Source organism: Rhinolophus sinicus, chromosome 5, assembly GCF_057876585.1.
Source record: "Rhinolophus sinicus isolate RSI-liver-muscle chromosome 5, RSI-T2T, whole genome shotgun sequence".
NCBI classification, from domain to species: domain Eukaryota; kingdom Metazoa; phylum Chordata; class Mammalia; order Chiroptera; family Rhinolophidae; genus Rhinolophus; species Rhinolophus sinicus.
Window position 1 is genome coordinate 37727477 of NC_142505.1, and position 108998 is coordinate 37836474.

Genomic DNA, 108998 nt, shown 5'->3' on the forward strand with positions numbered 1-108998 from the left:
CCAGAGGAATGTCTTTAATTAGAGGAAGAAGTGGAGCCAGTAAATGACACAGAGGGGGAACAATTAGAGTACGACATCTAGGAAAACTGTATGCCGCAGAAAGAAAAGGAAGGACAGAGTAGGGTGACTACAAGTCTGGATGACTTTGGAGAAGTTAAGGAGGCTTGGTGTTTGAGAATAAAAAGAAACCGTTGCCAATGAATTAAATGGTTATGAAGACAGTAGTCTTCAAAACATTTTCAGTTGAGTAATGCCAGGGGCAGCAGGTTTGCAAGGGATTAAGAAATGATTGAATGATAAAGTGGAGGTGGTCACTATTTTACCGGAAGATTAATTATGAAAAGGCAAATGTTGATGTCTCACTGAAAGTGGATCGATTGTTCCCATATTTAGGGTGCAGCTGACATTACCTACTTCATGACAGTAACCGTCCAAATGGACGTACACGACGAAATGGACCTTTACAGTGTGAGTAGGAACTAACCGGACGAACATCAAGAGGGTATACACAGGGTAGTCCGAGAGAAGGGAAGTAAGAGTTTGGTTTTTCCAGAGAACTGAAAGTAGTTTAGCATGCCTGGGCCAGAGAACAGGTGGGGAAGGATTGAGAAACAGAACTGGAAAGATAGATGAAGCTCAGCTCCTGAATGTCTATGATTGCCGGTTTAAGGTGTCTGGACTTTATCCTGAAGGGAACCACTGAAGAATGTTAACTAGGGTAATCTTTATGCTCCATTACTGATTCATCATTGCATGTCAGTTATATTCCCCATTAAAGGAAATATTACGGATATCAGCTAGATTTCTGCTTGCAGTGAATGCAAGTGAGGATTTTGACCACATAATCACATACCAACCATCAGCAGACTAAATAGAGTTGGAGAACCATTGAGCTGTCTTCCAAGAATAATGAAGCTTGTGGTTACCCGACACGTAGAGGCAAAAGCTTTGACTGATTGCAAAAGCATTGAGTGACTACAATATGCTATGCACTTCATATGATTACCACCTAAGAATTTAAAATTGGTTCACACAAATTTACTCCATGTGAGTTTGATGTGGATTCAGGATGAAAGGTATGTTTGCTTTTGTTTAGCAGAAAGCATAAAAATCCAGATTTTTAGTCATGTTTTTGGCGTGGGTGTAATTTTACCTTTTGGAAAATTGCATGAACTTCGTGTTGTTTTAATAAACATTTTTAGAGGCGTCAGAGTTTAAAGCGAGCTTTGAATGAAATGAAGGAGGTGATATCACAGATAGGAATTATGAAACATGTGATTTAGGGACCTCGATAGTGTTCCATGAACCCAGACATTTTACCTGGCTCTTCACACGTGGGGTGCTAAGACCACCCATGGCAAATCATGACCAGCAGTCTCTGGAGATTTCTCTGCCCCGGGGTTGTCTTGCTCAGTGAACTGTCTGGGTCTCAATTTCATTACCCTACAAAATAATGTTGGACAAAATAAACTCTAAAGTCCCTTCCTATTCCAAGCTTCTTTAGACTTTGGAGTCTGTGATTCTATGCTCTTGTTAATTATGTTTCCTATGAATACAAGATGTATTCATAGACATTTGTTTTTACTTCATTCATGTGAATACACAGTTCTTCCTGCATATTTCACAGTGTGCACTGCTGTTTTACTCTGGAAGCAACCTTACATCAGCCAATTTTTGTTGATGCTTCGTTATGCTTGGAAACATACTGTACAAACCTGAGGCCCTGGCCCTCAGGGCAAAGAACCTGGTTGATGTGAGGGGACCAGGAGTAGAGCACCAAGTGTGCATAGTATATGAGGTCCCTGGTGAAAATTCTCTGGCAGCCAATGCTTAACTTTCTTTCCAGAGAAAAGATTTTGCAAAGTTTTATATACAACTTTACATAAGCAAGTTGATAGGTTTAGAGCAATTATGTTTCCTCAAGAATTATGTCCTTGTAAATGACAGTGCTGCCTATAAATAAATGAATAATAATGACAAATAGCCTGGATATCTGGCATATAGCAGTTACCTTTAAATTAATTGAAAAAAATTTAATGTAAAAGTGAAATATCTGGAGTGACAAGGCACTGCACAGTATAATTTCCACCAAATTGCCCTATTCTACTTTCTTCTAAAGAATTTGTCAGCTCAAGTTGATCTAAGGGCATTACTGAATTTGAATTCAAATGTGGTTCAAGCCCCAAGGTTTAAAAATGAAGTCCTTGGGCTCTGAACTTATGCTATGTTTTTGTAACTGAAAATGATCATCGAAATCATATTGAGCTACACTCCTACAAGGTTTTTCATTTGATGTCAAAGCAACTTCACATTGATAGTGCTGGATTCATTCACTAGACTCCAGTAAAGGTATTGTCTCTAGGAAGAATAAATTGTTTCTTTTGCAAAATATGGCCATACCTTGGTGCATCTGACATTGACAGTGAATACAGATATAACTCTATCCTGAAGATGTTTCTGTATAAAGTAAATGTTAATTGGATCACACACACACACACACACACACACACACACACGTACCTACATATATAGGGAAAGTCAATATCTGAGGGAAGTGGAAGGAGGTTACAGGTGCTTTTGTTTATTTGTATTGTCTAACTTTTCTATTATAAACTTATACTGTGTAGTACAGAAAACAAATTATTTTACCCAAATATAAAACATAGCAAAGGAGCTTGTCCTTTGAAGGAAGCCTATTTTGAATCTAACTATAAAGCAAAGATATACTTCTTATTTTCTGCATCAATGTGGATTTCCATTTTATAATGCCCATTTAAGGTGCAACAAAATGATACAGTCATATCCAGGAACGAACAGTTTGCCAAAAGAGAATATGTAATACTCGTCTGACTGTTCTAGGGAAACTAGGAGCCAGGTTTTGTAAAGGAAGTTGTCCTATGTCTTTTTGTTAAGGCATATTCCTGGTACAACTAGACAAGGAAGCAGCTTTATTGGAAGGTTTAAGTTTGCAAGGAGGAAAGGTGAGGCAGTGACCAGGGAGCAGAGGAAGGATGAGAGCCACTAAGGAACCTGGTGGAAGGGCTATCAGCAGGGCTCAGAGTCAGCTGGCTGTGTTAGTACCACTAGGACGTGGATTAAAATACCAATGGCTAGATACCGTGTGTCCCCGAAAATAAGACCTAGCTCGACCATCAGCTCTAATGCGTCTTTTGGAGCAAAAATTAATATAAGACCCGGTATTATATATATTATATTATATTATATTATATTATATTATATTATATTATATTATATTATATTATATTATATTATGTACCTGGTCTTATAGTATAGTAAAATAAGACTGGGTCTTATATTAATTTTTGCTCCAAAAGACGCATTAGAGCTGATGGTCCGGCTAGGTCTTATTTTCGGGGAAACACAGTAGCCCGCTGCCTTGAATGTCTCCACCACTCTAGCTGATTAGGTCCCTCCTGTGGGCTTCTCCAAATTCTAGCCATTAAAGGGATAACAACTTACACCACAGGGGGCCTCCAGGACCCTGATCTTGTGCAACAGCTAGTATCTGGCCTGTGATGGGAATCTTTTCTGATTGATGAATGCAGGTACTTTAGCGTTATTAAATAATGTGAGTATCAACCTGCCTGTAAGGTAAGGATAAGGAACTGGTCCTTGATGCATCACTGTATGGGGAGCCAATGGCAGGAGAAAGCAGGTGTTTTCCACCAACAAGCTGTATTCAAGGTAGGGAAAATTACAAGGTAAGCCTGGATGGTGTTTGGCAGCCACTTCCAACCTCTCAGGTACTCCCTCCTCCCTTTTCCACCGACTCTATTTTCTTTACAAGGCCTGTTCTATAACTTTCTCAAACATTGGTCTGATGAACTCATCACCTGGCCCATCACTTTAAAGTGCAGTCAATCAACATGGGTTTCCCAAGCGTCTCCCAGAGTGTCCAGAATTTTATAGGGGACCACAGACTAAGAAAAGAAGCCAAATTCATTTTTGAATCAAAAGTCCATCGTCCATTGCTCCTTTGAAGACAATCCTTTTTCCTCTGGCTGTGTTAAACTTTTCTCTACGTCTTGGTTTTCTGCAATTTCATTAGTTGTCTAGGCATGGGTTACATTCTATTCTGCTTTGAACTCAGAGTTTCTTAAATCTGTGAATAGGTGTATTTCATCAGTTCTGAAAAAATTTCAGTTTCTATCCTATTCTCTTTTGTCTCTTCCTGACATGCCAATGTTAGAACTTTGTACCATATTCTCCCCATCTCCTACATACTATGTGTAGTTTTTCATTTTCTGAGTATTTCATTCTATAATATATAAGTTCCCTGCCCCACCTTCCACTTCATTATTTCTCCCTGATAGTGTCAATATGTTGCAAATATGATCATTGAGTTTTTAATTTAATTTTTTTATTTTTAGTTTGGTTCTTTTTCAGATATAGCATGTAACTTTTCATTGTTTCCTTATAGTTATTCTCAAGGTTGTCATTAATTTCCATAAACATATAGACGTAATTATTTTTAGACTTGGGTCTAACAGCTGAAGTCTGTATGTCTATTTCTTCTATTATTTTGCTGGTTCTTGTTCCCTCAATGCTTGAGTATCTTTGATTGGAGGACTGGCCACTGTTCTTAAATTATTTATGGGGATACTCCTAAGCCTTGTTTGGATGTGTCCCCCTTCAGAGAGGCTTTGTGTTGGTTTTGCCAGGCACCTGGGAGCAATAACAATTGAGATCTTGTCACACCAAATTGATGGCTTAAAAATCTCGGGCCCACCCAGGCTCAGTGGACCCACAGTACAAACCCACAAGAGGGTGGTGGTCTGTGGCCACAACTTCTCACAGACATTTTGTTCCTTTTCTTTTTAATTTTCCTGCCTTGCTCATTGCCAAGGCAGGCCTTCCTGTAGTCCCTTGAGGTTGAGGGGTAAGGGAGGCAGAGTTAGATCTGCTTTATCCTTAATCTCCATGTGTATTAATTCGGGGAAGGTGTCCCATAAGATTTCATTTTCAGTGGACCCCCGGCCTTAACTTGTGCCCATCTAGTCCCCAGTGGCCATAGCATTACTGACAGGTGCCCCTAGGGGGTGTGATCATCCAGTGGTCTTCCTACCACTTCCACAGAGGACTTTCATCCAGATAGTGACCAAAAAGCTCTTTCAGATCTCTGATTATTTTAATGTAGTGGTGTTTGTTTGAAATCTAATTTAGCAGTGTTTTTTGTTGTTTTCAGCCAGTGTGTTCATCTGAATTACCTAGCCTGCTATTACCAGAAACCAGGACCCTCTAGGGAGTTTATAATTGGGTCTTAATAATAAGGCATGCTGAGCATGAAAGACAATCATGGTGATGAGCTTTTCTGATTTAGAATAAGGAGGTCTAGGCTGAATTGGCAAGGAGCTGCATAACAGAATACTAGCCTACACCAAAGCTACACTTTTAAAGGAGAAGAGACAGACGCTTTCTCAGTGCCCCTTAAAATTGAACCCATCTATGGGTGATGTGGCAGGATACAATTTTGACATATTTGGCAAGAATTTTCCCCATGTTTTTTCTTTTAATTTTTTTTAAATTGGGGAATATTGGGGAACACTGCGTTTTTCCAGGACCCATCAGCTCTAAGTCAAGTCGTTGTTTTCAGTCTAGTTGTGGAGGGTGCAGCTCACTGGCCCATGTGGGAATCGAACTGGTGACCCTGGTGTTATGGGAACCGCTTTCCAACCACTGAGCAAACTGACCACTCATCGGCAGCTCAGCTCCAAGCTCAAGCCATTGCCTCTCACCAGCCCATGTGGGAATCGAACCAGTGACCTTGGTGTTATGAGCACCACGCTCCAACCACTGAGCCAACTGGTTGCCCCCCACCCCCTTGTGTTTTTTCATGCACCTATTTTCTCCCAGCATCTCTCAGTCTTGACTCTCCCACAGCCTCTGTTCAACCATCTGTCTCAAGTTCTCCCTCCATTCTCTCCACCACTGTTTCCTCCCACATCTAGATTAGAATATGAGGGAAAGGTCAGTTACCAGTATTCCCAGATAAGAGCAGGATCTTCTCCCAAGGTGGGAAAAAGGTACATACACATATACTTTTTCCATACAATTTTAAGACTTCATAGAACCCATGTTGAAAACCCAAGCACCAAGCCTATAATATAGACAATACAATTAAATTCCATAACATTTCCTGGGGACCTATTATGTGCTAGGAACCATGTAAAGTAATAGAGCTAGAGAAAAAAAGACACCGTTTCTATCCTAAAGATGCTGAGTTTATGATAATAATATAATAAAAAAAACACATTATCCTCACAAATATATCCAGGGTGATTACTCTTTGAAGAGACTTTATAAAATTATTTTGCTTGCTTCGTCATCAACAAACAAACAAAAACCCAGGAAGATTGCATACACTGTAAATTCCAATTGCAGTAAAAAGGGCCAGGGGCTAGCTACAGATTTTAGTGGCTTGTAGCCACATGGCTAAACAAGTGAAGAATGAAGGACGCAGTGCAGTAGTGGTCAGTCTGCGGTGTCAGCAGTGCGTACACAAAGGCCCCTCCCCCTGGACCCTGTATGTGGAAGGCCATGTTTCCATAGGGAGCTGGGGCCAATGGTAAGAGAGCATCCGCGTGATACCAAAGAGATATACAAGCTGCACACTGCCATTTAAGAGCCCTGGATAAGGAGAAACATCAGTCTTGCATTCGGCATTAGGGGAGAAGGCAGAAAGACCAGAAATTTAGCTACATCTTCCAACAGTGAAGATTACAGGAAAGAGAGCACTTAAGTCAGCTTAAAACATTTTCCACTGATCAAATATATTCCCCTTGTCTCATCCCCTACCACTGGCATTTGCAGTTTGCTGAAAAGCTAGTGTGTACAACGCAACCCAGAGTAGGATTCACCGATGAGCTAAGACAGGGTGGGCTCCTTAGCCTGTGATGACAGGGGAATCGCATCACACATAGAGATTTATACAAATTCAGCCGTTGGAGCTCAGAAATAAAGAAATAGTTTAAATAACATTAGCAGTACCTTTTTCCTTCCCATGGAGTGAATACAAACTAGGAGAAGTGAATCTGCTGTTCCTTCAAAACACTGCAGTTCTTTTGAACCTCCCATAACGAGAACGTTTTCCCTCACTGAATGAGATGTGGGAATTTAAAAACAGATGATTTTCCTGTCACATGCCTCTAATGCAATCCATCTGTGTCATCTAGCCTTAACCCAAGAATCAATAATTAAAGGGGAAAATAGCTGTGTTGCATTTATTGAAAGGCAGTGTGTCAGTCACCAGCATGGCTCATTCCTTAAGAACATCTTTAAGGGTTATTTGGTCATGAGTTTGTATAACATGCTAAATGTAGGACACAAATCTTGCTTGTGTGACTCTGTTATCAACGTAAAATATCTCTTTCTTTGTTGAGAAAAGGCAATTTAGACAACAAACTAGCAAATTTAGGGTACTAATAGGATGGTTTGCCATGAAAAATTCCATGTTGGCTATTTCAATTCAATGACTTTTTATAGATGACCCACTGTGTGGAAGGCATTGTTAGGTGCTGCTAGGGATACAGTGAAAATTCCTGCTTTCCAACAGCCTTCACTGCCTGTGTTGAGCTCCAGTAAGAAAACCAAAGACAAGAGGAGGAAGATGGGATACCATCAGCTTTAGGAGATTGTGGAAGGCTTCTTGGATAGGTGACACTTGAGAATAGGCCAGATTTCAGCTGATGCTGATAGTAACAACAGTTAGCCACGTGTCAGAGTTTGGTGCTTCATCCAGCAATCCTGCAAGTATCTCCACCTTACAGATGAGAAACCTGGTGGTCACAAAGTTAAAATAACTTGCTCAAGGTCACAATATGTGGTAGAGCTGGGCCTCAAACACAGATTGATGTTGTAAGGTAACAGTCCTACCTGTTAAAAGGATAATGTTAAGTTAACTAGGCTCCGAAACACTCAATGACCAATGACCACTCAGTAACTGTTAGTTCCCTTCCCTTCTTCCTATATTGTGTCCCTCTATTGCACCTAACTCAGCAATAAATGCTTAATAAAAGGACCAGCAAGAAGTGGGCTGGAGAATGGGCTGGAAACTGGTACGAATCACTGGGGCCTGGCCTTCTAGAAGAGGACCCAGTACAAAGCCCATGAAAAGATTTCTAGCTGGTCTTCCATTACTGATGACTCAATCGTCAACCATGCCTGACCCTTGGCTGTGTGTCGCTCAGCTGGTTTCTTGGCTCATTTCTTATTTTATCTAAAGCCAGGTCAGACTGTCCAGGTGGAATGTTCATAAAAACCAAAGCCTTAGTGTGAACATTTTCTTTAAGGTCAGGGTGATTTACAGTCTCAGAAGCTTTTCGAGATGTAGGACGTGACTGTAATCCACAATGCACTCTCATTACCCTTCCCTCCTATTAGAAATTGATTCTGGCATGGTTCCTTCAGTGGAAAATGACTCTGTCAGCAATTGCTGTTTCTTTTTTCACACACTGGGGTTCCCCCAACCCAAGTATTAAAGCATCTTTAATGTTCCTTTAGGAAAGGTTAAATACAGTTTTCACCAACATTCAAGATTTCCTATCTCCCTGCTATTTCTATTGTGCTTCACTTCTTGAGCGCCATTAACAAACATGTGGAGTGGAGGATCTTTTCCTCAAATGACCTGAGCTTGATGACCCTGTATGCTAAGGGACCCTGAAGAAAAACACAGCCAAGCAAGACACCTAGCCCGGGCCATGGTTGGCAGCATGTGTCTCCCTTTCTCCCCACCCCTGGGCATCTCCTTTGCACTTTAGATAACACCATCACCAAACTATGTCTGACAACTTGCAACTTGACTCTGGACAGGCCAGAGAACACACTGCCCCTTTGGATAGATTCATTGAAGCTGACAGATCATCTTTGTATGTGGCCACTGGAGTTCCCCTAACTTTCAGGGTATTGGGTAGTGTGATGGTTAATTTTATGTGTCAACTTGATGGGATCATGAGGTGCCCTCAGCTTTTTGCCTAAACATTATTTCTGGGGGTGTCTGTACTGGTGTTTCCAGATGAGATTAGCATTTGAATTGGATTGAGTAAAGCAGATTGCCCTCTGCAATGTGGGTGGGCATCGTCTAATCTACTGAGGGCCTGAATAGAAAGTAAAAAGGTGGGAAAGGGAGAATTTACTCTCTGCCTGACTGTTTGAGCTGGGACATCGATCTTCTTCTGCCCCTGGAGTGAGACTTAGGCCAGTGGCTCCCCTGGTTCTCAGGCCTATGGATTTAAATTGAATTACTCCACTGGCTTTCCTGGGTCTCTAGCTTGCAGATAGCAGATCATGGGACTTCTCAGCCTCCATTATTGCATAGGCTCATTCCTCATAATAAATCTCTTTATATTGGTTCTGTTTCGTAAAGAGCCTTGACGAGTACAGGTAGTATCTCTTAATAGTGTCCATGGTACTCACTTCCTGATATCATGCTTTATCACCTGTTTAAATTCATGCCCCCTTTGGTTAAATAGAAAATTCAATTGTAGTCGAAGACTTCATTCCCCCTCTCCCAACAATTGATGAAACAACTAGACAGAAAGTCAGCAAGGACAGAAGAACTCTGAAGTCCACACCACCATCCGCAAACAGGATCTAATCAACATCTATAGCCCATTCCACCAAACATTACCAGAATGCACATTCCTACCAAATGCCCACAGAACATATACCAAGGTAGAACATATCTTGGGTCATAGAACAAAAATTTAAAACAAAAAAATTAAAAGAATTTGAAATAATGCTGTGTTCTCTGATAACAATTACATCAAACTAGAAATCAGTAACTGAGAGATAAGAGGGAAATCTCCAAACACTTGAAAATTAAGTGATACACATCTAAATAATCAACGGGTCTCAGAAGAAGTCTCAAGGGAAACAAAAAAGAAAATACACTGAGGGGTGGCTGGATGGCTCAGTTTGTTAGAGCATGAGCTCTAAACAACAAGGTTGCTGGTTCAATTCCCACATGGGATGGTGGGCTGTGCCCCCTGCAACTAAAGATTGAAAATGGCAACTGGACTTGGAGCTGAGCTGCGCCCTCCACAACTAGACTGAAGGACAATGACTTGGAGCTGATGGGCCCTGGAGAAACACACTGTTCCCCAATATTCCCCAATAAAATTTAAAAGGGAAAAAAAAACAGAGTGGAATGGAAATGAAAATAAAACATATAAAAATTTGTGAGTCACAGCTAAAGCAATGCTGTCAGGACTAAATGCCTACATTAGCAAAGAGGAAAAACCTCAAATAAATAATTTAAGCTCCCACCTCAAGGACCTAGAGAAAGAAGAACAAAGAAGAACAAAACAAATAGAAGAAAATAATAAAGATAAGAGCGGAAAGCAATGAAATTAAAAACAGGAAAATAATAGAGAAAGTCAATGGAGCAAACTGCTGGTTTTTTGGAAAGATCAATAAAATAAACAAAACTCTAGAAAAAAAAAAGACTGACAGAGAAAGAAAAAAGAGGAGACACAAATTACCAATATCAGAAATGAACGGGGGCTATCGCTATCGACTCTGCAGACATCCAAAGGATAATAAAGAACTACTACAAACAACTCTACATAAATAAGACCACTTAGATGAAATGGACAATTAAAAAAATACATAACTCTTCTAACATAAAATAGACTATCTGAATAGCTTTACAACTAGTAAGGAAATTGAGTTTATTTTAAAACTAAAGAAGTACTCTCTCGGCCCAAATGGTTTCACTGGGGAATTCTACCAACTGTTTAAAGAAGAAATAACATTAATAGTACACAATCTCTTCTAGAAAAAAGAGACGTTTCCGCTTCATCTCATAAAGCTAGTATTACACTAATACCAAAACTAAACAAAGACAATACAAAAAAGAAAAAAATCCCTACTGATGTCCCTCATGAATTTACACACACATGGTCACAGCCATAAGCCTTCAGTTGATGGCAGCTATTACTACTACTGTCATGGATTGGAAATATTAAAGGGTTATTAATACCATGGAGTTTTATGGTCTCTAACTAAAACTTCAACAAACACAGTCATTTCAACACCTCACTGAAGTGTTATAGGATTCAGATAGGGGCATGTGGGTGTGTCCCCATAATTCTCACCCATTCTTATCCCCACCCCACTCTCATCCCCATAAAAATGGCAATGTATATTTAAAACATAAAATAAACAAATACGTCTATATTGTACACACAACACACATTTCCAGAGCATCCCCTCCAAAAATACCTAAACCGGTATGTTGCCTGTAGTTGCCGGCCATCCTCTCTCCTTGCAGTCATATCTTCAACCACTAGGCGGTACCTTAATTCTTCTCAGTGGCAGCATTTTCGCTAGTTAGCACCAGGGAGTCAGTCAGCTCTAAAAGTCTGAAAAAGGTCTAAAAGTAGGTTTTCAACCTACTGCAGAGTGTGCAAATTATTTCCTCAGCTGATTCAGGGGTGTTATGATGTGTTGGGAAACCTGAGCATTCTCTCACCCTGTGGAAATTCATTTCCTTGAAATATTCATTGGATTAAATGTATTTAAACATGCACCGTTTAAAGCTCAGTGCTGCAAAATGCTATACTCAAGGTATATATTATATATTAAATAATTAACCTTAGTGTGTGAGAGAGGAGAGAGGGAGAAGAGAGAGAGAGAGAGAGAGAGAGAGAGAGAGAGAGAGAGAGAGAGACCTTATTTATTGCTTCTCCAAGGGTGAGACTGATGGCAGCAAAATCTAAAGCTTTTCACAAATCAGTTAAATCCTGGCTTCACCTGTTACTAGAATTATGTTACCTTGGGTAAAATACTTAACCTCTCCAAGCCTCAGTTTCCTCATCTGTAAAATGGGAGTGATAATACCTCAGAAGTATGAATGTTACATGTCTAATATATGGAAAGCACTCGGTGTTGTGCCTAACATATAGTAGGCATTCATACAAAACATGATTCGGGTTTTTTGCTTTTTTAGCCCCAGAGATGGCCTTGGTCCTGGCTCGATGGCACTCTGCTGTCTTCCCTGTGCCAAGGTATTCTCCTTTAGCTCTGGGAGAAGCGTTAGATCATGGGTGTTAGGTGCACAGGAGCCAAACGGCCCTGGTCCATGACCCGGCTCCACCACATTCCAGCCGTGTAACCTTGGGCAAGTTGCTTAAACTCTCAGTGTCGCTGTTTCTTCATCTGTAAAGGGGGATAATAATAGTACCTTGCCTCATAGGGTTGCTGTGAGGGTCAACTGAGTCATCACATAGAAATTCATGAGAACAGTACAAGCATACCTCAGAGAGACTGCAGGTTTGGCTCCAGCCCTCTGTAATAAAGCCTGCGTCTAGTGGAGGTGTTGCCTTCAGCTTGTAAAAAGAAACCACAACACCTGTGAAGTATAATCAAGCAAAGAGCAATAAAATGAGTTTTGCCTGTACCTGTCACATAGTGCTACTATGTAAATGTTGGCTTTTATTATTATTTCAGGTTCAATTCAGTCCTCATATACATTCAACTCTTAGCCGGGTTTCACACCCAGAGTTGGGCCTGTATTGCTTCCTAGGGCCCTACCCAGTCGTCTCAGTGTCATGCTCAGATCTTGGAAGTTCTGGAAGCTCCTATACAGGCCTGCCTTCTCCAAATGGCATCTGCTCCATGCTTGAAGCCTAACCTCCCCTCTTTCACTTATTCAAGTTTACCCTCCTTAGTATCCTGATTTGTGGTTGCTGTAGGAAAGTGAGCAAGCCAGCTAGTTCATATGAAGATTCTAACGGCTGAATATAAGCTCCACAGGGGGACAGAAATCTTTTCTTATTCACTACTTATCCCTAGTACCTACCAGGTGCCTGAACATAGAAAGTGCTCAATAAATATCTGTTGCATGACTATTTGGATCTGTGGGAACAGAAAACCTTAATTGAAAGTAAAGCATTTTGAATGGTGGGATTTCAGACGTCTTGACAGGCTGGAGAGGAAAGGGTTGAAGTCAGGGCACTCCTACCTATGTCTCTCAGACCACGGTAGCTACGTGACTTTCTACTTCTCTGACATATACAACTGTATTTTTAAAAAACCTTTTCTTTTGAAATGCATTTTGGCTTACAGAAAAGTTGCAAAGAAAGTGCCCATTTTTCTGCTGCCCTAGATGTTAATATTAACATTTTACATAGCCATCGTGAAAGCATGGCTTTTGGGATTAAAAGCATGAAATTAATACCGGTACTATGAATGTTACTATTAGTGCTTTTAATTACTATTAATTAAATGACAGGCTTAATTTGAATTTCACCAGGTCTTCCACTAATGGGGAACTCCCATTGCATTTAATGGCCAGGTCTTGTTAGCCTCCCCCAATCTGTGATACTACCTCAGACTTCCCTTGTGTTTGGTGACTTTGCCATTTTTAAAGAATACCTGTCAGTTATATTGTAGAATATGTCAGTTGGGTTTTGTTAGGTGTTTCTCACTATTAGACTGAGGTTACGGATTTTGGGGCAGGGATACCACAGAATGATGTGACCTTCTCAGCATGTATATCAGGGGCTACATGATGTCAATATGTCTCATTCCTGGTGATAATTATCCTTGATTACCTGGTTAAGGTGGTGTCTGCTGGGTTTCTCTACTGTAAAACTGCTATTTTACATTTATAATTAATAAATATCTTAAGGGACACTTTGAGATATGCAAATATGTGGTTTCTTCTCAGGCTTTCTCACACTCATTTGAGCATCCATTGGTAGATTCTGTCGGTCATAATTATCACTGTGGGATCTAGGCTTCACATGCCTTATACATGCATGAGTCCTCCTCCTCCATGCAGCACCCTCAGGATATTAAAAAAATTGGACAGAATTGCTCCCAGCCTCTAGAGCTTGGAGAAGACACACAAATTTGGGGTATGGTAGGAAGAGTCCATGAAGAAAGTTTTTTCAGAGCTACCTAGATTATCGTGATCAAAATAAAAAGGTATATATCACAATTATGAAAGCAGGCAACATGTGAAGGCAAAGGATGGAAGAAGAACCTTGTCTAGAAGAAAACCCAAGAAAGAAAAGAAAGGCTGTCTCCCTCTGGCCATTTGGAGACAGCTGTTTTATTTACCAGACTTTTATAGCAATGAAAGAAAAAGAACAGAAAGAAAAGGCCTTAGATCTTTGATTAACTCTCTACTTGCGGAAGTTAGTGCTTAAGAAGAAAAATCAAGGAAGTGCCCAAAAACAATAAAAATGATATATGTTCAAGCATATTGGTTCTACTGTTGTTTATAATGGTAAACACAGATTATTTATATAGTCAGAAATTGATTGAGTAGATGGTGGAGATACATACAGTGGAATTCCATACAACGCTGAGAATGAAGATTGGGATTTTCATTTTCTATTTCTGAGTGAAAATAATTAGGTTATGGAGCATCATGTAAAGGAAGACCCCTTTCATGTTGATCTGCTTATCTGTGATCATGTATTTATGATCATACAAATGCCCACAAGGGTGTTTTCCCAAGATATTATTAATGGCTCCATGTCTCATGATTTCTAATTTTTCACTCTTCTCTGCACTTTTCAGTATTGACTATTTTTTTTACATCATATGTGCATTGATTTTATTTTAATAAAGAGAGAGAGAAATAAAAGCAGCTGTACCCCTTTTGTGTTCCTTAAGCTCAAGGGACTTGCAAGATTCCTGAAGTACTCTGGGAGGAGGCAGACCAGATGGAATGAAACCAGGTCACATTAACTTTGTAATGAGTGGCTACACACCTTGCCTTGAGGACAGTTCTGCAGCCTTGAGCCCCTTGGGATGTCTCAGCAATGGCTGGTTGACCTGAAGCTATCGAGGACCAGCTGGGCAGGCAGGTGTTGGAACATTGGACTTGTGGCAAATGAATTGTTTTGGAAAGCAGAATGGGGCCATGGAAGAGTAAGAGGCCAGCAACTTATTGGCCAGGCCATCTTGGGCAATTATTTCTCTTCTCTAGCCTCAGTTTCCCTGTCCCTAAAATGGAGTTAATGAAACCTACAATATAGGGTTATTATAGGGGTCAGATAAAATAATGTGTGTGAAAGATACTCAATAAATGTCAGTTTCCCTCTTCAAAGTCTTTCCATTGTGCTGTTAAAATTAGGATTTTCATTTTATTGATGATTGGAACTTGGGGTGAGGGTAAATTTATTTGGAAATGTTTGTAGAAGGATAAATGCTCTCCCTGTCCCCTATTCTGTACCCACACATGTAGCCTTCAACACACTTTAGGATTTCACTATTGGTGGGAGTCTTGCAACTCAATTATTTGTTTCCAGAACTTGATTTCTTGGAACATTATCTTATTTGATACAAAAGAATTCTACTGTTATTTCTATGAATAGAACATGATTAAACAGTTGTCAGGAAATCAGAACAAAAGGGAATGCTTTACATTCAAAAGGCTTGCAATCAGTAATGAAAGGTCAGAATGGCATCTGTCATCTGAAAAGGAAATAAGATTTCTATTTCTCCAGCAGGGTGACAGATTCTCGGTTCTCAGCTTTTCATTTCTGGGTTTCAGCTCAATTCAACAGCAGAGTCAGCCTGCTTCTCTGGGCTGAAACACAAATTGAGCACATTTGGTTACATCTATTTTATTCAGAGCTGCAATTTGGATTAAAAAATAATAATAACTAAGATGAGTGGACCAGCCCTCCATGTTGTCTTTAGAGGGACAGTCTGTCCTAGTGTAAGGGTGAAATTCGGGGAATCCCTAACGCAGTTAGACTTAGCCAGCTTGCAGTTTGATTCACTTCATAGCTCGCTTTCTAGCCACTTGTAGTTAGACTTAGCTAGTAGTTTCCAGTTAGATTCACCCTCATATTCAGTTGTTTTCTCTTTGTTTCTCCCCTCACAAATTAACTTAAAAACTCTGTTTTGTTCCCTTTCCTAAATCTACACACATCTCGTTAATCCATTTAATCAACAGAATCCTAACTTGAAAAGAGCAATTTCTTAATCCTCAGGTGCTCGGACACCGGAATCCGTTTTGCAACTCCCTTGCAGTTTTTACTGGTGATGTATAAAGCCCCAGGCCGCAGTGCCCGAGTCCGGAGTCAGAGTCCTGAGATAACATTATCTTAAAACAGACCAGACCCCAGGAAGCGATGTCAGCCCTCAGACCTTCCTGACCCACCGTCCCTTTTCTTTGTTTTTCTTCTTGTGTGCCATAAAACCTTCTGACCAGTCTAGAAATGCGCAGATGGCCTTTGGACAGGAGTTCTCCATCCTGCCCAAATGCCAGCATTCTGAATAAACCTGCTTTTCTTTCCCAAGCAGCAGGCAGCCAGACCTTAGCATGGTACTGAGACAGGTTAGGGAGCATGTTGCTAGGTAGACAGGGGGGTCCCTGGTGGAATAAACAAAAGGCAGCCATATCCTGAAACTCCAGGTTCTGGAATGTCTCCTTCACTCCAGGACAAAGATATGAGACCATGCCTTGAGATTAATAAATTATCTCAAATCCCTTCTGACCGGACAAAGGAGCAGATCTGATAGATAGGAATGGGTTATTTCGTTAATCCCCTCAGGATGGGCAAACAGGACAAACCTGATGGACGAATTCCATTAGAAGCCTCCAGCCCCCTTCCCCAAACAGGCAGGGGAAGGTATAAAAGTAAGAGCTTTTGCCTTAGTTAGGGGGCTTCCCAGTTTCAGGTACCCCCTCCTGCTCGGCAGCTGCAACCTCTTCTCCTGCCTCTAATAAACTATTTTCCTTTACAACGTTTTGCCTCTCCCTGGTCTGTGTGTCCATTCTTCGGCTTCGTGAGACAGGATCCCGGCCCACACCCAGAAACTGCCAGCAGATCCAACATCATTTACATCATTTGGGGGCTCACAGAAAAATATTCCTACTTCAGTACCACTAGGTTATGATGAAACCATTCTCTCTGAAGTCAACTTAACACAGGAGCCCAGCAAAACGAGATTGCTCACTGGATCAGAGTTTTGAAAACAACATTTAAAACAAAAAATACGTATTTTATGTCAACTAGTACATCAAAACAGTGAACTCAAAGAGTTGAGTTCCAGTTCAGACACCAAGCATGTGGCCGTGGAATCCAGGATTAATCAGACCAAATAACACATCTGCGCACAGTCCAGACAATTTCTCCTTTGGACCACATCTGTATTTTTGTATAACATCTGTATTTCTCATTGGGTTAATGTTTAAACAACATGGATATGCAAATGAACCTAGACGTGTGCTCAGGGCAGGAGCTGTAGAATTTAAAAAGGCATGCAAATCCATGTCATAACTTCCCCAAAGCAGAGTTTCCCGACCAGGGAAGTTCTACCTGTGTCCAGGGAACGTGCATCCCAGGGGGGCTTAACAACATCCTGACCCTCACAAACAACCTCTGTAGGGGAAGAGGGGGATGAGGGGGCCTCTAGGGGCTGCATCTTGGATTGAACATGATTAGGAAGTGATGACGATGATGCATCAACAACCACCAATTGTCAGGCATTGAGAGACCAAGATCCTCATAATTTTGGTCACTTGTAACTATGGGATTAGTAACTTGGTCTGTATTGTGAGTGTGTGTGTGTGTGTGTGTGTGTGTGTGTGTGTGTGTATGCATGCATGCATGCATACACATTAAGTTGAATAAGAGAACAGAAATAAAAGATTCCAAACAATTAATTGCCCAATTAGCTGTCTATGCAATTATGGGAATGTGACATTAAGTTAAAAATGCAATGATCATTTCAATTAAATTGCCCATTTTGAAAGCATACTCTTGGTTCAGTCACCATGCCAACTGATTCTTACAGTGGTGCCTTTGCTTTCGAGAGGCAGGCACAATAGGCTCCCCCCACTAAGCGTGAGTCTGCTTTCTTAATTAAAAAAGTTGAAGCCAAGGAAGGAAGGGGTTGTGGTTGGGAGCTGGGGGCTCCACTAGACAAACTTTTCAGTGATTTCTCAGGCTTGTGGGTGGCCTGCCTAATCTCTGGATCTTAAGAAATATTGCAGGAGGAGGCAGAGCTGGGAAGACTGCCTTGACCCAGGACGTTGTTACGCAATCATCTAAAGTTCTGTTTTCAAAGCAGGGTGGTGTATGGGCAAAGATGAAAGACAAGTGAATATGAGCAAAATCGCAGGTTCCAGAGATTCAAAAACATTACTAATTGAGGTTCGGCTGGATTCTTATCAATGTTTCCTACTGGCATCCCCGAAGTGGACAGAACCTGAAAATTGTCCTCTTCATTTTCAAGCATCTGGTCCCACAGACGGACCTGCGCGCCCAGCTCCAGGACGCATAAGAACCTCAGTGTTCTTTGACATCCTTCCCTCCTGGCATAATGCCCGCCTAGAAAGACAGCGCAACCCTCAATACAATGGGGCCTGCGGTTCCCACATGTATCATTTTCACATCCCTGAACTCAGAAAGAAGGGCAGAGGGGAATCACGATTTTGAAGAGGCCTCTGCTGCCTTGGGTGGCAGCTCAGATCCCAGAGCCCAGGGAGGGCTCTGCACCCAGCAAACATTTAACAAATGCAAGTTTGTCTGACATGGTGTTCCCGACAAAGCCCGAGTGACCAGAACTTCTGCTGTCCTGCACTATGAACTCTGGGGTCCCCAGTGGTCATATTCTAGAACATGAACCAGCGCCTGCTTAAGAGCGAGTGGGGCTTTTGGATCTGGGTTTCCTGCAGGCTCTGCTGTTCCCCAGTGAGGGGAACTTGGACAGGTTACTTAAACATTCTGAGCAGCAGGGAGCTTATCTATAAAATGTGGCTAATAATGGTACCTGCCCCACTGAGTCACTGTGAGGACTCAACAAGCAAATACATGAGAGGAGCCTAGCACTGGTAAGTATTCAAAACTGGCAGCCTTTGTTATCATTACTATATATTTATTATTCATTTCAAATGGATGGCTCGGTGTCAAAGCTGGGCCTCCAGAGAGGATTCATCAACCCCTGAGCCTTGTGCAGTCCCTGGGGCCTGAAGGCCAAGGTCTGATTGGACCTGCTTTATAGCCCACCCTGCGCATGGCCCCCAGTAAGGCCTTTCTAAAACTGAAATGCTAAAGCATATCGCTCATACTATGTGAAGCCCTCGGTCACTGCCACTGACCACAAGACATAGGCAGGGCTTCTTGCATGACAAAGGGTCCCTCTGAGTCAGCTGGGATCTGGGCAGGGGCAGAGTGGGAAAGGTCTGTGGCCTTGCATGGGTCAGTGTCCAGGGTTCAATCCAGGTCTAGGGAAGACTCAGGAACAGAATAGAAACACTTGGGGCAAGCATTTCAGGACCTAAGGCAGGCTGGGAGGAGGGGAGGGCCTGTGTGACAGCTGGACCTGAGAGTGACCGTTAGTCCGGGGTGGCGGGCAGATATTGAGCTTTCTCTGTATGGTTGTCTTGTTTTCTAGTGTGTGAGGAGAAGTGTGGTGTCACCTGTGATGGCTTCAGTGGCTGGAGTGAAAAAGAAGCCCTCATCACGGGCAGTTAAGATGCTTTGGGTTGCATGTTACAGAAATTCCAATTCAAATAGGCTTGAAAAACAGGGATTTTTCTTGCTCACAATTCTAGAAGTCCAGAGGTAAGGCAGGCTCCAGGTGAGGGTCTATAAGTGGCTCAATGATGTCATCAAAAATGCTCTCCTTGGGGCCGGCTCGGTGGCTCAGGCGGTTAGAGCTCCATGCTCCTGACTCCGAAGGCTGCCGGTTCAATTCCCACATGGGCCAGTGGGCTCTCAACCACAAGGTTGCCGGTTCAACTCCTCGAGTCCCGCAAGGGATGATGGGCTCCGCCCCCTGCAACTAAGATTGAACAGGGCACCTTGAGCTGAGCTGCCACTGAGCTCCTAGATGGCTCAGTTGGTTGGAGCGCATCCTCTCAACCACAGGGTTGCCAGTTCAACTCCTGCTGGGATGATGGGCTGTGCCCCCTGCAACTAGCAACGGCAACTGGACCTGGAGCTGAGCTGACCCTCCACAACTAAGACTGAAAGGACAACAACTTGACTTGGAAAAAAGTCCTGGAAGTACACACTGTTCCCCAATAAAGTCCTGTTCCCCTTCCCCAATAAAAAAATAAAATCTAAATAAAAAAAGAATGCTCTCCTTGTGTCTCAGCTCTGCCACCCTTGTTGTGGACATCCTGCTAAGATGCTTTTCTTCAGAGTCTCAAGATGGCTGCCAGGGAAAATGGCAAGTACCTGCTTCCTTGTGAGGTAGCGGGAGAGTGCAAGGGACCTCACGCCCAGCCATGAGATGTAAATCTTTCCCTTCAGCCTGACTGGGCTATTTACGACACCCTAGACCAGGGGTGTCCAAACTTTTTTCAATGTTTTTCACCAAGGGCCATATTCGGTAAAATACACAAACAGCCGGGCCACTCATTCAAGGTGAAGTATGTATTGCCTCACCTGGTTTATTTAAGTAAACTAAATATATTTTTGGAATTTGCTGCGGGCCAATAAAAAATGGATCGCAGGCCACAGTTGGCCCGCGGGCCGTAGTTTGGACACCCCTGCCCTAGACCAATAACATGGTTTCCCTCTGAGCTGGGTGGATCCCAGAATAAATCTGAGACTCAATTGGAGAGGGGGCAGAGGAGCCTGTGGGTTGGGTTGGCAAGCAACCTCTCCACATGTCCTAACAAATTCACACTTTACACTGTACGTGGGAAACACGCCCAGGTTTGCAGGACTGTGACACCCTGGAGCTTCTTGAAGACCCATGGCAACATTGAGAGATGGGCAAAGATTAGTCTACCTACTTGCCAGAAGGGGGCTCAGAGAGGTTAAGAAATTGATTCAAGGTCACACAGGCAGAGACGCAGCAGCAGGTCTTTCTTTCCCCTGCTTCTTCACCCAGAGCTTGTTTGTAGGTAGAATCCTATGGAGGCCCAGAGGGCAAGAGTGAGGCCCAGCGGCGATTGAGTTGTTTGTTCTGTGTATATTGGTAATAACCCCACAACATGCACATCCAGAACTTCTGTGCTTGGCTCTCCCACAGCCCCAGCCCTTAGCCGCCTACCAACTGCTCTCCGGCACTAGCTTTTCTGTGCTTCCTACCCACAGGCCTGCTTTTTTCATGTTTTCCCTTCCTGCCTCTGTGTGACCTTCGTCCCAGGACTCCCCATTATCAACTAATGACAAAGTCCTCCCCTGTGGGTGTGACAGGCAGGAAACTGGGAGAAGGAACGAGGAAGGACATTCCTAGCAGAGAGACTGGGGCACCTCCCCTAAGGTGACATGGCAGTGAAGCCCATCTGAGCAGATCTAGGTGGACTGGCACAGGGGTAGCCAGCTGAAGCATCAACTCCATTAAGGCAAACACATCGATTTCTCCTTTGGAAGATGGGGGTTCCTTCCAAGCAGTTTCCCTGTTGACACTTGGTACAAACTTAGGAGTCAGAAACAGGATTTCAGACAAGCTGGTTTCAAAGTAGCCGGGGGCAGAGTCCACTTGTCGGCTGGTGGGGCTTAACCTTTGCTCCTCATGGGACGTGGCCTTGTTCTCTTTCTTCTTATTCTGATGGGAGAACCAGAGTCAAGAGATATCCATTCCACACTCCTGCCCTTGACAAGGGGGGCTTCCCTTCCCAGTGCCAGAGAGACGTGTAGGCTCCTCGGGCCATTGAGATGCCCACCCTCCTGGCCCTTAAGTCGGAGGTGGCATCAGGGACCACCTGAGTGTCTGGCTTTTTTCCAGGGCCCCTTCTCCCCTTTCTCAAAGGGAAGCTCCAAAACCTGGGTGGACCCCACCGGGGATATTTCGGCACCCTGTGTTTTTTCTGCCTTTCAACATTCCTGGGTCTGCAATAAAGGTGAGCCCCAGGGGAAGCTGTACAACACTTGGCTCTCCTCATCCACTGGTTAGGGGAACGGTGGCTGAGTGCCTGCTCTGCTTTAGCTACCTGGGTGACTTGGGGAAAATCAAGTAACCCCTTTGTGCCTCAGTTTCCTCATCTGCCAAGGGGATTTTAATAATATCTGACTTTTCTGCCTGGGTCTTATGAAAATTACACATGATAACAAGAATGAAAATGCCAGGCAAACTGAAAGATGCTTCATGAACGTAAGGTGGCCCTTTTCGTGACCCCTAACCCAATGCTGTGCTTTACAGTTTTTCCCCACTTGGAAATAAGATCATGGGAGGGGGCAGGATGACCTTCAGGGAGGTGGTTCTTTTCCTTAGGCCCCATCATAATTGGGAAGAGTTCTGAAGTGGAAGTCAGGAAATCTTAATTTGAGTCCCAGCTTTTTCCATCACTAAGTAAATGATCTTAGCAAGTTCCTTCTCTGGCTTCTAGAAGAGGAAGGGGTGTCAGATAACCACTAAGGCCCCTCTTGGCTCCAGGTCCGTGAAATCTGCTGAATTCCTTAGCTTTATAGTCAGAGTTATAACCAGGTTCCCACTGCAGAGTCTTGACTTAAAAAAAAAAAATAAAAAGCTTTCTTGAGGTACAGTTGGCATACAATAAACCAGGGACCCCGATTTGTGGCAAAGGTGGAGTAAGGGACTAGAATCTCTACTCTGGTAAGTCTTCCATAGCCTCATGATTTAGAGAAAATGCAGCTGCTTTCCAGCTGATGCCTCTGTAGTCCCCAGACCTTCACCCTAATTGGAGAGAGCAGCACTATTTTTTCCTGGCTTCCGGGGTTCCCACTACTGGAAATGCATTAACATTCCTTAAAGGTCATTTTGGGGCTAACAAGGGGCCTGCAGTCCTGTGATGGGGAGAGAAGGAACTTTGAGAGGGTGATCACTTAAAAATACTAACTAGATCTTTAGACTCCTGACTCTTTCTGCAACAAAAGCCAGTTTTGTCCACCTCCTCTCATCTTCCCTGAGAGAACCAAGACCGAGGAGGGGAGGATGGCAACACCCCAAAGCCAGTCTGTGAAAGAAACTCACAGGCTACGACAATTGTTCTCAGGTCTCAGAAGTTGGGGCGAAGCAGATTAATCCTATGCTTGGGTTCCAAAAACAAAAAAATCTTCCAACTTATTCTAGATCGTCAGCCCTATGGTCAGCTTCTCTGTATCTACTGAAAATAATGTGATAAAAGAATGATTAACGACACAAGAAAAGTCCCCACTAGACCAGCTTCTCATCCTCTGCACTGCTGACCTTTGGGGCCGTAGGGCAGCCCTGGGCATGGAGGATGTTTAGCAACATCCCTGACCCTGTTACCCATTAGATGCCAGTAGCAGCCACCCCCAGTTATGACAACCAAAAATGTCCCCGACATTGCCAAATGTTCCTTGGGGTGCAAAATTGCCCCATTTTGGTTTTTTAAAAGTAAATATAAACTATTGTTTTGGCCACTATTTATTGTGTGACTGTTACATGCCGGACACCGTATTATAGGGCCTTACAGATAGGATCTCTTTTACTGTGGCTGGTGGATTCACAAGGGCCTTTTCTTCTCTTATTATGAGACACACGTAAAGCAAAGCGGTAGGGTCTTTGGATTTCTCTAGTTAGTTTGCAGGTTCTCCCTCTACCTCCTACCTCACCCAGCAAGCAGGAGGGGCAGTGTTGGCAGGGAAAACAGATTAGAGTCCTGGCCCTGTCACTTTTTAGGAGTGTTCCTTTGGGATCCTTCTCACCTGTTCTGAGCCTCATTGATAAAATGAGGAGAATGGTACTTGCTTTGCAAGGCTGAGGCTTCAAAACAAAATTTGTGAGGGGAGGAAACATGTCTGTTTTGCTTACCACTACCTCCTCAATGCCTGACCACTGGGCCTGGTTCATCGTAAATGATCAATAAAGGATCCTTGAATGCCTAGGTTGATGAAGAAAAACGCCTGGCATGTGTCACAGGCATTGACACTAATATGTGCCCAATAAATACGAGAGTATCTGTAATACAGACAAGCAGAGGAAAGAGGCACCAGTGGGTGTTGGATGCTATAGAGAGCAGGATCCAAGAGGAGGGGAACAATTAGCATGAATCACAAATCATTAAATAATTGCATTTGTGAAAGCTATGAGAAGCGGAGGTTCAGAGTCACCTGTGAGTGTGTGTCCCACACTCACACGGAAGCACACCCAGCCCAGGCGTTCTGGCCTGTGGGAGTGTAGTTAGCCAAGGATCTGGGCTCTGGGGAAGTTTTAGAGAGGTTTTCATTGCTTTTTAAGTTTAAAACAATGAACTTTAATAAAATAAGACATTTCCATTCAGCTGTTAAATACTTACTAGGAGTTAAAAGTAATTGAGGCTAATAAAATAGTCTGTTTTGCTCCAATTCAGTAAGTGCTTTCTTTTATTAACTTCATTGTCCTGTAAGATTGGGATTAGGTTTTGTCTGCATTTGGAAAGCGTCACATTTGCCCAAAGATGGATGGACGACTGGTGTAAGGCAACCACTTGTACCGAGAACGCCAACAAGAGACGGGGCTCTGTGAGGCTGTGTCCAAACCCTGGCCCTGAACTGTGTTGTCTGTTACCCTGGGCACGTTTTCCCCTCCCTACCTGCCAGGCCTCAGTTTCCTCATGTGAAGTGGGGATGGTAGTACAGTGCAAGGCTGTGCTGAGGATTAAGGGAGCTGCGTACCTGGCACACCGTGTGGCACAAACAGGGGTCAGTGATTGATGACATCCCTCCCCTTTTCCCTCTTTCCTTCGCTTCAGAGAGAGCCTCTCCCAATGATATTCACTCTTTAAAACTCAGGTCAGGCGATAGTGCTAGTGTGTCGGGAGCCCCTCCTCTGGGGGTGTGCTCACACTTGTGCATCCTTGTAATGACCTGAGTCAGACTGGGAGCTCCTGGAGGGCAGGGGCTGGACTCCCCCCCCACCACCTGAGTGCCCCTCAGTGCCCATGTGCGAGCAGACACCTTCCCCTTCCTTCCTTGTTCTGCTCGCATTGCAGGGAGGGAACTACATTTCCCAAGCTCCCTGGCAGCAGGCTTCAGCTAATTTCTACCAGTGGAGGAACTGACCAGAGATTGGAAAATGCCAAGAACATAGAAGCCATCCTCTCTTTTCTATTTTGGAGCGTTTTTTTTTTTTTTTTTGGGCAGTGGCTGTGTCTCCTCTGATAGTTCCTCCTGCTATGGTTCAGCCCTGACTGGCAGCCCTGGATTCTGACAATATCGTTTTTCTCCCTGTATGTCTCTGTGCCACGTGGGTCATATTAACAGATTCCTGCTGTTGTTAAGCTCCCAGCTTCGTCATCATCTCCTATTAGGTTTCTAAGCTTTTCCACCTTCTCTGTGAGCAATGCCTTGTGCTGCATTCCCTCCATGGGCAATGCCTCCCATGGCTGTTTCCCTGACAGGAGCAGACGGAGGACACATTCTGTATCTCCAGCCTCTGACCATGGTAGGAGCTCGCTGATCTCTTATTGGTGGAGTGCATTTCCTGTTATAATATTCTAGAAAAGGTGGAATTTGTCCACCTTTTCTACACCTTCCCCTTGGTCCGCCCTCACTTTCCATAACTTTAGCCATCCAGAAGCATGAGGAACAGCTAAAGTGAGGGCCAGCTCCAGAAATTCTATGACCAAATCTTTAAAGTTCTTGAAAATTCTGTCTAGTTTCTTACTATTTCATTTTCTCAAGCCTCAGCTTCTAATTGGATCTATCTACATAACAAGTGTAATAATCAGTGAACCAAAATTACATATCCCCGACCTCTGCCCTTTTAATCAACCACAAATCACCAGTATAAAGAGCCAATTCAAGTGGAAGAAACGACTCCAGGAGGCCAACTCTGTCCATCAGTTCTGCCAGGCTCTGCACAGAGGCAGGACCTAAACTCCCCAGCTAGGGAGACTGCAAACAAGTCACTTCAAATGATGTCCTGTTTGCAATGGAATTAGTCTTGAAGGAGACTTACAGTGAATGCTGATTTAAGAATAATACAGGGGTGGACTGGTGGCTCAGTTGGTTAGAGCATGAGCTCTGGGCAGCAGGACTGCTGGTTCGATTCCCACAGGGGCCAGCGAGCTGCTCCCTCCACAACTATAATAAAGACCACGAGCTGCAGCTGAGCTGCCGCTGAGCTGTCGCTGAGCTCCCGGGTGGCCTGATGGCTCACTTGGTTGGAGCGTGTGCTCTCAATCACAAGGTTGCCGGTTCCACGACTCCCACAAGGGATGCTGGGTTGTGCCCCCTGCAATTAACAAAGGCACCTGGACTGGGAGCTGAGCTGCGCCCTCCACAACTAAGATTGAAAGGACAACAACTTGACTTGGATGGAGCTGAGTCCTGGGAAAAACACACTCTTCCCCAATAAAAAGTCCTGGAAAGACACACTGTTCCCCAACAAAGTCCTATTCTCCTTCCCCAATAAAATCTTTAAAATAAATAATACAACCTGATTTCAAATATTGGGGGGAAATGGCATTCGTGGTTTCTGAAATTTACCAGGGATCTGAAACTTGCTGGGGCATATCCAGTAAGGGGGAGGGTCACCTTGTTCCTCCCAGGGCCCCCTCCTGTGTTAAGGGTCTCAGACTCTGGAAATGGACCCACCTAGGTTCTAATTCTTACTTACTGGCTGTGGGGTCTGAGTGGGGGTTAGACCCGATCTGAGCCTCAGTTTTCTTATCTATAAAACGGGCTCCTCCATCATAGTTCTGGAAGGAGCTCCAGGACAGAGTAGGTGCTTAACAAAGGGCCTATTAATCTTTCCTTGAATACTTATTAAGGATCCACGCCAAGCCTCTTGAGCACCTAGTAAGTACACTGGCTCTGTGTGGACTTTGCTAGTCGTATTTAAATAAACCTTCCTGTGCTTTGGGAGAGGTGGGTACAAACCTAGAGAAAGTCTCAGCTGCTGTTGCCCTGGCTGTCACCCTGGTTAGTCAGGACAGTTCACATGTGCTCCTCTTTTCTTTATTCCCTCATGTTGAGTAGGGGGTCCTGTCCCAAGTCTCTCCTCTCGCTTTTCCCTCCCCTTCTGTCTTCTACCCTCTCTCCCCACATCTTCCATTCTTACCTCCTATTCTGCCCTTTTCTCCTCCTACTATTCTTTTCTTTCTTCCTCACTCCTTACCCCTCCTATCCCATCTCATTCTCCTCCTCTCCTCTCTTCTCTGTCTCTTTTCCTCTCCTCTCCCCTTTACCCCTGGGGACATCACTTCCTGGACTCAAAAACGTCTGTGGCAGCCTGGCTGTTCCTTTAGCCCCAGCCGCAGCCGCAGCGGCAGCCCCAGCCTCCATCCCTCCCCAGCCAGGGGAGGTAACATAACGAGGGTAATGTTTAGCCATTGGAGGGTGGTGGTGGGTGATGGGGAGAGGGCATGCCGGCCCTTGCAGTCATTGCTCTGTCACCTTGTGCACAACAGGCCCAACCCAAACCCACGATCTTCCCTCTGGAATCCCCTCTCCCCTTCCCATGCTAAGTCACGTTGAGGATCATCCTTCTCTGTCTTCTCCAAACGCACAACCATCTTTATTGCCCCACCTCCTCTGTGAGCATCGTGCAACCATTGCCTCCTGTAGGGCTCCTTCAAGCGCTTCCCATGTTCTCCCTTCCTTCCCACGGCCAGTCCTCAGCCCTGACATGGGTCTCTCACTGCTTCTCCCCTGAACACTTATCACAACAGCCTCTGAACAGGTGAACCCGAGTCCCTTTCCCCACCTTCATCTGTCCTGCCAACAATGGCTGGCGCATTTTTCTTGGTGCGTGTGTTGGATCACATCCCTCTACGCTCAGAAGCCTGCACTGGCTCTCATGACCCTCCCACTGAGGCCCAGCAATGCATCAACCTTCCCGGCGCCTGGCTTCCTATCTTCCATCACCGGCCTACACTCTCACCTTTGCCCAACACTCTTTTCTGCCCTGTCCCTTTTCCACTGTGCCCGTCCCCATCCTCCACGGCCATCCTCCAGGGCCCAAATGCTTCCTGTCACAAAGCTGCTCCAGAGAGTAGCTTCTCTTGCAGGGCACACATTGGCAAAAGCATCAGAAAAATGTGTGGGCAGTTCATGTGACGTTTGGTTACCTGTGGAGATGAGTGGGGCTTTTGCTTGAGAGTGTGTGTGGCTCTGTGGGGGAATGTGCATTTAAAATGACTCATGCTGTAGCAGAACAACGTAGGGTTTGTCAGTGTGCTTGCCCAGCAACTGCCACTCACCTGGGGAGCTTGTAACTACACGGATTTCTGGACCCTGCCCATGACCTCAGAGCCAGAAACTTGAAAGGGGAGGGAGCAAGAATCTGTGTTTTTAATAAGTCTGGTGATCTTCAAATTTGAGGATGGTAGAAAGGGATCTCAGTGTGAAAGCTTTTAGAAAGCAGAGAGTTTTAATAAAAGGGATCACTAACTCAGCGTTTACGTGGGGCCTAAACACGTGGGGTTGGGGTGGACAACGTGTATGAACATCAAGTCCTCACAATGTCCTCGATAGGTTCTTGGAGACAGTGACCTTAAGTGAAATGACATATAAGTAAACCAATTTTACCACAGGCTAAGGGATGTAAACAAGAGTTAAGTTTCTATTGTATACTTCTGGTCACAAAAACATCACCAAACTGCTAAATAAAGACTCAAAACACTTCTAACACTTCTAATATTAAACATTAAAATAAATGTGAGCTATCCGTACACTTAATAAAGATGAATAAAAGCAAGTAAGATCCTTCTTTTCTGACCTGCTCATTCATTCCAGCTCAGAGTCTCAGGTGGCCAGAGCCTATCCTGACAGTTCAGGGCACCAGGCAGGAACCCACCCTGGACAGGACGCCTTTCCACAGCAGGGCGCTGTCACACACACCCACCCACCTCAGACTGGGGCAATGTGGACACGCCATTTCATCTCATGTGCACAGCTGTGGGATGTGGGAGGAATCCAGAGTCCCCGGAAGAAACCCCACAAATGTGGGGAGAACATGAGAATTCCACACAGACAGTGGCCCTGGCTGGGAATTGATTTTTTTTTTCTCTCATCAGTGTTATAATGAAACATTATTTGAGGACTTACTGTATATGTATATGTACATATGTACACGATATATATATATATATATATATATATATATATATATATATATATATATGTATATACACATATATATGGTATCAGCTGTTGTTTTGGTCACCATGCTAAGATCTTATTCAAGCCTTATTACCCTCTCTGAAGCAGGTTCTATATTACTCATTTTACAGATGGAGAAATGGGGGCTCGGAGAAGGGAAATGACTGTCACAAAGTCACACAGCTGGGAGTGTTGGGGCAGGATTTGAACGGGGTGCTGACTCTGAAGTTTGTGCTTGAACCTCTCTTCAATGCTACCCGTTTGTGAGCTGGGATTTCCATGGCAGGTTTTTCTTTAACTTTCAAGATCAGGTCCCTGGTTTATAGCTAACCCCAACCTGTCTCATGACATTCCCTGGAGGCAGGTGTTCTGAGGTTCTGAGAGTCTTACCCACCAGCGCCACCCCTCGTCAGGATAAGCCCCCTCTGAGGATAAGGATAAGTAAGCCTCAGATGGGTTTTAAAAGGTGACCCCTTTCACTCTGTTCCCAAACAGCCTGGTCAGTGCTAGGCTGAAGCATTCCTGTCAGGGTTTGGTTTTGTAATCAGCTGAATGAACAGAAATATGAGGCAGGTGACTTGCCCTATCTTAGCAACAGAGAGTGCAGGACTAGAAGGCAGGCCCTGGTCCAAAATATCTGCCCGGGCTTTAAAATGGGTACCTCAAATTGACTGCTTCTAAGATCAGATGCATCTTTGTAGGAAAAGAATGACCAGCAGCAAGCACAGCCGCTATCAGTCTTTCACACTGTATGTAAATGAAGACATTCAGTTACTCTTCATTTGTGGAAAAAAATACACTGAGAAAATCCCATGTGGAAAGTGGGAGTTTTAAATTATATTGTTTGTTCTCTGTAATTGAAAAAGTGCTATGTACACGTCAGGAATGAGCACAGTGTGCCCCAAACACCCTGTGGATGTGAAACGCTGCTGGGTAAAGGGGGTCCCGGGTTTTAAGGCTGGGCTTTGCTGCAGCGCTTTTCAGAGCTATAAAGATAGTCTCACTGTGAATTTCTAAGAAGAGGATATAGTTCTCAGTATTTCCCAAGTTCATCTGACTATGAACTGTTTCACATAATCTTGGGGGACTAACAGCTCCTAGAATACATTTTGCAAAAACTAGGATCAAAAATTACTGGTAAATATAACCCCTTACGTGTGCAGAATACTTTATAGCTAGTCCCCAACAGGCTTTCCGACAGGATCTCATTCAATAAGGTTTTCTCGAGGGACAAAACAGAGGGGCATCTGAGAGTGTGGTGGGCAAGAGCAAGACTGGGGGGCCATTAATAGGGGACATGGGATTCCTGGAGAAGTTGCAGGGAAGTTGGGGACAAAGGTCCCACTTCACCAGTCCCTGCAGTTGGTCCCCCGTCTGCCCCAGGGCATGGGCCTGTACCTCCGCAGGAGGCCCCCCTCTTCCCAGGGCCCATGAGAAGATTCCCCAGGTCCCCAGCCACCTTGAGGCCCCAGCCAGGTACTTCTCTGGCTTTCTTGCCATAGGAACATGGCATGATATTGGGGAGCACAACTTGCCAGGGCTTGGGCAAAGGCTGATCCTGGGACACATGACCAGATTACAGCCTTCCTCTCCACCCCCAATCCCAGTTAGGGTACTCAGGATCAATAAATGATCTGATCATTCAAATCACACCAGAGTATGCTAATACCACGTGCTACCCCTCCAGGGATAAAATTGCTTTTGAAGGCAATGTTTGCCTAATGGTAGGATTCTAGGCCCTGCTGCAAAGGGATGAAGGAGACGGCTTTACCTGCAGTACCTTCCCAGGACCCCATGAGTGATACACCACAAATCCATCCCTATTAACTACTCTGCTCTTCCAGGCGTGCTATTGCATTTGTGTGTCCAGCAGGAAAATACAGTGCTACTCAGTTATGAACCTAATGTTCTGGAAGCACCAGGAGGCCTTGGAGGTACTGATCTATTGTTAGTTAGCATCTACTCATCTGGACCCATGGAACTGTGGGTAATTCCACATAATGACCAGAGCTAGCAGGAACTGAGCCCTTACCATGTACGAGGTCCCATTCCAAGCACTTTGTATGTATTAACTTGCTTAATCCTCATAATGACCCAATGGAGGACATGCTATTTTGTCTCCTCCACTTTATAGAAGAAAAAAACAAGGAGAGGCCAAATGATGTGCTTATGGTCAACCAGCTAAGAAGTGGTGAGGCAGGACTTGAACTCAGGACACCTGGCAGTTCTTGGTGACTCCTCTGCAGAGATGCCAGTCTGCCCAGAGCTAAAGGGCAGAGGCCTGGACCGAGAGCAGCTGGTACTGCAGTCCTGCAGAGGCCGTTAGAAGTAGCTCGGCCCGTGCTGCTGAGGCAAAGTACAAACTGGAAGGCATGTGCATCTTAAAACAGAATCTTGGAGAAACGAATGTGCTATCCAAAGGAATGAATCTCAAATAGACAATGTTTAAAAATTAGTAGGGGGTGTTGTGTTGCCCAGAGAAAGTTTGTAAGTAAAAACAACCCACAAACAAATAAACAAAACAAACAAACCGAGCTAAACTGAATTAAAACATAGACAACAACAACAAAAGCCATACAGAAAACCACCATGCAGACAATCACCTCTTCTCTTTGTGGATAAAACCGACAGTTTTAGAAATAAAGGGAGAGATATATGAAAGGTTTCAAAGTAGGAGAATGATTTTTGCTTTTTAATTGAATGCCAGGTTTCAACAAAGGAAGAATACATTTGTCACTGTTACACACTCATTTAGTTTAAAATCCATCCAGATGCCTTAATGGGCTCTGTCAGGACTCAGAGGTTCCCCATGGCTGCTTCCCAAAGCCAGGAAAGAACTCTTTACTGGGAGTGTGGAGCTTGTGCTCGGCAGGTCCCCTCACGGCCATCACTTCTTTTTGAACACTTGAAGGCACACCTGGTCACCGCACGTCAGCTTCTGCAATATCAAAAAATGGATGAATGATGACTGGCCTTCCTTCTGCCCAGCCCTCAGCCCCCTTGGTGTCTTTGATCTGGGTGGGTTGCTGGAATAAAGAGGACACATGGTCATCCTGGGCAAAGTGCATTTCACAAATCCAATCAGCCGGCATGCCCTGCCAGTAGCAGTCGTTTGATGCTGGCACTTGAATTGAGCTTGAACAACTATAAAAATGAAAAATGCAAAGACATTACCCTCTTGCGTGGGATTTCTCCAATTTTCGTGATTAAAGCAAGATTGCCTAATTTACAAAAGGCAGTGAAGCCATGAAGAAGAGAAGGCTCTAGTGGGGACAAAGGTTTGGAAAGCAAGGGCCTGGGAAGATGTGGCTGGTGAGCTGTCCCTCCACCGTGTGGGCTGTCTGGCCTCTGGTGATTAAAACGTGGGTTGGTGGTGGCACAGGCAATGACAGGGTGTGGGCTGCAGAAGGGCTCCCCCAGGCCTGCCTGTTCAGACAAGATGCTGCTTTTCATTCAGACAGAGGGAGCCCCCTGGCCTTATCTGTACCTCATGACCCATTGAGAGAGGAGAGAAAAACACGAGTGTGGGGACCACCATGAAATCAGTGCAGTTGGTGATGAATCCATTGTCTTAGCCACGGGACTCTTGAGGATTGTACTACAATTAAAAAAATCCATCATCCAAACCAGAGCAGGTAGGGAAAACTGTCGATGGAAACACGGTGAATGCCTCCCATTTATCACCAGGTGACATTGCCTCTGCAATAAAGATCTCTGATTGAGGCAAGGCTGGCTCTGAAGGGCATCAGGGTGACCTGAATACTGGCATTGGAGCCAGGTACCTGCCTGACTCCCTCAGTGAATGCATGCATGAATGAGTGAATGAAAAACCAGTCATTGAATGAGCCATTCATTTAACAAATGAGTGACTGAATACATGAAGGAGTGAAAGATTTTTCACTATTTGAATGCTGAACCCATAAATTGCCTTCAAGATTGAAGAACGAAAAATTAAGCTATCTAGACAGATAAAATTTATTTAAAGATATCAGCAATTGTTCCTACTGCTCTGTTTTAGTACCAAATAACAGAAAATATTTTGGGATCAGGTGGACATACCTTATGATGAGAGACCAATGCCTGTAGTCTACAGGTAGTTCCCAGGTCCAGCTGCCCCCGTCCACCCCACTCATATCCCAAACCCCTTTTTCCAGCCTCACCTAACTGTGAGGAGGCCTGGTGCCACCCTCCTTTGGGATATTGTAATTGGGTGCCTCACAGTTCTCCGCTGCTGGTCTTTAACTGGTTCCCTGCATTTCTCCTTGGATCTCGGTTCCCTAACTTCGCAGTTTGAACTTTCATTTTAATTGCAGCCATTCACAGAAACAGGCATATAGACTTCTTCCTGGAGTCCCCTGAGCCAGATGGGAATGGCTGTCTGACTATATGACCACCTGCATTTGGCTGGAGCTCAGGGGAGGAGGGCAAGGCCCTTTTTCTTGTCAAAGCGCCAACTAGGTGAACAGGCAGTTTGTGTGAGCACAGTAGAAGGGACCTGGGCAGCTCCTAGGACTTACCAGGTGTAGTTTGTCTCCCTCAACCCACTGCCTCCAGCCGCGGTTCTCCTTCTCCCCTTTCTGCACACACACAAGGACATCACCTTCCCAGGTGATCAGCGACTGCAATGACATGTTTGCGGGCAAATCAAATACATGGTTTGGGTCGGGACTGAACAAACCTGAACCTGCCACAGCAGTTCTTGCAGCCATCCCCGGGCTCCTGCTTGCCCACTGGGCAGAGCCCTTGGCCTCCGCCAAGCCGAGATCCTTCCAGTCTCATTTCCCACACACACCCTCCATTTCAGCCAAACTGGCTTATCGAGGCTGGTTCTGTTCTCTTTCAAAGAATTCTACCCTTCCATTTTATCATATAGTAAAGACGGCATCCCAAATCAGAGGGGGAAAAGATGATGAATTTGACTACATAATGATGTAAAATTTCTAGAAGGGGAAAATATCTCAAAGTCAACAGATGAATAACAAACCGGAAAAAATAGCTGTAACACACATCAGACAGACTTAATTCCCTTATAGATAAAGGGCTCTTATAAATCAATAAGAGAAAGATCATTAACCTAATAGGAAATTCAGCAAAGGATGTGAACCAACAGCTTACAAGGAAAAACAAACAAACAAAAAACCACAACCCTAGTAGATGGCTTTTAAACTAAAGGAAAGCTATTCAGCCTCACTCATAATGAGAGAAATGCAAATAAAAGCTGTTTGTTTTCCAGAGACAATTTATCATATGGTTAAAGATCAAAGAGTGATAACCCACTGCAGAGAAGCAGGCACCCTCCTACGTGGCTGGTGGATGTTATCAATCACTACTAATCTTATTGTAGGGCAGTTTCATATTACCTTTCCAAATATAACATTGCCTATACTTTTTGACCTAGAAATTCTATTTCAGGGAATGTTCCCTACAGGAGTCACAGTGTTAGGACTGCCCACTGTAAAACAATCATAAAGGCGGAGGAGTTCCCTAATTCAGGGGAGCCACGCCGAATGGTCCAGTGCCAGCCTCATCATCCAGCACCAAGAGGGTGGACCAGTTCCTGGTCCTGGGTTTCCTCCAGGCAGCAGTGCCTACTGGTTAGTACCACAGGGCTGGCAGCAGAGATAGAACGCATGCTGGATGACCAGTTGGTGATAAACCGAGCTGTGTTTTTTAATTCACCGTCCTTACACATTCACGTCTGCCTTTCGGCACAAATCTGTTTTCTACGGATTGTTAAGTCTACCTATTTCTAAAATAATATTTGACCTTGATCATATTATATATTTTATGGACAGTTTCATTCCTCTTCATTTTACTCCTCAACACATCACGGCATTGTTTGTTATAGCAAAGGACTAGAAGCCTCATAAATTCTGTCAGTGGGCAGCTGGTTAAACATGGCGTGGTTCATACCTGCTACGCAGCTCTTGATGGAAGGAAGCAGTTTTAGACTTACGGAGAAGAGCAGTCTCCATAGTGCACAGCTTAAGTTAAAAAAGCCAGGAGCATGGCCATGTGCATAAAACCGGGGGTGGGGGGGGATGTGTATGCCTGCATGTGTTTGCACAGGTTCTCTGCAAGAAGATAAACGAACCCTTAACAGTGAGTGTCTCTGGGGAGAGAACTGAGAGGCTGGGGGCAGGATAGGAAGAAAATTTCACTTTTTACTGTTTAAATTATTTTCAATCATCTGCACGTATTAATATTCCCCAAATCGGGGTGGCTGATTAGCTCAGTTGGTTAGAGCGTGGTGCTAATAACACCAAGGTTGCTGGTTCGATGCCTGCATGGGCCACTGTGAGCTGCGCCCTCCTTAAAAAGAAGAAAAAGAAAAAGAAAACCCCCTAAATTTAACCATAAAATTCTACATGTTTCTAAGGAAAATATGTCTCTTCCTTATCAGGGCTGTCCTAAGCCTCACACCTTTGAACGTCCTGAAGACGCTTAGTTCATAGGTAACTCTCCTAGATAGCTCTTCTGGCTAGCTCTTCTGGGAGGGAAATGTTGGCTGGAGTATTCCAGGCTTCCCTCCAATATAAATGAGAAAGGAATATTCATATATTGTTGTCCATCATTGGTCTTGGACTCAGTCCCCTCCCAAACAGATGAGAAAGGACTCACGTCTCCTTCTTGGACAAGCACTGTGTCTTCTAATCCCCTGTCCATAAGCCTTACCGGTCACAGACACTTCATACATGTTGATTGAGTTAGTGTCTGTCTCCCCCAGGAGATAAAAAGCTCCATGAGAGAAGAGGCCATGTCAGCTGTTCATTTCTGCAACCCCAGACTCTGCACACTCACCAGCACATAGGAAGTGCTTGATAAGCCTTGTTGAATGCATCCGTGACGGACTTTGTTAAAATAGAATCTGGAGGTGAGCCCACGTAGGGGAATAGATGAGCATGTGTGTTCTTCTCTGATGACAGTTCTTGACAACAGCTCAGCCAGCCTACCTCCTTGCCTTCGTTTCCATGGTACCACTGGAGTGTACACATGTCCATCAATATGGACACTGGATGGGCCCACACTGCCATCTCCCCCATCATAGTGGCCAAAGTTAATATCATTAAAAACAACCCTTTATGGTAAATTAGATACAGGTGTTGCATCAATGTTAAATGTATAGAAGTCGATAACTATACTATTGTTATATGAGAGGATATCCTAATTCTTAGGAAATACATACTGACTTCTTTAGGGGCAACACATCAGACTGCTCAGAAAAAAATATATATATATCAGAGAGAAAGAGAGCATGTGCAAGAAATAAAGCAAATGGGACAAGATGGTAACAATAGGTTAACCCTTGGTAAAGAGTGTGTGAATGCTCTTTGTTATATTCTTGAAATTTTTCTGTAAATTTGAGTCAGTCCCAAATTAAGTTTTTTACAAAAAGGGAAAATAACTGTTTACATTAAGAACATTTGAAGGATACTGTTAACACCTTTAAACCCTCCCCAGCGTACCCGCCCCCATGCAAGACTTATTCCTTCATCGCCCACCCTCTTTTCTGGCTATCCCTGAGTTGGGGGGCCCTCCTGGAGGAGGCCTTCTCCTGGGAGCTCCCTGGACATTGCAATGACATTATTGGTTCTAAACATCATCATTTTTATCTACTTTTCTCTGCCCTGACTGTCCCAATTACTTGTTGTTTTTTAATTGAGGTATAATTCACATACAATAAAATTCACCCCTTTAAAGTATACAATTCAGTCATTTTTAGCATAGTCACAAGGTTGTAAAATCATTACCACTATCTAAATCCAGAACATTTTCATTGCCCCTAACAGAAACCCCACACTTGTTAGCAGACACTACCCATTCCCTCTGCTCCTGCCAACCACTTTCTGTCTATGGATTTGCCAGTTCTGGACATTACGTATAAATCATATAATATATGGCCTTTTGTGTCTGACTTCTCTCACTTACCATAATGTTTTCCAAGTTCATCCAAGTTCATGTTGTAGTATGGATTAGTACGTCATTCCTTTTTATGCCTACATGATATTCCATTGCATCAATTACTTCTTTTTAATTTAATTTAATTTTGCATAGCTTGTATATTTTTGAAAGGGGCTTTAAATACTCTTAGAAACAAATCAGTGTAGGCAGTGAGGAATATATGACCTGCAGGAAGGAAGAAGGGGTCCCTGAGCCCCTCAGAGAAGAGTTGACCCCATGATCAATGTGGTTTCATTGCTGTTGCTCTGGGATGGCGAAAAACTGGGCATTTTAGGGTCCTATTTGGTCTATATATATATTGGGCCAATAGGCTATAATATAGCCTATTGGGCTATAATGCCCCCCCACATATGTCGCCTCCAAACTGCTGAAATGGGAGGTTTTCAGAGGGTCTCATGAGGACTTGAGAAGTGGAGCCTTGAAGAATAAGAGCATGAAGAGTACGACACAAATACACATGCACACACACACACACGTGTACACAGACACACAGCTCGTGTCTGCACTCAGGTGTGCCACCATGTATGGACAACAGAAATTAATCAGAGAGATAGACTCACCCACTCCCTGTTGCTCCTTTCCAGCAGAAGGGTTCCAATCAAGTTATAGGAAGTGGGTAGTCCTGACGGTACCTGCTCTGTGTTGTGATTCTCATGGGAACAGCTCTTTTCTGGAGACTGACTAAACTCTGTCCTGGGTACTTCTCAGCCCCCACCAGTGTGTGTGTGTGTGTGTGTGTGTGTGTGTGTGTGTGTGTGTGTGTGTGAGTGTGTGTGTGTGTGTGTGTGTGTGTGTGTGTCAGCCACAGCTTTTTGCTGTGGGCAAAGCAGAGACAAGAAGAGGGAAGGAGGATTTTCTCTGTCTGCAGGGCTAAAAGCTGATCCTGGGGAGAGGATGGGGCTCCAAGGACAAGAAGAGTGAAAGGTGGAAAGGCAGAAGAGTGGGTGTTAACAGATGGAATCCTTTAAGGGTTGGAAAGGGCCGAAAAGGCATGATTTATTTCAGGAAGAGTGAGTCCTCTGCCATCAACGGTGATAAAAGGACAACTCAGAGAGAATAGGTCTGTTTTTCAATAGCCCACATCCCAAATGGAAAAGACCAGGGAAATGAATTGTTTTGAACTGATTAGAACAGCAGAGTGATGCAAAAATTCTGAGCAAGATTTCTATCCATTTTGGTGTCTGATGAATTGGCCTTCCAGCCACACAGTTCAGAAAAATCCCCATCCATCCATCAACCTCTCAGGGAGGGATTCACAAAGGGCCATTCCTGGCCTCGGAAGCTTAGGCTCTCATGCCAAGACTGCTCTGATGGAAGCATTTCCAAAGTGCTTTTCATTTCCTACTTTTCTTCAGCAAGGAACACTAAATATAATTCAACCTTGACATGATGGCTGAGATTATCAATGCTATAGGACAACTTGAGAAATAAAATGTGTCCTTCTCTCTTCGCTTTAGCGTAGATACCAAAGAATGATGATAGCTTTCCCTTCCAACCCCAGGAGAGGAGCCTGTTCCTTGCTGTGGGGGAAGAGTTGAAACCTCCAACTTAGAAAGAGCTCCCGGAAGCATGAGAGAAGAGTGGGGCTCTGAGGACAGTGAAGTTCATGGTGAATGCGGAAGGGCGGGGTGGAGGGCCCGGCTTCCTTTTGGCACTCCGAGGGACTGGCCCTCTGCTAGGAGTGAGCGCATGGGTACCTGGGGAGAGGACACCCAGCTCCACCCTCCCCAGTTTGGGAGCCAGGGCAGACGTCTTGGTGGCTGTGTTGGCCCAGAGGGAGTGGGTGCTATGGGTATTCAAGCTTTCCACCCTCATATAAACTTCATGGGCACAGACAGTGGCAACCATGCTAAACGACAAACCAGGAATGCTTTCCTGGACTGTATAATCCCTGGGGTTCTTGCAGGATGCTAAGACTGCGGTGGCGAAATCCTTAAACTTGACTGAGATTGGATTTCTCTCTAGTCCTGTTAGTGGGGACTGATGAGGTATAACTGGATTTGGAAAACCAAAAACAGTCACACTGAATGTGGGTGTGAACACTGTAGCAGTCAGTCACTAGGCTGAGATACCACCAGTGACCCTGGAGGAGAGGGGACCTGCTGTCACCCCTACTGTCCCCGTCACCACCCCACTTCTCCCTGCTACCACTCTCTGCCTTATTTACCAACTGCTCCTCTGGGTGAGGCCCTGCCTCTTCTGTAAACTCCAGTTCTGGAGCTCTGAGGTAACTCCCCATTTGTGCACTCGGAGTTGCCTGCTTTCCTTCAGGGTTCTACCAATACCCAAACAGTTCAAGCGGCTGGACATCTGGCCTTCTGACGCTTGGAGGGTTTTTTTGATTATGTCCTGTGAGTTAAGGTGATGCTGACACAGAAGCCACAAACTTGCCAGAGATTTCTCTAAGTTACTACTGGTAGGACTGGAGAAAGTCTGAGTTCATGTTAGTGTTATAGTGTTATACTAAAGTTTAGTGTTATACTAAATTTTTTGTTTGCATTTTTCTAAAAAGATATGTCAGTTGGGATCATCTAAAATTGAGATATTTCATATAAACACATATGAATTCTCAACATCTCTTGAAAAGAGAAAAAAAATATACCTAGCAGCCTGAGGCCTCAGTCCCCCATGGCCATGCCTGGCTGGGGCTAAGCAGGGCTGTCCCTCGGACGAAGCTACGTTTCCCAGCTACACAGTCGCCGTCCCTGCCTTGCCCTCTTCTCTTTGCCTGCCAGGCTCATGTCAGTCTCAGCTGAGCTCCTACTCCAGATCCTAGAGGGATGAGTGTCCTTTAGTTTGTCCTTTGCTTATAAGCATAGTGCAGAAGCCAGCTTGCATCTTCCTACATAAGATAATGATGCTTATTTCCAGCATCCTTAAGTCTATCCTGAGCCTATCTTTCCAGGTTGTTCCTGTCATTTTCTGTTTGTGAAGCCAAATAGCCGGCCCCTGCAGAGCATACAGGGGAAAAGGCCCGCCAAGGTTAGTACCTTAACATGCCGGTCATCCAAGCCTTTAGTGTGCTCATCAAACTCCACTCCAACAGTGAAATCCAAGTTATAGTTGCGGAATGTGCTGTTGGTTTTCGTCTTGAAGTTATCGCCGTCTTGCTCAATGATCTTTGTCTGATGCAGACATACTGCGATCTTGCGGGTGGCAAAATCAATACCTGTTGGGAAAGGGAGTTGTGGAGGTTCTGATGTGTTCAGCCAGGCTCATTCATTTCTTTAACAAGCCCAAGCAATCAAGACTAGAGACACAGATCAGGGCAGGCTACATTTTTTTTTTTTTGCTTAAGTGGGAAACAAGAGTTGTCTTACACATGACCAGTTTGGGCATCTCAGTCAATTGTTAGGGAATCTAGGGTTTCTCAGGCCTCGTCAGGAGCCTTGATGGGAGGGGCAGGCAGGGTTCATTTCTGAGCTGCAAGTCTCCAGTGCCTGCTCACAGACACACACACACACACACCCCCTCCACCACAGCAGCTCCATTCTATCTATTTCACATATTGGATTTCCTCTGAAGAGTTGACTGAACAAAAGACTTCATGGTTTAAAAGAAAAAGGACTGCTTAAAAATAACCAGTCTAGATTGTAAAGATGGAACTTTGTTAAGATCCACAGCAGGGAAGGATATGTACAAACTTCCATTTTTAACACAGGTTGGGAAACCTATATAATTTTACTAACCATTATCACCCCAATAAATTTAATTTAAAAAAACTTACGCACGCACACAAAATAAATAAATAGGGGTGGCCAGTTAGCTCAGTTGGTTAGAACATGGTGCTGATACCACCAAAGTTGCTGGTTCTATCCCCGCATGGGCCAGTGAGATGCGCCCTCAAAAAAAAAAAAAAAAAGAAAAAGAAAAAAGAAAAAAAAAGAGGCATTGTAGGGCTAGAACAAGAATCTAGGCAAAGGAGGCCATTTATAATAGGCTTGGTTGCCTAAGGAGCAACTGACTCTGCCCCCAAGTGCCAAAAATGATTAATGACTCTGTGCGTGTAGCAACCAACCAACCAACCAACCAAACAAACAAACAAACAAATAAATAAATAAAAACAGGTTGGGGGCTTACTTAGCTAGGCTGTTCTCCCTCAATCATTGGCTCCCAGTACAGCTTTAAGCATATTTTAGATACTTAAATAAACTCTCACTCAGAGATTTCTTTGGTTGTGTTTAAGGAAAAGATAGACAATTGCTTATGTTTTTATTATGAAAAATTTCAAACAAATCAAAGTAGAGAGGAGAGTACAAGGAACTCCATACACCCATTACCCAGACTCAACACTTACCAAGCTTTTGCTGCATTTACTCCATCCACAGCTTGTCTTTGTCTTGATATTTTAAAGGAAATCTTATTCATCTCTTACAGACCATTAGTAAGTAAAAGGGAGCATGCCGTTCAAAGGAGTGTTTCATTTTCTAAGCTTTTCATTTTACAGCAAGAAGTTAAGTGCTGAGCCGACCTCCTTGCTAACTCTGGTTGTGCGTAAAATGTCACCCGAGACAAAAAGTCGTGGTCCCGTGGAATAGATCTAGAAACGGAGGATAATTCTGGAACTGCTAAATTTCTATCCTTGCTGTGAACATCATTAAGCTCTTGGTTTCTAGCCAAATCAGACTTGACCCTTTTTATGCCTGCAAATTCTCCAGATATCTTCGGATACCAATCTAAATCTTTAATTTTTTTTTTTTTTATACCTGGAAAACTTCAAAAACAAGGAAACTGATTCTATTATATACCAAGGATAATAATGTCCTGAAGTTCAGATTCATTAAGTGCTATTTCTGGGAAATAGCCCCAACTCTATGCCCCAACTCCAGCCCCAACTCTATGATAGGTAGGTGATTAAACCTCACCCTGTGCTGTCTGGTGGGGCATAAATACTATTGTGTTAATGAGAGAGAGATCAGCAGTTACCAAACAGTTCAGGTGGCTTGTGTCAATTTGGAGAATTAATATCTCAGCTCACTGGCCCCCTACCATGTCTGCTGTCCTTCCATAGCAGCCTAGTATCATTTCCCTCACCCTCTCTCCCCATTTCATTTCTGATCCATTTTCTTCTGAATTCCTCTTCGGTAACTCTCACTCCCATTTCCCCCCAAATGAGAAGCCCAAGCTGGGTGTTTGGACGACAGCAGAATCACATCTGCATGGGCAACGGCACTGGCTGGTCTTTTGGACACTCAATTGTATAACATCAGCTATTATTATAAGAGAATAATTTTAAGTAATACCAGGCATCCTAGGAGGTAAAAGGCTTACATACCTTTATCCTAAATTAAAAAGAAATTATGTTCAAGTTGGCATGAGCTGGTGCATGAATGCCAGGGCCTGATTCAACTGTTGTTCACTGCTATTTGTTGAGAACCTACCAAGTCTAAGGCTTCACCAATGAGTCCCAAAGCTAGCTGCCCATTAAGATCACCTGGGAAGACGTGAAAACTACAGATTACTGGGCCCTATCCCAGACCCAGAATCTCTGGATGGTTTTAGATCTTGGATTGCTTCATAGGGAGCTGTTTGGAGAAAGACTTCTATGGTTTAAAAAATCTGAAAGCTACTGTTTAAGCATCTACTTCTTCCTGTCATAGGTGATGACATGAGGCTGGGAGAGGTTGACTTGTCTAAACATACACAGCTGAAACAGCAATCCCAAGGGTTTGATAATTGGATGGATACGTGGAAGAATCAAGTCGGGAGGAGAAAATGGTGGTTTTGCATTTGGATGACCAAGGTAAGAGTCAAGGAAATAAAAGGCTGAACTAGTTTTATGGGGGAACATAAGGAGCTGAGTTTTAGGTAAGGTGAATGTGGGGGTCATATTTGGGGTGGTAATTAAGACACGCCTTGGAACCAATCAGGACTGGTGCCCTGTGGTGGAACCTCCCTCGGGAAACCTCCCTCACTTCATTCCCCCAACGAACCCATAAGTATTATATTATCTCCATTTCACCAAAGAGGAAACTGGCTCAGAGAGGTGTGTCACTTGCCTTGGGCTATAAGTGAGGAAACAATGGAGGTAGAACTTGAGACCAGGATGGTCTGCCTCCAGAGCCGGCACTATGCTCCACAAGCTCTGGTCTGGCCTATCTCCTCAGGTCAGACCATCCAAGTTTGTGCACTTTCCATGGCTCCCCAAGATACCAGTAACTTCTGACTCTTCTTTATGTTTCCTCAGGAGTCACAGGGACTTCTGGATCCAGCTGGAAGCGACCCCCCATTTGGGACAGTTGATATGCCCCCATGCTCTAGCATACTGTCCTCACCCAACAGCAACTGTTTTCTGGGCCCAGGACTCTCTAAGAAGTCTGAGTTGGAGCAGTGACACTCTAACCCTGTGTATAGTCTGGGAGCTCAATTAGCTTTAGCTCCAGGGCTTATGAACTTGTACCTGGGCACGTCCAAGCCACACAGACTGCAGACCACAGGACATGGGTGAGACCAAGGCTCTGTCTGCTGCCCTTTGTGCTGTAAATACTTCCAGGCATCTTGGCCAGTAGCTGCAGAGCCCATGGTGCTCCACTTTGTTTGCCATGGGGCTCAGATCCATACAACATTTGGGGGTCAAAAAAAACACACAACACTCACGATGAACTAAGCTTGAAAAATGAGGAATTGAAACCAAGAGAAGCTAGTTTCTGTACTGAAGAACTGCATGGAGTCTTTAATCGAGGAAAGATGCTTTGTAACTCCAACTGCAGGATACAAGAGGTAGCCTTTCCCAATCTTTTGTGGCCATAGAATGGCTTCATGGTGGGACAAGCAGTTCCACAGAACATAATACGGAAAGGGCGGACAACACCCCTTCTGAGGCATTTATCTCAGGCACCTGGGCCCTGCAATTATGGAAACATCTGTTTAATTTTTCTCCCGTCAAGGCAACTGCTGGCCCATTTGGAAGGGAGAAACCTAGACAGGACCAAGTAGTCAAGGATTTCTCACTTAAAAATGAATTCTTCCTTAAAATTGCTAAAAGCCACTAAGGAATGCCTTCCCTATTCTAGTCAGTATCACCACATGTTTGCAGCAGGCAGAGGGCTAACATGTCACTCTCTGACTCATGTTTCTCTTCTCCTACCCAGAAACACAGTCTAGCACATCAGATAACATCTTTGTATCTAACTTCAGGCTCATTGCTGGACACTAGGGTCCAGACCTAGAAGCAGTAGAGAGCAGTGGCCATAAGTGGAGTTATTGATAACTGCATCAGGTTCTTTTGAGGACAAAATTTGATAGTGTTTGTGAAGAGCTCTGCCTACTGCCTGGCGGCTTGTGGTAAGGTCCCCATAAATGGTAGCTGCTGGCATCATCATCGTCATTAAGTCCCCTGATCTCACAGGCCAGTTTGCTTGGAGTCCTTTGCATTTTTCCAGATACTTCCTGCATGTTTGCTCTCTGAATCCCTGCCTCTGTGCTCCCAGCTCTCCAAATCTCCTAAGGCCCAGACCCGGCCTTACCTTCTCCAGCCTGTTCTGCTCTTTCTTGCCTCCTTCCTCACCTGCTATCCAGGCCACATTGTTTTACACCCCCAGGCGACACTATTTTCCTGTGACTTTTCACGGGGTTGATTGTTCTTTCCTCCAAAGTCTCACCTCTACGAGGACAAGGACAATGCTGTCACCTCGCTCTGTGTCACCACATAACCAGACGGAGCTGGGCACAAAGTAGGTGCTCAAGAAATACTTATGGATTAATGGGGGCAGCATGGTTTAGGACAGTGATTCTCGAAGTGAGGTCCTGGGCTGGCAGCAACACAGCACCTGGAAACCTCTTAGAAATGTAGCTTCTGGGGTCCACCCTAGACCTATGGGGGTTGGGCCCACCTTGTTTTTATAAGCCTTCCAAGTGATTCTGTGTGTGCTAAAGTTTAGAGCCACTGGTATAAAAGGGTGAGGGTGAGGGCCCTGATTTCCCAGCTATGTCACATTCCCTTTTTGAGCCTTGATTTTCTCACAGTAAAATGGGGAAAAGAAGGCTCATCTCAAAGAGTTCTTTAATGTAAGGAGTCTCTTAAACTGGTGGTAAAAGTCATTATACAGTGCCATGGAGCTCGTGGGTATTGGATGCACGTTGGCCCCTATATCTTGGCCTTTTCTGTTCCGGTCAGAAACAGTGACCAGATTGGCTCTCAGTCTGGAGTGAAATATTTGGGTCATATTCATCTACCCCCACAGCCACGTGCTGCTCCATGCAACCCAAGGATTCTGAAGAAACGGTCAGGATGGTGGCTGATACACTCCCTCACATAACCCTGGCCTGTCACACAGGTGTTTTATTAGCTTTGTCACTCCATAGTTTGGCCAGTGGGTAGAAACAACATTAGCTCCTGCTCTGGCCTTCCGTGCTGAGGTCCATGTTACGTCCTGCTGCTGGGAACCCTAGTTGGGAGATGGGAAAAGAGAACCTCAGGTCATGCATTAACCAGATGAAACAAAGAAGAGGGCTCCTCCAGGCAAAACAACAAAGAAAGAATTGAAAATTACAGAGAACTTTAGAACGCAGTGTTCCTCAGAGAGAAGTCTATTTTCACTCCCCAGATGTGGAGGTCAAGGCCCAGAGACGTTAGGTGGTGGGTTCAATCTTACCCAGCTAGGCCGGAGCTCCCAACAGTTTCTCTACAAATACATTCTGTTTATCATTCACAACTAAGGCTTCCCTAACAAAAATTATTGCTTGTCATTGGTTGCTTACAAAGGTAGATCACAGCTGAAAATGCCTACTGCTGAGAGAACTGGTTTATCCTGGAAACACCATCCCTAGTCAATCTTTCTGATCACTGCCTGGGGAATCTTATTAGGGACTTTATGCAAATGGCATCAAGCATCACTTTTTCTCTGGATTGAAAAATGGTGTGGCCTCTTGGCCACCCTTTATCATTTACACAGGCTAGTTAATCACGTCACCTATGCTTCACCCCAGGGAAAGGAGCCAAATGTCCTGTTGGTAGATTCGTGATATTTCTAATCAAAAGGAAAGTTTCACCTGCAGCTGTAGAATAAAAACACTTCCTCTTTGTACTTTGCAGAGAAAACTATTTTCCTGATATGATATTTTAACACCAGTGTTATCAAGTATGTGTTATCTGCTTTTCTGGATTAAAGGTAGCTCTGATTTATAGCCAGGTGAAATGAATTTCTATCTCAGAGGAAAAGGTCCAAAGGCAAGCTATTTCTGAATAATATATGTGGCTTGTAGCTGCTACAGAAGAAAAAAACAACAACACTGAAGTGACTTTATTAAAAGCATACTTTTCGTAACTGCATTTTGAACAATGCAAGCCATAAAGTTGAAATATGAGTATGCCTCTCAACATTAAAATACTTTGTGACGTGCTTGTGAGAAAAGCTACAGACTAAAAGGGGAGGCACTCTTTGTAAATTAAAAAGCTGAGATGCACACGTTTTCATCCTATGAAATCTGAGACCCATTCCCAGAGCAGCTTTGATGGGCTTCAAACCCGTTCTCCTTAATTCTCAAGTCATCAGCACTCTTGGGCAATTGTGGAAAGCAGAGTGGAAGAGGAATCTTCTCAGTTTTTCCATGCCATTTCCTCCTCCAGATAACACATTTAGAGAAACTGGCCTGGCCCCTTGCCTGCCTCCTTCTCTCATGCCCTCATGGACATCTCCAGATAGGTTTAAAAGTTTCCCTGGCCAGCAGAGGCAGGCTGGAGTCTCTAGGGGCCTCCCTGGCCCCTTTGCACTATTCTCTCTCCTCACCCATAGTCTAGCACTCACCGCTGGGGTCAGGGTGGGGATGCTGCCAGCACATGCAAGGAAGGGACCAAATTTATCTTCACGTGGGCCTTTTCCAACCCTCAGCACTTTCCCCATTTGAAAGTACAACTAGGTACATGTGGTTCAACTAAAGACTTGGGCAAGGTGTACTGGCTCATTGACTATGAGCGCCAGCGGGAATCCACATTCTGTGACGCTAACTCCTCCTTGGGCATCAGACAGTCTTTCCTTCCTTCTTTCCTTCTTCCCTCCCTCTCTCCTTCCCTCCCTCGCTTTTCACTCACTCACTCACTCCTAAACAATCAGGACAGGATTGTGAATATTGTGGGTATCCAGGAAATAATTCCTGGTGGAGGCCACTCACGTGAGAGCTGCCTGACTTCAGCCTCTAAACTGGCTGCCTTCCTGGTGGCATTCTCCAGAGGCCCACCAGGACTTTTGCAGTGGCCACTGCTCTTTTAAATCTGTACATGTTAATTTAAATGAAAAGATGGTCTTCCTACAAGATCCTCATCTTCTTTTGTGAATTAAGAGAAGCATTGGATGTTTCCTAATAGTTACAATTCATGGAATAAAGATTTCCTAAAAGCTGTCTAAATTTAACATTATTTGAGCACTTGTAGGATACACACCTTCCAGTGTATGCCCCCACTTTCCTAATTAAAGCTACCTGATGGTGTTTCATTTTCTAGGCTGTCTCCCTACGTCTTCCCCACCCAGTCACCAAATCCAGTCCATTTCCTGCTCTGGACTCCTATTTCCCCTTCCTGGCACTGCTCTCACCATCTCTCAGAGCCCTTGCAGCCACCTCTTCAGTTCTCTGACATCCTCTGCTGATCTACTCACCCGCTGGCTGTACAAGTGAGCGTTGATGGCTTCTTTCTCCTCTGTATACAATTTCTGTACTTGCAGGACAAAGCCTCCAAAATCCTTCCCTGTCAGCTTTCCTGGCTCTTCTTTCACCTCCTCCTCACATTTCACCCTCTAGCATCACAACTCCTTCTGTTCCCCCCAGCTACACCACGTTCTTACTGGCTAGATCTTTGCACACACCCACAGGGCCACCCTGACTCCATCTCTGCGTGGAACACTCCTCTCCTTCCTTCAAACCCCCACCCAGAAGTACTCAGAAAGGCGTCAATGATCTGTGTATTGTAGCTCTCACCACCACCACCCTGTACACACTTCTTATTCTATTGTTAATATAGCCCTTTCAGGCCCCAGGGACAAAATCTGCCACTGTCCCATCTGTGGCAGATGAGATTTTCTTAAATGAGTGTAACACTACCTCTCATCCTACATGCTGTTCTTAGAATGTGATTTTGACATTCCTCCCACTGACAGGTGGGGTCTGTGTACTCTCCCCTTGAATGTGGGTGGGCTCATGTCTGCTTCAACCAATAGGACCCCATAGGAGTGATGCTATGTGATTTCTGAGCCTGGGTCATAAAAGGTCATTCAGCTCCTGTCTCCTGTCTTTGGACACCCTCAGCATGCTGTGAGGGAACCCAGGCCACACGGGGAAACCACATGTAGGTATCAATGGTCCCAGCTGGAGTCTCAGCTGCCGGCCATCACCAACCGACAGACACAGGGATGAGGAAGACTTTGAGATGGCTCCAGCCCCAGCCACTGTCCAACTGCCACTGAAACAGGGTCCCCAGTGAGAACTACCTTGGTGAATCTGGTCAGCCCCTCATAACTATGTGAGGAAATAATAAAATGATTGTTGTTGCTTAAAGACCCTACATTGGCGGTAGGGATTTGTCACACTGTAATAGAAAACAGGAGCACCTTTTGTGCACAGCGACAGCTTGACTGTCTGCACCATCTTGAGCTCCTTGAGAACAGAGACTGGACTTTGTTCTGTCTCAGACGGCACATTCCCCGGCTTTCACGGGTGACACCTACAGCTTTGGTAGAGAAATCTAATGATTCCTCTGTGTACATGCGGTACTGGCCGCACTCCTGGGCCATTAATGGACTCTCCCCCAGCATTCTGTCAGAGTGCTGGGACCTCATTTTGAGATCTTCCCTTCTTGGGCTCCCCTCTAAATTGAAGAGCATTCCTCCCACTCCCTGATCCAGCCTGAAGGAGGACCTCAGGACAGAACACATTCCGCAGGATAAAAGTTTACCAGCTGCTTTTTTGCAGTCAAGAAAAAGTCTAGGGCCTCAGGAAACACCAGGTATTGAAGGAGGCAGGAGAGGAGGTATTATTGACCCTTGACACTCACTCTTTGAACAGTTAATGACTTTGATAATTTGGGGCAAACCCCAAGGCTGCATGACATATCACCCTGCTGAGGCTGGCAGCTGAGTCAAGTGGGGAAGCTGGTGTGTGGAGTGAGTCCCTTGGAGTCTCTCCTTCCCTACTGAACCAGCAATCAGGCCCACAGAGAAAGCCGGCTCCCTGGTGCTGAGGACTGACGTTTAAGAAACACGTTTTTTGGCAAGGAGTGGAATTGTACTTAATGACTTTTACATACCTGGGATTTGCTGAGATCTATCCCCACTTGTGTTCTCCCCAAATGCCAGAGACCTTATGCTCAGAAGGGCAGGGAAGGCAAGCTTCGCTGACGTGTCATTGTTGGGAAAGCAACCCTGCCTTCCGGGTGAGAGTGTGCGGAGGAAATTGCCCAAGTCTGCTGGCTTGCTTTCAGCAGGTTACATTGACGGGGTGGCCCCACCTAGCTGCTTCCAGCTGAGCCCTTGGAGACCTATTTTCAGTCACTGCCCGTTCCTCCTCCACTGTGTCCCCCTGGGCAGGTGAGAGGGATCAGGTGTCCTGTCTCTGTGGTGGGAAGGTGACTTCAGCTGAAGCATTTCTGCATGGGGCATCATGGACTTGAGCTGGAGCAACTTCCTGGGGCTCCATGACACTGTGGGGCTCACTATGGCTCACTCAGGGTACCAAATAGGTGCAACAGGGTAAGGGCTCTGATAGGAGGATTTTTGCCTCCTCCTTCTTTTCCCGTGTACATTGAGGTAAAATCCTGATAACCAGGAAGGGAAAAAAGGCTAGCTAGTGTTGGAAACACTTTCAAAATACGTGACGACAGTTCCAGTCTTTATATACTGCCAAATATGTCACAGCTCTCCTCGTTCAAGGGACGTGGTAGAAATGTTCATCAAGCTACAAGTTAATCGCACAGAAAAACTGATGACATCTATTCTCGATGAGACTGCCCATCACCACATCCAAATTATTGGGCCTCCAACCCTCCCCGCAGCCGCTTTTCTCACGTTTTGTGTGGGGAAGTTCCAGCCAGGAATTTCTTATGTGGAAAGCGCTAAAGCTGCACAAGGGGATCGCGAGGCTGTTGCAGGAGGAAACGAGCAAGCGCTGCCAAAGCTCTTCACCCAGTGCCTGGCCCATGACAGCTGCCAGCAACGTGATCTCCCCTCTGTGTGTCTAGTTCCTCAGGTTTCCAGTGTTTTCTGCCAGCCCCACAATCGATACCATAAAAGAGTCACTTTGGGACACACATTGATCCAGCCCCTGGCCTGGAGTCTAGTTCAGAAATCATATAAGCGGTGTGTTGTTGGATCTGCATGACAAAAGCCTTTCCTAGTCTTCTGGGGGCTCGATTTTCCCCAGGTTAAGAGATACTTTAGCCACTCCTGTTCTGCTTCCGCATTACAACAAGACTGACATTATTGCAGCGCAGGGGTCATTTCTGGATAATGTCAGGTCCTGCTGGTTACCTAACCGGGGAGTTACTGCGTTATCCTCTCAAGGCTGGCTTTCCTCGCGCATGCATGCATGTGTGTGCATGTGTATCCTCCATTCAGGGTCTCTGTTCTGTGTGTCAGGTACTAAGCATACTAAGGACATTCTAGACACAATCTCATTTATTATTCCTAACTTTCAGACGAGGCATCTGAGTCTTGGAGAATTTGTATGACTTGCCTGAGCTCACACAGCTAGTCAGCAAGGAGTAGGCTGCCACTCAGGTCTGTGGAAACTCCACAGTGGCACTGTCTGGAGGGCGAGGCCACAATCCTTCGAAGCAGCTTGCCCTCCCTCCCTTCCCCTTGGCCTCCTTCTTACCCAGGGCCTTCATGTAGCCGTCAAAGTTTTCGTTCTTCTCCATCTCCCAGGTTCCATTCTGGTCCCTTGTCATGGTGGTAGCTTCTGGTTACCGTGGGCTGGGCGGGCGTGTGGTGACTGTCAAGGAGCAAGATGCAGAGAATGGTTGAAATGAGTCACTTTTTATAGTCTAGTGGGTCAGGTTTATGGCTTTGAAGATAACAGGTTCAAAGGTGATAAGTACAGCCACAAAGAACTTTCTTTTCCTTTGCAAAGTTCAGAAGGACTACAGGCAACTCATGCCCAAAGTCCTGGCCTGGCCAGGCATGAGCATCCCGGTGACCCCGCCCCCTCCCAGCCCCGCTCCATATGGTTGGGGTTTGGGGCAGCTCAATTTTGGCTGGCAGGGCATCTCATTTTTGGCTGACTGGGCTCCCACAGAGCCCCTGGCCCCCCACAGAACTCTCCATCCAGCACTTGAGGAAGGCACATACCCAGTGCCCATCCCACATGCTCACCCCACATATACTACAGGCCACCACCTCAGGCCACCATCTCCCAGGCCTCAAATCTGGAGTCTGTCAGCCAGCCATAGAGCTAGGCCTTCTGGTGTGGCTGATGAAGCCAAGCTGGGAACTCATCTCTATGGAGCTCAGCATACAGTCTCCATCTTGTTTCATTGTTTCCGCTTTCAAGAGCTCTTAGTTATGTTTAACCATCTCCATTTTCTGGATGAGAACAGCTCCAGGAGGTTAAATCACATACCTAATAACAACTGGTTAGTGGCTGAGTTGGGATTCAAACCCAGGCCCATCTAGCTCCAAGCTCTTTCCTTAATAGTGTGCTAAGGTCAGCTTGGAAGGGCTGGAGTTTGACTTGAGAACCTGACTCTCACTTGCTTCCCTGAGAGCATCTAAGCAGTCGGGTTACTCAAGAAAAGTACATTCTAGGAGCATGCAGCTGCTGAAAGCAAGCAGGACCTGGGGGTGGGGGGGGGGGGAAGGTCAGATGGCAGGCAGAGGGGCAATGGGACTACGGTTAAAGACCCCAGGAGCAAGCTGAAGATCACCTCAGCCAACATGGGGGGCATAGCTGGCGTTTGGACAAGAACTCTCAGTTCAGGGCTCTGCTTTAAACGGGCTGCCCCAGTGGGTCAGAAAGTGAGTCGGTTTACTGCTCTGACCCATGGTTCTGAGAGATGGCGCCTGAGCAGGGGTCCCTACACTCTGAAGAACGGAGGTGTGGGCTGAGATGGATAAATCACGAGTGCCCAATAGCAAGGTTAATTTTGACTGACACTTTGGGGCTCTAATGTACGTGTTCTTGTGCTGTGAAATATAAGCAGATGGCTCCGTCTGTGTGTGGTTTGGGGGATGTAAGACAGCACATTTGTTTTTCAGTAAATATATTGGAATCAGGAAGACACACAGTAAAAAATGGCCCAGTGAAATATACTAAGTGAAGTAAGTCAGACAGAGAAATACTGTATGATATTACTTATATGTGGAATCCATTAGGTTGGTGCAAAAGTAATTGCGGTTCTTGCAATTATTTTTAACCTTTTAAACTGCAATTACTTTTGCACCAACCTAATAAAAAAATAAGTAAACAGACCTATAGCTATAGATAACAATGTCTGAGTTATTTTATCTTTTCCCCCACCCCCCCCCACCACCCAAAATAGCTCAGACATTTAAAAAAAACAACAACAATGCAATAATCAGGTTGATGTTAGATTTCTAAACAACTGATGGAAGAAAATGATGAAACAGTATCTTACAATGATGAGGGGAAATACTTTTGAATAGGAATTCTAAACCCAGCCAACTTCATTAAAATACGAGGGTTTTCAAAACTAAAGTATTTTCAGATATAATAGCCCCAGACTGGAAACAACCCAAACATCCATCAACAAGTTCATAAAGAAACACTTTGTGGTATATTCACCCAAGGGAATCCTACCCAACAGAGAAAAGGCACTGTCTCCTGATACACGTAACAACATGGATGACATTCTGAGGGAAAGCAACTTGACACAAAAGATCACATACTGCCTTGTTCCATTTATACGAAACTCTAGAAAAAAACCCCAAACTTGATCTATAGTGATATAAAATAGATCAGTGATTTGGAGGCTGTGGAGAGAGAAGGTGGGGATAGGAGAGGTTACAAGAGAAATTTCTTGGGAAGGCAGGATGGCAATGTTCTATAGTTGAGATGGTGGTTGTATGACCATTGTCAAAACTCAAACTCTACAACCGATATCTGTTTCTTTTTATTGGATGTAAATTATACTTTGATAAAAAAATGAATACAATGATTTTCTGATTCACGTGTTCACTCATGATTGTTTAGGCAAAAATGATTTAGTATCAACCCAAACTAAAATACCACATTATACCCACATGAGAAATTAGTTGAATGACATGAAGTAAACGTGTGCTAAGGAGGCTATAATTTTTCAGTTGACTAGATATTTGTAAGAAATATGAGCTTAATTATTACCATCAATACTTAAGAGGAATCTCTAGAGCACTGGTTCTTAAACTCTAGCAAGTGTCAGATTCATCTGAGGGCTTATTAAAACACCAATTGTTGGGCATTACCCTTGAATTTCTGATTGAATGAGTCTGGGGAAGGGCCCAAGAATTTACATTTCTAGTATTACTAGGTTCCCAGGTGGCACGGATGCTGCTGGTCTAAGACCACAATTTGAGAACTACTATTAGAGAGTAATAGAAATAGGAGAGGAAACCAATGGAGAGGAAACATATAAAATCTTTAAAAAATTTTTGGAGTTGGCCACACCAAGTTTTGAATGCAGGTTTCACTACTTCCTAGCAGTGGGACCCCTGGCCATTTACCTTTTTTGGGTCTCAGGTTCATTCTTTGAGTCTCAGGGTACTGTAAGAATTAAAGGTGATAATAAACATAAAAGCTTTCAGTGGAGTCCCTGGCACATAGTTTATTCCACGGCAGTGGCTATGGTATGGGATTGCAGATTAAACTCCTCGCAAGTGTTTGTCTTGTCATAGGTCTTCAACAACACACAGCTTCAGCATACTCTTTGGTCTTAGATTTGCGTGTGTAGAAGAAAGGTGGGGTGGTACTGGGGGCAAACAGTGAGCGACAGTGGATGAAAGAAAGCAACTGCCAGCCCACAACGAAGCAAGTATTGTCCCCTACACCTTCTATTTAAGGAGGACTACGTATCTTAGAATTAGCAGCAGAGCCCCAATTTCAAGAGTTCTGTCCCAAAGTCCCTTAATGCCCCACTTATACTAACAAATCACATACCTGGATGTTCCATTTTCTCAGCTGCCTGAATTTATTTATGTAAATTCTGAACTTATCTACATAACCATCTATGGAATTCTTTAGGTAACTCTTTAGACTGGGAAAACTCATCAGCCATAAACCAATCTTTCTAGGTTGTAAGAACCTTTCTGGAGAGCACACAACAAAGTTAACGTGTGGATGTCTCAAGAAGCTTGGGTCTGAGATACGATGTTTTCCTGAAAATGAGACCTAACCGGAAATTAAGCCCTAGCATGATTTTTCAGGATGACATCCCCTGAACATAAGCCCTAATGCGTCTTTTGGAGCAAAAATTAATATAAGACCTGGTCTTATTTTCAGGGAAACACAGTAAATCAGTCAGCTAAGAGCAAGCACAGCAGAGGTCCCCAGGCATTTACCTATAGTCCTCAGGAGCCCGACGGCCAGCAGCTCGGCAGCTTCTCCAGCGCAGGCCTGCCCAGCTCAGCCCTCTCTTCCTCTCAGGAGGTGAGAAAGCCGTTCTTCAGCAGGCAAATGACATCAGCTGGGGGCTGACTCAGCTTCTCCTCAGGGCCCACTCCTTCCTCTCCCATTGAGCAACGCCCCTGTGACTTGCACGTCTGCCCCAACTAAATGTGCTTGTTGTGGGAACTAGATATTCCAACAGATTTATTTCACCTGGAGACCCAGGAGGAAAAGGACCTGAAGTTCCTTCAGCTGCCAGGCTGCACTGGACCTTGCTTTAGTTTTTATGTAAATTGTGCTTCTTCTCTACCTTTGCTCCCAGAAGGCAGGCCAGGAGAGCAAGTGTTCACAAACCCTCATCCCTCTCAGGGCCACAGGGATCTGATTGCTCTGGCCCAGGAAGGGGCCCACTGGCAATCCCCTGTCTTCCTCATCTTCCCCCACCCCCTTCCCAACAGTCTGGAGGAGGTAGGGAGCTGGCAAGTGTCACTCCAGACCATCTCTTCCCAAGGGGTCTGCCCTGGCTCTTCCACAAGGATTCTTGGGATGCTCTTGGCAGTCCCACCATTAGAAACTGTTGCTACCAGACCTAAGGAATGCCTGACATTTCCCAGATTAGGCAAAATCTGTTTATTTACTGTCTTTCTCCCTGAGAGTAGGGGCCATTTCCTGTTTTGTTTCCCACCATTATCTCCAGTGCCTAGCACATGGCAGGGTGAAGAATAAACAAATGCTTATGGAGTGAATACTGCTTGTCTTGAGTGTAAGTGGAGAGGGCCTTGCCACAGCTGAAAGCCCCAGTTTTCTGCATAAAGGACTTTGACTACCAGTGATGCCATGAGCTACCAGCAAGCTTTCTTTTCAAAACTTCCAATTAACGGAAAGCATTGGTGAGTTAATCAATAAAATATTGGACCATATACTCTCCTGCCAGTTATCAAGTGCCATCTGATGTGTTAGAATCAATGAAAAGGTGCCCATTCAAAAATGTTTATTACACAGTATTTTGTCTCCAATAAGTGGTTTGCCGGATGACGAGAATAACAATCGTGACCTTTTGTTGTTGAGTGCTGAGTACATGGCCAAGCTTGTTTCACTTAAGTCTCTTAGCAACTCTTCAAGGGAGGGGGTGTTAGTGAATTCCCACTAATATCAGAATGATGAGGATGAGATGCAGAGAGGTTAGGTGCTTTCCCAACAGTCACACAGCCAGGAAGAATATGGCAGATTTGAATCCAGACGCTCTTCTCTCTGGTCTATTAGGCCTCGTTTTTTTAATTGAGGAACGTAGTATTTCCCTCTTAATAGTATTGAGGATTAAGTTGGATAATGTTTGAAAAGAATTTAGCAGATCGGTTCTCCAACTGTGGTCCTTTCAGAATCACCCGGTGAACTTGGTAAAAACACGAAGGTCAGGCCCTATCTTATTCGAAGGATCCTGGGCCTCTGTGTGCCTTATTAGCTCCCAGGTGATTCTGAAGTGGGAGAACCATTGATGCAGCACATTGCATACACTGAAACATGGTAGGGGGAGTAGAAAACAAACAGGCAAATACAAAATTCCCATGAGGTCCAGGTGTGACAAGAGAGCAGAGGGTGGCCAAAGATGTGGAGTCAGAGAAAGCATCAGCCTTTCAGGGTCCCCTCAGTGTTCTGCATCCTGCGGGTGCTGCCCCCTGGACTTGGGAGGGCCGGGCCTCAGGAACCGGTATTAGTAACGGCCATGACCATGAGCCCACAGCCGCTTCAAGGTAGTCGCGGGGAGCACGGCCGCGGCCAGTGCTGGTGAGGGGCACCTGGCGTGTTGCCCTGGACGGGGCACACTGCCCCCCGCAGCCTGGCTAGGGAGTCACATTGTTTCCCAACCAGATACCCCCCATGAGGCTCCTGCTGTTGCCAGAGAACAAGCGTTCTTGTATCATCGCAGGAAGGAATTCCAGGATGTAAAGAATTAAACCACGCAAACAAAGCCAAGCAAACAGTGGATTTAGTAAGAGAAAGGAAGGAGCAGAGTACACTGTCAAGATGGTGTGAGAGTGGGCAGGCCCAGAAGAAGAGCAACTGCACCGAAGACCAAAGAAGTTTAGGATTTTATTCCAACGAGGGCACAAAATATTCACATTTTAGCTGTGGAGTGGCAGGTGTTCCCAGGGCAGGTCCTTGCTCTCCCCTACCACCCCTTCCCTCCCGTGGGGAGGTGGGATTCCCTTATATTGTCCTGCTCCTGGTTGGAACTGGTACGGTGACACAGAGGGTGGAGAGTTTTTCCCTGTCTGCAGTGCTAATACTATTATAATCTATTACAATTAGCTGAGCCGCACCTTTTCTTAAGAATGATCTCATCATCTTCTTTGTTTCCCTCACGTCCTCCTTCGCTTCCTCCTCCCTCTCTCCCTGCAGCCCTGTTCTTTCTGCCTACTCTAAAGTAACACTGAGGCCAAGCAAATGTTTCCCACTGCTGACAGAGGGGAGACCCCAGACCCAGAGCCCCCATGGGGCCCTGAGTAAATGGTGCTACTCAGGCAGGGGTATGAACCAGCAGGCTTGCTTTCACCTGGAGACTCAGGAGGATGGGGACCTGGGAGTTTCTTCAGCTGCCAGGCTGCACTGGGCCTTGCTTTAGTTTTTATGTAAATTGTGCTTCTCCACTTTTGCTCTCGGAAGGCAGGCCAGGAGAACAGGAGGTCACAAACCCTCATGCCTTCTAGGGCCACAGGCATCAGATTGCTCTGGCCCAGGAAGGGGCCCGTTTGCAATCACCTGTCATCCCAATCCTTTCCCATCCCCTTACCAGCAATCAGGAGGATGCGGGGAGCTGGCAGGGGTCACTTCAGACTATCTCTTTCCAACAGGGCTGTCCCTGCCTCTCCTTCAAGAATCCTTGGACTGCCCTTCGCAATCCCACCTGATGGGATTCCCAATCCCACTGACCTTCCTTCCACCAAACCTAAGGAATGTCTGACATTTCCATTTAATATGTCTTGGAAATCTTTTCAAATCAGCACATATGAGCTACTTCATTCTTATTTATTTATTATTTATTTATTCATATTTCATTGCATTTTTGAATAGGTAACATTCACATAGTTTGAAACTTAAGTAGTATACAAAAATATGCAATGAAAATTCTGGTTTACCTATGTACAGTTCCCACCGCTGCTACTGCCAAACAAGCTATCATTTGTGTGACTTTCTTGTGTATCTTTCCAGAGTTTCTTTACTGCACATAAAGTCAAACATGAAGCTATTTTCTTCCTCTTGTCTTTTAATCCAAAAAGGAAAATACAGTACACTTGGATTCACATTTTTCTTTTCCCTTATCTTGGCCAAATTTCATATCAAAGCAATACAGAGGGAGCTTTCTCATTCTTTCTGACTGTTGCATCGTATCTCACTGTTTACAGTACTACAAGTAATTTAGCCAGTCCTGAGTTGAAGGTTATTGGGGTTGTTTCCTATTACTTGTAATTAGAAACAGTGCTATTCTGATTTATCTTGCACATATGTTGTTGTGCACATTACAGAAAATGTCAAAGTGGTTTTCAAGTAGGTCGTCCCAGTTTATAAGAGTTTTTGTTTCATCATATTCTTGTGTCACGGTGACACTATAGTTTCTATTTTGAGATTTAAATCTCTAGTGTAATTCAATTTAACAGTGTAATTTAGCTTGGGACTTTTTGGAAGTTTTTCTTTGCTTTCTCTATCTCCCACCAAACCTTAATGATTTTTTTTATTATACATTTACTATGCGTACCAGTTTCAGTGGTTCTGTTTACTATGCATACCAGTTTTAGTGGTTATACCTTTTTGGTGACAGCAATGAATTTGGCTTGATGGTCTAACCATTTGGTGATTTCCATAGTTGAATGATTATATGTATTCTCTGCTGGGTGAGAAATCACAGAGAATCTGGTTTGTTAGGGATTTTTAGATTTGATTTTTTAATTTGTTTGCTTACATGTTTGTTTATTTTGAATACAAATCAATTAAAAATATATATATTCATTCCCACTAGAGAGGAGAATAGCTCTCTTTGTCTGTGTCACTTGACCTGTGGCTAAAAGCATAGAATTGAAGCTATAAGCTCGATAACTAATTTGGAAAGGCCTTTACCTCTCAATATGTGTGTATATTTCCCTATTTCTGGAGGGTATAAATTAGGTTACAAAGTCTTTTCAATTAAGAGAGCTTTGTTTTGATTGGTTTATAGAATAAATGCCTACATAAAATCCTGAAAAGTAAGATAATTAAACTCCTAATACTTTAAATGTGCTATAAAAATGTGCTAAAAATTGTTCTTCCTGAAGCTAAGTCAGACATCTTTTAAGAATCCAAATTCGCATAATTAAAGAAATGATAGGCAAATAAGACCAGTTTACTAATGTGGGTTTAATAAAAACAGCTTGTCTTCTCTGATTTATCACTGTTAAGTATAACATGCAAATAGATTGGAAAACTTAAAACTGTCATTATTTGAGGGGATAAAATCATTTACCTAGGAAAAATCAGAATCAACACACAATCTGTTACAACTGGTAAGAGAGTTCAGAAAGTTTGCCAGGTATAAGAGCCAACTACGAAAATCAATAGCATTGCCTTATGCCAGCTGTAACTTACTAGAAAATACAATAAAAAGGAAGGGATTGTTCACAAGGACAAGAAATCTATAGAGTATAAGAATTAACAGAAACAAAAATGTACAAGATCTCTATGAAAAAATCTTTTCTTTTAAATATGACCTCTTCTGGCCCTCATTGTTACATTAAAGAGAATTTTAAAAAATACAGTATTTCTCTTTCACTCATAACATGCAATGCGCCTAATTCCACGAATGAAAAAAAGTGACGAAAAACATGTACCGTTATTAATCAACAGTAGAAACCACACCTGGGGAAGGATGCTGCCTTTGGCCTCCCAGCAAAGAGGAGGAGCAGCTAAATTTGCTGGAGACTTGGGCAAGGGCTGTGAAGCCATGAATTTGGTCCTCTTCTGGGCCTTCTTCTTCTTATGTTACGCTTCTTTTGTTATTCTTTTTCAAACTTTTAAATTCTAAATTCAATTATTTCATCATTTCTTTGTTGAGTAACATTAATTATTTAAGGATGTGATTATTTCCTCTGAGCCCTGTTTAAATTATATCCCTTAAGACTTTATATGTAGTGTTATTTTTAAAACTTTTAATTTTAATGTAATTATAGACTCACAAGAAGTTGCCAAAAGAGTATAGAGAGGTCCCGTGTACCCACCACCTAGCTTCCTCCAATGGTGACATCTATAATGACAGAACATTATCAAAACCAGGAAGTTGATTGGCACAATTAATACAATTGACTAGAGATCTTACTCAGATTTCACCATTTTGCATGCCCTCATTTTTGGTAAGTCTTTGTGTACAATTCTATAATATTTAGTCCCATGTATAAATTCATATAACCACGACCACAATCAAGATACGGAGCTGTTCTGTCCCCAAAAAGGCACTCCTTCATGCTGCCCCTTTATGGTAATATCCTCCTGACCATTCCCTCACCTCTGGAAATCACTGCTGTGTCCTCCATCTTTATGATTTTGTCATTTAGATAATGTCATCTAAATGGAATCATATAGTATGTAACTTTTGAGTTTGTTTTTTTCACTTTGCTTTATACCCTAAGATCCACCCAATTTATTGTAAGTGTCTGCAGTTCCTTTAATTGCTGAGTAGTAATACATTGCATGATGCACCACAGTTTGTTTAAGCTTTCATCTATTGAAAGACATTTGAATTTTTTTTTTTTTTTTTTTTTTTTTTTTTGTCTTTGGCCATTACAAATAAAGCAGCTATGAACTTTCATGCACAGGTTTTTGTGGGAATATAAGGTTTCATTTCTCTGGGGAAAATGCCCAGGAGTGTAATTGCTGTGTTGTATGATAAGTGTATGTTTAATTTTTTAAGAACTGCCAGACTCATTTCCAGAGTGACCCTAACATTTATATTCCCACCAAAAATGTTCAAGTGACCTAGTATCTCTACATCCTTGTCAACACTTGGTATTATCAGAGTTTTAGTTTTAGCCATTCTAACAAATATGCTGTGGTACATTATTTTGATTTAATTTGCATTTTTCCAATGGCTAATGATATTGAACATCATTTAATATGTTTATTTGCTACCTTATGTCTTCATTGGTGAAGTGCTTTTTCAAGTCTTTTGCCCATTTTCTAACTGGATTGTTTTCTTACTGTTGAATTTAGAGAGTTCTTTACATATGTTGTATGGGAGTCCTCTGTCAGATACATGATTTGGAAATATTTTCTCTTATGTAGTCTTTTCCTTATTAATTTCTAATTATTTTGCCATTTCAGTTTTGATTTACTTTTTGATCCAAAAGTTTTTAAAGAGAATTTCTGGGCCACTAAAAGAATGGAATTTAATAACACAATGTCATCCAGAAGAGAGGTCATCCAAGGCTTATGGGGAAGGCACCTTGCTTAGGCAGGGCTTTTAGCTGAGTCTTGAAAAATAGATAGGTCTTGGGGCAAAAATCTGCAGAGATTACAGAAACCTTGAGAGTTATCAATTAGGGGCTATAAAATGGTGAGAGTCCCAAAGTGCAAAATAGCAGAGATTTTCTTAGGACATCCTCAGGCATTATCTTGATACCCCATATTAGGTGATGCAATTCCCACCTCATTTGAAGAGTGGCACCCTCTCAGAGGAGGTCTATTTTGTGGGCCAAAGGTCCCCAACCTATTGCTGCGTGGCAGGAAGATTTCTTAACACAGTCTGGAGGTCTCCTTAGAAGGGCCATAAATGAACGCGTGGCCAAGGTTGGGCTCATAACTACAGTGTGTGAAGTTCAGGCTATTAATTAACTTACTTGCACAGTCCAGTAACTCAGAGAACACAGGGCAAAGTGAGGAGGGAGAGGAGAGTGGCATGAGACCAGGTCCTACCTGGCTGGAGAAAGTCTGATGAGGCTGTGTGGGGATCCATAAGAAAGAGCTCCTGAAATGTGCAACCTGACTTGACCCTTGTCTGCCAAGATCACAGCAGCACCAAACCAATCAAAATTGAGCGAAATTGTTATGAAAGAATCAGTCAAAAAAGGCTTCTGGGAGAAAGGACTTTTTGAGCAAGTTCCTGAGAATTTGCTAGAAAGGGAAGAACCCGGCATTTTTCAGGGGGGAATTGAAAGAACAATAGTACAGTGCAGGAACCATCACATCCACTTTAGGAGATAAATGTGGCTCTGACAGAGAGAATATGTCCATGAGCTTCAGGGCAGGGACTTCTTAGGGAGGCCTTGGGACCCTAAAATGAGGAGAGCAGATGCTACAGGACAGGATTAAAGTGCCCTTCGTGGGCACAGGCAGTTCCCCATGTTCTTGTCCTGGTGTCTGAGATGTTAAGGAGGGTCGAGGGTCACTCTTTCAGATTAAGACAAGGGCCCCTCAGGTTCTTCTTTTGGAAGCAAAACGTCTGATGATAGTTCTTCCCTGTTGTATTCCACGCACACAATGGACCAGACAAAGTGCATCACATGGGGCTGCATCTCTATGCCTGCTAGAAATTTCTCCTTACCATTCCAAATATCTACTCAGCTTGCACAGTCCACACCCTACAGGGGGTCTTTCTAGCCTCCTGCACCCTATACTGGTCTCGATTTGCCGAGTTCCATCCTAGGCACTCATTTGGTCCTTGACTCTAATATGACAGTTCCTGTGTGAATGGCCCAGACACGGCCCTGGCTGGATCAGGTGATTTAATATACATTTATGGAGGAATTAAACACAACAGGGGACATCTCAACCCACTAAGGCCATGTTGAAACTTGTATCTGATATTGCCCCATGTATTTATTCAACATCATTGGTAGTTTTGTTTGCTTTTGACTTAAAACAACAGAATTTTTTTATTCTCTCACTTCAGAAGGCCCAGAAGTCAGGCTAGCCTGGTGGCTCAGGTGCTTGGTGCACTCTGCTCCTAACGTCCAGGTCGCCGGTTCGATTCCCACATGGGTCAGTGAGCTGCTTCCTCCACAGCTAAGATTGTGAACAACGGCTCTCCCTGGAGCTGGGCTACTGTGAGCAGCTGGAGGTCAGCATGAGCTGCTGCGGGCTGCTGTGTGCTGACAGGAGCGGCCTGCAGCCAGCATGAGTGGCCGTGGGCTACCATGTGCTGGTGGCCAGCGTTGAGTGGCTGGCAGCCATCGGGAGCGGCTGGCAGCTGGCGAGAGTGGCTGATCAATGACCGATGACTGACTGCCTCAGCCCGGGAGGAGCGCAAGGCTCATAATACCAGCATGGGCCAGGGAGCTACGTCCTACACAACTAGACTGAGAAACAACGGCTCTCTGCTCTGAGCAGCTCCAGGTTGACACTCACCCCCTTAAACACCCACAGTGGGACAGCATCTCTTTTCCAGTCGTTTAAATGAAAAAACTCAAGATTATGTACTTATGCCAGGTCCAGTGACTCTGGGTTTGATTGGCCAGACCTGTGTTGTGTGCCCAGGTGCCCAGCCCTGGAAGTGGCTGGGACAAGGAAGGTAAGTCCTGTCTGAACCACACGGATTGAATGTTACTTCCAGAAGAAAGGCAACCAGACTCGCAACAAGGGAAAACTGGCAGTGGTCACATGCTGATGGCAAAGAGTGTAAAAGATAAATGTTTTTATGGCACTTTATGGAAAATGTTTTTTCTGGATTTTTCTCTTTTCCTCTGTCTCCATATCTAATAATTTGATAAGTCCATGGATTCTCCCTTTGCATTGTTGCTTGCAACTGTCCCTCCTCTCCCTCCTACTGCCTTGGTATGGCCTCTCCCTATCACTCTGCTGGACTACGTTGGAACACCATCTCACTGACCCTGCTCTAACTCTCTCAGAGTACCTGAACCCGAATCTGGCTCTGGAAGATGCATCATCTCCACACACTTTCCAATGTCCCCTTGGCTACAGGTCCAGGTGGAAGGTCTATGACAGAGAAAACTGGCTGCAGGTGTGTAGTAGAGCTAGCTAGCTGGGATGGCGTGGAGATGCAGGGTAGCCATGGCACTGGGTACCACGGTTCCCAGTGCAGCCCCAGTGGACACCAGAGCTGAGGGACACCAGATGGCCAGAGTGCACTTCCACTTCTCAGCCTCCACGTCCGAGTAGTTTCACCCACCATCTCCCCTACAGCAGAAGCGATTGCTTTCCAAGCTTTGATCTAAAATGGAAAGTGCCTGGCTAACCCTGCTGATCAGTTCTGCAATGGTATTCATAGTTAAGCCAGATGGAGTTTAATTTTATGCAGGGTCATGTATTTACTTACATTTTATTTAACTCATTTTTAAGAAAGTTTTTTTTTTTTTTTTTTATCATGGAATATTTCAAACATCTACACAAACAGGATAGTTGAATGAATTCCATATATCCATTACCTTCAACAGTTATCAAGTCATGATCAGTCTTATTTTGTCTCATTGCTACTACTTCTCTCCTACCCAATTTTCTTGAAACAAATCCCAGGCATTATGCCTTTTATCCATAAAATTTCAGTGGGTATCTCTAAAAGATAAGAACTCTTAAAATATATGACCATAATGCCATTATCACACCTAAAAATTGAACAGTATTTCTGATAATATCAAATATTGTCAGTGTATAAATTTCCTTAATGATCTCGTATCCTTTTTATGTTTTAGTTTGTTTTTACAGTTCATTTGTTTGAATTAGGATTCAAATAAAGGCCATATAGTAGGATTAGGTGATATGTCTACTGAGTGTTTTTCAGACTATAGGCAGTTCCTCTCTGTATCTTTTTTATTCCCTGCAATTTATTTGTTGAAGAAACCAGGTTGTTTGTCCTGTAGTTTCTCATAGTTTAGGTTTTCCTGATTGCATCCCTAAAATATCTTTTAACATGTCCTTCTGTCCCTGCATTTTCTGTTAACATGTAGTTGGCTCTAGAAACTTGACCAGGTTCAAAGTTGATTTTTTTGGCAAGACCACTTGATAGGTGGTGTTGTACAGGAAGCACACAGGTCTGGTTGCTTCTCTATTTTACATCTCCTGCCAGTGTGGATGGTGCCTATGACATTAGAAACTGGGAACTAGAAGCTCTGCCACTGGTGCTATCCCAAAGCCAGCTCCTCTGCTGCCATTTCCAAAGAATCAAATAAGCATTATCTACCTTCCTTACATGGTTCTCTTTCTAAATCTCTTCAGTCGAGTGCATCTAGTTGAGGAAAACTTGGTTTCATACCTGGAGCCTGGATGCAAGGTAGGTTTGGAAAGCTAGTTTTTCCTTCTATTAATACCTTAGAGATGTGGGATTCCTAATGAAGGAAATGCCACCGTAGGAGAGTTGTTCACAAGATGGTGGACAACCACAAATGTAACGAATGTCCACTAGGGGTGTCTAAGACAATGGTAAGAGAGAGTTAAATGTTAGGAGTTCAAACAGCCTCTAATGGGAGCCTGCGGTGCTGGGGAAGGGACTCATTTGGTCCAGATGTCACACTCATGACGGGCTTTTCAACTTTTGACACTAACACCAAATAAAGTTACACGTGAAGTCACAGAGAGACAGTAATGGGACAGAACGAAGTTCATTCTTCAGCTTTAAACTTGTATACCATGATTGGATGAGACTGCCTCGGGTACATTATAAATTCATAAATTTTATAAATCGTATAGTTATCTCGGAACCAGCACAACATAATTATATTACATTGCATTCTTTTTTTGTGTTAAAGTATTTGTTAGACGCAGTTGTTTAAAATAAACCACGTTTGTCATTCTGATCTGGTATTTCTTTATTGGGGGCATCTCAAAAAGAGGAAATGGCCAGATCACCTTTGAGAGGATCAGAACTCAAAGAAGGGGGTGGGTTTTGGGGGCTGTGGAGGGGGTAGAAGAGGACCCCAAACTTGTCTCTGAAGGATTGGTAGGGATTTGATTTTTGGAGGAGAAATGGGGATGTCTTCATAGCTATGTGTCTTTCCCAGAGAGAATCAAGTCCTTTTTTTGCTAAAGAGATAGTAATCTCTGCCCTTGTCCCAACTCTCCCTGAGAGGAAGGCCCATTCCCATGACCCGGGTGGTTAGCAGGTCCCCACCAGTTATGTTGACCCAGCCTTGCATGTCTCCAGCTCAGGGTAGGATGTAGGGCTGGAGCTGAGTTTGTGAAGTCCTTGGGAACTCAGGTTACAAAAGACTCAGATCAGGTAAGGGTGGGTAGTGTGTGTGTGTGTGGGGAGGGTTGTTCCTGTGGATGTTGGTGTAGATAAGGGATGTTTAGGAGAATTAAGCAGACTTGAATTGCAGTGCAGTGTGGAGCTGTTTAATTTGCACCTGAAAGGAACAGTAGTGGTATCTTAATTAGTTGAGCAGAGGTTATAAATTAGGGCTTCCAGACAGGTCCTTGGGGTTCAACTTGTTAGGATTTTCTTGTGGGAAGGTTTTGGAGGCTGCCCAGAGAATGACATTGCAGGGGTTTTGGGGATTTAGGGTCTGAAGTCCATCCTCCTGCCAGCCCTGTGATGGAGGGTCACTGTGTCCTTGCATCAGAAACTCCTGGGTCCCAATCCGTATCCTGTGTGTGTGTGTTGTGGGGCGTGGCAGAGAACCCAGGAGGTCAGAGAGGCCCTGCTTTAGCCTCTCCCTCTGCCACAGAGGCTCCTGGGAGTTTCCTGCCCTAGCGGAGCCACCCCTCCTGATTTCTGCTAGATGCTTCCCTGCTGCCTCTGAGCTTCAGCTCCTCATGCTCTTCTGTCACCCACACCATTGTGTCAGCGGCAATGAAGTCACGTTGATTCCGCCCCTGACGTGCCTCTCAGATCTGTTTTTTTTTTTTTTTTAAATCCACATGTAAATTGACTTGTTATATGCCAGGCATTGTCCAAATCTCTTTCAAATAAAATATACTATGTATCTATTCTAAGTTGCTTACATGTATTAGATTCATTTAATTCTCATAAAAAGTCTGTGAGGAGTTGTTAGCGCTGACTTACAGGTACACAACCTGAGGCACAGAGAGGTTGCACGACTTGCCTTAACCTCACAGAGCTCGGAAGTAGCAGAGTTGGGATTTGAACCCAGGCCGCCTGGCTCCAGAGGGTCGGCACTCAGCCACCACACCCTGCTGCCTTTGCTCAGCCAGGGCCTCCCCTTGCTCTCGGCTCGGCCTCAGCACTTCCTGCCTAAGTGGCAGCACACAGGTGGTCCTAGTTTTTGAAAATTTGGAATTATGTGGTGTAACTATATTAGTAAGTTCCACTCAGAGTGTACTTTGAAATACTGTAATTCTTCAGTTCAAAAAAATATCAAAAAACCTTTCCAAGTTGGCAGGCCCAGGGAATTACGAAACACAGTGATGTGGTTTTCACCGCCTAGAGTCACCAGGTGAGCTCGTCAGTCCTGGGTCATCACAGTGTTGTTGCCATGTTATCAGACACTGTTGCTATCATTGAAAATCTTTTCTATATCCTGTAACAACGGTATCCAAATATCTGTTAAGTGGTAGAGCTTGCAGTAGTCTTCCAAAAATGGAGCTAACACCAATGACTTTGGACTGGAGTTGAGAGGTGCTAAAAGCCACAGAGAAGGCTGAACAAGCTGACACACGCTGCTGCCAAATTCAGGAGCAGGCCCTCTGCAAAATACTGGAGCTGGTGCCGAGCAAACGGAAAGCATCAATAAAGCCAGAGGCCTGCTTCTGTGGTTCCAGATTTAGGCACAAGAAGAAACATCCCTCCCACTTTGCATATACTTCTTTGGGAAGATTAGTCTCATATGATGTGAATTTTGAATTCGACGTGACTGCCCTGAGCTAAGCTCCAACTGGTATTCCTTGCCCTTCTCTCGTGTTACTATTGAGAGAATGGCTGCCAGGTTAGTTCTGCTGAAAGGCCAGGCCACTTTCCTGCTCAAGAACCTCCTGTGGCTCCCCACTGCTCACTAAAATAGGTCCCGGTATTCAAGCTATTCAGAGTGGGGCTGAGTCTCCCACGGACCCGTGGCGCCCACGGGTGGAGCCTTGAGTCCTACATCACACATACACTCATGCTAACAGGGCCAGACCTTGGAGTCCTCCATCAGAACTGAACTGTTGGGGGAGGCATTTCTGTATTGGCGGTAGCCTGATGGGGGTCTCCATACCTGGGATGGGACATCCTGGATGCCCAACAGGTGTGACACTAGCTCAGTGCCTGGCACATAATACGTCTTCATTAAACATTTGCGTGCTGAATGAATGAATGGTCTTTACAAGAACCTTTGTTTTTGCGTTCTCTCAGGGACAGAGACCAGGGCCACAAAGGGGAGAGCATCTCCCCAGTCTTACACAATTCTGGGTTTTCATTTCCTTGGTTTGGCTAGGGCAATGAATTTGATGATAAAAAATATTAAACATTTCTTCCATTTATCTAGGACAGGGCTTCTCAACTACGTCACTTTGGATATATTGGGCTGGATAATTCTTTGTGGTGGGGGGCTGCCCTGTGCACTACAGAATGGTTAGCAGTATCCTTGGCCTCTGCCCCATACTGGGTGGAGGGCATTACGATCATCTAGTGGCAGAGGCCAGTAATCATTCCAAGGGGCAGAACACAGCTCAGGCTGACTTCATGCTGAGGGGGGCCTTGACGCAAGTCTTCCCTTTCCCAGTGGGCTCCACCTGCTCACTTACCCTTCAGTTTCCCTGTGTTTCTTTATGCAAAGGCACAACTAACAGTTATTTATACTTCAGTGTGGACATGAGGCAGGTTTCCCTCTCCTGGGGGAATTTGCAAGTTAAGTCTCATCCATAACCATGAAAAGGAAGGCTTTACATCAGCCCATAGATGAGGTGGGGGGTGTTTGGGGTGGGTGAAGTTTGTGTTCATGACACCTCTGAAATAAAATCCAGCTGGTAATTGTCTCTGGTTAAGGTTCCCCTCATTCTAGCTTTGGCCTTAGGAGTCTATCCAGTTCCATTTCATTCACAAGTAATTTTTAGAAAAGCTCCTATGTGTACATGCAGAGCTGGAGATCTCTGTCAGTTGGATCCCCTTACTTTGGCTCTAAGTTCCCAGTGTGGAGGGCGTCTTCTCTGCTTCTGTGGCACTCCCTGCACTTTGGCCCTGACTGGACATGTCATGTGGTAGGTACATAGGTGACTGAATGTTAGGCCACACATCCCAGGTCCAAGCCTGTGTCCTGGGGAAAGACTGCACAGGTATGTCATGACTAAATCTGGAGCATTTAGTGGCTAAATTTCTCCCTTCTCTGCAGGGGTGGCATCAGGAGAAACTGACTTCAGAAGCCCAGTGAGCACAGTGGGGTTTTGAAGCGCCTCCAAAACAGACATCTCAAGCAGAGATCACTTTTATTGGATGGCTTCATTTTAAGAAAAGGAAAAGGGACAAAGCCAAGAGACAGACTGCTAACAGACACGTGGGGGTGGCTAGGTGTTTCTGCCCCGTGCTGTGCAAAGAGGGGGTTCCTGACCTACACGTCCACGCCACTCATTCCTCGAGACCAAGGTCTGCCCAGGCTTCAGTGCACCTTCTTGAATACTTGCTTGCAGACCACTCCCTGCACTCTCATCTCCTGAAAGCAAAGCAGAGGCTTGTCATTAGCCAGAGCAAGGCCACCCTTGGGGCTTCGTGCATGTAGGGCCAGGAACTTTGAAAATACTCAGTGACTGCTATTTTTCCCAAGAGTTGGTCTGAACTAAACTATTCCTTGGAAAGTCAGCTGAACTGGATAGGTGGAGATCGGTTGCTGCTACGGCCTGCAGACAGAGCTGGTTGGGAAACAGATGTGGCCCAGAGCTGACCAATAGGACCCTCTGATGCCTCCCTTCTTCCTCAAAGGGCCAAAAGGCTTTAAGAACCTCAGGCCTGGTCTCAGGAGAGTCTGTGCACAGGCAGGGAAGAAATCAGGTCCAGATACCAGGCTCGACTCCTCAAGGGCTCAATAGGTCGCTGCAGACTAGGGTTGCAAACTAGCATGGTGTTTCCCAGCTTCAGCTGCACGTTGGAGTTACCTGGTGAGTTTGAAAAATGCCTGGGCCCAGGCTAGACCAGTTATATCAGTACCCCAGTGGGTGGAGTACTGGAGTTGCTATTGTTGAAAGAGCCCAGGTAGTAATAAAATATACCAAGAAAGCCCCAGCCATGCCTACAGGGCAGCCCCTGCTGAGGGCCGCCAGGGGGAATGACAGCACAGTGTTGTCACAACTTCTAAGCTTTTATTTTACTTATTTATTTTTTTTAAGGAGGCTGGAAATCAGAATATTTATGTGACATCTCCTAATTTTTAAATTGTTGGCTAAAGAAATTTGAAGCCCGCTGACAGCCAAATAAGAAACCTGCAGCCCCCGGTTTGCACAGAGCCACTATTGAGCTGAAAGGGTCAATGGAGATCACATCATCTACCCTCACTGCTCTCCAGTTGAGGAAGTAGAGGCCCACGGAGGAGAGGCTCAAGGTCGGGCATCGCAGCCCAGGCTCTCTGTGTTATCCTAAGCTGCCTCTGAAATAATGCCTTCGTGCCTCTTCTCAGAACACACAGGTCCATCCCAGAGCTCCTGCCGACCCTCATCTTTGCAGAACCCCTATGTAGTAGGATGGCATTTTGCAGATGAGGCCGAGGGAAGGAAGGCACCTACCCAAAGGCACCGTGAGTCAGGGTTAGAACCCAGGTCACCCGGACCAGGCTGCTTTCTCAGAAGGAACGTAGTTGGGGAGTACCTGGGGCAGAAGGAGTGATGGAGGGCTCCTTTCAGGGGACACACTTTAGTTTGGCCTTCCAGGGGCTAAGGCCTCTACTCTGGATTTGTGCCTGCTTTCCCCAGACAATAGACGGAGTAGAAGTGGCTTTGACCAGAAGCCCCAGGCTGGAGGACGGGTGAGTGGCACCCACACTGGAGCTGAGAAACGCTTCTCCTCAATGGACCTAGGTTGTTGAGATCATGTCGTAGAGAAGCTTGGGGCATTCTCAGTTCTTGTCTGCCACAATTTGGTAGGGTGCCATAGACATCATTTGGGACCAAACTGAGTTTTGCCGCTCTCTAGCTATGTGTGTAATCTGGATGCGAACCTCCACGTCCTCACCTTCAAAATAGGAACCACGGCCGTACTGACCCATGGGCCTGCTAAGAAATTAGACGCAGACATGAGAAGGGCTTACTTAGCGCCCTGGCTGATGCCTGGCCGATTAGCACATGCACCTGCTCCCCTCCTCCCTCTGAATGGATGGCTGGGCCAGTCTTGATCTTGAAAATGCATAGCTCAGTTTGTAAAGCCACTCAAGCATTTTCTCCAGGCCCTTGGAAGAGACACTTCAGAGGGGAACCAAGCCCAGGTATGGGGCATTCTCTCATCTGGACTTCAACAGTGACCCGGGCCTCTGGGGCCCCACCTGGCCTGCGCTACGTCCCCCCAACCCCAGGCACCTACCAGATGCAGCTCATCTCCCTCAATCCACTGAGTCCAGCCGCGTCCCTCCTTCTCACCCTTCTGCACACACTCGAGCTTGTCCCCATCCCAGCTCACCGTGGTCTGCCATGCAAAAAAAAAAACACAGCTGTCAGTCTCGAGTAAGCAGCTCCTGGAGGCTGGGGGAGGGGCAGCCCCCACCTTGACAATCCAGGTGTGCTCACGTCAGTTTCATTGTAGAAAAGTTGCAGCCTAAGACTCCCTATCCATCATGGGCTCTTATTAAAATATGCAAATCCGTTCTACAATTTACAGAAACCTTGACGAATTTCATTTAAAAGGGTAATTAGAAGAGGAAGACGTCATTGGGGTGGGGCTCTGAGTGTAATGGTTGAAAATAGGGCTGGGAAGGGAGGAGAGTTTTGAGGGCTCAGCACACACTGGGTGTGGGTGGGGTGAAGGCTGCTGTCCTGCATCTTGCTGGTGAGAGGCATAATTCACAGAGTTCCCTACCTATCCCCAGAATCCATCCATCCATCCATCAATCCATCCATCCATCCATCCATTCTTTCAACATTTGCAAGGTTTTGACACAAAACAGACCCCATCCATCCATCCATTCTTTCAACATTTGCAAGGTTTTGACACAAAACAGACCCCAGACCTCCCCTCACAGAGCTGTTCATCTTAGAGAACGACCTCAGATATAAATAACCACCTACAGGTATGAATGGCAGCTCTTCCAGGCACTCCCTGTGCCGTCTCTAAATCCTCCTGACTGTCCATTGGGAGCATGGATTAGCATCTCCATTTTAAAGATCAGGTTAAGGGACTTGCCAAGTTCATCCAGATGGTCAATGGCAGAGCCAGGTCAGAACACAGAGCTGTGGGACTCTGAAGGCCCCCTCCTAACTGGACTACATTTCCCTAGGTGCTCAGTGTCATGAGTCACAGCAGGCGCCCAGAGAATCAGAGAAGGGAGGTTCTGGGAAGAGGAGGTACCAGGGCGAGGCCTTGACGGGCAGAAGAATGGAGCTGAAGCAGAGGAAAGGTGGTGCTGGGGAAAGGGGTTCTCGGGGGACCACCATGAGATAAAGCACAGAGACAGGATAGCACAGACGCGTTCAGGAGACGTGCTCAGGAAGCTACGTGGGAGGGTTCCTGAGAACTGTGGGAGAAAGAGGAGGAAGCACCTGCCCTGCTGGTACTCGCCACCCCCCCCCCCCCCCACCTTGGAGCCTTCACATCTTCCCTGCTCACTGGGTGCCCTGCTAGGTGCTGAGTGTGTGGAGGGAAGACAGATAGCGGAGGAGGCCCCACCTGTGCCAATGGGAGCTATCGGCCTTAATGGAGCGCCAAGGGCCCACCCAGAAATATGGGGCTCAGAGAGTTGGAATTTAGAGGGGAGACAGTCCAGGAGTTCCTGGTCTACAATGGGATGTGTGTGCAGGTGCAGTGGGTATCTCCCCTATTTGTAGCCACCCACTTTCCTTTGAACAGCCCTTCTATATGGGGCAATTCCACATTATGAGCCCTGGGTTCCCCACTGTATTGGTTAGAACACTGTTGGACCCTCTTTTACTGTCTGACTCTGAGCAAGTCCCTTCTCTGGGCCCAGTGTTCCCATCTGTCATATGAGGGCGTCAGAAGCTCTTCACTCAGAGGCTCTGCCTTTACAGAGGTTCTGTGTTCCTGTGTTCTTGGCCTTGCTCGGCTGTGTCAGGACAGTCAGCAACAGCCAGATAAGGATGTAGGAGAGAAGGAGAAATCTGGGAAATGGGTGTGGGGCGAGTGGGGCACTCATTACAGGAGGACCACTTTCTCCTCCCTCCCCAACCCATCTCTGTCCGTGGCTTGCTGATCACTACTGCCCCCTGCTGCTGCGATGACGCCTGCAACGAAACACAAGCACAAGGGTGACAGGTGGAGCTAGCTGGGTTCCCCAAGCTTTGCACAGGAATAAATCGGACCTCTGCTCCTGGAGCCTGTTCCCAGAGGGAGACAGGGCACGGGAGGACTTGGGTTGGGGGCGGCTCCTCTCCCTGGTTCAGAGATCACTCGGGGCACGTGTCCAGCCCCCAGCCAGAGAGAAGGTCCCACCTCCAAGTCAGAACATAATGAAGTTAATATCTGACAAGGTGTGTTATGGGTAAAGACTACTAATGACTTCAGGCCACAAGACAAGATGTCCGGTCCCTGGACGTCACATGCCAGGCCTGTGAGGAAAAGGGGACTAAGAAATCAGACAATTCTTGACTTCAAGTAGCTCCTAAGAACACTTGGCTTCATTATCAACTAAACTTCTCTCCATGTGTTTATCCAGAAGTCTACTGTGCATACTGAGGGCTCCAGACTCAATCGGAGGCCAAGAGGGAATTGCTGCTTCTCAGCTACGATACACACACTTCTGCCTCTGTCGGAAATAAGAGAGTCAAGGAGCATATTCACACCGTCTGCAATGAAAACAAGAAATCCTCAAAGAAGAACACAGTAATAAAAAGAATACCTGTAATCTTACTGCTTCAGAGATAATTACTCTTAACATTTTGGTGTACTTCTGTCTAGTAGTAGAAATAATATATATATGTGTATATATATATACACATATATATGTATATATATACACATATATACATATATATGTATATGTGTGTGTGCCAAAAAAATGTGTACACATTTTAAAAAAGGAAAAAACTATTAAAATTGTAATACTCAATATATACCAATAACAAAAGATGAATACAAGTCACGTTTGACTTCTACAGTTGCAAGAGGTGCTCAAAGTGGTTACCATCAGCGTCCAGACACTTCTGATTATGGTGAACTACTGCTTGAGCAACGTTGACCAAAGTGTCTACTGATATATATATATATATATATTTCTGTTTTTAAAAATTTAGGATTGCATTATTTATGGTTTCTTAATTTAACAGAAGCAATTTTCCACTTCCATAAATATTCTCCCTAAGCATCATTTTAATTGTTACATAATATCCAGGAAATGGCTACATCATTTGTGGGGCCCAGCACAAAATGAAAATAAGGGGTTCCTTTTAGAAAATTAAGAATTTTATGACGGTGACAGCAGGGCCCCTCTAAATGTGGGGCCCTGTGCATCTGCACTGGTCACAGGTCTGCAGAGCTGGTCCCAGGAGTCGTTCACTGTACACACACATACTGTTACTTAGCCCATGACCTATTCTTGGACATTTCAGTTATTTATAATTCTGTGCTTCTAGAAGTAAGACTTCCTTGTATACACAGTTTTGAACGCATCGTTTCTTTCGAATAAATTTCCAGAGGAACAATTGTTGCATTAAAGAGTGTGCATATTTTTAAGGCTTTTGATTAAGTATTGCCAGCTTCATCTCCAGAAAGCTCACCCCTATGTACTTTCCAACACCGATATCAGAATGAGCATGAAACACACGTTCATTATTGGTAAAGCAGGCTTTTCGCCCTGGCTCACGTGTCATCCTTTCTAGATCACTTGGCAACTTTTGGAACACTGGATGGCAGAATTTCAGGCATCGTGATAGACGAAGGGATACAAGGAGCTGGAGGTTCTTTGAGAGTAGAGAATCCTTTCTTAGAGCCCTACAAATCAGACCTCTCAACAAGAAAGATCCCTAACACAAAGAGGCTGTGGTAGTTTCCAAAGCAGGCACATTCTCAATCTCAAGATCCTGACGAGCTGGACAAAACAGACTATTCTTATCTGAATTGGATATACAGGGAAGCTGAGCTCAGAGAGGTCAAATGACTTTCTCAGTGTCACCCAGCTATTGAAGGAAAGAACTTGGCTGGAGCCTGGGCCTTGCCTGACTCAGTGTGCCCTTGTTTCTCAGCCCAGGGCAGGACCCCCAGCGGATGTCTGCTAAAATCTTTGGGGGCTGCAGAAAAACCATGAGCATCGTGCTAAGCCTTGGAGCAGTCCCCAGGAGGACCTCTTCTGTTCAATCCAGTCTCTGCTGGGTGTGGGTGCTGAGAGCCAGGGATGGGTCCTGAGGGCCCTTTGCCCTGTAGAGGTCACTGCAGAGCAGGGCAGATGGAGAAGTGCCCAGTGTGGTAGGTGCTGGGATCAGGGGAAGCCCAGAGGCTGCAGTACCCGGGAGGGCTCCTCATTCTCATAGGAAATGTCAGCCAGTTTTTAAAATGGGAAGGCATTCCCAATAGTGAATAAGGACCAGCAAGCCCGTGCCGCAGAAGCCATCCTGGAGGGAAAGCAGGAGAGGAACAAGGCTGGGGGAAGAAGAGGCCACAGTACCAGACTAAAAACTGGGACCGTGGCCTGGAACGTGTTTTCAACGCTTCCTGTGTGTGGCCTCACACAGTCCCAAGGCTCTGATCTGCTGGGCAGGACCGTCAGGGAGCACACCCTCCAGGTGGGCCAGGGAGATCTGCTGGGCCATCCTCTGGGTTAAAGAGGCCTGGAAGCTCAGACGTCATGTACGCTGGGCTCCTGGTACCTGCCCGTCTCCCACTGTACCGCCACCTCATCAGCTGACCCAGTGTTGTCAGCAAAGAACATGTTCCTTGGAGTGAACAGACCTGGGCCTCTGTCCCTGGCGACGTGGAATGACCGGCCAAGGGAACGGACCTCTCTGAGCCTCAGGACCCTCATCTGAGGGATTAACGGCACCTACTGTGCAGACTGTTTCATGATATTCACCCCCGCATCACACGGACTCTGGGCTTGGCTGTGTGACTTGCTTTGGCCAATGTGGGACGTTAGCCAGCACAATGCAGGCAGGGCCTTCATAAGCAATTGAACGCTGGGAGCCTCTCCTCTTGGAACCCTTCCCTCTTAGAACTGAGCTGCTGTGCTCTGAGGAAGTCTGGGTTATTCTACCGGAGAGAAAGGTCATGTGGAGAAGTATTGGAGGAGGAGAAAGTGAGGTTATTGCAGGAGAACTGACCCCCAACTGAGCCTTCAGCTGAATGCAGTCATATGGAGCCGAAGAACTGCCCAGTCAACCCACGGAATCATGAGAATAAATGGTTGTCGTTTTATGTTTTTCACTTTTGGGGTAATTTGTTGTCACATTAGATAATCGAAGGGCTGACCTTACCAGGTTGTGCTGAGAATGAGAGAAAAACACACAGCGCTGGCAGATGAGGCACTAGGTAATGATAATTGAGACCCAGAAATTTATGAAGAAGTGATGGATGTGCTCTGCATTGTGGTTAAATGTTTGAGAAGCTCCTTCCCTTCCAGGAGACCTGGCTCCAAGAGGAGACCTTGCAGAGGCTGCCTGCTGAGCAGGGCGCCCAGGAGCGCAGCAAAGTTCGCTTCCCCTAAAATTTAATTAGTCTCTGTTCAAGCAGAAGATCTATTTGGAGACTCCCCACTGATGGCTGTGATGGCTCCGAAAACATGATTTAGTTCTCCCACCTCGCTACCCCACGTTCATTTGTGGTGAGTATGGACTTCCCTTTTCATCTTTGTATCCTGTGGGAACAAACCAGCCATTGCCCAGGGGATCAGATTTGCCCTAAGCACAGAACAGGGAGTCAGTCAGGGAGCAGGATGATCACCCACAAACAAATGAGAGGAAAGAAGGAAGGGAACCATGTTGCAAGGAGAATGGGTAACAAATAACGGCCACTTGTTTTCTTGGGACACAGAACACAACTTCCGATAACAAGCTTCCCCAGCACCCAAGAAGAGGTGATTCTGGGACCTCACTGTGGTAAGCAGCTGCCAGCTACCTTCGCTGGACCGGGAGCAGGGACGCCTGGGACAAGGAGTCAGCTTGTCCTGGGAATGTCGGATCTGAAAGCGTCTTTAAGAGTTTATTCAATCCATTTTTCTAGCTTGGACACTCACCACTGCTTAATCAATTTAACCAGGGTGTAAGAGGGGGATTTCAGCCAAGAGGATATTCCTGATGATTTTCAAGTGGCACAGGGAGGCAGGTGTTCTGGGGGCTGAGTGGACATTGTACAAAGCACAGGGCTGGGCAGGGCTGCTCCACGCCTCCACCCTGTGGGCTCTGGACTCCACCTTGGACATGAAGCCAAGACAAATCCCAGGACAAGGGGAAGTATGCCATACTCAGCTCCCTTCCTGGCAGTAATTCTTACCACACAGACCACCTAAAAGGCTGCAAATTTGCTGGAGTCCAGAGCAACTGGCTGTAAAGCCAAGCCGGTCTGATTTCTCTATTAAAAACTAATAACCTCGAACACTTTGGCCTTGCTGACAGCTTTCCCAGAACAACATGCACCACCAGATGGATGAAGACAGCTTTGCGTCACTCTGACAAGGGACTGTCACTTTAAAAGCTATTATCTAGGGGGGGCCGGTTAGCTTACCATGTTTCCCCAAAAATAAAACCTAGGACACGTAAAATACTCGTACAATCAGCTCTACTGTGTCTTTTGGAGCAAAAATTAATATAGGGACCCGGTATTTTATATTATATTATATTATATTATATTATATTATATTATATTATATTATATTATATTATATTATATTATATTCCCAGTCTTATATTATGCAAGACCCAGTACTATATTATAGTAGAATAACACTGGGTCTTATATTAATTTTTGCTCCAAAAGACGCATTAGAGCTGACTGTCCAGCTAGGTCTTATTTTCGGGGAACACAGTCAGTTGGTTAGAGCGTGGTGCTCTCATCAACAAGGTTGCCAGTTCGATCCCTCCATGGGCCACTGTGAGCTGCACCCTCCACAACTGGATTGAAACAACTACTTGACTTGGAGCTGATGTGTCCTGGAAAAACACACTTAAAATAAACTTAAAAAGTTAAAAAATAATAAATAAAATAAAAGTCATTATCTAGCTCCCCTGCCCATTTAGAAAGCCCAGCTGGCATTGCTGTATGGGGACCAGTGACACAGAAAACCTGCTCCTGCAGATGGCCTGAGGAAGTATGTCCCAGGGGAATCTCAAAGTCCCCCTACCTTGGGCCGATGACCTGTACTGTGAGTGATAGACCATTCTCTCTAAATAGACCAATCTCTTGGCAGTGACCTGGCATAAACTACAGCTAGTAGGATTCAAGCTGGCTGCTAAAAATTTGTGACATTCGTTACTTCATCCCGCCATCCTCGCCCCACCCAGTTCTAGGAGGCCCTCTGCTTATGGCCCACCTCCTGCAGGGCTGGGACTGAATCTCGTCATCTCTGTGGTTCCAGAGCCAGGTCTTAAGAAGGCAGGTCTTGCCCATGGTGATTCTGCCTGCAAAAGCCAGAGCCAGGATTGACCCAGGTCTGACTCCAAAGCCTGTGCTCTTTAAATCTGGGTGGGGGCTGGGGAGTGGGGTGGGGGAGATGAAAAACCAGTGTGACTGGACACTTTCTAAATATGATGCGAATCGCTAAATGATGCAAATTGGTCAAACTTCCTGGAGTTTGATTTTAAAGTGTGTTTCACCCTTGGAGGGTTCCTGGGACAATAAGGAGGTCCTCAACCTCTAGTGCTTGTATTAAAAGAGTGGATGGGAAGGGCAGGGAAGGTAACAGAGAACCTGCAAATGCCTGGTATTGTGCTGGGAGGATTCCATAATGTTTCACTTGACCTTCAAGCTTTAGAGCTGATAAAAATGAGGCTGAGTTAAGTAACTAGCCCAAGCCACGTAGGGGTTAGGAGTTGAGCCGCCACACAAACCCAGTTCTTTCTAGCTGAGAAGTGCACGAGCCACAAGGCCAGGCTGCTGCGTGCTGGGATGGGCTGGCTCCTCTTCTTCTGATCCATTCCTAGGGGGCTGGCAATTATCTAAAACCAGCACAATCAGGGGCGAAAGCCAATTCACTCTAAAAGCAGATTAAAACTAAATTAATAAGGCCTTAAAATGTGAACGAGTAATTAGGGACATAAAAGCTGTTAAAAGCAACTACTACAAACCAGTAAAGCCACAGTGAGGCCTCTGTGGGCATGGAAGAATGCAACTCTCATACCACAAAGAGGCTACCACGAACGGTACATTCTTAAGACAAACAAAATGACAAAATGCTAAGACGCACCTTGACATGTCATTTTTTAAATTCCATAAACATTTAAGAAAGTGCCTAGAATCAATTTTAAAACAAGAAACTGTCAGAGAGCTCAAGGCTCCATGAGACCAAGGTTCTGGATGGGGAAGTGGGGAACGGGCTGGAAATGGCCCCAGGGCTCCTGTGGAACCCAGTCATTTGAGGGGCCCAGCACTGATGGTGGCCCCGAGGCTGGGCTGGACCCAGGCTCTGCCTGCCACTCAGCCTGGAGGGAAGGCAGACATGCAAACTGGCATCCACCCCACCTTGCTCTGTGCTGGGCTGTGTGATGGGCACCCCACCCAGCCGGAGGGGTTAGGGGGGGATTCCTGGTGGCGGTAATAGGATCACTCATCAGCAGCATCCTAACCACATGTATTGACCGCTCACTATGTGCCCGGCAGGATAGTAAACAGAACATGGGTCATAGCACGGTGATTTCTTAAACCTCCTGGAGCAGTTACGCTTCTCCCGCTTCTATAGATGTGAAGACTGAGGCTTTAAGGTCACCCAGCCATTGAGTGGGGAGACGAGATGTGACTCTAGTGCAGGGGTGCCCAAACTTTTTTCAACGTTTTTCACCAAGGGCCATATGCGGTAAAATACACAAACAGCCGGGCCACTCACTCGAGGTGAAGTACGTATTGCCTCACCTGGTTTATTTAAGTAAACTAAATATACTTTTGAAATTTTCTGCGGGCCAATAAAAAATGGATTGCGGGCCGCAGTTTGGACACCCCTGCTCTAGAGCCCATGTTCTTGGCTCCTGTGCTCTGCGGTTCCCTGATGTAAGCTGACCCTTGAAGGAGCAGCAGGATTTTGCAGGATGGTTCCATGCAAGGAAACAATATGCAGCAATTGTGGGCTCCACACCTGCTCACCGGCCTTGGGTGCTGAAAATAGGCAGGTAAGATGTGGACCCTGCTCTCCAGAGCTCACTATGGGAGAAGACAAGGAGACAGAATTCTAGCACAACGGGGAGTGCTGGGTAGGGGGAGGCGATGGTGGTTATGCAGGTGTGGGAAGGCACGTCATCAGTCTCCAAAGTGGGGACAGAGGTTCAGCGGGGCAGGCTTCCTGGAGGAAGTGATCCTGGAAGTAATACTGGAATTGACACCAAAAAACACCATGAGAGTGAGGTTAAGAGGTAGAAATTGGAAAAGAGGCACGAGGGACTCCCATGCAGAGGGAACAGCCTGGAAAGACGCAGGGAGGTCAGGGCTTACGTGCGGGTGGCTTCTAAATGGGCTGAACTCTCCTGACCTGATCCTGTCCATGGAGCCTGACCCTGCACCCCCAAACTCAGAATTTACTGGGGGGATCACTCTCACAGTCTTGCTTCTTCCTCAACTTCACATATTTGTGGCTCCAACCAGCCAAACGTGGTGCGAGGGAAAATCCAGATGTTTGCTGATCTGGCAGGCAGAACTGACTCTGCTACTCAGGCCAGTGCAAGGGTTATCAGGCCCACGCGGAGCGGCGATACAGGAGAGGCTGTCCTGCCAGTGAGTGCCCAGGGGGGCTCTGGAAGGCAGAGTCCACTGGGGGCCTCATCATTTCCAAGGAGCCTCTGGCCTCTATTTTTTATCTTTCAAGGTGAACAGAAACAAAGAACTCCCAAGAGATAAGAGACGTTAGGTTAGTAACGGGGGAGAGTGAGCAGGTCAGGAGCTGTTGACAGAGAGCTCCTTGGGGTCTAGGATCCTTTTAGTTACCGCAGGATACCAGCCCCCACATTAAAATCTATGGGGAGAAAATGCACATTACCATTTGTTGAATGAATGAATGAGTGAATGAATGAATGGCAAAAAAATATTCTAGGGATTCTCTTGTAATTTTTCAGGGAATGAACACCGATTGCTTTTCTTTTTTTAGACAAAATATGCCAGGCAATGTGGGTGTTTATTCTTCCATAGATTAGCCTTATTGAATTGTATTACCCACTGGAGCGATGCTGGCCCTGATTTTCTGTGGCCTGGAGGCTTAGTTATCATGCCCAGAGCCATACAGCCAGAAAGAGTATCACTCATGGTTTAAACCCCCTTCTGCCTAATTCTGAACCCACGGTCTACCTACTGTTCCCATAAGAACATCTTGCTGCCATGGATGCCATCACCATGGCATAGCACCTGGCAGGCTGTGGGCCTGGGTCTGGTTCAGCCTGAGTTCAGCCAGTTCACCTGCCTGAGCTGGGCATTCAGGGGAGACCCAATGACAGCCTTGCAAAGAGGCCTGAGCTCCAATCTATGCCCACCTCTTTTTAGCTGGGTGACCCTGAGCAATGAGCCTCCATTTCTTCATCTGCAAAATGGGCTAATGAGTCTGCTACAGAACAGAGCCATCAGGATGTAATGAAACAAGGGGTTGCAAGGACCTATTTCAGTGCTGGACATATAAAATACTTGGTAAGCAGTAGTTCCCCTCTGCACTTGGCCTTGCCCAGCCTGTGTGTATGAGTGTGGAGAGGCACGTGCCCTTTTAGGCCTGCCTCTGCTCACATAACACTACTAGCTTTACTCTGGATGGCCAGGGTGTCCCTTCACACATGTTACCATCCCCAGAATTTGTCTTCTGGAGGACATAATTTATAAGGTGAGAGAATTAATAAGTCATATTGCTAGAGCAGTTGGGTGAAGGCTTTCCTGCATCTAATCCTCACCAGGGAGTATAAAGTAAGTGCCCCTTACTTTATAATTATCCCCATTTCACAGACAAGTAAAGGCACAGAGAGGTAAAGTAACTTGCGTAAGGGCAGCCAGTTTGTAAGTGGCAGAGATGGGATTCCAAAGATGCCAGTCTGGCTCCAGAGCTAACCTGGTGACAACTCAGCTGACTGCCAGGCTCTGCCACAGAGGGAGTTGGGCTGTAGACAAGCACGAGCTTGAAGGAGAACCAGGAACAGCTGCCCTCGGCCCTGAAAGCTGGGTTCTTGGCCAGCCAAGGAGCCTCCAAGGTTGGGGAGCTGGAATGTAAACCAACCTCACTCCCTTGCATTTCCCTCTCTGGTAACAATCTCGAGTCAGATTGCCAGGATCCAAACCTTGGTTCTATCAGCTACCTGATCTCAGACAAGAGATATCTGTTCTGCCTTTCATTTTCTTAATATATAATATAGGAAGAATTTTGGCATTGATATCATAGAATTGTGAAGAATAGAAGAATGAATGCATGGAAAGTGCTCAGAATTCCTAGCACATGGGAAATACCCAATACATTTGGCAATTGCAATGGCAAGTAGATCTTGCAGTGATTTGATGAATGGCTACCACTTATATTGAGGTTCTGCTATTTATTTTTACTAAGATTCATTTGATAAACACATTGGAGCCCCCTGTGCTGGGCACTAGAGATACAAAGGTGTGGGCCCCACTGTCTAGAATCTCAGATGCATTAACAAGGGTCACAGGTGCCCTAGGAGCAGCACCCACAGAGAGGGACAGTGAGGCAGGAGAGGAGGGGTGGGGTGAGGAGTCAGGGCAAGATGGAACAGTTAAGCCTGGGCTGGTCTTGACCAATGTATAATGATCTTCCTGGGGGAGGAGGCAGGGGACTTACCCCAGGGAAGCGAGCAGGGAGATGCAAAAGGGGACGGCAAGTAAAGGCACCTGCAAAGGGTAGGATAGGTGAGGACAGGTGTGAGGTAGGGAATGGGGCTGGAGAGGCAGGATTCGCCATCCTGAAGAGCCCGAGGGACGCCTGGCTTTGCCTGTCAGCACTGGGGAGCCTCTGAGAATTCTGAGCTGGGAGTAGCATAATCAGATTCCCTTTTCAGAATGGGAAGGATGGACTAAAATATTGGGGATGGTGGAAGGGAGATCAATGTGCAGTCAGAAATGAAATAATCCATGGAGAGAGCTAAGCCTGGCACACAGTAAGCACAAGAGATGTTAATTGTCATTATTATTATAGGCAAGAGACAGGCAGAACTGTGGGGATGGGGAAAGGGGAAAGAGATGCTAAACAGCAGAATCTGTGGCACTTGTTGACTGATTGCCCACAAAGCTTTTCATTTATCTTCACAGTGGTCATTTACATGGCTATATAGTGGTCTATGGAATTAAAAAGCCACAGCCACTCTAACCACTCCTGGCTCTCCGGCACTTGATGTCATGCAGGGTGTCATGCGGGGTCTCAGCTCCCGCTCCCTGCCCTAGAACACAGGATATGGCGAGGCCAATAAGGAAAACCAATGGAGCCATAGATAGGGGAGTCATACCTCTATATTCTCCATGGCAGCTGGTTGAGACACAAAAGCAAATATCCACCAGCACCCCAATGAGGGGTCTTCCTGCACCCCAGTCTTGCAGGCGGCCGGGCGAGGCACAGGAAGTAGGATCCACAGGATCCACAATCCGCCATCTGCGCTTGCTAACCCCACCAGCTAGCTGCAATCCGCCATCCACTTCTCTGCCAATCAACCAACCCCCCAGCACAGCCACGGCAGTTATATCAGTGGCCAATGGCTAACTGGTTACAGCTGACGGCCAACAGGTCACAGCAGATGGCCATCTACTACCCGAGCCAGCACCTTTCCACGTGAGGTCAAGAGCCTGGAAACTGCTCCCTGGGACTTTGTCCCCACACTTGGGAACACCAGCAGGTACCAGCCTGTTCTGTAAATTATACAAAACAGGAGTCAGAGAGATCTGAATGAAAATCACCAGTGTGACCCTGGGCAGGCCCCTCGGCTTCGTTTGTGAAATGGGAGAGAAGCACCCTCTCTCTGGGGTTGCTGGAGGGTGAAATGATATGCAGAGTGCTAGGGCAGGGCCTGCCACAGAGTAGCCCTCCCACGGTGGCTATGCTTCTGTGGGTTGTGCAGGCTTATTACCACACAGCTACAAATACCTTTGTACAAATGGATACAGCCTTTTCTTGTGAATGTTTTTCCTGGAATATAATCTCATAAGTGGGATCTCTGAGTCAAAGTGTAAGATGACTTTTCTGACTCACGGCACATTGTCAGGCAGGATTTTCCCCCTCATTTTCTGAGAGCAGGGCCAGTGTGTTATAAGGCTGACAAAGGTGGGTTTTGCAGCCTGGGTTTCCCTCCATCCCCACCTTCCTATCCATTTTGTTTATACGGTTCTTCCCCACAGTGCTCCGATGCTTTTGAACACTCAGCCAGGGAGGGAGGAGGAAGGCAGGCAGGAAGGAAAGATTAACATCCCGTATCAAAGACAGCTAGCCCTCTCAGGTATTTGCAGATTAAAGGAAACACCTAGAGACGTCTTTGGATAGTTAACCGAAATAAATATGCTCTAAGGGAGGCATTTCAGGCAGCATGACAGTGACCTGGGGTTCCCCTTTGGAGGACAAGGGGTGTGTGTGTGTGTGTGTGTGTGTGTGTTCTAGCACAACTTAGTTTATACAACAGAGATGACTACAAAAATGCTTCCCAGGGAAGAAGCTAGGAAACTGTTGTGAATCAGGCATGGTTCTTGCTCTCTGAGGAGATGTCAACCAATTTCAAGTCAAATAGGAATCAATGCCAATCACATGTGAAATGTCTGCAATAGGACCTGGGCTGTAGGGCCTGGTTTCCAGAGACTCCCATGGGGAAAGGGGAGCCTAAGGGTAGTGAGCAGCTTACAGCCTCTGCATGCCTACAGAGGGCGGGAGGGGTTTTCCTGCCCTACCCACCTTTTTTTGGTTCCAGGCTAAATGTGAGGGCCTAGAAATCCTTAGAGACTGGGATGGTAAACCCCTCAGTCTAGGGTATCAGAAGGGCACACAGTACTGTGGCTTTACAAGGCAATGTCCCCTGTACTATCTCTGTGGTCCTCAGAATTTGACTTGTGAGCAGCAATAATGATGCCCATTTCGCAGATGTGAAAACAGGCATCGTGTCCAATCATTTAAGGTCATTCTTCTCCATATCTTCACACCTTGTCAATACTGTCTGAGTTTAACTCCAGGTTACAGTGAGGCTCATAGTAAGGAAGAAGAGTGCTAGCCCTCAGCAGAGCTCCATGGGAAACTTAGTAATAGAGACCTTTATCTAAGTAGAATCCTTCCTCTGTCACCAGCTGGCTGGGTGACCTTGGGTTACAAAGGTTCTTAACCTCTCTGAGCCTCAGATTCTTATCTGTAAAGTAGGTTTAATGACACTTATAGAACAGCTGTTGTGGGGACCAAAAGAGAAAAAGTGCTAAAATCATTTGGTGCAGACATGGCACTTAGTAGGGATTTAGTACATGTTATTTTCCTTCGTTCGGGCTAAACAAAAAACAAAATCTAACAAACCAGTGTGATTCTTGAAAGCTATTTTGTGAATTGTATTTGGGTTGCTTTAATTCTTCTTTTAGTAATCCTCAAAAGCATGCTGCTGACACAGATTTCAGAGGTCGGAGAACTTTAGCTAAGACATGAAAGAGACTCTGTGTTTCCATCCTGGAAAGGACCCAGCCAAATGCTGAGTGGCTGATCTGGGCAGGGACAGCTCCCAGAAGGCTGCCAAATCTGATGGCATTCTCAGCTCTGCAGCCCAGGGAGGTAATTCTGCCATTGGCATTGTACTTTTTAAAATAAGAACCAAAAAATCTCTTTAATGAGTCAAGAATGGGATCTACAAGATGGGAAGAGTTTAAACCAAAGTGTTATCAGCAGTTTGATGGATTTCATATATGAATGGATGGACGGATGGACAGACAGAAGTAAGGAAGTCAGGGAGAGAAGGGAAGAAAACATAGATGGTTAAAAAAGAATTCAGAAAAATCTGGACGTGCTGATATGGAAAGATGCCTAAGAAATACCACTGAGTAAAAAAAAAAAAATTATGTAGAGGAGTGGGTCTTCTTCCCTTCCCTTCCCTTCCCTTCCCTTCCCTTCCGTTCCCTTCCCTTCCCTTCTTTTCCCTTCTCTCCCCTCCCCTCCCCTCCCCTCCCCTCCCTTCCCCTCCCCTCCCCTCCCCTCCCCTTCCCTTCCCTTTCCTCCCTTTCTGGCTTTAGAGATATTGACTAGTTAACTGATCAATAATAAATCGATAGCTTTTGTATATATTTGAGGTAGATTTCCAGACAGATCCTCCAGAAACGCTGAGAGTAATAACCTCTGGGAAGTGGGAATCAGGCCAAGAGAGGGAAGGGGTCCTTTCCTTTTTAGTCCACTCTCTCCTTTGCCATTTGAATTTTCTTCCCTTTTACAATAAAAACAAAGAACTCCACAGCGGGCGGAGGACTGGAAGCAGAAGGCAGGCTCTGTGGAAGGGGTCATCCTAAGTTCAGAGCTGAGGCCTCAGCCAGGACAGGAGGCGCCAGGCTCCTGAGTGAACAAAGCTGCCTCCTCCAGGGCAAACCTGACCCAGAGTCCATGGTGGGGTGACAAATGGCCCCTCTGCCACCTCCACGCAGAATCAGGCTCACGGTTATGATTCCTAGCTGAGGCTCTGTCTTCTCCCACAAAAGCTGCTCATGCTGGGGGGAGTTGGGAACAAAGAACCCAGTCATTCCTCATTCCGGGGGATTCGCTGGCCCAGGAGTGGGGAACAAGTTTTGAAGTGGAGGAGCACCTTCCTTTTTCTAGGTCCCCCACCCTGCCAAAACCTACACCTGCTAGATTCAATTAAGGATATTGGTTTCAAACGGGGCCAGAGATTTCATCTGAATGGATAAAGGCGTGCAGGAGGCAGTGGAGAAAAGCCAAGTCCAGTCTATACATTTCCACCGACATGACAGCCCCTGCTGCTTGTGGGTCATGTAAAATCTGAATAGAACAGACTGGAAATGCGAGCTGAGTGATCCTGGGCTACACAGACCTGAATCCCTCCACGCCTCAGCCCGGAGAGAGACCGCAGACCCATTTCAGGTGGTTCTGAGCATGGATTGCAATGTCTGTCCATCGGGGTAGGATGATGGACTGGCCAGGCCGGGGGTATGTGGCTCTCTACACCTGGTTTTACAGTGATGCAGGTACAGAGAGATGTTTCTTTACTCTAGAGCAGTGGTTTGCAAGCTTCAGTTGCATCGGAGCCACATGGCGGGCATACTGAAACCCAGACTGCTGGCCCCACTCCCAGAGTTTCTGATTCAGTGGGCGGGGGTGTTGCCGGAGGATCTGTGCTTCTAATACGTTCTTAGGATGCTGCTGCCGCTGGCCTCCACTTTGGGAACCACTGCTCTAAAGATACCACGGCGTAAACAGTGATGCTGGGCCAGCTGACCCTTGACTTCAGGTAACAGGGTGGGGTGAGCACTGAGTTAAACTGGGGAATGTCCCATCTAAACGCAGCAACTGTGACAGTGTCCCAGGAAGCCACACAGCACAGGAAGAATCAGACAACGAGCATTTTTAGCATCTTGATTTTTTTTTTAAGAACAGCCAGAAATATGTTTTTTGGTGTTTTTTTTTTTTTTTTTTTTTTTTTTTTTTTTTTAAATGAAATCTTACAATGTTTGGCAACTGGCTCTGAAATTTTTCAAACATTGCACAGGCCAAACAAAACACATCTGCAGGCCGGATTTCACCCTCTGGCTGGGAACCTTATCTGTGTTCCCGAGGAAGACAGGCAGGGTCAGAGATTGCCGAGCCCGGAAGCCTCAGAGAGGAATGTCAGCTTTGGTGAAGCCTCTCCCAGCCAGGGCTCCCTATGGCCTGCCAGGGCCACCTCGGGGCTCACTACCAGGGCCTCTTCACTCTCCTCTCTCTCTCCCCTGGCCACATTTTGCACTCTACTCCACTGAAGGCTTTTTTTTTTTTTTCTTTTAACTTTAAGTGTGTTTTTCCAGGACCCCTCAGCTCCAAGTCAAGTAGTTGTTTTAATCTAGTTGTGGAGGGTGCAGCTCACAGTGGTTAATGGGGGGATCGAACCAGCAACCTTGTTGATAAGAGCACCGCGCTCTAAGCAACTGAACTAACCAGCTGCCCCCATCCATTGAAGTCTTGTAGACAGCACCTCTCACCTCTCGCAACCTCCTCCCAACCAGGCCTTTTCCGACTGCGGGGCCTTTGTGCACACAATTCCCTCTGCCTGGAATGCTTTTATCCTTTGCCTACATCTGCCCTAATTCTTATTTGTACTGCTCAGGTGCCACCTCCTCTGGGGAACCTTCCACGACCACTGCTCCCCCACCTGCTCCCCTAGCCCTGTGCTTCTCAGCCCACTGTGCTTCCATCACAACACTGCGTTGTAATGGCCTGGAGATGTGTCTGTCTCCTCCACTGGCCTGAGTGCTCCAGGAGGCCTTGCTGCCTCCGTGTCCCCACACTGAGCCCAGGGCCTGGTTTGGGACATGTCCGAAATAGCATTTACCAAGTGCTGTTCTCTTGCCCTTTGCCTTCTTTCTGTACCCTTCCTGTTTGCCTGGCTACGTCCTGTCTATCCTTCAAGTCACAGCTCAGACTCCACTTCCTGTGGGAACTTGCCCTGACCTCCCAGGCCCAGGAGGGGTTCCATCTCTGCCTGTCCTTCCCCTATCGGCACACTGTCACAGTATGATTGGCTGCTTTGTTCTGTCTCCCTCACTATGCTGAACTTTGTGAAGGCAGGACTCTCGTGCTATTCATCTCAGTAACACAGAGAGGCTGCAAAGATAGAGCAAGCACCTTGAAATGCTTGTAGGAGCAAGAGAGGAATACGGAAAACAGATGCATGAATGAGCCCAGTGGGAAACGAGACTCTTGGAATGTGTTGGGAAGCCCACACTAAAATGAAACAACCTGAAGCTGACAACAAACGGGCTTCCTCCCAGTGGCTGCGAGCATATGGAGCAGAAGGGGTGGTGGGGAAGTTGTCTTTGGCAGCCACTTGCTCAGGTCCCCTGAAGGCCTAGAGACCTCAGCCAGCATGGCATTTTGGCATGCAGCTCCCTCCACTCACAAGCTGCAGGCTGGACAGTTGCTATAATTCTGTTATCCTAACACCCCCTCAGCCATGCTCTTCACTGTGGGCAGCCAGGAGAGAAAGGCAAGGCAGGGGTCAAGGGAAGGCCCGAGCAGAGGGGCTGCCCCTCCCACAATAAGCAACATCAAGGTAAGTGAGTGGCCATGTACTGAATCGTGGGACATTAAGGGTGACCTCGAGTCCTGCCCGATTTCATCTGGTTTGCCAGATGCTGGGCTCCCACACCTGCGCACCTACCACTGTCCTAACACTGGGTTGAGAATTGAAGGTGGGCACCTGCTCCCTTCCATCCCCTTTTCTTTTGTAATCAAGTACAGAAGTGTCCTCCTTGAGAACTCCCGGATTCCCTCTTCTGGGCGCTTCCCTTTGTCTCCACTGATCTCACTGCATTCAGACTGTCTGTGTGTCTGTCTCTACCAGAGACTGAGTTCCTGAACACCAGGGATGGTGACGTCCTCGGCTATGTTCCTGCCGCTGGTGCAGTGACTAGCTTGTGAGGAAAGTGGCAGGTACTGTGCAATGCTTACAGCAGGTATTCTGGAGCTGATGGACCAAATTCAAATCCTTCCTCTGCCATTTACTTCACTTCCCCAAGGTCATGAAGTCCTACCTTACATTCATCTGTAACATGGGGCTGAAAATGGTGTTGTGAAGACCGAGTGAGTTAAATAAAATGTGAATGGTATAGTGCATAGTAAGCACTTGATGAGTATTATCTAGTATTACTAGGTGATCAATAAATGTTTTATGCATTAATGCATGAGGGAGGGAATGAAAGAGCAAAGATAACTAATCAAGTATAAGCCAACACATTCCAGAGGTTGTGGGTGACCCAAAATAAACAGAGGTGTGTGATGTGTTGTGTGAGTACCCCAAAAGTAAGCTGGGGATGTCTATTTTTATAGTGCAATTCCATGCAGCAGGCCAGGGAGCAGATCTTGGGCAGCGATCCGAAAGGCAGGGTCCCCACCTCACCAGGCAGACCTTTTCTACTCTGAGCCTCTGGGCAGATTAAGAGACCTGGGGCCTTTTAAAGTTACAACCTGACATTTCCCAATAACAATAGTGTTTTCTCCCACTAGTGGCCTCTCAAAGGATACTTCCTGCTGCTACCCCTCTTCCGCCATCATTCCAAACAGCAGGCTCAGACACTAACTCCTGACTGCTTTCAGATGAATCAATAAGAGGCGGATGAGTCATCCGAGCCTGGGGCTCCTTATTCCCAGACACCAGCACTCCTTAACTACAGTCCTAACAAACCTCAACCAGCTGGCTTCTGCAAAGGCTACCAGCAGAGAGAAGCCTAGCAGAGAGCAGGGGCAGGGGCGTCAAAGTCCAAAGACCTAGGGTTCAAATCCCATCTCTTGCAAGTTCCTGTTACTGTATCACACGGGGTGACTAACCCCTTCCTCGCTGGCTGTGGTGTAAAATAACTGGCAGGGGATACAGCAGACCCCTGGTAAATAGCGGAACGGGGAGGGGAGGGCAAGGGCCTCATCGATGAGCATAAACTAGATCTGGACCCAGGACAGTGAAAGGGAGAGCAGGAGCACGCTGACCTCCCCGTGACCTGAGAATGCTGATGGAGGCCTGGGGCCGAGCTTCTGGAGTCAGCCGTGGCAGCACTAATTGGGGTCTCCCGGTCACCAGCTTCCTACCCTTGGGAGCGGGAGCTCACTCCGTTCCCCTGTCCACTGCTGCTTCCTCTGGCTTGGGCTGCAGGGAAACTGCCCTCCTGAGTAGGTGCTGGCTGCAAGGTTCAAAGGAAGCTCAGCTGGCAGTGGCGGATAGAGTAGGGAAGGGGTGGCCAGAAGCGAATCCCAGTTTGGGGACCAGGAGAGGCAGATCAGAAGACTGCTGACAGGGATTGTGGTGCCCCGTGCTTCCTAGAGTAGCTTCATGCTAGATCAGATAGGAAGTTTACGTTTCAAAAGAGAGCTCCCTGGTTTCTTCCTTCCTCCCTTCAGGCGGGCCTTCACCAGCCCAGAGTGCAGTCAGCAGAGTCATCAGACATGCCTGGAATCCAGCCCAGCCTCTCCCTAGCTGTGCTACTCTGGGCATGTTCCTTCGTCTCTTTGAGACTGTTTGCTCATCTGTTAAATGGGCGTACTCATACCTCCCTCAAAGGCTGCTAAGGGGATTAGTGGGAGTCAAGTGTATCAAGCACCTGGCTCAGTGTCAGGACACAGTAGAGACTCAACAAACCGCAGCTTTCATGACTATTACCACCTGGTTTCGACAAAGAGGGATGCTTGATGAACGGGTCCTGCCTACCTTGGGGGCTGAGAGTGCCAAAATCACTGGTCCCTGAGAACGCTACAGTCCTTGATCCCCTCTCAAATGAACGAAGCAGCCCAGCCTTTGGTTAGGCAGCCTGGGTGGGAGCTGCCAGGGTGTGCCCACATCCTCACCATGCACTTGCGGTCGTCTATGCCCGTCAGATCCTCCTCAAACTCCTTCCCAACCTGGAAGTCCATGATGTAGTTCCTGAAAGTGCTCAGCGTGCGGATGATCATGTGGTCGCCCTCCTGCACGATCTCTTTGTCTGGCTTCAGCAAGTTGGCGATTTTGCGCAAGGCGACATTGACATCTGCAGAGGTGCCCAGACAGAGAGGGGCAGACAGTTGGCCAGAAAACTCAAGAAAACTGTTCCCAAGGTAGAGGGGCCTCAGGGGTCTGCTTCCCTGTTAAACAAGATCTGGACCCAAGTTGGGGTTCCCTTCTCACTTCGTGCGGTTTCTGGTCATAGCCAGTCTGTGCCTTTTTCTTTTTTCTTTCTTTTTTCTGAAACAAAGTTTTCTGCTCTGCTCTTATGCTAACCCTTTAAAAACAAGGACTAGCAAACCAAACCCAGCTTTCCTAATGAAATTATCCACGTCTACAGCCAACTATCAGACATTTACCACCAATGAACCCTAACAACCCTGTGGCAGTGGACGCTCATTCTGCTGCCCGGGAGGAGGGGGCACGGGACCGCGGCTGGTCCGGGCTGAGGCAGGCGGGCAGCAGGCTCAGGAGGGCTCTGGGGAGGGGCCCTCAGGGGATTCGGCCGGGTGCCCCAGGCCGACAGCAGCGGGCGGCGGCTTACCCAGCGCGCGCAGGTACTCCTCGAAATTCTCGTTAGCCAGCATCTTCCAATACCCGGTGAAGTCGACCGGCATTTCGGGGGGCGAATGGGGCCGGATGGCCACGAAGCAGGAGGGAGCAGCTGTTGGCTCCGCTGGGGCAGCGGCTACTGACGCGACCCGGCTGGTGGGCGGCCCGGAAATGTGGGCTCTCCAGGGGCAGGGGGCTCTACCGGGCGGCGACAGCTGGATTCCGAGCGTACACAAAGCCCGCAGGAGGATCCATTGTAGCTATCGCTCCTCCCCCCCGTGGCGGGGGCGTGGGCGGGGGTAGGGGGCGGGGGCAGGGGCGGGGGCAGGGGCAGGGGATGTTGAGGGCTAGGTTTGTCCCCGGCTCGCGGCCACTTCACGGAGACCTTCAGTTCGCTTTCAAGAGATGGAGGCGTGGGTGCAGCTTTATTGCCCCCAACTCTCCTGTTCCTGCCGGATTCCTTCAAAAGCCGTGAACTTCTCACATTCAGCGGCCACTTGAGGGTTAGGAAACAGTCTCTTGGGTTGCTGGAGCGATTATGGAAAGAGGCCTTTACAGGTCTTTGTCTAAAACCTGCGCTGGTGGCCAGGCTGCTAGGCGCCCAGGGTCGGGAAAGCTGGGCATTTCAAATCTGGGCTCTCTCCACTTCCCTTCTCCAAATAAAAGCAAGGTTGATGTTGTTGAAAGTATGGCTAAAAAAGGCCCTCTGGGCAGTTCTGATGCACAGTCAAGTTCGAGACCCACTGTTTTATGCAAATATAAGCAATTATTAATATACTGCTGATTTTCCCCTCCCCTGTCACCCAATGACAGCGCAGTACTCCACTGTTTTGCTTTTTTTCACTTAATATATTCTGGAGACCTTTCCATATCCATACATAGAAAGTATCCTCATTCTTTTGCAGGATATTTCATTGTTTATCCAGCTTTTCTCCCTTTGATGGACATTTGTATTGTTTCTGATCCTTTGCTATTAGAAACAGTACTGCAATGAAAACCTTTGATCACATCTCATTTCCCTCCTAGGGGGTAAGTCATAGTGATTTAAAACGTCTGTCTTCGCCAGCAAGGAGATGACACAATCCTGTGGGTTGACTTTTTGACCCTCTATTAAAAACTAAGTATCTCTTTGAAATTGCTTTTTTGCACAAATCACAGCCCAGGTGACAGCAGGCACATTCTCTTTTCCCTATAGCACTACCATGGCTCCCCACCCCCATCACGTTAGTCCTTACCCTGCTCCTGGCTGAGTTAGGAAAGGATGCCTCTTTCTGAGGGCCGGGCAGCTTCATCCCAGGGAGTGGCTTGGATTTCAGCCCCTCTTACCCACCTTGCCCTACACCAGGTTTCTCAGCCTTGGCACTGTTGCCATCTTGGGCTGCGTAATTATTTGTTGTGGGTGTGCGGAGCTGTCCTATGTATTGTAGAATGTTTAGCAGTATCTCTGGCTTCTGGATCCCAGTGGTACCTCCCACAAAGATGTCTCCAGACATTGGGAAATGCCCTGGGAGGGTTGGTGAGTGGATCACCACTGGATGGCGCAGGAGAGCAGGGAGAGTTAGACTAGTTGGGGGTGACCAAGGAATGGCCAGTTCACTGTTTTAGCCTGTGGCTCCATCACCATTCCAGTAAGGGACACCCAGGAGCTGTGCTGGCCCGGATCAGATGCCTTAGAGAACCCAAGCCAGGCCAAGACCCACCCAGCCACCTGCCTGAGTTACAGGGGTTTCTTCTCGCACCTCCAGGCTGGGCAGGGCCAGGACAGGCTGTCTCCTGAGATGAGCCCTGGGCTGGCTAGAGAGAGACACAGAGCCAGAGCCTGTGTGAACAACTGATGGCCTGAGCATGTCAGTTCTGGCCTTCTGGCAGACGCTTGCCCCTTTCCCCATGCCTCCACTTCTCCCCGTCCATCCCAAAGAACCAGTGTCTGGCCCCTCCTTCCTCCTCTGGCCACTTTGGACATCTCTTGCTGACCCGACTTCTGCTGAATGGGCCAGCTGGGCACATGGCACTTAACTCAGCCTGGTTTTGCCTCACTCCTGTCTGCCTTTGTGTAGTCCCCCAGCAGGTCAGCTTACTCTCAGGAGGGCTCTGCCAGGTATAGCCCATCCTGGCTGTGCTGTTACTTGCAGCTGGGGGCTGGTTCTGAGGGCAGGCTTTAGAGGCAGAATGCTTGGTTGGAAGACGACTGTCACTGTCTAGCTGAGTGATCTTGGGTAAGTTGCTGATTCAATCTGTGCCTCAGTTCCCAAGTCTGTAAAATGGGGAGACTCCGACTACTTACTTCTCAAGGTGGTGAGAAGCAAAGGAGAACAGGCAGAGTCCTGCTTTAGATACACTGCTATTTGAGGAGCCTTGGAAGTTAGAGAAGAGGGAAAGGAAAGAAGGGTGCTGGCCTCTGCCCCCTTCTGGAGCCGTAAGGTCAATTCATGAATTGCGTTCTGTGGAAGTGTTGTGGAAGCATTAGGTATCATCACGATTATCCTAGCTCAGCCCACTCTGTCATGCTTGATTTAATCCATTAATCAATATTTTTTTGGAGCTCGTCTCCTGTCCATCTGGGTAATCATTTGGGATGTGTTAAGCAAAGAGAGCAACTGAGGAGAGTGTGTAAAGAAGAGAGAGGGATCTGTGTGGGGTTGGCAATTAGTGAGGGCTCCCTGGCGGTGGTGAGGACAGCCAGGATCAGAGCGGTTAGGAAGAAGGAGGATAGGCCAGGGCAGAGGAGAGATAGGTAGACAAAGGAGGAAGAAAGGGCAGGATTGTTAATGATTGAGAGGAGGAGGAGGAGAGATAAACACTCTAGGACATCCTAATGGGCTTGCTTCATTCATTAGCCTTAAAGAAAAGCAGCAGAGATCCCAGACCAATCCCAAAGGACCATCAAGACCATGAAGACGGGGAACCAGCCTAGTGGGGAACCGCCCCGAGACTGGCGACAGGCACAGTGAGCAATCCTGAGTTGGGGGGTAGGGAGGTAGGAGACAGCCAAGGACCCCACGGTGGGCTCCTGGCGAGGGGTGAGTTCAGAGGAACTGGTGAGGAAATGTGCTGACTTATTCTTTAGTGGATCAGTTTGTTCCGTGGGTATAAATTAGAGTTCAGGGAACCATCTCCATGAAATGATTTCTCAATTGCCCATCATCCTGAGGTGGGCAGTCCTATCTGTATCACTGAGAGGTCAAGCACCTTGCCCAGGGTCCCCAGTGGTTGGGCCAGCAGAGCTTCCTGAGGGCAATGGGGTTGGAGCGGAGAGCCCTGGGGCAGACCCTGAGGCTCCCCCCTCCCAAGGTGCTCCTTACAGGCTGCTGGGGCAGGAACGTGCCTTCAAGCCTCATCCCCATCTTCTGCGTGACGTCTCACATACCCAGAGACTCCAGTCTCCTAACAGGGGACAGGTGGCCTTGTACTCCGGCCTTGTGCTTATAAAGAAAAACTTCCTCACCTGACACCACATCCTTGCTTCTCGTCTCAAGGGCTCATTTTCCTTTGGAGACTTGTAAAATCTTCTCTTTTCCAGTGTTCAAATATGTCTCTAGAGTTAGGGGAAACACCCTGCTCTAATTCCTGATCTGTCACCATGCCACCTGTGAGGTTAATGTCTGAAAGGACGAGAGTGGCCCAACAAAGTGACCTTCCTGTGTTTACCATGTCAGGGAGTGAGAGGGCTTGTCATGAGGCCACAGGGGCTGAGGGTACCAAGGCTAACAGAGGAATCTCTTTTTTTGGTGCAAATGTGCAAATGACACACCATGGCTCCCCCACCCTCCTTCCCTCTCTCCCTTTCTTCCTTTTCTCTCTCTCTCTCTCTCTCTCTCTCTCCCTTAACTATTTTATTATGGAAAATTTTAAACCTAGGTAAACATAGAGTTGTATATTGAAGTCCCAGGGATTCATCACTAGCTTCAATAATTATTAATCCATGGCCAATCTTGTTTCGTCTATATCCCTACCCACTCCCACTTTCAAAATTATTTTGAGGCAAATAACAGACATTATATCATTTCATCTGGAAACACTTCCAGAAGTATCTCTGAAAGATAAAGTCTCACTAAAAGGAAATAAGACAACACCATGGTCAAAACTAAAAAACAATAATATTAATTCCTTAATATCATCAAATATCCAGAAAGTGCTCACTTATTTCATCCTTTTTTTTTTTTTTTTCAGTTTGTTTGTTTGAATCAGGATCCAAACAAGTTTCATACACTGCCATGGGTGCGTATGTCTGTTTTATTTTAGGATTTAGCCTTTCATTAAAAATATATATAAATGTATTATATAGTCATACCTTTCCTTTCTTAGATAAATGGTAGCAAACTATATATTTTTTCTTTTAATTTAATAAAACATGCTAGAGGTCACTCGCAGAGATCCAAGGAGCGCGCCTTCCTTCCCTTCTCGGCAGCAGAGCTCCATTGCGTGGCTGTGCCACCGTTTAGTGAACCAGTCCCTTCCTGATGGACACATGGCTTGTTTCCTGTCTTTTGCTGGAACAAATAATGCTGCAATGAACAAGTTAAGTCTTTTTATATATTTTTCTGAGTGTATTTTGGGGATGGATTCCTGGAAGTGGGATTGCTGTGTCAAAGGGCAAATACTTACTGAACTTTTGCTAGACATGGCCCCGTTTCCCTCCCTAGGATCGCCCCAGAAGCAGTGAATGAGAGTGTCTGCTTCTTCGCTAAGAGATTTTGTTGCCAAACTGTTGGATTTTTGCTAGGCGAAAAGGGTTTCTTGGGGTAGTTTGCTTTTGCATTTAGGGAGGGTTTTGTATCAAGAAGTGAGCAGTCATTTTCTTCTTTAGCCGGGATTACAAAAACCCCAGTGGATCCTCTCTGTCCATGTGAATGACCATCAGAATGGGGTGGGACTGCTGGGCACAGATATGACGTCAGGGTGTATTTTATTAAATTGTGTTTATAAACTCCATCTGCTGTCCTTAATCCCACATATTACCTCATGTGAATGAATGTTCAATGTAACGTGCTACTAGGCTCAGGGCTCCAAGGAGAGCAGAGCCTCCCAGGGTCTGGGAAGATGGGAGGTGCCCCGTGGGCAGCCATATCGGTGCACCATCTTGAGGGGTTTCCCACTAAGTCATGCCAGGGCCCAGTTTTAGGGGGGGTGTCATTTTTTTACATGCCTTCCTCATATTCCAGCTACAGCGTGGTGTGGTGGCTCCCCTGGTTGCTGCCAGATGGCTACAGCACCTTGGAAAGGGGGGTATAAAAGGTGAGGACTTGCAAGGATCTTGCCCACAGTGGAGACATGGCCAGTGGGCAGATCCAGGACACTCACTGAGGTCTTGTTAGTCATGGCAGGCAGTTCTGTGAAGAACGGGACACCTACTTTATCTGCCCCAGTTTAGCCTACCTCCCCACCTCTCTAACATCCTTTTGCAAAGATACTTGGGCCCCAACTTCCCAATCCTGTGGCCCCATAGACATCTATTGGCAAGGAAAAATTCTCCTGGAAAATGCAGCCTGGCTCCTACAGAATCCTGTGATTTCTGTGAGGCAGGCAGACGTTGGGGTCGGGGATTACCCATTAGTTGGTGGAAGCCCACGCACGAGATCCACGGCTGTGCTAGGGAAGTGATTGTGCTGGGTAGCTCCTGACCGGACAGTCCAGTACCAGAGTGGTGACCTTATGGAGTGGAGGCCCAGCAACCCAGATGACAGGACCCGCAGAATTTTGGTGAAGGTACAGATACCTAATAGAATATTCCCCCGGGGCTCTGGTTCAGCTGAGACACAGCATCTTGTATAGTAGCATAGCTGGTAGGAAACCAGAAGAAGTCAATCTTTGAGTTTCAGTCTAATTTCAGTCTTTCAATGGCCATTTCGTACTCTGGGAGATATGGTAGATGGAAAGACTGGAGATATCATGATTCCACGCCTTGCCATGTCAGGACAGCCATGCAGCAATGTGTTTTGGTCAGAAGCAACTACTGAAGGAATTTTAAGTGAGATGCCATTAGCAAGTTATACCAGAGTCACTCAAAGGTGGGAAAAGGGTCACTATAATTTATCTGCCTACTGGTTGCGTCAGCGTACCTTCCCTGAGGCGTGCCCACAAAAGGACTCAAGTGGGAGGTGAGGGCAGATTATCTGAGAAGCTGAGCAGCTAGTAGCAGCCTTTGCCAACTGTAGCTAGAAGACAGGCATAGGCAGATTCTTAACCCACATGGGATTTGCTTTGTTTTCAGTAGACCCACTGGGCGAGTGGCTAGGTAGAGGTGGCAAATATTTCTATTTATTTAATTTTTATCGTTGCCCAAGTACGTGGTGTTTGAGACGTGAGGGTTTGAGACTTAACAGAAGCTTTATCAACTTTGTGTTTTCACTTTGATGAGATTCTTAAAATGTGTTTTTGTCCAGTAATAACACATTTGAAAACATATAAATTATGTGTATTCCCAACTTTCCCCACTTTCTTGTCTTTTTAAGGAAGATCATGGTTTTATGAACTTTGCCCAGAGGTGCTGGGTAGAGGAGAGGTGTTGGAGGTGGCCCTCAAAGTCTGACCTAGTGGACAGAGAAAGAGCAGGCAGGTGCCCTTGGAAGAGGAGGGGAGACTGGAAAAGGGCGAGGGATGGAGGGGTGGGGTGAGGAGACAGGAGTCGTTGCAGAGTTAAGGACTTTTCAAAAAGTTATGACTGTGTATGGGGTTGTGCTGGTCATAGAAGCCTGTGTAAGATATGACTCCATTGGTCTTCATTTTCAGAAGAGAATATGGTTTAGGGCAGTTTGGTGACTTGCTTGGTCACGTGGGTGGAGTGGCAGGTCTGGGGACTGAATTGATGTCCGGCTCTGTCTTATCCAAAAGCCCAAGGTCTCACCCACCAATTGTCTCCTGAATGAGGCAAAGATCTATGGGGATCTTAGCATGCTGGATCTGATAAATAAGCCCACAGAAGAAAATCCTGGAGAGGAAATAAGTCTCCCAAGCCATCATCAATATGGAAGCAGAACTCGAATTCCCATGTGAAACGAAAGCACAGGACATATATTCTAAGTAGAAAAATCCATAAACAGTTAAAGATTAATGTACCTTAGTGAGGCCCTAAGAACCGATCTTGCCAGAGCAATGTTGCTGTGTTCTTGGGGCAGAACTATACAATGAAGAGATGAAAGGGAAGCAGCTGGTTAAACACACATTGATTTCCAGGAAGCACGTGGCTGAGTCCTTTGAGGAGTTCCTGGAGACCTGAGAGTGAATATAGATTAGGGCTCCTGCTGTCCTGTGGGAGGGGAGGTAGCCTGGGCGGGGACGATTGCAGGGGGCGGGTGGGCCAGGGTCCTCCACTTAGTTCAGGGCTACCCTCAGGCCTCAGTCTACATCCTGTCTCCTTAGAAGCAGTGGAGAGTAAGCATGCTTGTTAGGCAGCTCATGGAGGGTTCGTGCTTCCAAAAAGGGAGGAAATAGGCCAGGAGCTCACTGATTAAGGGACGGAGAACACATTCCAAATAGCATTATAATCATCTGTGTGAAGACCCTTCTCATCTGTGACCTTCCTTCCTGCTCCACCCTGCCTGCTGCCTCTGGATTGATGGAGGCCAGTGGAATGCACAGCTCCAGTGGAGCTGGGTTTTACAGTCAGATTGAGTTTGAATTCCAGGCTTACCATTTCCTAGCTGTGATCGTGGTAAGTCCCTTAATGTCTCTGAGCCATCACTTCATGGGGTAATTTTGAGGAGTCTCAATACATTCTAGTTTCCTGCCTATCTCCACTTAAAAGAATTCTATCTGCACTTAGGCTCCCAGGGCCCTTGCCAAGCCACTTGCCTTTATTTTTCTTGGCAGAGCAGTGAATGGATGTGGAGTGGCCCCAGACAAGTATGATATTAGAATAGATGGTGAAAAGCATCAAACAGCTAACGAAACAGCCTGATGAAGACAATCCCACTCACTGTGTGCTCATGTGACAAACATGTTGAATATATTGTCTAATTTAACCCTTGAGCCACACTGTGGAGTAGGCATTCTCATCATTCTTACATGGATAACAACAATGATGTTTTCAGAGATTAAGTACTTGGCTCAAGGTCACATAGTTTTAAGTCAAACAACCATGATGGTAACCCAGTTCTGTGTGATCCCAAAGCCTGTGCCCTTTTCTGTTATTGCTACTCTGTGGAGTCATTTCTTTGGGTTGCCTCCTTGGAGGCGTGGTATAGGTTTCCTTTGTTGTTAAATTCACATCTCTCAGTTAGTTCTTTCTATTAGTCTGGGGTCCAGCTAAGGAACTAAGGGAACCCTTTTGTTTGGGCCTTTGGATGATTGGGCAACCACGTTGGATCTGAGGGCAGGTGAGCACAATGCAGTGAGAGAAAACAAGAGCAAGGAAGGAGGTTCCGCGAGGAGAGGGCTTGTGAAACAGGAACACAGTGGGTCAACTTTGGGCTTAGGGTTTGGTTGAGATGCCCCGTGTGCCACTGAGAATCTCTGCAATGGACTGGAGACCCTGAGTCCAACTCAGAACTGGTCTGGAAACCTGCCCATCCCAAACACCCCCCAGTCCATTCCAGTCTTGGTGTAGACAATTTGAATGAATTTCTCTTTGTTCACTCTGACTTTTTCTGATTCCGAGGGACAGAGAGGACCCTTGTCAGCCTGTCATCTCCTGTAAAGTGATGCCAACATGAGCCGTGAAATTTAAGGAGGGGCCGTCCCTGTGGACCAGAGTGGGGAAGGATGGCTTTCTGTAAAGCTTGAGAGGAATGAGTATATCCAGAGAGGTTTAAAGGAGAGGGAAGGGTATTTCAGGTTAGAGAAATGGCTCGTGCCAAAGTTGGGGGGTGGGAAACCCCTGGCTGGAGAAGATCTCAAGCTGTCTGGAGGAGAGAGTTCGTGGATGAGCAATCAGAGAACAGACCGGAGCAAAAGGGAGTGGCTGGGCTCAGAAGCACCAATACTGACTGAGAAGAGGAGTCTTTTTCCTTGTGGTGATGGGAGGACACTGAGTGTTTTTGACACCTGACTGACAGCAGCACAATATAAAGATATCCCCGGACAGACGTACTCCATCCTCTAAAAGCTACACAGAAATTCAGCCAAGCTGCTTGCCACTTTAGGACACACTGTGTTTCTTTCTTCTCCTAACTCTCAGACAGGGTCCCCCAAAGGAAAAGCACTTGCCTCAGAGTCCTGGGGTTTCATTAAAACTTGGATTCCTGGGCCCAGTCCAACTTCCTGAATCAGCCTGGGTGAGCTCAGGAAACAGCACTTTTATCAGGCTCTCCAGATGATTCTTCTGCTCCCTGTATTTTAAAGACCTGACCTCTGCTCAGTTGTCCTGGCTGCTTCCCTGCACCCTGACCCTGACCCTGAAGGATTGTTGGGTGTAGACTGGATACAGGGACTCTGCCAAAAGCCTGGGAGCCATCTGAGGGTGGGGCCTGGGCTTCCCAGCTTCTATTAGCAGGAGCTCACTCGTAGGTGTCTGTTAGTCATTACCATAATGGGAGAGGATATCATGAGCCCAACGACATGGTGGGAGCTATGAGAATTTTCTAAAACTATTTTCTACAGCTGGCCCAGTGTTAACATAGAGGTGACTGTCTGGGCTTCGCCTGGCTATTCTAGGAAAAAAACTTTCCAGCTAGATGGTGGTCTTGTCCCACTCATTCACTCACTGAGTGAGTTAGTTTCCCTCTTGTCTTCCTTCTTCCCTACCCCCAACCCTTTCTTCTCCTCTCTCTCCTGCTCTCCTCCTCTCTTCTCTCCAACTCTCTCTCTCTCTCTCTCTCTCTCTCTCTCTCTCTCTCTCTCTCTCTCTCTCTCTCTCCATCTCCATCTCCATCTCCATCTCCATCTCCCTCTCAGTTGCAAGCAACAACAGAAACAAATTCTGGAGAACTTAAGAAATAAGGAAATTTAATGGATTACCAAGGGCTCAGAGAATTTTGGGGAAGGAAATAGGAAAAACAAGTGGGACCTCATACTGGGAACGGGTTAGGACATGGCCACCAGGACACACAGACAGAGCCATTTTTCATCACCACTGTGTACTAGATTTAATTTTGGGGGATTATCTGGGTATGCCTACGAGACTGAACGCAACGAGGAAGAGAAGTCCTCAGAAGGAGCCCAGGTGCTGTTAGAAATGGGGAAGGTTGCCAGGCCTTCACTGGACCATCCAGATGTCCCTGGGGCACTCAATCAATTCCAACAGTCCCCATCCTGAGGGGGTGCACAGCCAGGTTGGGGAGACAGCCACGGCAACAGGGGCCACTAGGGTGACTGGGGCTAGGAGAGAGGGCCACGCTGGGCTGTCGGAGCAGAGAGGCTCTCCTCAGCTTTGGTGGGAGGGAGGTGGGGACAGAGGTCAGGAAGCATAGGTCTCTGGACGATATGACATCTTGAGATGAGAGGGAAATCCACACCCCACCAACATCCATTTGCACCAATCTGCCGTCCTTTTGCCAAGAAGCTAGTTGAGTTTTGGCCAAGTTAGGGCTCCCGGAGAGGTTGTGAGAGTCGAGACAAGGCTCTGGGGCTGCCATGGAGGATTGGGGTTGGGACGACCCACGCCTAGCTTGACGCTCTGCATCCTGTGCTCGATGCAGCTTCTTGGGAAGGCAGGCCCTGGCTCCTCCGCAGGATCAGGCTGAAGGGTACTGTCCCTGTAGTCCAGCTGCAGTCCATTTACTCTGCCCTTCCCGGTGCAAGCCAGACTCCCCCAGATCCACGACAATGCCTGTGGGCCCAGGAGGAGCTCCCTCTAGTTTCTGCCCAGTCCACCCTGGCCCAGGTCCATCTGCCCACCACGGAGGGAGGAATAGAGAAGGAGTGACTGACACCCAGGTGCCACCCTGCCCACCCTTCCCTCTCTCCCTCCAGGGGCATGCTGCTTCCAGCCTTGTTCTGCCTCCTGCACAAAACAGGAGCAAGAGGGGTGTACGTAAAGTGCTGGGTGACTTGGTGATTTTGTGGGCACTTACCCAAGTGTTGGAAGTACCCATCACTTCCTTCCTGCCTGTCTACCCTCTGTCCTGACAGACATGTTACTGCCAAAGACCAGGTGGGCAAGTCCATCCAGGGCCAGTGAGTGTCTCTTTGGGGATCTGTAATTGTGACATTGAAACAGGGGTTACGGTGGGAGGTCACATGAGCACACGTGTGATGGCTGCTAGATGAGCAGTGGCTGAGAAGCACAGAAGGCAGTCTAGGGGGTGGGGGCAGGGAGGGAGGGAGAACCAGAGAAAGAGAGAGGAAGAAGAGGACGAGGGGAGGAGGAAGAGGAGAGAGAGAGAGGGGAGAGGGGAGGACACTTCAATTTCTTCTTTCTTTCCAGTTTCTTGTGAAGCCTGTATATGTCCTGTCCTTGGGTCCTTCCCATGGCTGACAGCCTATGACATCTGCTGTCCCCATCTCTCTTATTTAGATGTTTGAAGAGTTCCTGCTTACCAAAATGAAAAAGGAATCCTTGACGAAGGTGCCCAGCAAACACGAGGAACAATGTTTGCCTACAAATTGCTATGTCTCTCTATGGCAAGTGAGTTCCTGAAATTTATCACAAATGATTTATGAAAATAACAAGATGGATATTGCTTTGGCTTATGTAAAGGATAATGAAGATGACTCAATGAAAAGAAATAAGGAAAAGAGAATTTCAGCAACTCTATGATTTTCTGTTTTGTTTTTGTTTTTTACAAAAAATTCAATTTACTTAAAAAAATTTTAGTGTCTACAATCTGGTAACATTGATTAGAATAAAAAGTACACATACCATTTGACCCAGCAATGACTCCTGAAAGTCTGTCCCTCAAAAGCACTGGTTTGTAAAGGGTGTTGTATGAGGGTGTTTATTGCAGTGTTGTTTGTAGCAGCAAAAAAAACTGGGAAAAAACTTTCGATAAGAACTTCCTAAACTGCTCCTTTGAGTATTGTATTCCATTTTTATTAACTGTATGTATATAAGAAGGATTCTGTGTGTAAACATGCTTCAGAAACACTGATTTATACAAAGTTAGACAGATGTGTTTATCATGGGCTTCTCAGAGCTATTAAGATGCTTATTCAGATATTATTTTAGGAAGTATTTATTGAGCCAGGACTTGTGTTGGGGAAAAAGAGCAACGATCAAGACCAATTCTTGCCATGCAAATAAAACCCACAATGAGGTACCACCTCACACCTGTCAGAACGGCCGTCATCAATAAGTCAGCAAACAACAAGTGTTGGCAAGGATGTGGAGAAAAGGCAACCCTTGTGCACTGTTGGTGGGATTGTAAATTGGGGCAGCCACTATGGAAAACAGTGTGGAGGTTTCTCAAAGAATTAAAACTAGAACTACCATATGATCCAGCAATCCCATTTCTGGGTACTTACCTGAAAAAAACAAAATCATTAACTCAAAAAGATATATGCACCCTTATGTCCATTGCAGCACTATTTACAATAGCCAAGATCTGGAAGAAACATAGATGTCTATCGATAGATGACTGGATAAAGAGGTGGTACATGTATACAATGGAATATTACCATAAAAAAAGAATGAAACCTTGCTATTTGCAACAATGTGGATGGACCTAGAGGATATTATGCTAAGTAAAATAAGTCAGACAGAGAAAGACAAATACTATACGATTTCACTTACATGTAGAACCTAAAAAACAAAATAAACAAACAAACAAAACAAAAACAAACTCATAGATAGAGAAAAAAAACTAATGGTTGCCAGATGGGAGACTGGGGACTGGGTGAAAAAGGTGAAGGGATTCAGAAGTACAAAATGGGCGGCTGGTTAACTCAGTTGGTTAGAGCGCATTGCTACTAACACCAAGGTTGCTGGTTCGATCCCTGCATGGGCCACTTTGAGCAGCGCCCCTCAAAAAGAAATACAAATTAGTAGTTACAAAATAGTCACAGGGATGTAAATGATAGCATAGGGAATATAGTCAATAATAATGCAATAATTTTGTCTGGTGTCGGGGGCTGCAGGCTTGTCAGGGGATCACTTCATGAGTTATAGAAATGTCTAACCACTATGCTATGCACCTGAAACTAATATAATATGAAATGTCAACTGTAACTGGTTAGAAAAAAAGACAAATTCTTGCTTCCAGGGAACTTTGAGTCATCACCGAATCAATAATTTGAAGAGTGATGAACTTCTCTTACAGGAGAAGGGCAGGGAGCCAGGCGTGCCGTGGGCAAGTCTAACTTAACTGGAATTCACAGGGCTTCCTGGAAAAAGTGACTTGAGGTGGAGAACAGAAGAAATGGGAATCAGCCCGATAAAAGGGAGAAGAGAGACCGCATGCCAGAAAGAGGGAACCACATATGCAAAAGCGCTGATGAGAAAGAGAAGGGTGGGTGTGAGAAACTGAAAAAGCCCCATGTGGCTGGAGCAGAGAGAGAAAGAGCTGGCATGGGAGAAGGGGGGTGGGCTTTGGGGGAGGATGGAGGGAGGGCGAGACCTCCTCAGGAGAAGTCAGGCCTTCACTCCAAGGGCAAGCAAAAGAAGGTGTTTTAAAACATTTTTACTGAGGTATAATTTAAATAGCACAGAATCTACCTATTTTTTGTGCCTAGTTTGGGAGCATTAGTCAATTTGTAGAGTTGTGCAACTGTCACCATAGTCTAATTTTAGAACATTCCTCCTGTCACACACAAAAGTTCCCTGTGCCCAGACCCGGCCTCAGGAAACCACTAGTCTGCTTTCTGCCTCGACAGTTTTGTCTTTTCTGGAAATCTCATATAAATGGAATCATACAATGTGTCATCGTATATGTCTGGCTTGTTTCACTTAGCATGTTTTGGGGATTCATCCGTGTTGTTGCAGGTTGTCTATCATTAGTTCCTTCTTTTAATTGCTGAATAGTATTTCCTTGTGTGGATATATTTGTTTTATCCATTTGCCAGTGGGTGGACACCCGAATTTTCGCAGTTTTGGGCTATAATGAATAATGCTGCTATAACCATTCAATACACACAAGTCCGAGTGGACACATTTTCATCTCTTTTGGGCGGACACCTAAGAGCAGAATTGCTGGATTACTTTTACCATTCTAGGGAGTATGCAGTGGTATCTAACTGTGGTTCTCTAAAGACTAACGGTGCTGAGTATCACTTCAGGTGTTTCTTTGTCCTTCATGTATTTTTGGTGAAGTGTCTTGTTTCTGGGGATCCACATTGGTGACTCACAGGACTCAGGCAGTTTTTTATAGTAATACTTACGGCAATGGGTTGTTCCAGCAAAAGCACACACACAGGACTAGCCAGGGGGTCAGGAGGAGGCCACGTGAAGGCTTCCCAAGTTCTCCCTCCTGGGGTGGGGGGCCGCACAGAGCACGCTTCTTCCTTCAGCAGTGAAATGCAGCAACGAGATCCATTGTTTCTGCCCAGAGAAGCCTGCTGGAGACTCAGAATCCAGGGTTTTTATGGTGGTGTAGGGACTCTGCCTGCACGACCAGCCATGACTACCGAAATTCCAAACTCCTACAAGGAAAGCAAGCAGGTGTTCATTATAAATCACGTTGTTTGTATAGTCTAGGCAAGCTGGTACAGCAGGATTCAGTGCCCCCAGGCAGATACCTCAGCCTTATCAGTTATAAAAGTAGGCGGTGCTCCAAAAGCCAATCCTCAGATGCCAGCCCAGGGCCACCCCCACGAGCAGGCCCTTCTAAAGAGCAACAGCAGACCTGCTGCACATGTCCAGTCAAATCTTTGGATCATTTTTAAATTGGGTTTTAGTCTTTTTTTTTTTTTTTTTTTTTTTTTGGAATTGTTAGAGTTCTTTACATACTCTGGGCACAAGTCATGTATTAGATATCCATTTTGCAAATGTGTGCTCTGCAACTTGTTTTCCATTTTCTTAGTGGTGTCCATTGGAAGGAGTTTGGGCAGGGAAATGATATGACCAGATTTGCCCAAACACAAAACTGCTCTGGCTCCTATGTGGAGAATGGCCTGCAGGGGACAGGAGTGGTTGGGGAGGCCATTACAGTGGTCCAGGTAAGAGGTGATGGTGGTCTGCATTAAAAGGTGACACAAGGGACGGAGCCAAGAGGCTGCATATGAGGATGCATAGAAAGTAAGACCGACAGGCCATGCAGACACTTTTTATAGGTTTCCAACAGGAGAAAGAAAGGTAGGGCTCCCCAAACTTGTCCACAGAACACAATATTATTATTGTTTTGCATAGTGAAATTCCCATGAATTTGTGGGATTTTGGTGTTTTAATAATTTGGGAAAGGTGGGACCAGATGAGTGTTAGGGTCCCTTCTAGTTTTCACAGTCTACGGTGCCATGAACAAGTTCTTTTGGGGTTATTTTAACAATTAAAAAATATCCCACGGTGTGGCGTACGTGCGTTATTATAGATTGTTTATTAGTCACACACACATATCTATAATGCTGGGTTTTGGCCCCAAAAAATAACTTCATGACTGAATTTGAATACAGTCTAAGTATGGAGGCCATTGCAAAAATGGAATGCAGAAACTCTGTTAGCATAGGAAGTGCAAGGAGGGGATAAGGAAACTCATATTCATGTAGCAACCCAATTACCAAATGTACCTTGCCAATCCGGAGTGCTACCTGTTTAAAATGGGATTTCACACCATTCTGTCCCAAGTAAGACAGACAGTATTACACATAAAAAATCCTTTCCTCAGGCTGGATACAGACACCGGAAATTCTATTTACCCAGAAGCCCAAACCCCTATTTTTCTATTCTTGCAAAATAAACAAAACAGCCTGGCAAACTAGATGCAAAGAAGGCCCGAGGGAATGGAAGGGAATGTGAAACCCGGTCTGCAGGTCGGAGTCAGTGCAGTAAATCAGGAGCACGGTGGTGAGATGTATTTGCTCTTCTGATACCAACAAACGGAGGCTACGTGAACCAACGAGACAAAGTGAGAGTACAGAAATATACAAATGGTTTTGTTGGGCTACTTTAGAAGAGGACGATGTAAAGGCTCAGAAATGGATGTTTCACCGTGATACAGCCATGAGTCAGGATGAAGGCGTCTCCTCCAAGCCTAGTTGGGCCTGGTGCCCAGAGCCTGCAGAAAGGCTGGACAGGGAGATGGTGGCACACAAGGGCACTTGCTGTCAGGCGCACACCACAATAATAAACCCATTCTTAAGGAGATGATAATGAATCGAGCTCAGCAAGCGTTCATTGTGCCCTGTCCGGGCCTCAGGGCCTTTGTAAATGCAGATCACTCTGAAAGCCCGTGGCCTCCACCCATCCCCAAGTCTTGTGAGTTCTTCCAGGTCTCAAATCCATCCTTTCTTCCCTGCCATCAGGGTGAATCCCTGATGTTTTATGGGGTCTGAACTTTGTACAATTTTGAAGGCCCTTTACAGAAAAATAAAAAGTATGCATATGAAAGCAGACACCCACATAATTAGGGCCCCTCCAAGGATGCTGGAAGCTCCATTAGTGTCGTGGGGAACCTGCTGCGTCTGGTTGTCAGCACACATGGTATATTTGCCGTGAGAGCCCCCATCACAGTTTGTACTCATATATTTAGTGGTGTGATTATTTGACTCCTATCCATCGATCCAGGGGACTGTAAGCTTTTAGAGGGAAGAGACTGTGACTAATTTTTATTGTGCGCCTGATGTTTTGTCTAGTGCTTAGCACGCCCGAGTCCTCAATAAATATGATTTGAATACATGAATCCTGAATTTTCAATCGTAATAATGATAATCCTAAAAATACTACCTTCACTCATTGACGGTCTCCACTTGCCGGGTCCTGAATGACAGTTCTGAGGGTACAGGTATGTTGGAAGCCTCAGCCTGTAAAAACATGGGAGAGAAAGCCACGATGGACACCTAGAAGCAAAGGGAGACTGAAGTTGGGGTGCCTCTGACTCAAGGATGTGGCTTCTAATTTCTATCGTCAACAGCACTGTGTCCCTCAGGAGAAACATGACTTCATGAATGTTGGGGACTTTCTCCCCAAATATGTTCTTTATAAGAGGAGACTATTCTAAAGCTGCTGCCTCCAGATTTTCCCTCTTGGGAAACAGAGAACCCCTCTTCATATACATATCCCACCACAGCCATGTCCTTAAACCAGTGGGTCTCAACCCGGGTGATTATTTTGTGCCCCAGGGGACATGTGGCAATGTTTGGGGGCATTTCTGTTGTTCTTCTGTTGCATTTCTGTTCTGTGTGTGTGTGTGTGTGTGTGTGTGTGTGTGTGTGTGTCTCAGAGTGTTACCACCAGCCTGGCATGGCTAGGGTCCAGGGATGCTA

At 45.9% G+C, this 108998-nt stretch overlaps 2 protein-coding genes across 2 annotated transcripts; both read right to left on the reverse strand.

Annotated features, from left to right (window-relative positions):
- Positions 1-31621: 31621 nt before the first annotated feature.
- RBP2 (retinol binding protein 2) lies at positions 31622-54695 on the reverse strand. Its single transcript, XM_019746595.3, has 5 exons — positions 54398-54695; positions 50721-50837; positions 39911-40089; positions 33476-33577; positions 31622-31896 (listed from the first exon to the last, which is right to left on the reverse strand). The coding sequence occupies exons 2-5, from the start codon at positions 50791-50793 to the stop codon at positions 31846-31848; spliced, it is 405 nt and encodes a 134-aa protein (XP_019602154.1). The 5' UTR covers positions 50794-50837; positions 54398-54695; the 3' UTR covers positions 31622-31845.
- Positions 54696-68757: 14062 nt separating this feature from the next.
- RBP1 (retinol binding protein 1) lies at positions 68758-92024 on the reverse strand. Its single transcript, XM_019747522.3, has 4 exons — positions 91765-92024; positions 91088-91266; positions 70852-70953; positions 68758-68998 (listed from the first exon to the last, which is right to left on the reverse strand). Exons 1-4 carry the CDS (start codon positions 91835-91837, stop codon positions 68945-68947), a joined length of 408 nt encoding a protein of 135 aa, XP_019603081.3. The 5' UTR covers positions 91838-92024; the 3' UTR covers positions 68758-68944.
- Positions 92025-108998: the final 16974 nt, after the last annotated feature.

What these genes read in the sequence shown, in the direction of transcription:
- RBP1 (XM_019747522.3), bottom strand. Translation starts at nt 91,837, where the DNA reads ATGCCGGTCGACTTCACCGGGTATTGGAAGATGCTGGCTAACGAGAAT. An exon ending in GGAGTACCTGCGCGCGCTGG is followed by an intron (nt 91,267 to 91,764) that starts GTAAGCCGCCGC and finishes GCACCTCTGCAG; the next exon opens with ATGTCAATGTCGCCTTGCGC. An exon ending in TAGACGACCGCAAGTGCATG is followed by an intron (nt 70,954 to 91,087) that starts GTGAGGATGTGG and finishes TTTGCATGGCAG; the next exon opens with ACCACGGTGAGCTGGGATGG.
- RBP2 (XM_019746595.3), bottom strand. Translation starts at nt 50,793, where the DNA reads ATGACAAGGGACCAGAATGGAACCTGGGAGATGGAGAAGAACGAAAAC. An exon ending in CGGCTACATGAAGGCCCTGG is followed by an intron (nt 40,090 to 50,720) that starts GTAAGAAGGAGG and finishes CTTTCCCAACAG; the next exon opens with GTATTGATTTTGCCACCCGC. An exon ending in TGGATGACCGGCATGTTAAG is followed by an intron (nt 33,578 to 39,910) that starts GTACTAACCTTG and finishes ATGTCATTGCAG; the next exon opens with TCGCTGATCACCTGGGAAGG.